Source organism: Bos taurus, chromosome 18, assembly GCF_002263795.3.
Source record: "Bos taurus isolate L1 Dominette 01449 registration number 42190680 breed Hereford chromosome 18, ARS-UCD2.0, whole genome shotgun sequence".
Classification (NCBI taxonomy): Eukaryota; Metazoa; Chordata; class Mammalia; order Artiodactyla; family Bovidae; genus Bos; species Bos taurus.
The window spans coordinates 23,928,926-24,043,566 of NC_037345.1; the positions used below are offsets into that span (position 1 = coordinate 23,928,926).

At 48.2% G+C, this 114,641-nt stretch overlaps 6 protein-coding genes, 1 long non-coding RNA gene and 1 pseudogene across 12 annotated transcripts; 2 read left to right on the forward strand and 6 right to left on the reverse strand.

Moving 5' to 3' along the window:
- Positions 1-6,676: 6,676 nt before the first annotated feature.
- Positions 6,677-7,368, reverse strand: LOC783144 (60S ribosomal protein L13 pseudogene; annotated as a pseudogene).
- Positions 7,369-19,861: 12,493 nt separating this feature from the next.
- LOC132342811 (uncharacterized) lies at positions 19,862-23,829 on the reverse strand. Its single transcript, XR_009491318.1, has 2 exons — positions 23,451-23,829; positions 19,862-20,165 (listed from the first exon to the last, which is right to left on the reverse strand). It is a non-coding gene; the product is annotated as an uncharacterized lncRNA (long non-coding RNA).
- Positions 20,005-46,215, forward strand: CES1 (carboxylesterase 1 (monocyte/macrophage serine esterase 1)). Of its 2 annotated transcripts, none has more exons than NM_001075554.2 (14): positions 20,005-20,155; positions 23,254-23,458; positions 26,857-27,001; positions 29,857-29,990; positions 31,104-31,257; positions 32,960-33,064; positions 36,106-36,210; positions 38,772-38,810; positions 40,814-40,954; positions 42,497-42,577; positions 43,279-43,426; positions 44,127-44,258; positions 45,506-45,578; positions 45,857-46,215. In NM_001075554.2, exons 1-14 carry the CDS (start codon positions 20,104-20,106, stop codon positions 46,038-46,040), a joined length of 1,698 nt encoding a protein of 565 aa, NP_001069022.2. In that variant the 5' UTR covers positions 20,005-20,103; the 3' UTR covers positions 46,041-46,215. The 2 variants fall into 2 exon arrangements, with proteins under 2 accessions (NP_001069022.2, XP_005218588.1); XM_005218531.5 differs by having other exon boundaries at positions 20,008-20,155; positions 23,251-23,458.
- Positions 46,216-54,372: 8,157 nt separating this feature from the next.
- On the forward strand, positions 54,373-86,734 carry LOC508916 (carboxylesterase 1-like). 4 transcript variants are annotated; one of them, XM_005218506.5, is made up of 14 exons: positions 54,382-54,602; positions 58,177-58,381; positions 65,887-66,031; positions 68,329-68,462; positions 69,563-69,716; positions 71,681-71,785; positions 73,591-73,695; positions 76,084-76,122; positions 77,729-77,869; positions 79,752-79,832; positions 80,195-80,342; positions 84,977-85,108; positions 86,028-86,100; positions 86,376-86,734. In XM_005218506.5, exons 1-14 carry the CDS (start codon positions 54,551-54,553, stop codon positions 86,557-86,559), a joined length of 1,698 nt encoding a protein of 565 aa, XP_005218563.1. In that variant the 5' UTR covers positions 54,382-54,550; the 3' UTR covers positions 86,560-86,734.
- Positions 86,735-94,793: 8,059 nt separating this feature from the next.
- On the reverse strand, positions 94,794-96,602 carry MT1A (metallothionein-1A). Its single transcript, NM_001040492.2, has 3 exons — positions 96,502-96,602; positions 95,739-95,804; positions 94,794-95,029 (listed from the first exon to the last, which is right to left on the reverse strand). Exons 1-3 carry the CDS (start codon positions 96,527-96,529, stop codon positions 94,938-94,940), a joined length of 186 nt encoding a protein of 61 aa, NP_001035582.1. The 5' UTR covers positions 96,530-96,602; the 3' UTR covers positions 94,794-94,937.
- Positions 96,603-100,426: 3,824 nt separating this feature from the next.
- LOC768319 (metallothionein 1E) lies at positions 100,427-103,277 on the reverse strand. Of its 2 annotated transcripts, none has more exons than XM_024978619.2 (3): positions 103,055-103,277; positions 101,599-101,664; positions 100,427-100,659 (listed from the first exon to the last, which is right to left on the reverse strand). In XM_024978619.2, exons 1-3 carry the CDS (start codon positions 103,203-103,205, stop codon positions 100,568-100,570), a joined length of 309 nt encoding a protein of 102 aa, XP_024834387.1. In that variant the 5' UTR covers positions 103,206-103,277; the 3' UTR covers positions 100,427-100,567.
- A 2,240-nt stretch (positions 103,278-105,517) lies between these two features.
- On the reverse strand, positions 105,518-106,865 carry LOC613358 (metallothionein 1E). Its single transcript, NM_001114857.2, has 3 exons — positions 106,768-106,865; positions 106,106-106,171; positions 105,518-105,741 (listed from the first exon to the last, which is right to left on the reverse strand). Exons 1-3 carry the CDS (start codon positions 106,793-106,795, stop codon positions 105,650-105,652), a joined length of 186 nt encoding a protein of 61 aa, NP_001108329.1. The 5' UTR covers positions 106,796-106,865; the 3' UTR covers positions 105,518-105,649.
- Positions 106,866-113,439: 6,574 nt separating this feature from the next.
- On the reverse strand, positions 113,440-114,406 carry MT2A (metallothionein 2A). The gene is given in 3 exon segments (NM_001075140.1): positions 113,440-113,687; positions 113,943-114,008; positions 114,301-114,406. Coding segments are annotated over 3 exon segments (186 nt in total). The 5' UTR covers positions 114,329-114,406; the 3' UTR covers positions 113,440-113,595.
- Between the last annotated feature and the right edge of the window lie 235 nt (positions 114,407-114,641).

Below are 114,641 nucleotides of genomic sequence, written 5' to 3' on the forward strand. Positions count from 1 at the left end.
TATCTATTTATTCTCCTTTTCACCCATCTTTGCCCATTTCAAAGGCAGCCCAGCTACTGCTGTTGTGTTTTCATGTAGCCAAAACAATGTCTGTTCCCTTGTCACCTCATTAGGATAGCACCCCAGATGTTTGAATTGGGAATAGCCAAAATCTGAGTCTCCCTGGGCCTGAGTGCATGTGAACAGCTGGGCAGGAAGTTCCAGCTTCAGAAAATACCAGCTTCCATGGGTCTTGGGAGGCAGCAGCCAACCTCTTGCAGGACCTGGCTGCCCTCTGCTGTCAGCCCCCATTAGGCTGCTGGCGAGGGAGATGCTCCCTTAGCTGGACCATGTTTCAGGGAGGCCCTGGCCTCAGCTATGACCCAGAAGAGGTGGAGACAGAAGTGTGGTAACCAGAGACTCCAGAAAGATCTGGCGACTGATTGGCTTCAGATGTCCTTTTTTATCAGCAACTGGCTTGTCAGTCATGGGCCAGGGAGGAGCTGAGCTGCCCATAAAAACATGAAGGTGAGGGATTGGGCTGCAGGAAATCAGACCACCTCTGATTTGAGGTGCAGTGACCACCTCTATCCCCAGAGAAGGCCCAGCAAGTGTCATGGCCTGACCATACCCCGGAGCCATGGCTGACTGTTTCTACAGCAAAGAATGGCTTTATGCAGGGAGCAGCCACCCCACCTACTGCAGCTTCAGGTCTAGTCCAGAGTCTCGGCCTCAGACAGGAAGACCCAGAGTCAGAGAGGAGAGCCCTGAAGCAAGTCCAGCTCCTGGAGACGGTGAGTCTGGGGCACACTTGAAGGTCATGGTCAGACCGACAACAAGTCACCTGCCTGCTGCCCACCCTGAATCCATGCCCAGGTTCCCGCTACATTTCTGTTCCTACACCACAGTCCCCCAGACTTCCCTGGTAGTTGCCATTGACCCCTGACCCCTCCCATCTGGTCACTTGGTAGTAACAATAACCTATCAATGGGGAGGAGTGAGAGGGCAGGGCTGACAAATGAGACAAACTCACTTCGCAGATGAGGAAAGACATTACAGCTCCGATGTTTCAAGTGAGTGACAGACAGAGCCACGACTAGAATTATTAGATAAGCGATTAAATTGTGAAGAGTCCCCCATCAGGGTTTGGGAATTGGAACAGAGCATGGCACAAGGAGTACCTGGCTTTGTTAAAAGAGAAAATGGGACTATCCACGTCTCACAAGCCATGCTTCCCAGGAGGACTGAGACCTTGGGAGCGTCAGCACCTTGGACAAGGCCAGTGCCCTGAGCTGACATTCCATCAACAAGCACACTCTTATCTTGGGGCAGTCACTGTTTCCAGTACTTTACAAACTGCAACTCTTTGAATCTTCTCAATGAGCCAATGAAGTAGTATCACTATCCCCATTTGTAAGTGGGGAAAACAGAGACAAAAAGGGATGATACGACTTAGTAGCTGGGGGGACTAGAATTTGAAGTCAGGAAATCTGGCTCTAGTCTGACCTTTAACCACAGATGTGCCCTATCCCTTGGGCCCCAGCCATTCAGGCATAACATGATCCAGGTGGCAGAGGCATGGATCCTCCACTAGTTCCAACACCCTCTTCAATTAAAAATACATAATATAAAAATAAATTTATTTGTGTGCATCCACATTCGTTATTTGTATACACACATATATTTTATATATGTTATATATATACATGCATTTAAATATACATACATTTATATATAAATATAATTTGCCTACAATATGCTAGGAAGCAAATGACTTGCTCTGGATAACAAAGTAAGAGAGTTCATCTTGAACAAATCTCTCCTGTAAGTCAAGGAAAATACCTTTGCTCACTTTCTCCGAACACACTGCATGTCTCAGTCATGCAGTCCTGCCACCCCAAACTTCAAAATTCTCCTTAGTCTTGCCCTCTTTCAGAGAATAGGACGGTAGTTTTCAAGATGTTAGTCTGCTACCCTCCTCATTTGCTGGCAAATTAAATCTCTCAGGGGACTTCCCTGGTGGTCCACTGGTTAGGGTGTTGCACCTTCACTCTGGACGGTGCAGGTTAGATCCCTGATCAGGGGACTAAGATTCTGCAAACTGCATAGGGCAGCCAAAAACTAAATATAAATAAATACATTTATTTAGGACTCCAGAAAGGCACTGGCCAGCACCGGTGTGTTTTTGTAACAAGAGCTACCCCAAAAATGGCTACTGCCAGCTTCTATGTTTCCAGGGTGGGCTTCAATCGCTTCCCACCTCTCCAGGAGACTCTTCTAGAACAGCAGAGATGACTCAGGAGGCCCTGGAAGATCTCAGCATCCCAGGATGGAGAATCCAGATGCCAAATCACCAGGGAAGGCAACTTGCAATTGGCAAAACCCATTTGGACTGTGATGTGAATGAAAAACATATGCTTGTTGAATGAAGGAATAATCAATGAGCTAACAGACTGGAATGTTTCTAAGTGCCAAGAGCAGAAGAGCACAAGGTTTCTGCAAAGCTTTGGAAAAGATGGTGAACTACTTGACAGGAAATTTTTCTCACTCCAAACAACTGGATTAGATAACCTGGCACTCTAGTGAAGCTATCCGGAGAAGCCACTGTTCTTTTCCATTCTCTCCTGTTTCTGGCCCCCGTCTAAAGAGCACAAAGTGTTTCTAAGGCTATATATAGCCTTATAGGGTGGTATTATGATTAATTCTGAGTTCTGAAGACCCTGCCAGTGGAATGGTATCATCTAGGAGAGCGATGTATGTGCATTAAAAGGAGTGTGGTTATATTTAAAAAATTTTTTTTCTTTCCCTTATTCAAAGCTTTGTCCTCGTTCTCATTCAGGATTGGGAACAGGGACCAACTTTTCAGTTACATGCTGGGCAGACCATTTCTGGCCGTCTCCAGGCTCCTGCTCCCCTTCTCTGGGCTGACAGGGCACTTTGGCAATGGAGGAAGACAGTCAAAGCAGAACCTGAGCACTGTGGCCACCAGGTGGCACCAGCACACACTCCCGGCTGCCCAGCAGAGGCTGCGGGACACCAGGAGGACTAAGGGTCTTTGTTCTCTGGACCCATCTCAGAGCCTCTTTGAACCCTCAACACCTGCCTGACCAGGATAGTGAAGAGCCATTCTTGTTTGGATGAAAAAACTCCTCTGGGTTTTGTATTGTTATAGCTTGGGTGGAGTTATTCACTTATTCATTCATTCTTTGATCAGAATTATACTCAGTCCCATTATTATTCCAGGAAGGAACCAGAGAATACAAGGAAGAAATAACCCTGTCCTCAGGAATTCTCAGTCTGATGAAGAAGACAGATGGTGTGCTAATAAGGAAACGTGTGTTGAGCACTGACTGCATGCTTTTCTAAAGCCCTCTAATGGCTCCCATTGCCTTCAAGGTAAATCCAAACTCCCCCTCCTCAGCCTGCCCCACCTCTCCGCACCAATCACCTGGACTCACTGCGGGTGTGTCCCCAAGCACACCTGGCCCCCTGGACCTCATCCCTGTGCCTTTCTCTGAAACTTGCTAATTCCATTTGTCCCTTAAGATGTCATCTCTTATAAAAGCCTTTCTGAGCCTGTCCTTGTCACTGCATTTACCACAGTTTGTCTTTAAGAGAAAGACAAGGATCTTTCAGAGAACTAACAACCTTTGGTACAGGCGGTCACAACCACTTACTTTATGTGTATCTCCAGTGCCTAGGCAAGTATCTGGCATATGGTCAGTCCTCAGTGGATGGCTGGGTTTACAGATGAATGAAAGCAAGGCCGTTTCTCAACCTAGCAGTGAGATCATGCACAGACTCCCACCTAGGGAGACAGAGAGGTCTCCCCATAACAGGTGGCCCTTGAGCTGAGTCATGAGGGAAATTCCAGGTCATGAGAGTCACTTCTTACAGCACAGAAGTAGGAGGCAGTAAGGGAATACAAGGACTTGCAGATTTGAAGTGTCTAAGTAGAAGGGCTGCAGAGAGAAATAAAATCCAGAAGACAGGACCCTCCTATTCTGGATAAGGATATGGAATTTTTTTCAGAGGGTAGCAGGGAGCCAGTGAAAAGCTTTATATTTTTCACTGGAGTAATGTGACCAAGGGATCAAACTCAGGTCTCCTGCATTATTAGCAGATTCTTCACCATCTGAGCCACCAGGGAAGCCCTCTCACAATGTGATCATACTTGGTTGTATATAGTGTATCAGTGAGCAGTTGCTGCGTAACAAACCACCCCCAGGCTGAAAACAACAACCATATATTTGGCTCCTGAGCCTGTGGGCCACCTTAGAAGTTCTGCTGACCTGGACCAGCCTCAGCGGATCTTGACTGGGCTCACCCCTGTGTCTGCAGCTGTGGGTCTTAGTTGCTTCCAGGTGCTGTCTCATTCTCCAGCAGGCTCAGCTGGACTTGTTCACATGGCAGTCACAGGGGCGGGAGAGTAAGTGTTCACATGCAAGGCTTCTTGAGTCCTGAGTCAAGAGCTGGCAAACCATTACATCTGCTCTATTTTATTATCAAAGTAAGTTAAGAGTCCATACGCTTCCTGAGTGCAGTTACAAAATCACACCACAAAGGGCATGTACAGAGAGAAGCAAAAATGCTTGTAGCCATTCAGATGGATTGCTCTGGCTCTGCAGGGTGGAGAACAGCAGCAGGAAGCACTAAAAACTTGGCCCAAAAGTTTATTTGGGTTTTTCTGTAAAATGTGCTGGGAAAAAACCCAAAGGGGCCTTTCAGCCAACCTAAATAGGATCCTCAGTTAGCCCAGGTAAGAGGCAAAGGATAGATCCTTTTCAGACAAATGCGTTATGAGTCAACTTGCCTCAGCACTTCTGAGGTGCTAAGTACTGAACTGGTTCCATCTTGGAGCCTGGGGCGGTCACCTGGACCAGAAGGCATTTAATCTCAGTTTGAAGGAGGAATAAGATTAGGTAATCTCTGTGACCCTACCCCAGGCCCAAGCAACTGCTTCACGGTTAGGGCCCTAGAGACTGCAAGAGACAAGGGAGCAATCTGAATGCTGTTCCTGGGTGTGTCGGCTCAGGCATAGTCACCATTCTTTGGGATCATTGCTGAGAGTCTTGCCCTGGGCTGGAGGTCAGCCACCACCCTTGAAGGAGGTGTGGTTATTATTGACACTGCCCACAAGAGGGCAGCAGAGAATTGTCAGTCAAATGGGTGCCTTTGGCCAGACTCAGGCATGAAGTTAAACATGAGAAGCCCAGATAAATATCTTTAAACCATGTTCTGTGTAGGAAGGGAGAATTACTTTGTGCCTATGGACTCATGTTCTAGAGGCAGTCAACCAAGCATCATATCCCAGCTGTGTCATGCATGTGAGACCTGTGTTCTTATACAACAGCCATTCTCAGAAGCCTCCAGGCCCCGTGATTGCTTTAGTACTCTATTGTAATCTTGAAATTCTTAACAATTTTAAAATTATTCCGTGTGCAGTCTGGTCCCTTTTAACTAATCTTCACAAAAGCCTCATTGTCCACGTCCATGCTCAGTCACTTCAGTCATGTCCAACTCTTTTCGACCCTTTGGACTGCAGCTCACTAGACTCCTCTGTCCTTGGGATTTCCCAGGCAAGAATACTGGAGTGGGTTGCCATTTCCTCTTCCAGAAGATCTTCCCCAACAGAGGGATGGAACCCAAGTCTCCTGTGTCTCCTGCATTGCAGACAGATTCTTTACCCACTGAGCCATCAGGGAAGCTCAAAGCCTCACTAAGTAGACATTAATATGTCCATTTCACAGATGAGTTGACTGTGGAGATGGAGGCAGCCAATATGGACTTTCTAAAGGTGGAAAGCAGCAGTAGGGGATAATCATCTCCTAATTTGGTTCTTACTCTGCTCTTACCCTCAGTTCCAGGCCTCTCACAGTGTCACAACATCAGGAAGAGGTTTAAACCCAGTGGAGGCTGGGCTGTCAGACCACTGATGGCCAGAGCACTGGCTCTGGACTCAGGAGACAGAGAATTCAGAGCATGATTTTCCAGCTGACCTTGGGCACGTACATTTCCCTCTCTGAGCCTCAGTTTTTCCATCTATAAAATGGTACAGATGCATTCCGAGGTCCCTTGCTGCACCCTTGTATTAACCATGTCCTCTATGTCCTGTATTCTGATGTTTTGACAGCTGGAGCCTTGCTGATTCTGGGGGAACTGCCCCTCCCAGAGTTAGCCAATCCCTGGAGATAAGAATGAACTTTCCCTTCCAGCATCCCAGAGCCTGTTCCCCAACTTCTTTATTAGGCCCTCCACATGGACCACTATCATCCTGTCCTAATCACTCTAGATCAAGGACCTGACAACTGTTGGTAGTCCCTAAGCCCCAGAGCGTGGGGGTTGGGGGGGGGGCGGTGGGGTTGGGGGGGTGGGGGGGGTGGGGGGGTGGGGGGGCGGGGAGTTGGCTAGCTCCTTCACCCCCCCTCCCACCAACCAAGATAAAGATAAAGTTCTTTTTTTTTTTAGATGTGAAAATAGTATTTTAATAGTAACAGGAACACACAGCACCTCCTGGGCTGGAGGGTCCAGACGAGAATACTCACTAAGCACAAGCCTCCACATACCAAAGCTGCTTCCCTCACAGCTCTGTTGCAACAAAGGTCAGACACACCCCAGGTCCCTCTCAAGGAGGCCCCCCCCCCCCACCTCCAGGCCCTGGCTCCTTACACAACGAAGGTCACATGGACACTTCAGGTTTATCACAAGTTGCCAACAGCACTTTATTTTTTCTTTTCAACATCCTGTTCTGCGGCTTCCTTGGCCCTTTTTGCCCGGATGCCAAAGAGCTGGGCGTTGGCGCGGGCCATGTGGAGACTGGCAAATGCCTTAAAGTCCTTCTCCTCTGTGATGACTCTGGCTTTCTCCTTCTTACAGACGTTCCGTATGGGCATAATAGGTCCTGTCAGCTGAGTCGCCAGTTTGAGCTCTTCAGCAGAGCTGTCTCCCTTCTTGGGGGCCGAGGACTTCCTGGGGAACAGGATAAGCTTGGAGCGGTACTCCTTGAGCTGCTGCACATTGGCCTGCAGGGACTCCATGCACTTGTTCTGCTGCCTCAGGTCCACTGAGATCCCAATGGTCCGGGCCACCTTCTTGTGTATGCCAGCCACCCTAAGCTCCTCCAGGCTGAAGCCCCTGCCGGCACGAACCTTCGTGTGGTACCTGACCGTCAGGCATCTCACCACCGGCCGGAGAGGACCGGACGCGGGGCGTGGGACAATGCGGCGCGCCTTGGCCTGCCGGGCCTTGTGTCTACGGATCTTGCGAGCCGGCTGGTTGAACCACGTGGCCACACGCCGCTGCCAGTCCTTGTGAAAGTGGGGCTTCAGGATCATGCCATTCAAGCTGGGCGCCATGGCTGCGGCCGAAAGGCCTCCTCCGAGGGCTCACGGCCAGGAAAGCCCAGATAAAGTTCTTACCCCCAATTCCTCCCTCCTTCCTCTGCCCCCTGACACACCCAGTGCATTACCTTGTCACCCATCAGGTGGCGTCACGCCCCCTCCTCTGGGGAACGGGGAGTAACAAACTTACCTCTTAAATGGCAGTTGACTCCTGATCCATGGGCTTTACCACACTTCAGAGTGTCTATTAATACACCGCATGTTAAAACAACTTCTTTATTTATGAATCCCCCCCTTTTTTTCACTTTCCCCATTCCATGCACTTTTTAAAACAACCCATTTCAATCTCACAACAGTCCAATGACAACCCCGTTGTCACTCCCATTTTAGATGTGCAAAACCGAGGCACAGCAAAGGGACATCCCCTGAGTAAGAACACACACCTACTAAGTGCTGAGCCAGATGGGAACCCACACATCCAGGCTCCAGAGTCGATAATAATATTCTGGTGAGCCACTCTCCATGATTTGGCCTCATCCATACTAACAATCGGGGCTTCCCTGGTGGCTTAGATGGTAAAGAATCCACCTGCAATGCAGGAGATGAAGGTGTGATCCCCAGGTTGCGAAGATCCCCTGGAGAAGGAAGTGGAAACCCACTCTAGTATCCTTGCCTGGAGAATCCATGGACAGAGGAGCCTGGCGGACTACCGTCCATGGTGTCGCAAAGAGTCAGACACAACTGAGCGCCTGGCACACACACACACACACACACACACACGCACACATGCACACACACACTATACTAATAATCAAGAGGGAAGTAGGAGATGCTCTCCCACATTCTCAACAGCCAGGCAGGAGTTTAGCTGATTTTTCTCTGCACGAGTCATAGCCCGTGCAGTTGTGACTTGGGGTGTTTACCCTCCCCTGTGTCTTTTGAGGCCACCAGATTGGCTGGATGTAAAACTCCAAGTCCAGAGGGCGCACCGCTGCTAGGGAACATTTACCCTATATGCATCTCTGGCACCTTGTCCAGGCTAAATATTTCCAAACGTCGCCCTGCTCTCTGCACTTCAGGAGTACTCATTCCAAGCCGTGGAAGTGGAGAGCGAGGTCAGGATCAGAGCAAACAGCCACAGCACAGAAAGAGCGCAGCCCGTGTCGCTGCGGGTCTCTAGGAGTTTGGAGGGGCAACGCGGTCCCGTTCCCAGCTCTGCCCCCCTCCAGGTCCCGCCCTCTCCATCTCTGGCCCCAGCTCCTGCCCTCGCCACCCGCCTTCACCCCACCCCCACCCCTGGCCACGTCTAAGATACTCTCCCCACGGAGTTTGCCCTCTTATATCAATATATTAACAGCCAGGACAAAAACTCTCCAATTACAGGTAACCAAAGACTATTCAAACAACTTGTTTCGTAAGAGTTTCTCCCTTCCTGGACTCTGACTTTCATGCTCTGTGAGATTCCCAAGGCAGGCACAAGCAGACGGAAGCCTTTGGACAAGGGGAGGCTTTGGTCTGGGGTCCTCAGAACAACTGGAAAACTCTCAGAGTGACTCCCAGCCCCACAGATGCCAAGTTGGGGAATTAAGGGCAAATCTTTTCATTTCCCTGGGCTTCTATTTCCATGCTCTTATTTAAAGTTCCATACTCTTATTTTGGAAGCATCCTAAATTTCTTTCGGTCTCCCTTCTGATGCCTAAATTAACTTTACAGTGTTCCTGCCAAGTCTCAGCCTCCTGTTACACAACTCCAGGGTCAGGGAACTCATTACCTCTCCAGGCAAGGATCTTTGGAGAGAATGTCCTTACAGTAAAGGGACTCCATCTCTCCATCATCTTTGGCTCTAATTATTCACCCATCCACCCATTCCTCCATCCTTCCTTCCTTTTGTTCATTATTTCATTTATTCTCACTATGCTAAGTGTTATGGATTCAAAGATAAATCTCAGACATGTTCCTGTAAACTGGACTGGATCCTGAATTCTAGTTTCCTCAAATATCTGGCCATGACTCTCCAAACTAAAGTTTCAAGTTTTTTCCCCACCCTTCTAATTTGGAGTCACTAAGTACAAAGACTGCTGTTTGATCTCTTTGGAAGGGAACCTTTTATATAGCAACTTCTCAATACCCAGATGACAGCCAAATATCAGGGACTTAAACCTTGAGTCCTCATTTATCAACTTCAAAGGACTCCTCTAGACTCTAGGAACTGCACACTAGCCAGAGACTTCAAAATTGAATGGACTAGGAAAAGTAGCTGATATTGAAGTAGACTGCTTCCTACCAAGACGTTGGACCCGGAAAGTTTCTTTCACTTCTCCTTCCCTAATTAACCATCTTTTCCTAATTCCTACACCATGAAGGTTTTTTTTTTTTTTTTTTTAATTTGTTTTAATTTTTTTTAACTTGTAAAAGATTTATTTATTTGTGACTGTGCCGGGTCTTTGTTGTTGCAGAGGCTTTCTCTCGTTGAGGTAAGTGGGGACTACTCTGGTTGTGGTGCACAGGCTTAGTTGCCCCTCGGCATATGGGATCTTTCCAGACCAGGGATCGAACCTGTATCCCTTGCATTGGCAGACGGATTCTTAATGACTGTACCACCAGGGAAGCCTTTTGATCTTTTGTCCACCTTTTGTCATGTTCTGGCCTGGAAAGAGAATGCTGTTGTTTAGATATCTGACATTGCAAATAACAGTAATCCAACTGGCTCAGTCGGTTGAGTCAGCCTGCAATGCAGGACACATGGCTTCAATGCCCAGGATGGGAAGATCCCCTGGAGAAGGAAATGGTAATCCACTCCAGGATTCTTGCTTGGGAAATCTCATGGACAGAGAAGCCTGGCAGGCTACAGTCCTTGATGTCACAAGAGTCAAACAGCTGAGCAACTAAACCTACCTAACTTCCAGATGACTGTTGGATTTGTTACGATGGTGGTGATTCTGTAGTTTTTCCTGTCACAAACTTATCCTGATTTCCAATGCCTCAGTTTCCCTGGAACAAACTCAGCCCCCCTCTGTATTGTATCAGACAACCTGACCCGGGTTGGGGGGTGGTCCATTTCCCTGTCTGACTTCCTGCCTCTGATCCCAAACTCTGTACAAAAAGACAGACTGAATAAATATGCCTGTGTGGTCTCCAGACCCTCACGTTTTCTTAACCTCCATGGCTGATGCCTTTCAAGCCCTGAGACACAGACTCAAATGGAATTTATCAGGAAGCATTCATGATTCAATATTAGCTTCAGTGTCAGACTTTATTTTGGGGGGCTCCAAAATCACTGCAGATGATGACTGCAGCCATGAAATTAAAAGACGCTTACTCCTTGGAAGAAAAGTTATGACCAACCTAGATAGCATATTCAAAAGCAGAGACTTTACTTTGCCAGCAAAGGTCCGTCTAGTCAAGGCTATGGTTTTTCCAGTGGTCATGTATGGATGTGAGAGTTGGACTGTGAAGAAAGCTGAGCGCCGAAGAATTGATGCTTTTGAACTGTGGTGTTGGAGAAGACTCTTGCAAGTCCCTTGGACTGCAAGGAGATCCAACCAGTCCATCCTAAAGGAGATCAGCCCTGGGTGTTCATTGGAAGGACTGATGCTGAAGCTGAAACTCCAATACTTTGGCCACCTCATGCAAAGAGTTGACTCTTGGAAAGGACTCTGATGCTCGGAGGGATTGGGGGCAGGAGGAGAAGGGGATGACAGAGGAAGAGACGGCTGGATGGTATCACCGACTTGATGGACATGAGTTTGAGTGAACTCCGGGAGTTGGTGAAGGACAGGGAGGCCTGGTGTGCTGCAGTTCATGGGGTCGAAAAGAGTCGGACATAACTGAGCGACTGAACTGAACTGAACTGAAGGCAGATTACTACTCTTCCAGGTAGTAAGTGCAAATGAGGCTATGATCAGGAACCTCTCCTCAACTGTTAAAAATATTGCAGGATCTGGGGACTTCCCTGGTCGTCAAGTGACTAAAACTGCTCCCAATGCACAGGGCCTGGGCTCAATCCCTGGTTAGGGAACTAGATCCCATATGCCACAGTGAAGAATAAATATTAAAAAAAAAAAACAAAGAGGGGATTGCAAGATCTTCTGCTAACACTATGGCTGAAAGTCTGAAAGTGTTAGTCACTCAGTTGTGTCTGACTCTTTTTGAGCCCACCAGACTCCTCTGTCCATGGGATTCTCCAGGCAAGAATGCTGGAGTGCGTTGCCATGCCCTCTCTCAGGGGATCTTCCTAACCCAGGGATCAAACTTGCATCTCTTATGTCCCCAGCATTGGCAGGTGGGTTCTTTACCACTGGCACCACCTGGGAAACCCCTACCCAACAAAAATCCTCAGGCTCTCTGAACAGGTTGTTCTTGATAATAAAGCATCCACTGATTATCTTTTAGTTGAACAAATAGATGTCTGTGCTGTGGTCCAGAACACTTGAGACACCTGGATTAAGTCTTCTGGGGAAGTTGAACATTACCCGAGCATGAAGTCTCTGAGCAAGCCACGTGGCTTAAGAAAGTGATTCTTTCAATGGAGTCTTTTCTTGACTTACTTGATTTTGACTGATTAAGGTTTTGAAGATCACAGCTTTAGGGTATGTTCTAGGGATTGGGAATTATCTGGCTTATAGTAATCAGAGTAATCTCCCTGGTGTGTTGTATCCTCTCAAAATCTTGAACCGCATATTCACAGCTACTAACCCCCAAGCAAATGATCTCCCTAAGGCTGGAATATCAGAAAAGGAGCGAAGAGGGTGGGAAGAATTGGGAGATTGGGATTGACATACATATGCTACCATGTATAACATAGATAACTAATGAGAATGTACGGTATGGTACAGGGAACCCCACTTAATGCCCTGTGGTGACCTGAATGGGGAGGAAGTCCAAAAGGGAGGGGATATATGTACACATATGGCTGATTCATTTTGTTGTACAGTAGAAACCAACACAACATTGTAAAGCAACTATACGCCAATAAAAAAATAATTTTTTAAAAAAGAAAAGGAACAAAGAGAATAACCAAAAAAAAAAAAAAAGTGTGAATCAAAAACCCTGACCCCTGAATACCACAGAGATTCCACAAAGAACATCACGATTTGTGGTCACCATGGCACATCATGGCCTGTGAACATCACACCGAAGAGCAGCAAAAACTTCAGAGGGGCAGCTACAAGCAGCCTGAAATGTGTATCACATCTCTTGGTTAAGCCGAGTCTCTGACCCAAAGCGGAAAATTGTCCACAGAGACACCGATCCCCAAATGGAGTCACTTGCATTAAGTGCATGTCACTGAACAGATTTAATATCTAATTTGATTACAGCTTCAACTTCTCCCAGGCAGAGAATATTAGACGAGTCAGTCCAGAATTGCCTGGTCGTGTGCCCTCCCTTAATGGAAGGGAACCACACCAAGAGAAATCCACTCTTATTTAGTCACTCTCTTGTCCCATCTCCTTCTGCCTGTGAGAGTCTTTCATTTTGTATAGCTCTCTGAGCATCTTTCTTCCTGCTAGATGGGATGCTGCCCAATTCGCAAATCACTGAAGAGAGCCAATAGGATCTTTCAATTTTACTCAGTTGAACTTTTATTTTTTTAACACCTTTAATTCATGGCAACTTATAATCTTCCATTTATGGCAATGGGTAACATTTTCTTCTTGAACAATTGCATTAAAACAAAAAGAATGAATTCATTTAAGAAAGATGCTTGGGCTTCCCTGGTGGCCCAGTAGTAAAGAATCTGCCTGCCAATGCAGAGGATGCGGGTTTGATCTGGGAAGATCCCACGTGCTGTGGGGCAACTAAGCCTATGCACCACAACTACTGAGCCTGTGCTCTAGAGCCCTTGAGTCGCAACTACTGAGTCCATATGCTACAACTACTGAAGCCTTATGTTTTTCTCTTTACCAACGATTCTGGAAAACTTAATGTACATATGACTTTCACTGGTGGATCCAATGTAGTGACTTGTGAACAATGCATACCCTCAATATAATGTTTGCTCCTTTGTAGTGTTACAACGTCCACCTTATCTTATGATGTAACCACTTATTGATATAACTATAGTCTTGCTGTATTACAACTTCAGGATTTAATGCAATCGTGACAGTTTGTGGGCTTACTTATTTTAGGAATATCAGCTTTAATAGCAGCAATTACTTCTGTTACTGCGGCAGCAATATCATTGACTCAACAAGTGCATACTGCCCAATATGTTGATACCATGTCTAAAAATGTTTCTTTAACTCTAGCAACACAGGAAGCTATAGATAGAAAGTTGGAGATGAGGGTAGATGCCTTGGAAGAGGCAATAATCCATATTGGGACTGAGTTACAGGCTTTAAAAGTGAAAATGGCTCTGTCGTGCTACGCTGATTACCGGTGGATATGCGTGACATCTTTAAAGGTAAATGAGACAGATTATGAATGGGAAAAAATAAAAAATCATATCTCAGGTGTTTGGAACAGCTCTGACATTGGCCTGGACTTAGGGAAACTTCATATTCAAATACAGACCCTGGAACACTCTCGACTGGATTTTACCGCCGCTGGAGCAGCTAATGACTTTTTTCTCACTTTCTCTAACTTCATTTCAGGAAAAAACATTCTGTCTAATCTGTTGGTGCTTTAATTTTGCTTCTCATAATCATTCTTCCTTGTATTGTCAGGATTCTTTGGCAGAACATTCAGAAACTCGCAACTGAGCTGCTCTGGCTGTTTTAAGAAATAAAAAGGGGGAGATGCTGGGAGCAGGAGCTCTGCCCATGGCAAAGGTCATGAGGAAGGAGGCTCGGCATACACAAAGGCGGGATCGAGCCTCAGGAGTCCCCCTGGAAATCCTCGAGCATCTCCCCCCAAAACCAGAGTCTGCCTACTTTCTGCTTTGTGCTCTCACCTACACCTCTGACTTTATGGGGGGCTGTGCCCCACTACCTCTCTCTGAAAAAAAGAGTTAACTTACAGCTCCAGTTAATAAAGTTCCTGGGTGTGATAGTGTTTCAACCTACAAACTCCTTTGGAAGTCCTCTAGATTGCTTGAATAGGTTTTTCCGGCCACATGTGATTGCTCAGAGCCTCCCAACTGTGAGAGGCATGAGATGTTCTAAACTGTCTAAATACAGATTCCTTTGAGCAGTTAAAAGATTGATTAGAAATTGTATTGGTGAAGGGTTTTTCACTTGTTGGGCCAATGTTTGCTGCTAAGTCTCCATATCCCTTACCTGCTGTGTCCCTGGCAGTGTATTGATTAATATAATTGGTGTAAGTAGTAGCTTTAATGTTTGTAATCTTGGACCCTTGAGTTAATTCTTTTTCTTGTTATAGCCCACCACACCTTTGTCCTATAGGAATGCAACTTTAATGCTTTTGGAGGGTGGCGCCTGACTAATCACCTTTAGAGAAAAATAAATTTTCTGAAGAAAGGGTCTTAAAATGTTAGCAGGCCTCCGGGCCAGAAGATGATGCAAATCACCTAAACTTTTGCATATGATAAGTTTGCAGAAAGAAAGCCTGGCTTACTGCATGACTCTACCCCTTCCCCCATTATCCTCTATGCATAACTTAAGGTATAAAAACTACTTTGGAAAATAAAGTGCGGGCCTTGTTCACCGAAACTTGGTCTCCCTATGTCGTTCTTTCTCTCACCTTCTGGCTGAATTATTCAGCCTCTTTTCTCCACTGAATTTCCTCACTGAGCTATCCTTATTTAACCACTCTTTATATCCTTAATTAACATTTAATTAAGCAATTGTTTCCTGATTGCCGATGCCATCTCCCCTTCGAATTCCCTGGATCCACCAGGGCTGGACCCCGGCAATAGTATAGAGATGGTGTGCTTCCATGGCTGAAAGTGTGACATTAGCATGAGAATAACAGGTTCCAGAAACATGGTGTATGTCTAGGCTGTATTGAAAATTTTCATAGAATTCTAGGTTCATAGAGTGTTAATTCAAGGTGGATGAAGACCTCACCTCACCCATAGCCACCCCCCACCTCTCACCACTCCTTTTTCATGAAGGACCTCCAAGAGCACCCTGTGGGTTTCCCGGACTGTGGTCCCATAGTGCAGCACAGTTCACCTTGAAGGCTATGCCTGATTAATCCCATGACTAATTAATTCAGCCCAGTGAATGGCCCAGGAGAACATGAGCTCAGACTTGTCCAGTGCTTGCTCTAGTAAGTGCTCTCCATGTATCTGTTGAGAGAATTGATGGAGATGGCGAGGGGGGTGGGTGGCTGATTTGGAGTTTGGAGGGGTCTTCTCTCCTAAGACCTGCCCAACCACTTAAGCATTAAGGCCAGTCTAGGATTTTATTCTTCAGACTATCTAGTTCTATATGGGGAACTTGAGTTTCCAAAGTTAAAAAACATATCTCTATCAGTTGCAACTGAATCAGTTTACAGCTGTTATGATCCCAGGAGAGGGCACAGGTTAAGCAAATTGAAGTTTGGCTTGATGCCTTATCTATTTCTGCAGAGTCATCCTGATCCAGGAGTGGGCCAGCTTTAGGCTGCAGCCAGATACATCAAGGTCTGGGCATTGCTGTCCATGTTTGCAGAATTGTGGTTGTCACAAGAAGGCATGTGTTAGAACAGGGGGACTGGGAGAATAATTCATCCTTACCTTTTATATTTGGCTAATGCAGCATCCATCTGGCTAATGCAGCTAGATGAAGCACAAGCTGGATTCAAGATTGCTGGGAAAAATATCAATAACCTCAGATATGCAGATAACACCACACTTATGGCAGAAAGTGAAGAAGAACTAAAGAACCTCTTGAGGAAAGTGAAAGAGGAGAGTGAAAAAGTGGCTTAAAACTCAACATTCAGAAAACTAAGATCATGGCATGCAGTCCCATCACTTCATGGAAAATAGATGGGGAAACAGTGGAAACAGTAACAGACTTTATTTTGGGGGCTTCAAAATCATTGCAGATGTTGACTGCAGCCATGAAATTAAAATACACTTGCTCCTTGAAAGAAAAGTTGTGACCAACCTAGACAGCATATTAAAAAATAAAGGTATTACTTTGCCAACGATGGTCCATCTAGTCAAAGCTATGGTTTTTCCAGTAGTCATGTATGGATGTGAGAGTTGGACTCTAAAGAAAACTGAGCACTGAAGAATTGATGCTTTTGAACTGTGGTGTTGGAGAAGACTCTTGAGAGTCCCTTGGACTGCAAGGAGATCCAACCAGTCCATCCTTAAAGGAAATCAGTCCTGAATATTCACTGGAAGGACTGAAGCTGAAACTCCAATACTTTGGTCACCTGATGCAAAGAACTGACTTATTGGAAAAGACCATGAGGCTGGGAAAGAATGAAGGCAGGAGGAGAAGGGGATGACAGAGGATGAGATGGTCGGATGACATCATTGACTCAATGGACATGAGTTTGAGTAAGCTCCAGGAGTTGGTGATGGACAGGGAAGCCTGGCATGATGCAGTCCATGGTGTCTCAGAGTCAGACACGACTGAGTGACTGAACTGAACTAAAATGAACGCAGCACCCTGGGGTCTTCATAATCTGAGAGCCAGGATTGCATCACAAGTTGCAAAGGCCAGCTGAGCAGGGAAAAGGGCAGAATGGTTAGGACTTAACCACTGTGTGTGGGGGGACAGGCACACTTGTATGTATAAGTACTAAGGCACACGCATGTGTATAAGAGCTAAGTGATTAGAAACAGGCTTGTTGTCTACTTTGGAAGACAGCCTTGATCGTTCAGTGTGGACAGAGATAGGAGTGTTCTTTATTAGGGTACTCTTCAGGGCCTATGTTTCTTTCCTGCTGAAAGGGAGGAGCCCCAGCCCAGGTTGGTCTTGTAGAAGCAGTCATGTCTTGGGGCTGACTTCACTGTGGTCCTGAACTCTAACCCCTCACCGGTCTGCCAATTGCCAGAATGAGTGCAGATGAGCATCATGTTTAGAACTTGAGTCTCCAGAAGGTCCATTTCAGTCACAATCCATGATCTTGGCCAAGAACCCGTCAACTTTTCGAAGATTGTCATGGGGTTTGTAGTTGCCCAGTTCTTCCCTGTGTCAGCATTGCTCTGGCCTGGACCAGGTCAGTTTTGACAAATGATTGTTGGACAAGCACGGAGAAGGCAGCGCTGCCTCTTCAGTCTGCTGCCCTGGAGACAATCCCTTTATTTCTGCTCCATCTCATTCGCAAGGAGGAGCCTCAGACCTCAGGACTCCAGTTGCCACAGTGTTTAGAGTCGGGGCCGTAACATCGTGCTGTTTTAGTTCAGTTCTCAGCTCTTCCTCTTACTGTGTGCCTGTGGGCCTTTTCCTTGTCCTCACTGAGCACTGGGAAATCATGATATCAATTCACAGGTTAATTTTGAGAACAGAGTGAGATCCTGCATGCACACCCTCCACACAGCGATTCCCACACTGCGCTCAGTGATCACAGAGAGCTCAGGGAATAGTTGTCATGTGAATGTCCGAATAAATGCAAATGGAACCTGCAAATAAGTAAAAACACATTCAGCCAGGACATGGCTGTTGCATACAGAAATTCAATACCTAACTTTCCAAATGTTTTTCCTATAAAAGAAAGAGATGTACTTTTTATTATGTGAATGAAAGTCGCTCAGTTGTGTCCGACTCTTACAACCCCCATAGACTGTAGCCCACGAAGCTCCTCTGTCCAGGCGAGATCCCAGGCAAGAATATTGGAGTGGGGAGCCATTTTCTTCTCCAGGGGATCTTCCTGACCCAGGGATTGAACCCGGATCTTCTGTGTGGCAAGCACATTCTTTACTATCTGAGCCACCGAGGAAGCCCAGTTTTCCTTGTTATAATGGGATACTATGCATGACTAAATTTTGAAAATATTTCTTTATTGAAAGATAATCCACACACCATAAAATTCATCTTTTAAAAATATATTTATTTATTTTGGCTGCACCATGTGACATGTGAGATCTAATTTCCCCTACCAGGAATTGAACCCACAGCCACTGCACTGGGAATGTGGAGTCTAAACCACTGGACCACCAGGGAAGTTCAAAATTCACCTTTTAATGCTTACAGCTCAGTGGTTTTTCAGTATATTCACAGAGTTCTGCAACCATCACCACTATGTAATCCCAGAACATTTTCATCACCTCAAAGAGAAGCCTCTACCCAGTAGCACTCACACCTCATTCCTCCCCACAGCCCAGGCCTGCAGCAACCTCTGAACTACTTTCTCCCTCTGGGGATTTGCTTAATCTGGACATTTCATATAAATAGAATCATACAATCTCTCTCCTTTCATATCTGGCTCCTTTCATTCAATATTTTCAAGGTTCATCCCTGTTTAGAATGTACCAGTACTTCATTTTTTTATGGCTCAATAATACTGCATTACACAGACAGATATTATTTAACTTGTCCATTCATCAGTTCCTGGACATTTGGAGCCTTTCTACTTTGGGCCATTATGAATAATGGTCCTATTCAATTATTGTAGGTATATACCTAGGAGTGGAATTGCTGGGTAATATGCTGACTTTGTGTTTCATTTTTTGTTATTTTTTTGGCCACACCACATGGCATACAGGATCTTAGTTCCATGGCCAGGGATCAAATTCATCCTCCCTGCAGTGCAAGTGTGCAAGTGGACAGCAGGGAAGTCCCTGTGCGTGATTTTTAAGGAACTGCCAAACAGTATCCTAATGCATGACTATATTATGATTGTTTTCCCTTCACAATACATCATGCCTGCCTTTTCCTGTTAAGAAACAGGTGCACATCACTAATTTGAGTGAAAGTGTAATACTGCCTTAGCCGGCTGTACCAGAGTGTACTTAGAGAATGTCCCATTTACTGGACATATAATGATTCTATTAGACGGGCTTTGAGCATCTTCCTCTTTCCCCTAGTAGGTAAGGGCACTGTCGCAGGTGTACTCAGAGCACTCTGCATCCCTCTACTTTGGTGCTGCCACGCTGCATTGCAACCCACCTATCACCTCTCCCTGCCTCTGTCTTATCACATGGTGACTCCTCCAGGAGATGGACCATGTTTTATCTTTGTATCCATAGCACTTAGCATAGTGCCAGGCATTTGGTAAATGTTTGGAGAATGAATAAATGAAATAATAAATGGAAGGATGGATGGATGGATGGATGGATGAATAATTAGAACCAAAGAAATGGAGAGATGGAGTCCCTTTACTGTAAAGACATTCTCTCCCCAGATCCCTGCCTGGATAGGTAATGAGTTCCCTGACCCTGGAGGTATACAATGGGAGGCTGAGTCACTTCGCAGGAATAATGTAAAATTAATTCAGACATCAGAAGAGAGACTGAAAGAAATTTATGATGCTTCCAAAATAATAGCATGGAACTCTGAAATTGAAGCCAAAGGAAATGAAAAGATTTGCCCTTAATTCTCTAACTAGGCAGCTGTGGGGCTAGGAGTTGTTCTGAAAGCTTTCCAGTTTTTCTGAGGACCCCAGATCAAAAACTCCCCTTGTCTGAAAGCCTCTTGTCTGTTTGTGCCTGCTCTGGGAAGGTCACAGAGCACTAAGGTTAGAGTCCAGGAAAGGAGAAGCACTTATGAAACAAGTTGTTTATAGAATCTGCAGCTACCTGCAATTGGAGAGTTAAGTCTGGGTTCTTGATTTCAAAGAAGGTAAACTCTTGTTGGGCGTGGCTCACACATCAGATTTGCTTGTTATTGAACAGCTGGGGCGTGAGCTTGTGGAGGGAGCTGAGGCTGGGAGCTGGGGCCCGGGACTGAAACAGCCCCTGTGAGCAGCGCAGACACCTGTGTACAGGAGCAGTTCTCTTTCCAGGATGTGGCTCTTAGCTCTGGTCCTGACCTCCCTTGGTTCCTTCACAGCTTGGGGTGAGTCCTCCTGAAATGCAGATAGCAGGAGCATCTTTGGAAATCCTTGTAGGGGACAAGGATGGGCACAGGGCAAAGCAGTGACAGGCCGGGTTCTGCAGCAGCGCGCGCTCTGTGAACTTGGACGGTCTAGCCCAGCCCGTGCCCCATGGCAGGAGACACAGGGGACCAAGCACGCCCTAGACTCGGCTCAGCACAGCCACACCAGAGGAAGACAATCAGCTCCCCTCCCACATCCCGCTGAGGACTTTGACGCGCTCCTCCATGTCTTTCCCTCTTGATTATTAATATGGATATGGAGTGGGTCTTTACCAGAATCCTGCAACGGATCTCTGTTATTGTTGTTTAATAGCTAACTCATGTCCAACTCTTTTGCAACCCCATGGACTGTAGCCTACCAGGCTATCTATCCATGAAATTTTCCAGGCAAGAATCCTGGAGTGGGTTGCCATTTCCTACTCCAGAGGATCTTCCTGATCCAGGGATTGAACCTGTGTCTATTGGCAGGTGTATTCTTTACCGCTGAGCTACTTGGGAAGCCCTGAAGGGATCTTACCAGCATATTAATACTGGTTCGGGAGACAGAGCGGTGTGGGTTCCCATCCCAGCTCAGCACTTAGGGGCTGTGTGTTCTTACACATGGGATGTCCCTTTTCTGTGCTTTGGTTTTGCATTTTGAAAATGGGGGTGACAACTCTATCTCCGTGGACTGTTGTGAGGTGGAAATGGGCTGTTTATTCTAAAGAGTGCCTGAAATAGAGAAAGTGAAAAAAGAGATAAAGCAGTTGCTTTCAAAGACACTGTATTACTGCTATATTAAAATGGTTAACTAACAAGGGCCTACTATACACAGCACATGGAACTCTGCTTAGTGTTATGTGGCAGCCTGGATGGGAGGGGAGTTTGGGGGAGAATGGATACATGTGTGTGTATGGCTGAGTGCCTTCGCTGTTCACCTGAAACCATCACAACATGGTTAATCAGCTATATCCAAACACAAAATTAAAAGCTTAAAGCTTAAAAAAAGAGATATGTATTAATAGACTATTAGGGTATTCTAAGGCCCACAGATCAGGAGCCAAGTACCTTTTGGAAAGATGGTTTATGACTCACATTTTCATGTGAGAGAGAGACCGGGGTGAGTCACGAGGGAAGAAAAGAAATTGGGAGTAAGGGTGTTAATCTTGGACGCTGATAGGGAAGGAAGAGGAGAGGCAGGATAAATAGGGTTGGGAGTGGCAAAGCAGACAATTTCAGCAGGCTAGGGGGTACGCACAGTTTTCAGGTACTTTGTCCTGGAGTGTTTGGGGCAGGATGATAGTGGCGAATGGGGAGGACCTGATAAAGAAGGGGACTGGGGTACAGGCTCTGGCAGGCTGGAAGGGGAAGTTCATTCCTGTCTCCAGGGATTGGCTAACTCTGGGAGGGGCAGTTCCCCCAGAATCAGCAAGGTTCCAGCTGTCAAAGCATCAGAATACGGGACATAGAGGACATGGTTAATACAAGGGTGCAGCAAGGGACCTCAGAATGCATCTGTACCATTTTATAGATGGAAAAACTGAGGCTCAGAGAGGGAACTGTACATGCCCAAGGTCAGCTGGAAAACCACGCTCTGAATTCTCTGTCTCCTGAGTCCAGAGCCAGTGCTCTGGCCATCAGTGCTCTGACAGCCCAGGCTGCACTGGGTTTTATCTTCTCTGGCTCTGTGACACTCTGAGAGGCCTGGAACCGAGGGGAAGAGCAGTTATGTGTTAGTCGCTCAGTCATGTCTGACTCTTTGTGACCCTGTGGACTGTAGCCCACCAGCTTCCTCGGTCTAGGCAAGAATACAGGAGTGGGTTGCCATTTCCTTCTCCAGGGGATCTTCCCAACCTAGGGATCAAACTCAGTTTTCCTGCATTGCAGGCAAATTCTTTACCATCTGAGCCACCAGGGAAGCCCTAATTAAAAGCTGATTATCCCCTTACTTGGAGAAGGCAGTGGCAACCCACTCCAGTACTCTTGCCTGGAAAATCCCATGGACGGAAGAGCCTGGTGAGCTGCAGTCCATGGGGTCGCTAGGAGTCGGACACGACTGAGCTGACTTCACTTTCACTTTTCACTTTCATGCATTGGAGAAGGAAATGGCAACCCACTCCAGTATTCTTGCCTGGAGAATCCCAGGGACGGCGGAGCCTGGTGGGCTGCCGTCTATGGGGTCGCACAGAGTCAAACACGACTGAAGCGACTTAGCAGCAGCAGCAGCATCCCCTTACTGCTAGTTATCCCCTGGCAGGGTCATACCTTTTCCACCTTTAGAAAATCCATACTAGCTGGCTCCATTTCCTCAGTTACCTCATCTGTAAAATGGGCATATTGATGTCTCCCTAGCCAGGCTGCTCTGATTAGAGTGCCCACGTGGTACATAGTAAGTGCTCAATACACAATCATTACCTATAACACAAATGGTAGCCACTGCTGTCACCATCATTGCCTATACCTCACAGCCCATCACCCGCTTTTTCACTCTTGCCAGTTGGGCATCTGTCCATGTCATGTCTCTTGAAGGCTGTGTCTGTAAGACCAGATCTGGGTTATTCTTCTCTGTCTGGCCACACACTTTGAGAGGTTGGCCTTTCGTCTGTATCTAAAGGGGAACAGTTGGGAGGGTGAGAGGCTGGAAATCATTTCCTGTAAGGATGCTTAAACAAACTGCAGCTGTTGAGGATGGACAAGAGAGAACTTGAGGGACGAGCATGAACAGGGGTCACACTAAGACCACCTGCCTCATGAAGGTGCAGGATGCCCCCGAGCAGCAAGGACCGGGCCTGACGTGGCAACTGCAGGAGACGCATTTAAGCTCAGTGAGAAAAAACCGCCTGCTCCACGGGAATGGGACAGATAGAATGTGACCCCGAGTCACCCTCCCTCTGATGACCCTGTGAGTTAGGAAAGACAGCTTCACCCTCTCCTACATAAGAAGCTGAGGCTTAGAGAGTTGAGAGGACATTCAAGGTCACGTGGCAAAGTATCAAAAGTGGGAAAAGTAATAAAATCCACCCAGAACCCAGTTCACTGTCACCACTGACGTGTCCTCATTTCCTCCCAATGTCCAGCAGGGCTGGCACCCTCACCGCCTATTGTGGACACCGCTCAGGGCAGAGTCCTGGGGAAACATGTCAGCTTAAAAGGATTTGCTCAGCCTGTGGCCGTCTTCCTGGGAGTCCCTTTTGCCAAGCCTCCTCTTGGATCCTTGAGGTTTGCTCCGCCGCAGCCTGCAGAACCATGGACCTTTGTGAAGAATACCATCTCTTACCCTCCCATGTAGGTCAGGGGTGTGGTTTTGGCATCTTTCAGTGGGGATGTTAGTCTCAAAGGGATGCAGAAAGGAGCCAAGGCAATCCACTGAGTGGCTCATACTTTGCTGTGAAATCCTCAAGCTCTTGTAGGTCCTTACCAACATTCCAGAACTCTCACAGCATTCTAGAGCCCTTTGTTCAACTAGGAGTTCACACTCTGTGACTAAAAGACCTCACGTGTCATAGGCAAGAAACATGCAGCCAAATAAATAATTAATTTTTTGAAAAGTGAGGATGGTAAGTAAAATTAAGACAATGAAAATCATACACAATTCCACAACCTAGCAAGAGCTCCTGTTCATATTTTAGATTCTATTTTTCTAGTCTTTTATCTGTTCCATAATTTCTCCTTTAAAGTGGAATCACATAATTTCCTGTACCCAGTTCTAATGTGTGTGTGTGTTTCCCACACCAAAAAGCAATTCTTGCAGACCATATGTGTGTCCAACAGTTCAACTAATTTCTGACACTGTCTTGCCAGAGATAGCATCAGATTCCATCTGTGAAGGGCTCAGTCCCACAAAACCTCCCTCTACTTCAAATGCCAAATCCAAGTTGTCAACTGCATCTGACCAACTGGCTATAATTCAGAGGTTCCCGTGACCCCCTTCCTAGGTTCTATTAATTTACCAGAGCAGCTCACAGAACTCAACAAACTAGTTTCCCCACTAGATTACCATTTCATTATGAAGGATATTGAAGGATACAAACCACAAGCCAAATGAAGAGATCCGTAAGGTGAGGTCCCTGACAGAGGACCCAGCACGGTGGCCACCTCCCTGGTTGTCCAGAGGTTAAGAATCCGCCCTTCCACTGCAAAGGGTTCAGTCCCTAATCAGGGAAGTAAGATTCCACATGCCATGCAGTGTGAAAAATAAAAACAAGTTCTGGTTCACCAACCAGGATGCTTTCTGAACCCGTCCTTTTGACTTTTTACGGAGGTTTCATTACATGGGCGTGAGTGTTCATTGCTCAGTTGTGTCCGACTCTTTGTAACCCCTTGGACTATAGCCCACCAGGCTCCTCTCTCCATGGAATTTTCCAGGCAAGAACACTGGAGTGGGCTGCCATTTCCTCTTCCAGGTAATCTCCTGTGTCTCCTGCATTGGCAGACAGCTTGTTTGCCTTGAAGCCCCCTGGAAAGCCATTACATGGCCAATGGATTGATGTCATTGGTCACTGGTGATTGATTCCCCTCCAGCCCATCTTCTCTTTCCAGAGTTCAGGGGGCTGTGAGAGAAGGTTCCCTTGCTTATAATAATGAGATTATTCCTCTGGCAACCAGTTCCCGCTTTTAGGTGTGGTCCAAAAGTCACTTCATTAATCCAACAGTATACACTGCTCAGGAAAGTATGAACACAAGGGTGTCAAGAGCTCTTCAGCAGAAACTGGCCAAAGATCAAATACATACTTCTTACAAATGCTCATTTTTCTTATATCACAGTATCGTATTACATGGTACAGATAATATAGATGAAAGCAGTAAACGAAGTTCATGAAAGTGTATCATGAACACCATTCTGTGTCATTAAATATCACAACCTGACGTTTAATCACCATTTTATATTGACTATTGAATCATAATTTCTTTACTCCATCTCTTATTTGGGGTTCTTCATTGTTGTTGATATTTTTTATACTATAAATAGCACTCTGATGAACACCCTATAGCTAAATTTTCATGCATATTCATTTTTGGATAAGTTCCAAGATATAACATTTTGGAGTAAGAGTATTTTAAAAATTTCCCTTCAGAAATATTCCAACTGCACTGTTTTAATTAATATATGAAAACCTCCATTAACTGAATTTTTGTCAATGCTTGGAGTTATTAAAATTTATTTATCTACTGAATAGGCAGAATAATGTTAATAATTGTTACCATCACCATTATATACAAAATTATTCTTTTTATTCTGTGTTTGTTTGAATACTAGTGACATTGAGTATTTTTCCTTTTTAACTCTTAATCTTCTTTTATGAATATTATGTCCCTTGCCTAAGTGATCTGGGGAAAGTCCCCACAGGATGGAAATCAAGAGGTTATCTTTGAGGTTGTGATTCTGTGACTTGACCGCTGTGTCAGCCAAGCACATCAGTGCCTCAGTTACCTCATCGAAATACTGAGGGCAGTCATACCTGTTTTTGTGGGGGCATTGAGATCCGTAAATGTGGCTTATGATATCCTTGAAAACATAAGCACGACATAGTGTGACTCTTTCTGGCTGTGTGACCTTGGGCAGGTTCTCTAACTTCTCTGTGCCTCGGTTTCTCAACTGTAAAATGAGGATAATAATAGTACCCATATCATGGGGCCAATGGGAATTTAAATGAGTTAATATATAAGAAGGATTTAAAACAACAGTTGGCAAGTTGAGAGGACTCAATAAACATTAAAAATTATAATATCTGTAGCATCTTTAAAGTCTCCTATTGGGACAACCAATAGCTCTTGCCTGTGATGAGTTGCTGACAAATATTAGCATGTCCATGTTGTTGACCCTTATAGAAATCACTCCCCTCACTTACATCAGACAGATTGGGACCCAGAGCAGGCAAGGCATTCACCCAAGGAAACCCAGAAAATCAGGCTGAGGCAGGACTAGAATATAGTTCCCCTAATGCTGCCCCAGAGAAGGCGATGGCACCCCACTCCAGTACTCTTGCCTGGAAAATCCCATGGATGGAGGAGCCTGGTAGGCTGCAGTCCATGGGGTCGCTAAGAGTCGGACACGACTGAGCGACTTCACTTTCACTTTTCACTTTCCTGCATTGGAGAAGGAAACGGCAACCCACTCCAGTGTTCTTGCCTGGAGAATCCCAGGGACGGGGGAGCCTGGTGGGCTGCCGTCTATGGGGCCGCACAGAGTCGGGCATGACTGAAGCGACTTAGCAGCAGCAGCAATGCTGCCCCACAAATATTTGACCCTGCTCTGTTGTAGGCCCTAAATATCTGCCATTTGATTGATTTCTCCTGGTTTCTGGAAGTCTCCTGTGGCCTAGAACATGTTTCCGTGTGGGCAGAATACAGCGGCACTCTACAGCGGCGTCATACAGCGCTGGTGTGGACCCAGGGATGCAGGAATGTTCCTTTCTCATGCCCATCAGCACATAGGGCAGCCTCCTTCCTTGACCCAGGGCATTCCAGAGGCCTAAGAAGGGAAGAGGGTCAGGTCTGACTGTACATGGTCCTGGGAGACCTTGATGAGCCTATGGATCCCCATCGCATGCCCCAGGTATGGTAAGAACAACTCTATTTACTGGCCTGAAGCTGCCAGCCCAAGGCCTTTGAGGACCACAGAAGACATCTTGGTCAGCTCTGATTGAACCTCAAGAATTCTTCTCTCTCCTTGCCCCTTGCAGGTGCTCCCAAGACCCAGTGGGGGCACAGTTGCTCTCAGATCTCTTTACCAACAGAAAGGAGAACATTAGTCTCACGTTTTCCGAAGACTGTCTTTACCTAAATATATACACCCCTGCTGACTTGACGAAGAGAAGCAGGCTGCCGGTGAGCGGTGGGAACCACTGGGCAAGGCTGGTGTAGACTGGAAGGGGATGAAGGCAGTGTTGGGTGGGGGCGTCTTGGGCCAAGGGTCTTCTGGGGCCCCAGGGCTTTCTTGTGCACCACAGCCAAACCCGACATCAGGGAGCGCAGGTTGCCCACTCCTCTGTTTCCCCTCGGCCAGAGTAGGGCCCCTGGGGGAGATTGCTGCACATCTGTAATGCACATTTAATTTTTCTGATGTCTCTCATGCTAATAGATGGACAAGAAGGATGACTCTTAATTGCTAGATTAGGAATCTGATACCCAGAGAGGGTAAAACGTCATTTCCATAAAGTTAGAGCTGGAAGCAATCTCGGAGATAAGCCAACAAGCCAACCCTTCCTTTACAGACAGAGAAACTGAGGCCCAGTGAGGGGAAGGAGCGGTCACAGAGTAGGGTTGGCAGGACTGGAGCACGGGGCTCTTGGAACAGCCAGGAGCGCTCTGACATGGGCTAGCACGGAGCCTGTGTGTGGCCTTTCCTCAGCACACAGAGACCCTCTCTGACAGCTTCCTGTGACTTGGTGTCACAGCTTGGGGGGCAGAGCCTGGAGCAACAAAGATGTATTTTCCTTTGCCTTTTCCAGCTATCAAGATTTTCTTGTAGTTAATTTCAGTTCCTAATTGTTTTGGGTGAAGCTGATGACCCAGTGAGTCAGCATTTCCAGAATACATGGAACCCAGAGACAGAGCTGTCACGCAGGTGTATGTTCCTCGGTTCTTTGTCTTGTCACAACAAAGATTTGGAGTGATGGACATTAAAGCCCCTTCGGCGTGTCACAGCTCTCGGGTCTTGGATAGACCGTGTTACAGCTCTCAGGTCTCGAATGGACCATGTTGTAGCTCTTAGACAAATCAGTGTTACAGCTCAGTGTTACAGGTGTATTTTATTTAGAAGATAGCAGGAAAATCCATCTTTGAGGCGTGAGGGCACATCGATCCAAAGACACGAGGAGAAGAGCACCCCAGCGCTCGGGGGAGAGAGAGAGAGCTATCTTTGGCTCCTCTTTTTATATGTTATTTTTCCTGGGCCTGTCCTCTGTAAATTGGGCCAGCCAGGAGTGTTGTTTGTTTTACCTGAGGTCCTCACTCCGGTCCTCGGTCCTCGGACCTTCTTTTGTTCTATTTTTGCGGGCTTTTCCCTTCCTTGTCTTTTAGCCACCGCCGTTTTGGACTCCTTTTCCCTATTCTACCTACCTAACAGAGCCGACTTCTAGGCTCCGGCTGGAGGTCTTCGGGGCAGGTCTGCTGGAAAAGAAGGGGTCAGTGGGGTAGAGATGGGTGGGCACATCCAGCCATCACCCAGGAACACCCCTGGCATGGTGCCCAGATGTGGAGGAGGGTGTCTGTGAACTTGTGATTAGAAGCTCAGAGAGGTGGAGACAGTTTTTCACTCATTCATTTATGCATTCATTTCTTTTCCCTATTATGTACTCAGTGTTCCCATAGACAGAGCTAGAATTAAGGGTTGGGAGAAAGGAAAAACATAAAACCATGACCACACAGCCCCTATCTTCGAGGATCTGCACAGAAGTGGACTGGCCTCACTGCTGACCAGCCCCTGGCTCAGCCTGGTCTCAGAGATGACTGTAAACTCAGTCCCTCCACCCAGAGGTAGTCAGGGAAAAAAAGTGTTGGAGGAGCAGGGGCTCCGGGAACCTGAGGCTGGAGAACCTCAGCTGTGGACACTGACTCTGGAACCACAGGGTCTGGGTGTAAATCCTTGTTCCACCTTTTACTGTTTCCTCAAATTGGGGATAATCACACACAAGTGTTCAGTGACCAATATGAAGATTTGTGGCAGTGTCTGGCACAGCACACGAGGCTAGTCTTCCTGATGCATTAGTTAGAATTGAAGGGAAGGAATTCCTCCTGTCCAGCAGCCAACCTACTGCGGCATGGCCACTGGCTGCTGTGTGCTGGGTGGCTCAACATGTGGACTCTGCAGCCAGACTGCCTGGGTTCGAGTCCTGCCTCCACCACCCATTAGCTGCGTGACCTCGGGGTGGTTAAGTGCCTCAGTTTTCTTGTCTATGAAAAGGGACAGTAGTAATTCCTTTCTCATGGATGGTTTACTTTAAATGCTTAAATAATACTTGTTACATAATTTATATATGAGTTCTTTGATTTTTTTATTAACCAAGTGTTTCTATTATTTTAGTCATTCTCACTTTCTTGCTATGTGAACTCCTTAAGTTGAGGGCTGTGTGTTATGAATTATCATAATATGTGAATACATATTCACTCTCATCCTCAGTTCTTGCTCAGGTGCTCCTGGCACCTAGTAGGTTTTCAGACCATATTCATCAAATGGTTAAAGACTTCTCAGAGGAGGTAGTTTTAGGCTGGGCTTTGGAGGATGGGTGAGATTTGGGGAGCGGAGGAGGTAGCAGGAAGTCATATTAAGAAGAGGTGCCACCCACGGCATGTGCTTCTTAACATGATCATTCATTCACTTGAGAAGTTGAATTCGCCACACAAAAGGTAACTAAGAGGAAGCTGAAACAAATTTCTAACCAAGGGCTTCTGCATGCTGAGTGTGCTGAGCTGGGTGAGGGGCCCAGGAGTGAGGGTGGTGGGAGTGCTGGGGAGGGGATGATGTTCGAGCCTTGGCTGTTCCCATGATGATGTTCTCAGCATGAAGAGTGCTGAGCGCAGGTGGCACTGGGGCAGGGGAGACAGGCAGGGGCAGCCGGGGTGCCCTGAGTAGGGTGGTGGCCTGGGCCACTGCTGGAGAACGGGTAGGTGACCAAACCTGCCTCTGAGGTCTTCCCCAGCTCTGCTTCCTGTAACCCTGTGGTTGCATCCTCCCCGTCCAGGTGATGGTGTGGATCCACGGAGGAGGTCTCATGGTGGGCGGGGCATCAACATATGATGGGCTGGTCCTCTCTGCCCATGAAAACGTGGTGGTGGTGACCATTCAGTACCGCCTGGGCATCTGGGGATTCTTCAGGTAAGACCCTGGACTCTCCTGGTGGCACAATGCCCCCAGCGTGGGGGTGCTAGGACCCCACTCTGGTCATGCAAGCCCTCTGGTCTGCAAGCCCTCAAGGGGCTCCTTGCTAGGCTCCCTACTAAGACATCTGAGTCCCCTCCTAATTGGGCTCCACCTACCTTCTCATTCCCCAGCCACCCTGGTGCACCTACTTCTGAGCTCTTACACATAAAACACCTAATCTCCCTGACACACTCCTATTATTCCTACAAGCCCAACCCAGTTGTCATCTCATCTGAACTGCTGTTCTCGTTTTCACTGTGCTGCCTGGCATGTTGCAGTCTCTTAAAGATGACAGTTACCATGTAGCACAGCACTTAGAGGCTCACACATCTTTCCTCCTGGGAAGTAAAGAAGGGGTAGACTCATGTGGGAGCTCCATGAAGTCTTGTAGGTGAAGAAACGGCTGCCTGGAACTGGGAGGTGGTAAGGAGCATCTGACTCCAGGGGTACATCTACTGGGAGGAGCGTTGGGCCACGCACCCCATTTCCTTCTGGAATTTGGCACATGCGTGAGTGAAGGCTTGAGTCTCCTGTGTGGATTCTGTGGGGACAGGAACCAGGTTTCCAGCAGGCAGTTACTGAGCTTTTCCCAAATGCACTGGCACCAGGACCTCCTACCCTGAGATGCTGGGGGCTGGGCCGGGGGAGGGGTGGTCACCTCCCTGGAAAGACCTGTGGGCTGGGGAAGGGTTGTCCGAGGGGAGTCGTGTCCCAGGATGTGTCCCCTTCACGGAGACCCCTCATTTCTTCCCCCCATGGCCCGAGTCTGCTCCCAGGGACAGTGTAACTGGATGTACTCGCCCCACTTCCTCTCCCCCCGGCCTCTCCTCTACCACGTGAGTCAGAGTTTCACCCCGACCATAACAAATGCTCAATCAGTAGATGAAGGATGGCTCTGTAGAGCCCTGTAGCAGAGCAGGACAGCAGGAAAGTGAAGACCCTGTGTCAGGGCTGTGGAAGCCCAGTCCTTTCCAGAAGGCTCCCCTGGACCCCCAGCCCCATCTCTGGTCCTCAGGGCCCTGCCGGGACATCTCTGCTCCCAACCCCACCCTGTTCTCTTACTCACAGCACAGGGGACGAGCACAGTCGGGGGAACTGGGGCCACTTGGACCAGGTGGCCGCGCTGCACTGGGTCCAGGAGAACATTGCCAACTTTGGAGGGGATCCAGGCTCTGTGACCATCTTTGGAGAGTCAGCAGGAGCAGAAAGTGTCTCCATTCTTGTAAGTCTTCCTAGCCCTGATGTGGCTGCTGATAGGACCCCTTGCAGATCATCCCATCTAGTCCTGGGACCTTTACTTCCAAGACCTGGATTCAAGGCTGACCTGACTCTGTGCAGCATCAGATGGTGGAGAGTTAATGGCCAGACTCCCCTTGGCCTCCAGGAAGCTCAGGGCTCAGCTCAGCCTCCAGGGCCGTAGCTGCAGCCACAGCTGTGACAGACACTCTCTTGCTGTCCTGTGTCGGTTGAGCTCATCCTCTCCTTCTTAATCATTTTAACGTTAGGACTCGCCTCACTTCTCTTGAGATTAGGGGTGGGTGTAAATGATTAATCAGAGGAGCCAACTTGAGGTTGGTCTGGGTGTCCTTGTCTGACTTGAAGCCAGGCCTACAGTTCAGGGGAGACACGAGCACTAGGAACAGGTTGGGGGCCCCCTCTGAGGGCTCTGGGGGCTTGTCCATGCCCAGGAGGGAGGGCAGCAGTCTCTGGGGCTGAGGGATGGAGCTGGGCTGGGGAGAAGGAGAAGAAGAGGAGGGATGGGGGATGGGACAGGCGACAAGGGGACACAGACAGGACCTGGGAGTGTGGTGTGGGGAATGGGAATGAGGGAGACACCAAAGGAAGCAAAGCTGGAAAGCCAGATTAGAAGGTGCTGGGAGCTGTGGGAAACACTCCAACTATCTCACATTTTAGCAGAGAGTTAGTGCTATTACCGTTTTTTCTTTTTTTCGGTCGCTTGGCCTGTGGGATTTTAGTTCCCCAACCGGGGATCAACTGGTTCCCCAACTCGGTTCCCCAACCGAGCCCCCTGCATTAGGAGCTTGGAGTCTTAACCACTGAACCACCAAGGAATTCCGTATTACTGATTTTTAAAAATCTATGTTGGTTTCACAACTGAACACTCAGAGGAAAATGTTTTTATTTTTAATAAAGTGGAGAAATAAAAGTACAGAAAACCTCAAAGAAGAAAAATATTCACTCGCAATCCCATTGTCTGTGGAGACTCACCGTGAACATTTTGATCTGTATTTTTCTAATTTTTTCCTATGATTCTATTATGTATTAATCTAGGTGGAATTTCTTAAATAAAAATTTTCCTTAGCATTATAAAACAACATAAATGTTTATCTAACAATTACACACCCTTTCATATTTTTGTGTGTATAGTCAAGTAGTTCCATGAAAAGAATGAAAGACAGCTTAGTTGCCCAATCTCACAATATTGAAACCTTGGGTTATTCCCAGTGTTTACTATTATAAACAACGTTTGCATTATTAAAAGTTGTTGTGTACCTCCATGCTCATTTTCCTTAGGATAAATTCTGAGTAATGGAAACAGGAAATCAGAACTGTGCCTTTACTTTATTTATTTATTCTATATTTCCCCAGCCAGGTTGAAGATTTTTTATTTACTTTTATTTTTTTAATTAATTCCTACTGGAGTATAGTTGCTATAAGAACTGTGCCGCTAAAGTGTTGCTAGGAGTTGCTGAGCTGCCCTCAGGTACTGCTGATTGTTATAGTCAGTGGGCGCCACACACCGCCTGTTCTGTCCCTCTGCTCCTGCCTCCCTCCAGCTGAGGTTTTCTTACAGATGCTGGGCCCGTGGTCTCCACAGTCCAGGTGAGGGTTGTGGATGGGTATAGCTGTTGAAGACCACCCTCCCCATGAGCATAAACTCCCTTCTCAACACGGTCCTGCAGGTGTTATCCCCCCTGGCCAGGAATCTCTTCCACCGGGCCATCTCTGAGAGCGGCGTGGCCCTCATTTCCACCCTGGTCAAGAGGGACTCGAAGGCTGCAGCTGAGGTAGGTCTCACACTGGCCTGCCCGCACACCACGCGCTGCCCTCCTGGAGTTGTCAAGGGCTGTTCTTAGAATGGGGTCTGGCTGACATCCTCGAAGAATCACAGAGGTGAGGGTGGCTGAACATGTAGGAGAAGGACACACCTCTCCCCACCTCCCCCTTATGCCACTGCACAAACCGGGAAGAGAGCTGAAGCACTGGCCAAGAGGTGAGGAGGGCAGAGCTGGACTTGGGCTCGTGACTCTGGACTGCCAGCCCCGTGCACTTTCCACAGAACCTGTTTCCCAAAGTGTGCCAGGTGGGGTGAGGGGCTGCAGAGTGGGCAGGGGCCTGTCACCTGTGTTGCCTCTCTCGGGGTCTGAGTCTGCTGAACTCATTGGCTCCATGTGACTCTGGAGTGGATTCTTCCCGGGGGTTTGTAATTGGGGTAGTTGCTTGGAGGATTCATTCACTCATTATTAGACATAATCTGACATCTAGCAACCTCATGAAGCTTCTATTATAATTTAGGAGGCAGTTAATAATTATATAATTGCACAACTTAGAAAATGTCAGCTGTGATTGGAGCAATAGAGGTACCTGATGTCAACAGAATCCAAAAGCAACACATAGTCCAGTTTGTAATGCTCAAAATTCTCCAAGCCAGGCTTCAGCAATACGTGAACTGTGAACTTCAAGATGTTCCAGCTGGTTTTAGAAAAGGCAGAGGAACCAGAGATCAAATTGCCAATATCTGCTGGATCATCAAAAAAGCAAGAGAGTTCCAGAAAATCATCTATTTCTGCTTTATTGACTATGCCAAAGCCTTTGACTTTATTGTGTGGATCACAATAAACTGTGGAAAAATCTGAAAGAGATGGGAATACCAGACCACCTGATCTGCCTCTTGAGAAATCTGTATGCAGGTCAGGAAGCAACAGTTAGAACCGGACATGGAACAACAGACTGGTTCCAAATAGGAAAAGGAGTACATCAAGGCTGTATATTGTCACCATGCTTATTTAACTTATATGCAGAGTACATCATGAGAAACGCTGGGCTGGAAGAAGCACAAGCTGGAATCAAGATTGCCAGGAGAAATATCAATAACCTCAGATATGCAGATGACACCACCCTTATAGCAGAAAGTGAAGAGGAACTCAAAAGCCTCTTGATGAAAGTGAAAGTGGAGAGTGAAAAAGTTGGCTTAAAGCTCAACATTCAGAAAACGAAGATCATGGCATCCAGTCCCATCCCTTTATGGGAAATAGATGGGGAAACAGTGGAAACAGTGTCAGACTTTATTTTGGGGGGCTCCAAAATCACTGCAGATGGTGACTGCAGCCCTGAAATTAAAAGACGCTTACGCCTTGGAAGAAAAGTTATGACCAACCTAGATAGCATATTCAAAAGCAGAGACATTACTTTGCCAACAAAGGTCCGTCTAGTCAAGGCTATGGTTTTTCCAGTGGTCATGTATGGATGTGAGAGTTGGACTGTGAAGAAAGCTGAGCGCTGAAGAATTGATGCTTTTGAACTGTGGTGTTGGAGAAGACTCTTGCAAGTCCCTTGGACTGCAAGGAGATCCAACCAGTCCATTCTGAAGGAGATCAGCCCTGGGAGTTCTTTGGAAGGAATGATGCTAAAGCTGAAACTCCAGTACTTTGGCCACCTCATGTGAAGAGTTGACTCAATGGAAAAGACTCTGATGCTGGGAGGGATTGGGGGCAGGAGGAGAAGGGAACGACAGAGGATGAGATGGCTGGATGGCATCACTGACTCGATGGACATGATTCTGAGTGAACTCCAGGAGTTGGTGATGGACAGGGAGGCCTGGCGGGCTGTGATTCATGGGGTCGCAAAGAGTCAGACACGACTGAACGACTGAACTGAATTGAACTGAGTCCAGTTTGTAGGGGGAGGTTATCTTGAAAAGTTTTCTTGAAAAATAAAATGATCACGAGTTGAGTTCAGAAGGATTAGTAGTAAGTTATTTGATAAGAATATCCAGGAAGAGGGAACAGTCTGTGCAAATGTCCTGGGCAGGAGCAGGTATCTTAAGAGAGAGAGTGAGGAAGGCTGATGTGGCCAGGGCAGAAAGTGCAGATAGGACCTGGAGAGAGCTGAGATGGGGCCATTGGCAGGGCCATGCTATGTAGGACCCGGTGAGGGCTTTGTCTTTATTTGGAGACTGTTACAAAGACAAAGAAAGGATGAGCAGCACAGAGTCCCTGCTGAGGAGTATGCCTTAGTCATTTGGTCCGGCTGTGAGAGCTGGTTTGGTGGAGGGGTGGGGGCAGCAGCCAGACTTAAAGGGGTGAGTGGTAAGTAGGAGAGGAGGAGATAAGAGTCCAAGAACATTTAGAATTTGGGGGAACTTTTTTCAGAATTGTTTGGCTATGGACAACAGAAGCCCATTAATCAGGCTAAAGTTAAGAAGGGGGAGTTTATTCCGAGGAAATGGACGTGGTAGAGATGGACCTGGGTTTTATCCAACAGGACCAGGAATGGCAGAACAAAGACTCTCAGGTCCCTTACTGCGCGCTCCCGCTCTTCCTCTCTCCTCCACTTCTTCCTGCGCCTTTTTATTTTCCCACCAAATACATACTGAGCGCTGATGTATGTCAGACACTAGACCAGGCTCTGGGCAGCCCGTGCACACTCTCCAGGGCCCCGTCATCATGGCGCCTGACTTTTCTTCTGCATTTTCTCCTCTGGCTGCAATTTGCAACTGACTGGCCTGAGGCCACATGGCTATTAATCGGATGAGCCAAGATTTGAAATTAGAAAGTGGGATTCTGGATTCCAGGCTCTTAAGCACCCCTTCCATGCTGCCTCTCTCTAGATGTTCAGCTTTGAGATCATTCTGCCCACTTTAACAGAGATTAGGCAGCAGAGGCTGAGGAATGTAAGTGGCATCCCTGGGACCCAGGACCTACTGGTCTGGAGTATTTTCTGCTATCACAGGCTGCCTATAGAAATTGAGGTTGGGACAGAACACTCAGTATTGATGGAAGAAAGAGAGATGGCTCTTGAACTCTCCTGTCACCTGTGATCTCTACAGCAAATTGCTGTCATTGCTGGCTGTAAAACCACCACCTCAGCTGTCCTTGTTCACTGCCTGCGCCAGAAGACAGAGGACGAGCTCCTGGAGATAACACTGAAAATGGTAGGTGCGTCTACTCTCTTGGAAACACAAGCCCCCTACCCTAGAAACATGGCCCCAGGCTTCATTATTTCACCTTCAGTCCTCTTGCCCTGGAAAAACTACCTGGGACAGTTTCTCAGCTCCCAGGAGGAGTGTCAGCCTCTAGATCTGAATGGGAACTTTCTTTCCTTCCTTCCTTATTACAGACTACCTCAGATGTTAGCAAAGACAAAAAAATAATGTAATAAACAACTGTGTAATGACTCCTCATATCTGTCAACACTTACTTTTTCCAATATTGTTTTCTAATGTTTTTTAAAAGTTTATTTACTTATGGCCATGCCGGGCCTCCTGGGCTCTGTGCGGGCTTTCTCTAGTCTTGGTGAGTGGGGGCTACTTTCCAGCTGGTGGTGCCCAGGCTTCTCATTGCCGTGCCTTGTCTTGTTGTAGAGCACGTGCTGGAGGTATGGGGGCTTCAGTTTCTGATATGTTTTTAGGAAATTAAACATTATATATTCTCAGAGATAATTACCACCCTGAATTTGGGGGATGGGACTATTTCGAACAAAGATTTTCAGAAATATTGTCACAATTTGTTTTGGTTAATTTAGAAACCACCTCAATTATAACCCAGTGGTGGTCCAGTTTTTTAGATTTTCTGTGTGTCTGCCTCAATTGTGACTCTAATATAACTGTATCTACCCATTCATCCATCCAACCTTCCATCCATTCATTCATCATTTTATCTGTCCATCCACCAATGAATCCAATTTATCAGTGTCTTTTCATCAATCTTAAATACTATCAATTCATCTATAGCATTCATTCATCTGTTACCAATCATCCATATGTATGTATTTCATCACCCATCTCTGTAAAATCAATGATGAATCCATCACCTAGTCGGCTGGCTATCATTCATCTATTCACTTATCCCCCCAATTCACCCATACTCCTTGGATTGACTAATTTCATCCATCCATGCACCTCTGCTAAGTGTATGCAGGGAGATAACAGAGCAGGTGACGCAGACATAATTGGATATAGTCCCTATTCACAAGGAACTATTCGAGGAGAAATACACACATTGACTTGAGTGGATTAGGTGTGGTGGGAGTACAGAGAGGGGAAGCATTCATTATAACAAGCAGGGCTACTTCACAGAGAAGGTGACATTTCAGGACTGATGGATGGCTATGGTGGTGGGTCATCACAGGAAGTTAACAGCATGACAGATACCCAGAGAACAGCACATTTAGAACCAATGGGAACCGTTGGAGTCGCCTGAGCACCTGGACTCTCTGTCTGGACCCTGGAATCCTGAGGCTACTCCTGGACTCCCCGGGGCTAGGCTCCAGCACTGGATTCTGCTCTATTTCCATGGGTAAAGTCCAATGTAGCCTTGGATCCCTGTTTCTCAGGCTCAAATAAGGTGACCACTGTGCTCAAAGATAAAAACACAACTGTTTTCTGGTTGTGTACATTTCTTTCAGAGGTAAATTTCTTTCATCAATTCTTCATGTGGCACAAGAGATTCAGCTTATAAGGGGAGAGTGGCTGACTTTGGGGAAACCCAGAGAACCTAAGAGTCCATGTTATTCTTCTGAGATCTTCTGAGATCATGTGGAAGTGTTTCCAGGATTATCCTCTCTCTCCAGTACACACACACACACACACACACACACACACCTGCACACCTGGATTGTGGGCCTACAGCACATAATGGAGGGATCCTTAATAGGATTTCCTGCATACTGGTCAGGCCTGTTAGCTCCAGTGTCACAACAAAGCTAGCACAGTCTTGGTAAGCTCACAACAAAGAGAAGTGTGGGGTGGGCTGAATTTCAGTGAGCTTGTAGGAGTCAGGATTTTCTAAAGCAAGATAAAAAAATTCATCTCAAAGTGTCTTGAAAAGAGAAAGGAATATGTTGTGACAGAATCTTCAGGTAACTCACTGCCAAATCCAAGAGTGGATGGCTTCAGGCACGGCTGGATCCAGATGCACATATGCTATTATTAAGAATCTATCGCTATCCCTCAGCTTTTAACTTTCTGTGTTGGTTTCACTCTCAGACTGATTTGTCCCCTGGGGAGGTTAAAGACAGCAACAGTACTCTACTCTTACATACTATCTGCTTAGAAACCCTATTTCCCAACAATTGCAGCAAAAATTTGGATAAACTCTATTGAACTGACATGGGCACATGTCCACCGCTGAAGTAGTCCCTGTATTCAGGGATTTGGTGCACCGGAGGTCACATACAGATGTCTGCAATGATGGAGTGAGAGTGGGAAAGAGGGAGTTCCCCAAAGGAAAACCGGGGTGTTGTTGCCTGGAAGAACAGAAGGGGAAATGGGTGGAAGGAAGGGCAGGCACCAAAAGTCCTCTGCAGAGCTCCCCTCCCCCATCCCACACCTGCTCCCTGTGTTGGTGCCCAGGGGAGGGTGTCCTGCCTGCTTCCTTTCAGCCCAGCCAGGGTGGCACCAGGAGGGAGAAGTTGGTATCTTTGAGCACAGCTCACATAGGTCAGCTTTCCTCCCAGGAAGCCTCCTCACCACAACCACTGTCTTTGTCTTCACAGAAATTTTTCGCTCTTGATTTACACAAAGACTCCACAGAGGTAAGGACCTTTGGTTTCTTGAATACACATTTTAAGTCTTGACACCTTTGCTCCGTTGCTAAGTCAAGTCCCATCCTTTGCGACCCATGGACTGTAGCCCATCAGGCTCCACCATTCATGGGATTTCCCAGGTAACAATACCGGAATGGGTTGCCATTTCCTTCTCCACTTGACACCTTTAAGCTCCAGTTAGTGAAAAGGAAAGAATGAAATAATTCTTCTCTGTAGAATCATGGTATCTCCTTGTGTTTATATTGCTGAGGCCCAGAGAGGGGCTGTGACCTGCCTGGGTCACACAGCCAGGAAGACCAGACATAGGACTGGAACCAGTTTCCCGGACTCCTAGTCCAATGCCCCCAGTTTTGAACTCTGTGTCCCTGTCCCCAGCCAGCCCCTGGTCTTGTTTACGTTCCTAAAAATGCCCTGTTGGGAGAAGGTGAACGAGAAACCTCCATGTGGGGAGTGGAGATGACTGGGTAAGGGGCTCTTCAGGAGCCTTCACGAGGAGCCCAGATCATCTCCTGGGGGCTGCAGGGTTGACTGGCTGTGCAAGTCACTCTATTTGCAGGCATGTGGGGAAAGGAGCCATGAGTCTCATTCCTCAGGACACCACCCCCCTCCCAGTCATGCAGGAAACTCCAACAGCAATCTCCCCAGGCCGAGAAAACATTGAGGCCTTGTTGGTTGGTGTTTTATTATCAATAAATATTACACATAACTAATTGTCTGTAAGAAATGTATATTACATAAGGTGTCTTTAAACAAGAACATACGCAACACAAGGTTGAGAAAATGTGACCAGAGGCTCAGGAACCTGGCCCCATATTTCCCCTGTTGAAGTGATAGAGCAGTCCCTAAATCAGAGTCGTGGTAACTTTACAGAACTTAAGTGCTACGAATAATGAGAATGTTACTGAACCAATCAGGGGTCTTGCTCCTTACTGGTTATGAGATCAAATACATATTCACAAATCGTAAAAAAGAAAGGTGACTTTAATCAGAATGCAGGAATCTGGGGAGATGGCGAAGTCAGCATCCCCCCAAAACCACCTCCCAAGTTTCCGTTTGGCCATGAATCTTTTGGCTGTTGTTGCAGCATGCAGGCTTCTCTCTAGTTGTGGTACGTGGGCTCAGTAATTTTAGTGCGTGGGCTTAGCTATCTGTAGGCATGTGACATCTTAGTTCCCCAACCAAGGATCAAACCCGAGACCCCTGCATTGCAAGGTTGATTCCTAACCATTGGACCACCAGGCAAATCCCTGGTCATGAAACTTTTTAAAGAGCAACAGAGAAGTAATCTCAGTTCGCCACTGAGATAGGAGGTCAGAGTGGTAGCCATTCCCCTCTGTCCGCAGGCTCATATGCAGGTTGTTGATTCCTCGTGATCTTCTAGATATCATCTTGTTCACACAGTTTATTTTGGAGATTACTAAAGGGGAAGCTAGGGAGAAGACCTGGTCATCTGTTAACTACTTATTCTTCATTTCTACTTCTTTGATCTATGGGAAGAACCAAAAAGTTAAGCAAGGTATTGTGTGATTAAAAGATCTGATAAGTGTGCTTGGGCTGGAGATGAATAGAGCATGGCGGAGGGGCCTGGTTTAAAAGTTGGTTATCTTATAGCTTTGCTAAAGTGACCAAAGTAAAGGGACTTTCTGCTGAGGGTGGTTCTATAAAGAGATGCTTGCAAGGACTGTAGATGGAGGAATGCACATAGATATATTACTATGTACACTTCAAATTAAATACACATTATATGATATATTTTCATACCAATTTGAGTGGAGATCTGTCCCCATCACATGACCACTGCTGTCCCCTGGTCAGAGTTCAGCCCTCTCGGATCTGCAGACTTAGCCCCCTCTGTTAGGACCCAGGTGTGTGGCCACCACCCACGGGCACCCAGGTGTGTGATACTGGCCTCGAGTTCCAGCAGGTGGAGAGGAGGATGAGGGTGTGACTTGGAAGAGGAAGCACAGACACTCCCTCGTTCTCTTCCCTAGAGCCATCCTTTCCTGCCCACCGTGGTTGACGGAATGCTGCTGCCAAAGATGCCCGAAGAGATGCTGGCTGAAAAGAATTTCAACAATGTTCCCTACATGGTGGGAATCAACAAGCAAGAGTTTGGCTGGATTATTCCACTGGTGAGAAAGCGCAGGCCTTGTAGACTTGTCTCCCATCCCATCACCCTCCCATCTCTGGTCACAGACCTCTCTCTAGGAGAGAGGCTGTGTCCCCAGGGCAGCTGTCCCCTTCATACAAGTTGACATTTCCATGGAAACCATCTCTGATGGTCCACACTGTCATCTGGGAGATGTAGCCCTGGGGACCCACGTCCCCAAACACTCTCTAATTGTCCTCCCATCCATGGATCCTGAAATATCGGTTCCAGGAGGACTGGTGGAGATCATCACTGGGCAGATGAAAAACCTGGAAAGGACCAGGGGCTCGGGAGTTAAGGAGAGTGGGGCTTGGAACCTGCAGCCTCTCGCCTCAGGCTTGCTGCTTTCGTGCTTTCTCCGTAAATTACCCCCCCCTCACCCATGCTCTCACTCATCTCACTGGAAAGAGTCAGAGGAGCCTGCTTCCTCCTGAGTTAAAATTGACTTCTAAAAGTTAGGAAGGGCTTTCCCTTCTGACAGAGATAAACAAAGCCAGACACTAGGTGAAGTGGTAACAGATTTGATTCAGTTACACCCCTGCTAGAGGGAAATGACCCATCGTGAACTGAACCCAACCCCTGAAATGAAAGCCCGGAGCCTCTTTAAGGCATGGGTGAGGCAGGGTGGATTGTCTGTGTGACTGGGCTCCCTGGATTTGTTAGCTGGCATTTATGTGGAGAAGAAACAACTCCTGCCTTTATGACAGGAGGCAATGGTGTAAGTAGAAGCAAGACCCCACTGAACTTAGGCCTTTATCATCTCACAGGGACTGGAGGAGAGAGCAAGAATTATCCCTGAATGTTTGTTTTTCATAGAGATGGCTCTCAGATCCTTGAGGAAACAGTTATGGGTGGAAGACTTACATCTAAAGGGGCAAAGAAAAGATTTAGAAGGGGTTCGTGGACCTACCTGCCTATCACCAGGTTTGGGCTGGAACAAACAGTAAAATCTCCTGGCAGCCCAGAGCTCTTTAAGGGGGCCTGCGGTCATCCTGGGGACATGGCCTTAAGCTTCCTGCAGCTGTCCTGGAGTTTGGTCAAGTCTTAGGACAGAGTTTTGATGGAGTCGTTATGTGCAGAGTTCTGTGGTTCTTCAGCATGATTTCAGAGATTTTACCAAAGGACCCAAGTCATAATGGCAGGATTTGGAGCTTTCTCAGTTATCTGACACAGCAGGGTATTTGTGGAGGTCTGTGTCATCTGCCCCAGGGCCTTCCACTTCAACAGTAGGCTGGCTGAAAACTTCCCTTTCTGTCTTGATGATTATTGTGGGAACTCTAGCCTAATTATTTGTACACACACACAAAGACTGGGGCACCTTCCCTTAACAATTACTTTATCCTCCTTGCACTCCTTAATCTCTAGATATAAAAGTCTGTTTGATTCATTGGTTTTGCCCAACTCATCAAAGACCCATGCCCATCAAGACATGGCAAAGTGACCTTAAGTCTGCGTTGGTTTGGTCTCTTGGGTTTTTCCTGCTATTGCTTAATGATTCACAGTTGTTTAACCTTTGTTTTAACAGTTCATGAGCTACCCTCTGCCTGAAGACAAGCTGGACCAGAAGACGGCCACATCACTCCTGTGGCAGTCCTACTCTCTCCTTGTGAGACTCTAGGAATCACAGGAACCGGTTGAGCCCCAGAGAGGGCCAGAAGCGTGTCCCCAGTTGCAGAGAAATTAATGGCAGAATGAAGACTGGGGCTGGGGGATTCTGATCCACTTTTTCTACTTTTCTTATTGTTACTCAAGTTGAGGGGTGGGGGAAAGTTTCAAGTGGGCTTAAAAGGCTCACCATTAACCAAACAAGAGATGCTGTGTCACTCACCAGGGGTGGTGAGGTCAGAAATTGAGAAGTAGCAAAATTAAAACCACCAAGTGAATGAATAATATTTAAGAAGAATTTATTGTACATAAACACCACTTTTCTCTCTGGGAGCTTCCAACTTCAAAGGCTGATAGGTTTGAGGACATGAGGTTACAGCATGGCTTCTAAAGTGAAAATGAGGAAGTTGTCCACCTTTCCAGTGGTTGCTTATTACAAGAGAGTTTTTCAGGTGTCAAGGGAATGGTGAAAAGTGATTATCTCATACCATTTTAGGGAGATGACTTAAGTTTATTTTGTGATTGTCAGAGGGCTTTACAGAAAAATAACCTAAATTAGGTTTTGCTTAGGTGCATGAAATAAGCGAGAGTTAGTTTTGCTCCCATGGCTTAAATGGTTTTGTCTGCACAGATAATTCATAAGTCTGGTCTCTACCTTGTATTTAATTTTAACAGTGGTCACTTTCACTTGATCTATTTCAGAGCATTCCTGAGGAACTGAGTCCAGTGGCCACTGACAAGTATTTAGGAGGGACAGACGACCCTGTCAAAAAGAAAGACCTGTTCCTGGACTTGATAGCAGACGTGCTATTTGGCGTCCCATCTGTGAATGTGGCCCGTCGCCACAGAGGTGAGTCCTGGACATTAGGCAGGAGAGGGTCACCACCATTCCACCTTCACTGGTTCCTGCCCGGCCCTCAGCCGAAACACACACGTGGAAACTGTTGAGACTTGTACATCCGATACTAACTGCATTTGGCCTGAAATGCTCAAAAATAGGCGGAACTGAAAGCACCTGTTGTGCTGCAGGTATTCTGCACAGGAATGAAAAGCAGCCTGCTATCAATGAAATGTAGTGGTATTTCTGTGGACATAAACTGTGTGTATCTAGATGTTCTGGTGTGAGAATGCATCAGGGCAAAGAGGTTTATATGAGTTGACCCGAGGCCTCTACAATGATAGTTATTTTTAATCAGTTTCCCCAGAGTTTCAGCATTCGTTTATTCATTCATTCATTTACTCGGTCACTGAATAAATACTGGTTCACAGGTAGTTCCACCTCCACCACCAATGTACCCTTAAGCAACTCATAGGATTTTCCCAAGCTCCTTATTCTCTACTGTGCTCATAACCAGGCACCTGCTGCAGGAACACACAAGGTTGGCACACAGTTGGTTCTCACAGTGGGCAGCTGTTATTAATGCTCTTGTTGTTCACGCAGGACCAGGCGTGCCCCCCATTTCCTGATTGCTCACGGCCCCCTGGAGCCCTTGATACCATCCAGTTGTGTGTCTGCTGAAATGAACCATGTATGAATCCATGTTTTCCAGATGCGGGAGCCCCCACCTACATGTATGAGTTTCAGTATCGCCCAAGCTTCTCATCGGAGCTGAAACCCAAGACGGTGATAGGGGACCATGGGGATGAGCTCTTCTCTGTCTTCGGGGCTCCATTTTTAAAAGGTGATGGCCTTTTGGTGACTATGAACTTGGAGTTAGGAGCTCCTGGTCCGAGATTTGATTTGGTAACTTGCGCAAGTTCCTCCTTCTCTGCAGTTGTTCGTTTCCTGAAGTCACCGTAACAGGGACAAAGGGCCCAACCATTTGTTGTTGTTGTTCTAGCGTACATGGTGTAGAATGCATATTCTTCTGCCCTCACCCATGGTCACTCTAGAATCCAGACCTGGGCATCAGCAAGACGGGAGTGTGTCACCCTCAGGGCCCTGCTCAGGGCTGCTGCTGCTGCTGCTAAGTCGCTTCAGTCGTGTCCGACTCTGTGCGACCCCAGAGACGGCAGCCCACCAGGCTCCCCCGTCCCTGGGATTCTCCAGGCAAGAACACTGGAGTGGGTTGCCATTTCCTTCTCCAATGCATGAAAGGAAAAGTGAAAGTGAAGTCGCTCAGTCGTGTCTGACTCTTCGAGACCCCATGGACTGCAGCCTACCAGGCTCCTCCATCCATGGGATTTTCCAGGCGAGAGCACTGGAGTGGGTTGCCATCGCCTTCTCCTCTGCTCAGGGCTAGAAGGTCACTATTCACGCCACCCTCACAAGAGCGTCTCAGAGTACGAGTGAGAGAGTAAGGTTATAATTGCTGTTAACCTTGAACCAGGACTAATGTGTGTGTGTCTATATATCCAACCATTCATCTAAAGCTCGTATCTTTTTTAATTAAATATATTTAACATTATATTTTAAAGAATAACTCTCACAAATGTCTTCAATGTCTCCACCATCAACAGTTAACAGACAGCTTGTGTGTGACACACCCCAGGGCTGTGCCTCTGGACACTTTCTGATGGATGAGTATTTGGGGATCTTGCAGCTTGGTTATTTTTCAGATTCTGAAAACATATGTGGGTGAAGGAAACTGAGAAAAGACCCAAAGCATCCTGGGAGGTGGGGTTAGTCTAGCAGCCACCCTGGGGTGTGTCCCTAAAACACTGAAGGGGGAAGGGCAGTTGGGTGGGCACAGAAGACAAGGCAGTCAGCTTATGGATCGACTCCAGCCCTTCACTGAGCCCAGCCTCAGTTGGTAACTGTCAAGCTTAAAGTGCACTTGAATTACCCAAGATCTTCTTAAAATGCAGGTTTAGACTCAGCAGGTCTGGAGTAAGGGCTCCATTTCTGAATCTATTAACAATTTCTTAAGTGCTTCTGTTGCCCATGAACCACATTTTGAGCGGCAATGGCTTTGTCCTCTCCCCACAGATGGTGCCTCAGAAGAGGAGATCAATCTTAGCAAGATGGTGATGAAATTCTGGGCCAACTTTGCTCGGAATGGGTGAGCTGCTGGCAGACATGGAGTGGGGTTGGGAAGGGACAGGGCGTGTCTGTTGGGTGAGGGGAGCTTCCAACGTGCGATGGTCAAACACCTGGCCCTGTGACCTCTGACATGAGAGCTCCCTGTGATGGACTGGCTGCCCAGGACATGGTCAGCTTCCTGTCTCTGGTGGCATATGAGCCTTTGGCAGAAATGAAGCCATGGTGTCCCTGATCATCTCAGAGGGTTGTTGGGACCAAACCTTTGCTTTGGTGAATTTCTATTTGATTCTGTTTCAGGAACCCTAATGGGGAGGGCCTTCCCCATTGGCCAGCGTATGACCACAAAGAAGGGTACCTTCAGATTGGTGTCAACACTCGGGCCGCTGAGAAGCTGAAAGACAAGGAAGTAGCTTTCTGGAATGAGCTTCTGTCCAGGGAGGTGGCAAAGAAGGCACCACACTTAAAACATGTTGAGCTGTGAACGGGAGGCTCGACTGGGTCCCCAGATGGAGGTTTCTCTAGAAGTGTTTATGTGCCAAAGAGGCGTCTTATTGTGGAGGCTGAGGAATTATCCGATGGGAGTGGGAGAGGTCAGGGAGGGGGAGTTTCTGTTTCTGTGGCCTCGATTTGGAAATAAACGTTCTTTTGGAGACCAAGTCAATGTCTTTGTCTTGCGCTGGAATAAAGTCATCCTCCTCAGTGAGAGAAGGATGAAGGCAGTGGGCAGCATTGGCAGGAAGGTGCTCTGGCCATTCTGGCTTGATCTCTGGACGTGCAGAGTGGAGTGGGCTGGGCCCTGGGAGGTGCTGAGGGGGCTGCTGCATCCGCTCCATGCCTCTGGGCCATCCACAACTCCAATGAGAGGATGTGGGGGACCAGAGTGCTGTGTCCCCCTCCTCCATGCGGAGCTGCCTGTAGAGATGGAGGCGACACAGACTGAGGATGTCCTGGAGTGGGAAAGAGGGGGACAGGGCATGGCGACATGTGGCATGGCTGCCTGGCCCTTACTGGCCCTCCCACAGGTCTATAATGCTTTCTTCAACTTATGTATTGTCCTCTAGGCCCCTCCCTGGGGCCATCTCTTCCAACAACTCATATGAACCCTCTCTGCGGCCTGGACCACATCAGGGCCAAGCAGTGACCACCTTGGAGGGAGTCCCTGAAGTGTCACCTGAAAACTGTCTTTCAGAATGCCTGGGGTGACTTCTGGCTTCTCCTGGGATGTAGAAGTCTCTAAGAATGTTACGGCCACCATTTCTGCAAGAAAAATCCAGATTATTCCCAGTTTCATGACTATTTCTGATTCATTCAAAGAGGTTGCAGGGCAATTACCCTGAAGTCGGAAGGAAGACGGGCACTGTGGAAGAGAGATGGGACATGAACACTGGCTGACTGTCTGCTGACAGGTGGAAGATGGAGTCACTGTGTGTGTAAGTACAGTGACTCTAAAACGTGAATCGAGGCTAGAGGCCAACTGTGGTGAGTATCAGAGTATACAATCCTCAGGAGCCACTAACCCACAGGGGAGTTTACACTGACGACAGGCCCTTCTCTGGACCTCTATCAGGGACCCATGAGAAATACTGGTGACAGTTGCTTCTGTTCAGTCTGCAAGTCATGTCCGACTCTTTGTGAGTCCATGGACTATAGCCCCCCAGGCTCCTCTGTCCGTGAGGCTTTTCAGGCAAGAATACTGGAGTGGGTTGCCATTGCCTTCCCCAGAGGATCTTCCTGACCCAGGGATTAAAGCCTTGTCTTCTGCATCGGCAGCTGGGTTCTTTGCCACTGAGCCACCAGGGATGCCCAGCAGGTAGTAAGATTAGTGAAAACCTGCCTCAGGAATGCAGGATTGAAGCCCTGCTCAGACACTTCTCCCTTAAAAAATAACATCCCCCAAACCACTGAAAGACCAGCATACCCACTTCCCTTGGGGCCCTGGGTAAGACCTATTGTAGCTGAGTGAAAGGAAAATTTTAAAATTTTGTATAGAGATAGAAAGTGTTCGGTAAAATCCTAGTACAAGTGATAGCAGGAATGTAGGTATCCTCCTGCATCTCTCAGAAGAACAGGGACAGCCTCGATTGTGGCTTTACATCACTACTGCCAGCTCCTCCTTTGCGGAAAAGATGATAGCCCTCTCTGGACAATGGCACAATCACACGTAGTTTTTGAGGATGACACAGGACACCCAGCCATGAACAGCAGCCCTGGGTTATTGGTTTGGACGTTGAAAAATATCTCCTGTAATATGAATGATAAGAAGTAATATCTGATAGTTTTGTTGCTCAGTGTGTGCTAGGCTTCATTCTAAGACTGTCCATCTCTTAAATACTTCAGTCTTATTAAATTCTTAAGTTTGTTGCCTAAAGTTAAATTCTAAAATAATCAGGAGCTATTGCTGTACCTGTCACAGAGGAGGAGACTGAGCAGAGAGGTGATGTCACCTGGCAGGGACATAGGTGGGACGGGCACTCATGATGGCCGAGTGCAACATCCTCGGCCTCACCCCTACCGGGCACCATGTCATCTCATGATTGGTAATTTGTTCCTGGTGAGGCAGGTGCCAGGAAGTCTGGTCAGTGTCCTGCTCCCACCTGCTGAGCTCCAGGTCCCTCCTCGGACTCAGCCCAGACCCCGCGTTCCCAGAGGAGGGCCCGCACTCACTCTTCTTGCAGGAGGGCCATCTGCAGGCCTTGCAGGTGCAGGAGCTGCCTGCCCGGGTGGGAAAGGCCAGCAGTGAGCAGGGGGGAAGGAGGAGCCACCGCAGACATCAGCAGGGCCCCCTCCCCCTCCTCCTGGGTCAGCATCAGCGCTGGAGCTCCCAGCCCACTCAGGCAGATAGAGAAACCCCAGCTCCTTGCTCCAGGTCCCAGGAAAGTAAATCCCCTTGGTCCCAGGCTCCAGACCCAGCCCAGGTTGACTGGGCTGGGGGCCAGGTCTATGTCCTGAACCCCAAGAGGCACTACGCCCCCTCCTGCCATCAAGGCGCGGCAGCTCCAAGGTCTCCCCCCAGCACTGGGTCCCATTCTAGCTGTCCCCTGATCCCCTGGGTGAGGACAAGAGGTACAGTCTGGAGCCTCCGTGCCCTGAGATTTAGAATGGAGGCCAAGGGCGCCTGAAATGCTCTTAGGAGCCGGGCTAGGAAGACATTCCTGGAGAAGCAAGTGACAGGGGTCCCTCTGCGATCAAACTCCACACACTCCCTTCTGCAACCCTAGGGACCCTCTGTCACGTCCTGTGCCTGCGAAGCAGACATCAGTAGGGCTCAATTCCAGGGGTCCCTCACCAGTGGGGCAGGAGCACTTGGGGTCCATCAAGAGGAAAGGCGAGGTCCAAGGTCCAAAGCAGTGGTGAAGCAGACCCACTGGTCCTGTGGGAGGCCTTGGAGCCCAGAGCCAGTCCCGCGTTCGGAGGGGAGGGGCCGCCGCAGAGGCCCCGCCCCCTGCGCCCGCCCCGCCGCAGCGCCCGGGCCGAGCGCGCGGCTCCACTTGGGTGCCGGCTGAGCCCAGGGCCCCTGTGCCCAGCGGTAAACGCTGTCCCAGCCTCCCCGGCCGCCCGTCCCCGTGTTCGCCACGTGAGCAGCCACCTGTTCCCGGGCGTCTAGGAACAGGGCTCCTGTGTCCTCGCGGCTTCCCAGCCACAGACCCCGCGCCGCCGGCCTCCTGGTCGCCCTTGCCTGGAGCCAGTGAACCACACCCGCCTCCAGCTCGCTGGTGTCCCGCTCGGCTGAGGCCGGGGAGTGGTGCCCCAGACCCAAGGTGAAGGTGACCCTCGCCACCATTTCCCCTTCCCCGGGGTCCCCAGGCATGGCCTGCCTCGGTCTCCACAACGGTCCTTTCGCAGCGGTTTTCCTGTAACGTCTCCTGTAACTGCTCCACGACCCACATTTCCTTAGGCCTCTGGTCCTCACTTCCGTTTTCCTTTCCTGAAGAGACAGTGGCGCGTTTCTCCAGGCGCCCCTTTGCCTCAGTTTTCCAGCGGCTTCCCTCAACTGTAACGGGGCCTTTCCACTCCAGCATGCAGGTTCCCTATAGGATGCCCCCCTGGAGACAGGCAGACCTGGCATTCAATAAGAAAGACCAGTGGGTATTACCCTGTCAGACTCCAGTACACACCCTGGAGTCTGTACCAAGCCTTGTTAATTGCTTTTGCTCTTTGAATTCTCACAGCAACCCTGAGGGAAATACTAGTTAGGATGGCCTTTCTCAAAGGCAAAACTGTGCACAGTACAAGGAGGCTACTCAGGCAGGCTGATGGTGCTGGGAGGGAATGCCCTACTTCTGTATTTTTTTTTTTTCCCCCACTTCCTCGTGGAAAGTGAGAAAGCTTCTCTTTAGCCCAGAACTATGTCTTCAGCACTTCTCACTGTGTAAGGCTCAATCCTGGGAGTCACATGTGAGAAAGAAAAGAAATGTATATATGATGTTCTGGTTACCTACTGATTCTCTTTTTCACTAGTGGTCAAGGGTTTTTTTTTTCCCATATATGTAAGAAAATGTATATTAATTTCATATAATGTATGTAAGAATCATTCAAAAGAAAATGGTAAGGAAACCCTGAGGCAGGTGACAGCAGAAAGGGCAGGATCCTTCAGTATCTGTTAGGAGGACCCACACTGCCTTGTTCATGGCCTTCTATCTCCAGGGTCAATGCCTCTTTTCCTGAATGGAGGGCAGCCCTCTCAGAGGAACTGGTCACATGCTCACAGGGTTGATGTGGATGACACAGAACCCAGAGCTAAGCCTCCTGTCCCCACTTGATTGTCTGGAAGGAGGAAAATGGCTCCTATGTTAATAATAATAGTAAATAAATAGCTGACATTATAGATACTCACTAAACATATTATGTCAGTCTGCACATATATTACATTCTTTCATCCTAAGAGCCAGACACTATTATTTTGTGCTTTAGAGCAGAGATGACTGAGGCACAGAGAGGTTATGTGACTAAGTGACACAGGTTGGACTGACACTCTTGCATGCTGACTGCAGCCTCCTACCCTCACCCCCCACAAGATAACCCCCACTATGTCATCCCAGGACAGGTGAGGACATGAACACCTGGGGGGAAGTACTGAGGTGGTTGTCAGAACCCTCTGCATACTCGGTGAGCTCTCTGGCCTCATCCTCCCGTCTCTCCAGCCAGGAGCACAACTGGACTGTCTCTGAGCACCGGTGCAGCTCTGAATAAGGAGAGGCAGGGTCAGCATCCAGTGGCACTATCATCAACACAGCATGGCAAGGCCAGGCGATGAGACAGCGTGGTTTAGATTCAGCCCTCTGACTATGGGCTATGTGACCTTAGGCAAGTTGCTTTACTTGTCAGTACTAGCAGTCACTCCAGACCATGCAGGTCCATTGAGTTTGCTCAAATGATGGTACAGTGACTTATTCTGTGGGGCTTATTGAAAGACATGCACAGGCCCTAGGGACACTGGATAAGCAAAGTTCCTATCTGTCTGTGGCCTCACCCTAAGCATGGTTGCAAACCAATGAGCCTTTCTCCAAGGGCTTATTGGGAGCTGCATTAATGGCAGTGTGGATAGAGAGATCATAATGGACGCTGTTCAGGTAGCCTGTGCTAGGAATCAAGCCACTGTCTCATTTATTCCCCCACATAGAAATGTCATCTTTTAAATTATTTGTTTATTTATTTATATTTGGCTGTTCTGGGCCTTCGTTGCTGAGTATGTGCTTTCTCTAGTTACAATGTGCAGGCTTCTCATTGCAGTGGTTTCTCTTGTGGGGGAGAACAGGCTCAAGAGTTGTGGCTCACAGGCTTGGATGCTCCGTGGCATGTGGGATCTTCCCAGATCAAGGATCCCACCCATGTCTCCTGCATTGGCAGGAGGATTCTTTACCACTGAACCCCCAAGTGAAGTCTTATTATCTTCTTTATAGGAAAGAGGAAATGGAATTCCAGAGTATATCAGTAACTTGCCTCTGTCAGGAAGTGACAAGGTGCCTGTGAACAAGGATGCCTGACCCCCAACCCATGCACTCAGCACAGGCTGGCTCTTCACAAAGAGCACCTGTAGGCAATCTGAGACCTGACTTCTGAGCCACGTGACTCCCCTTTTTCTTGAACATCAAATAGCGAGTCCCTCCGGCAACCGCCAGGGGGCGAAACACCGGAATTGATTACCAGTCTATGGGGTCGCACAGAGTCGGACACGACTGAAGCGATTTAGCAGCAGCAGCAGCACTTAGCACATAGGACCCTGACAGGCTACAGTCCACAGAGTTGCAGGACTGAAGCCACTTAGCACACAAGCACCAGGCCCTTCAAACTGCAGAAAAGCCATCACCCTGCAGAGGAAGGTATGAAGTTCTCTATCTGGAACCAAGTCTCAGGTACACTTGCTTTTGCTAGAAAAGAGACTGGAAAGTCCCTCCAAATCTAAATCACTTTGTGACTTTCAGGTAGCAAAGGGCTGAATTTTCAAGGAAGGGTGGACTCCAGCCTGACTTAGGGAGGAACTTTCAAAGATTCAGAGCCAAGTCAGCACAAGGAGCTCTCAGGGAAAACGGGTGTCTTGTCACTGGAACTGGCCAAGCCAAGACTGATGTTCCCTCTGGGGATGCCAAGCACAGCATCTCAGGCATGTTTGGTCTCACAGTGGGGCATTTGTAAAGTATTTCCCTCCAGGCTCCTCTGTCCACAGATTTCTCAGGCAAGAATACTGGAGTGGGTTGCCATTTCCTCCTCCAGGGGATCTTCCGGAACCAGAGATCATATCCGTGTCTCCTGTGTCTTTTGTAGTGCAGGAGGATTCCTTACCCACTGAGCCTTCAGGAAGACTAGATTATTAAAATATCTCATTAATGAAAGATAATCCACACACCAGAAAATAAATCTTTTTAAACATTTGTTTTCTTCATTTTTGGCCACACCATGTGACATGTGAGATCTTAATTCTCCCACCAGCAGTTGAGCCCACACCCGCTGCATAGCAAGCATGGAGCCTTAACTATTGGACCTCCAGGGAAGTTCAGAATTCACCTTTTTAAGGCTTACAGTTCAGTGGTTTTTCAGTATACTCAGAGTTGTGCAACCATCACCACTATATAATCCCAGGACATCACCTCAAAGAGAAGCCTCTACCCAGTAGCACTCACACATCATTCCCTGCCCCCCAAACCCCAGGCACTCAGCAACCTTTGTACTACTTTCTTGCTCTACGGATTTGCTTAATCTGGACATTTCATATAAATAGAATCATACAATATCTGTCCTTTCATATCTGGCTTCTTTCATTAGCACAATATGCAATATTTTCAAGGTTCATCCCTCTTTAGCATGTACCAGTACTTCATTTTTTTTTATGGCTCAATAATACTGCATTGTACAGACAGATATTATTTCATTTGTCCATTGATCAGTTCCTGTACATTTGATTTTTTCTACTTTGGCCCTTATAAATCACTGCTACTTGTGTACAAGTTTTTGCTGGGACATATGGAGTGGAATTGCTGGGTAATATGATGACTCTGTGTTCAATATTTTAGAAAAAAATTTTTGCCACACCACATGGCATACAGGATCTTAGTTCTGTGACCAAGGATCAAACCCATTCCACCGGTAGTGGAGTCTTAGCCACTGGACAGCAGGGAAGTCCCTGTGTGTGATTTTTGAGGAACTACCAAACAATATCCTAATGCAGTCATAACTGTATTATAGGTGTTTTTCCCCTTAACAATAGATCATGACTGCCTTTCCCTGTTAAGAAACAGAGGTGTACATCACTAGATTGAATGAAAGAACAGTGTTGCCTTAGCCGGCTATACCAGAGTGTACTTAGAGAATGTCCCATTTACTGGACATATAATGATTCTATTAGATGGGCTTTGAGCATCTTCCTCTTTCCCCTAGAAGATAAGAGCACGGTCACAGGTGTGCTCAGAGCACTCTGCATCCCTCTATTTTGTTGCTGCCACACTGCATTGCAACCCCCTATCACCTCTCCCTGCCTCTGTCTTATCTATTATATGGTGATTCCTCCAGGAGATGGACCATGTCTTAGATTTATCTTTGTCTCCATAATACTTGGCATGCATGGTAAGTCGCTTCAGTCGTGTCTGACTCTTTGAGACCTTATGGACTGTAGCCTGCCGAGGCGCCTCTGTTGATGGGATTCTCCATGCCAGAATACTGGAGTCAGTGGCCATGCCCTCCTCCAGGGGATTTCCCGACCCAGTGATCAAACTGGCATCTCCCTCTCTAGCAGGTGGGTTCTTTGCCACTAGTGCCACCTGGAAAGATGAAAAACACTTAGCATAGAGCCAGGCATTTGGTAAATGTTTGGAGAATGAATGCATAAATGAAATAATGATAAATGGAAGGAAGGGTGGAGGGATGGATGGATGAATGAATAATCACAGCCCAAGATGATGGAGTGGTGGAGTCCCTTTACTGTAATAACATTCCCTCCAAAGATTGTTGGAGCTGTGCAGCAGGAGGCTGAGTCACTTGGCAGGAACACTGTAAACTTAATCTGGGCATCAGAAGGGTGACTGGATAAATTTCAAGATGCTTCCAAAATAAGAACATGGAGCTCTGAAATAAGCCCCTTAATTCTCTAGCTGGGTGGCTATGGGGCTGGGTGTCGCTCTACAAGTTATCCAGTTGTTCTGAGGGCCCCAGACCAAAGGCTCCCCTTGTCTGAACGCCTCTGTCTGCTTGTTCCTGCCCTGGGAATCTCACAGAGCACTAAGCTTAGAGTCCAGGAAGGGAGACGCACTTAGGAAACAAATTGAAGTGTCTGTGGCTACCTGTAATTAGAGAAGTAGGTCTGGGTTCTTGATTTAAAAGAGGGCAAAGTCTTGGTGGGTGTGGCTCACACGCCCCAACCACCCTCAAGGAAGGGAGGCCAGTTTTTCTGTTATTGAGCTGCTGGAGTGGGAGCTTGCAGAGGGAGCTTTGGTCCCAGAGTGAAACAGCCCTCTGAGCAGGGCAGAGACCTGTGGACACAGGAGCAGCTGTCTTTCCACGATGTGGCTCTTTGGGCTGGTTCTGACCTCCATCTCTACTTTCACAGCTTGGGGTGAGTCCTCCTGAATGCAGATAGCCAGGGCTTCTTTGGAAATCCTTTTGGGGAACATGGGGGAGGAGATGAGCATGGGACAAAGTAGTGACAGGCCAGGCTCTGCAGCAGCACGGGCTCTGTGAACTTGGATGGTGTAGCCCAGCCCGTGTTTCGCAGCAGGAGACACAGGGGACGGAGCACACCCTAGACTCGGCTGCGGGCCACCACTGCAGAGGAAGCCAACGAGCTCACCTCCCACATCCCTCCGAGGACTTTGGTGAGCTCCTCCATGTCTTTCCCTCTTGATTGTTAATGCAGATATGGAGCAGGACCTTACCAGAATCCTGGAAGGGGTCTTTGTTTTTTTTTGGCTAAGTCCTGTCTGACTCTTTTGAGACCCCATTCAGCCTGCCAGGCTCATCTCTCTATGGTATTTCCGAGGGAAGAATATTGGAATGCCTTGCCGTTTCCTTCTTCAGGGGATCTTCTGCACCCAGGGATGGAACCCGCGTCTCCTGCACTGCAGGTGGAATCTTTCCACTGAGCCACCCAGGAAGCCTTTACGAGAATATTAATACCGGCTCTGGAGACGGCGGTGTGGGTTGCCGTCGCGGCTCAGCACTTAGTAGCTGTGTGTTCTTAGACAAGTTATGTCCCTTTTCTGGGCCTTGGTTTTGCATTTCGAAAATGGGGGTGACAACTGTATCTACCTCAGTGGGCTGTTGTGAGTTGGAAATGGGCTGTTGCTTCTAAAGAGTGCCTGAAATAGAGAAAGTGAAAAAAGAGATAAAGGAGTTGTTTTCAAAGACAGTGTATTAACAGAAAGTTTGGGCTATCCTGGGGCCCACAGATCAGGAGTGTGTGTCTAAGTCCCTTCAGTCGTGTCAGACTCTGTGAAACGCTATAGACTGTAGCCCTCCTGGCTCCTCTGTTCATGGGATTCTCCAGGCAAGACTTCTGGAGTGGGTTGCCATTTCCTACTCCGGGGGATCTTCCCAACCCAGCGGTTGAACCCACGTCTCTTACATCTACCTATATTGGCAAGTAGGGTAAGGAGCCGGAGAAGGCAATGGCACCCCACTCCAGTACGATTGCCTGGAAAATCCCATCGACGGAGGAGCTTGGTGGGCTGCAGTCCATGGGGTCGCTAAGAGTCAGACCCGACTGAGCGACTTCACTTTCACTTTTCACTTTCATGCATTGGAGAAGGAAATGGCAACCTACTCCAGTGTTCTTGCCTGGAGAATCCCAGGGACGGGGGAGCCTGGTGGGCTGCCGTCTATGGGGTCGCACAGAGTCGGACACGACTGAAGCGACTTAGCAGCAGCAGCAGCCACAGGCTAAGGAGCCAACTGCCACTGAAAAGATGATTAAGACACATTTCCCTGAAGAAGAGGGCATGGCCTTACCATGGTGGTGCAGGTTATGAAGACAGGGGTATGTCTCTAGGCAGAGGCAATAAAAAGAAATTGGGATTAAGGCCTTTATCTTGGTCGCTGATGGCAAAGACAGAGGTGAGACAGGATAAGCAGGTTTGGGAGTTCCAAGGTAGAAATGTCAGCAGGTTAGGGGGTATGCACAGTTTTCAGGTATTTTGCAATGGAGTGATTGGGGCAGGGTGATATTTACTCAATAGAGGGCCTGACTAAGAAGGGAATTGGGGTTCAGGCTACAGCAGGCTAGAAGGGGAAGTTTGTCCTATCTCCAGGGATTGGTTAACTCTGGGAAGGGCAGTCCCCCCAGAATCAGCAAGGCTGCAGGTGTCAAAGCATAAGAATACAGAACATAGAGGACATGGTTAAGACAAGAACGTAGCAAGGGACCTCAGATGCATCTGCACCATTTTATAGATGGAAAAACTGAGGCTCAGGGAGGGAAATGTACATGCCAAGGTCAGCTGAAAAATCACATTGTGAATTCTCTCTATCTCCTGAGTCCAGAGCCAGTGCTCTGGCCATCAGTGCTCTGACAGCCCAGCCTCCACTGGGTTTTGTCTTCCTCCTGGCTCTGTGACACTGTGAAGGGCCCAGAACCAAGGGGAAGCACTGACTAAGAAGCACATTAGAAGCTGATTATCCCCTTACAGCTGGTTTACCCAGGCAGGTCCATACAATTACCACCTTTAGAAAGGCCGTACTGGCTTCCTCCATTTCCTCGGTTACCTCATCTCTAAAATGGACATAATGGTGTCTCCCTAGCCAGGTTTTTCTGATTAGGGTCCCCACGTGGTACCTAGTGAGTGCTCTATGCACAAACACGTAACCAAGTGTCAACCTCTGCTGTCACCACCATTGCCTGTGCCTCTCAACCCAACACCCACATTTTCACTCTTGCCAGTCGGGCGTCTGTCCACTTCATCTCTCTTGAAGGCTGTCTTTCGATGTGTCCATAAACCAGATCTGGGTTATTCTTCTCTGTTCTGGCCACACACTTTGAGAGAGAGGTTGGCCTTTTGTCTGTATCTAAAGGGGAACAATTGGGAGGGAGAGAGCCTGGAAATCATTTCCTGTTAGGATGCAGGTGTTGAAGATAGACAAGAGAGGACTTGAGGGACAAGCATGAACAGGGGTCATACTAAGACCACCTGCCTCATGAAAGTGCAGGATGTCCCCAAGCAGGAAGCACCAGGCCTGACCTGGCAAGTGCAGGAGACACATTTGAGCTCAGTGAGAAAAAACCGCCTGCTCACGGGAATGGGACAGACGGAACGTGACCCCAAGTCTCGCTCCCTGTGATGACCCTGCTCAGAGTCATCGGAAGGAGCCTCTTCAAGCTGATTGTCTCTCTCTTACTCCAGGACAGTTCTCTGTTGCTCTTACCCCCTAAAAAAGCCAGAATGGTTGGCCTGGTATTTGGGACTCTCCCAGCCTTGAACCTTCCAGGATCATGCTCCACCCCCATGACTCTTCCTGGAGTCATGAGGAAGACCCATCGCTCTTCCTCAGGCAGGCGTTGTGCTTTGCTGTCTCAGAGCCTCCCCTCTGCACAATCTCGTCTCTCTTTATACCTTTATACCCTCTCTTCCACCTCCCGGGGTCACTGTTCCACCACTGCAAGTCCCAGATGCGAGGTCACTGCTTCCATGAACCCAGCAGTCAGAGGGCCTCGCTCCCTCTTCTGTCTCCTATGGGACCTTAATCAGTAATTCTCCCAGGACAGGGACCACTTGTCCCCACAGGAGGGTCAGGTATGCGTGTGCTCATTCTCCACGTAAGGTCAGATGTCTGAGAAGAGCAGCCGCCTCTTGCTCATCCTCTCATCCAACGTGCAGCTCACGGCCGGGATCCAGTGGGTGGTTGATTCCAGAGGCTCCTAAGTGTGGAGACTGAGTGCCATCTTCATTCCCAGCAGCTCTTCTTCATGTGTTTGTGTCTGATGTGATGCTGTTACACCTCCAATTGCAATTCATTCCTTCAGATATCCCTGTGAGTTAGGAAGGACAGTTAGCTTCACCTCTCTTATATAAGAAGAAACTGAGGCTTAGAGAGTTGAGAGGACATTAAAGATCACGTGAGAAAGGTAACAAAATCCACGCAGACTCCAGGTCACCATCACCACTGACGAGGCCTCACTTCCTCCCGATGTCCAGCAGGGCAGCCGCCTTCATCGCCTGTCGTGGACACCGCTCAGGGCAGAGTCCTGGGGAAACATGTCAGCTTAAAAGGATTTGCTCAGCCTGTGGCCGTTTTCCTGGGAGTCCCTTTTGCCAAGCCTCCTCTTGGATCCTTGAGGTTTGCTCCGCCGCAGCCTGCAGAACCATGGACCTTTGTGAAGAATACCATCTCTCACCCTCCCATGTAAGTCCGGGGTGTGGCTTTTGCATTTTTCAGTAGGGATGTTAGTCTCAAAGGGATGCAGGAAGGAGCCAAGGCAGTCCTATGAGTGGCTCATACTTCGTCCTGGAATCTTCAAGATATTGCAGATCCTTATCAACCTTCCAGAACTCTCATAGCTTTCTAGAGCCCTTTATTCAACTAATATTTATTGAGCAACTTTCCCAGGTATCTTCTAGTTTCCTGGAATCCATTAGTGACCAGAACAAAGATCCCACCTTCATGGAGCTTGCACTGTAGCTGGGGCAGACAGATAGTAAGAAGTATGCAAATTGAAACATAGATTATGTAATGTATCAGAATATGATAAGTGCTGTGGGAAAAAATAGAAAGTGGAGCAGGTGAAAGATTTCAAAAGTAATGATTCTGTTAACCTAAAACAAGAAAACAACCAGATTTTTTCCAGCAGAACCAGGGGTTTATTTGAGAGCTGCAAAGAACTGCCATCGTGGATATGCAACTATGGCAAACCACATGCAAGTCAAGTAAAACAAAGGATTTTCTCTTATAGAGGCCAACGGGAAGGAAGGAGGCACTGTTACAAATAAAAAGTCCACTGGAGGAAACTGGGAGTTTGTTATGTAGTGGCTTTTAATTGGCTGAGGAACGACAGTCTCTCATTGGCTGAGCTGTTGCCAAGGGAAGAGTTAATCTTTCTCATAGTAAAGTCCTGTCACTTCCAGCCGGAGGTGCAAAGTCTGTCTCTACCTAATGAAATCTGTATTGAGGTGAAGTGGTATGTTCCTGAGAACTGCCCCTCCTGATCTCTGCATTTTATTTTAGTGAGGTTTCCCTTTATTAATTTTCACAATTCTATTTCTTTTCCTTCTTGAACTTCACCATAGTGGGGAGTAAGGTGGGCCAGGAGATGTATGGGTGGTAGTGCTTTGGGGTGTTGATTGCACAAGTTCTCAGCTCCCAAGTGTGTCTTGCTCTCTTGACATAAGCAGAACCATTGTTGATGTTTTCTGCTTAGCTGGCCAAGTTGGGTAAAGAAGACGCTCAGCTGCTTCCCAAGGCATCTCAGATGTCTGCAAGGTTTGAGTCACGTATTATTTATCTCAGCAAGAGATTTCTAATTATTTCCAGGGTCCTGTGTCTTGCTACATTCTTTTCCTTTCTTCTCTTCTCTACTGTCCTTACTCCCTTCCATCTTCCCTTTCTTTTAAAAAACATTCATTCTTTTTCTTTCCTGATAACAAGTAATAAGTAGTACATACTTATTATATAAAAGTGAGGGAACCTCCCTGGTAGTCCAGTGGCTAAGACTCCATGCTCCCAATGTAGAGGGCGTGGGCTCAATCCGTCGTCAGGGAACTAGATTCCAAGTGCCACAACTACGAGTTCCTGTGCTGCAACGGAAAAATCCCACATGCCATGACGAAGACCTGGTGCAGCCAAATATTAATAAATAAAATTGAGTAATTTTTTTAAAGTGTGGAAGTACAGGTGAGTAAAGTTGAGAAAATGAAAACCACACAGTCCCACCACCTAGCAAGAACTGCTATTCACAGTTTAGATTCTATTTTTCCAGTCTTTTACCTGCTGCACACTTTCTCCCTTTAAATGGAATCACATAACTTTCCCTACCCACTTCTAGTGTGTGTGTGTGTGTGTTTCCCGCATCAAAAAGCAGTTCTTGCACACCATATGGAGCACAACAATTCGCCTAATTCTGTCGGGGTTTTGCCAGAGATAGCGTCAGATTCCATCAGTGAAGGGCTCAGTCCCACATAACCTCCCTCTACTTCAAACGCCAATTCCAAGTTGTCGCCTGTGTGTCTGACCAACTGGCTATAACTCAGAAGTTCCTGTGACCACCTTCCTGGGTTCTAGTAATTTACCAGAGCAGCTCACAGAACTCAACAAACTAGTTTCCCCACTAGATTACCAGTTCCTTATGAAGGGTATTGTAGGATACAAACCACAAGCCAAATGAAGAGATCCGTAAGGTGAGGTCCCTGACAGAGGACCCAGCATGGTGGCCACCTCCCTGGTTGCCCAGAGGTTAAGAATCTGCCCTTCTACTGCAACGGATTCAATCCCTGGTCAGGGAAGTAAGATCTCACATGCCACACAATAAAGAAAAAAAGCCTTCTGTTTTGGCAGGACAATCTCTGAATGTGTCTTTTTGAGTTTTCATGGAGTCTTCATTATATGGGCATAGTGATTGAAATAATCGGTGATTCATTCCCCTCCATTCCATCTCCCCTTTCCAGAGTTCAGGAGGTTGTGATAGAAGGTTCCTACTCTCTAATTATGTGATTATTTCTCTGGCAACCGGTTCCTGCTCTTCGGTATGGTCCACAAATCACCTCATTCACCCAATAGTATACACCACTCAGGAAATGACTGATACAAGGGTTTTAACAGCTATTCAGTGAAGCTGGCCGAAGATCAAATGCATATTTCTTCTTATATCACAGTATCATATTCCACCATACAGATAACTTAGATTCCTGTTTTGTTCATGCAAGTATATCATGAACATCATTCTGTATCATTAAATATCACAATATGATTTTTGGTCACTCTATTTCATTTGGTATTGAATCACAATTTCTTTACCTCATCTCATATTTGAGATTCTTCATTGTTGTTGATGTTTTTGATAATATAAGTAGCACTCTGTTGAACATCTTGTAGCTAAATCTTCCTGCATGTTATAAGTATTTTTGGATTAAGTTCCAAGATATGATATTTTGGAGTTGGAGTATTTTTAAAAATTTCCCTTCAGAAATATTCCAACTGCACCCATTTAACTAACATATGAAAACCTCCATTAGCTGAATTTTTGGCAATGCTTGGGGCAATTAAAAATGGCTTTTGGATACTGAACAGTCATTATAAAATTATTTTTTTATTCTGCATTGATTTTAATATTAGTGAGATTGACTCTGTTTCCCTATATTAAATGTTGAATTTCTTCTTTTATGAATACTATACCCGCTTGTCTTGGTCATATGGGGAAAGCTCCCCCAGGATGTAAATCAGGAGGTTCTCTTTGGAGCTCTGACTCTGCCACTTTCCCAATTAGGGATCGAACTCGTGTCCCCCGCATTGGCAGGCGGATTCTTAATCACTGGACCATCAGGGAAGCCACATGTTCCATATTTTAGATATCCTGTGATGGCAGCCTGTAGTTCCAGCCTGTGATGAGTTGCTGACAGAATTTTAGCATGTCCCTGCTGCAAAATCCTTACAGAAATCCTCCCCTCACTTACACCAGAGAGATTCAGGTGCAGAGCAGGCAAGGCATTTGCCAGGAAACACAGCGTATCAGGAAGAGGCAGGGCTAGGGTGCAGTTCTAATGCTGCCCACAAATATTTGACCCCTGATCTGTTGTAGACCCTAAATATCTGCCATTTGATTGATTTGTCCTGGTTTCTGGAAGTCTCCTGTTTCCCTGTGGGCAGAATATGGGCACTCTACAGCGGCGTCATACAGCGCTGGTGTGGACCCAGGGATGCAGGAAATGGCCCTTTCTCATGCCCATCTTTTCTCCTTTGCTTTTCATGTCTCTTCTCTTCACAGCTATTTGTAAGGCCTCCCCAGACCTCCATTTTGCCTTTTTGCATTTATTTTTCTTGGGGATGGTCTTGCTCCCTGTCTCCCGTACAATGTCACAAACATCCGTCCATAGTTCATCAGGCACTCTGTCTATCAGATGTAGTCCCTTAAATCTATTTCTCACTTCCACTGTATAATCATGCAGGATTTGATTTAGGTCATACCTGAATGGTCTATTGGATTTCCCCTCTTCAATTTAAGTCTGAATTTGGCAATAAGGAGTTCATGATCTGAGCCACAGTCAGCTCCCAGTCTTGTTTTTGCTGACTGTATAGAACTTATCCATCTTTGGCTGCAAAAAATATAATCAAGCTGATTTTGGTGTTGGCCATCTGGTGATGTCCATGTGTAGAGCCTTCTCTTGTGTTGTTGGAAGAGGGTGTTTGCTATGACCAGTGCGTTCTCTTGGCAACACTCTATTAGCCTTTGCCCTGCTTCATTCTGTACTCCAAGGCCAAATTTGCCTGTTATTCCAGGTGTTTCTTGATTCCAACTGTTGCATTCCAGTCCTCTATAATGAAAAGGACATCTGTTTTGAGGGTTAGTTCTAAAAGGTCTTGTAGATCTTTCTAGAACTGTTCAACTTCAGCTTCTTCAGCGTTACTGGTTGGGGCATAGACTTGGATTACTGTGATATTGAATGGTTTGCCTTGGAAACAAATAGATCATTCTGTTGTTTTTGAGATTGCATCCAAGTACTGCATTTTGGACTCTTGTTGACTATGATGACTACTCCATTTCTTCTAAGGGATTGCTGCCCACAGTAGCAGATGTAATGGTCATCTGAGTTAAATTCACCCATTTCAGTTCATTTAAGTTTACTGATTTCTAGAATGTTAACGTTCATTCTTGCCATCTCCTATTTGACCACTTCCAATTTGCCTTGATTCACGGACCTAACATTCCAGGTTCCTATGCACTATTGCTCTTTATAGCATTGGACCTTGCTTCTATCACCAGTCACATCCACAACTGGGTGTTGTTTTGCTTTGGCTCTGTCCCTTCATTATTTCTGGAGTTACTTCACTGATCTCTAGCAGCATATTGGGCACCTACTGACCTGGGGAGTTCATTTTTCAGTGTCCAATTTTTTTTGCCTTTTCATACTGTTCATGGGCTTCTCAAGGCAAGAATACTGAAGTAGTTTGCCATTCCCTTCTCCAGTGGACCACATTTTGTTAGAACTCTCCACCATGACTCATCCATCTTGGGAGGCCCGACACGGCATGGCTTAGTTTCTTCGAGTTAGACAAGGCAGTGGTCCATATGATCAGATTGGAGAGATTTCTGTGATTGTGGTTTCAGTCTGTCTGCCCTCTGATGCCCTCTCTCGGCGCCTACTGTCTTACTGGGGTTTCTCTTACCTTGGAGGTGGGGAATCTCCTCATGGCCACTGCTCCTGACCTTGGAGTAAAAATAAAAAATGAAATGAAAAAGAAATGCAAAAAAGCAAAATGGCTCTCTGAGGAGACCTTACAAATAATTGTGAAAAGAAGAGAAGTGAAAAGCAAAGGAGAAAAGGAAAGATATACCCATTTGAATGCAGAGTTCCAAAGGATAGCAAGGAGAGATAAGAAACCTTCTTCAGTGATCAGTGCAAAGAAATAGAGGGAAATAGTAGAATGGGAAAGACTAGAGATCTCTTCAAGAAAATTAGAGATACCAAGGGAACATTTCATGCAAATAAGGGCTCAATATAGGACAGAATTGGTATGGCCCTAACAGAAGCAGAAGATATTAAGAAGAGGTGGCAAGGATTCACAGAAGAACTATACAAAAAAGATCTTCATGACCCAGATAATCATGATGGTGTGATCACTCACCTAGAGCCAAACATCCTGGAATGTGAAGTCAAGTGGGTCTTAGGAAGCATCACTACAAACAAATTTAGTGGAGGTGATGAAATTACAGTTGAGCTATTTCAAATCCTAAAAGATGATGCTATGAAAGTGCTACACTCAATATGCCAGCAAATTTGGAAAATTCAGCAGAGGCCATAGGACTGGAAAAGGTCAGTTTTCATTCCAATCCCAAAGAAAGGCAATGCCAAAGAATGCTCAAACTACCACACAATGCACTCATCTCACACACTAGCAAAGTAATGCTCAAAATTCTCCAAGCCAGGCTTCAGCAATACATGAACCATGAACTTCCAGATGTTTAAGCTGGTTTTAGAAAAGGCAGAGGAACGAGAGATCAAATTGCCAACATCTGCTAAAAAGCAAGAGAGTTCCAGAAAAACATCTATTTCTGCTTTATTGACTATGCCAAAGCCTTTGACTGTGTGGATCACAATAAACTGGAAAATTCTGAAAGAGATGGGAATACCAGACCACCAGACCTGTGTCTTGAGAAATTTGTATGCAGGTCAGGAAGCAATAGTTAGCACTGGACATGGAACAACAGACTGGTTCCAAGTAGGAAAAGGAGTACATCAAGGCTATATGTTGCCACCGTGCTTATTTAACTTATATGCAGAGCACATCATGAGAAACGCTGGGCTGGATGAAGCACAAGCTGGAATCAAGATTGCTGGGAGAAATATCAATAACCTCAGATATGCAGATGACACCACCCCTATGGCAGAAAGTGAAGAGGAACTAAAGAATCTCTTGAGGAAAGTGAAAGAGAAGAGTGAAAAAGTTGGCTTAAAGCTCAACTTTCAGAAAACTAAGATCATGGCATCCAGCCCCATCACTTCATGGCAAGTAGATGGGGAAACAGTGGAAACAGTGGCTGGCTTTATTTTGGGGGCTCCTAAATCACTGCAAATGGTGACTGCAGCCATGAAATTAAAAGACGCTTACTCCTTGGAAGGAAAGTTATGACAAACCTAGATAGCATATTGAAAAGCAGAGACATTACTTTGCCAACAAAGGTCTGTCTAGTCAAGGCTATGGTTTTTCCAGTGGTCATGTATGGATGTGAGAGATGGACTCTAAAGAAAGCTGAGCGCCGAAGAACTGATGCTTTTGAACTGTGGTGTTGGAGAAGACTCTTGAGTCCCTTGGACTGCAGGGAGATCCAACCAGTCCATCCTAAAGGAGATCAGTCCTGGGTGTTCACTGAAAGGACTGATGGTGAAGTTGAAACTCCAATATTTTGGCCACTTGATGCAAAGAACTGACTCATTTGAAAAGACCCTGATGCTGAGAAAGATAGAGGGCAGGCAGAGAAGGGGACAACAGAGGATGAGATGGTTGGATGGCATCACTGACTCAACGGACATGAGTTTGGGTAGACTCTGGGAGTTTGTGATGGACAGGGAGGCCTGGCTGAGAAGTCAATGGCAACATACTCCAGTACTTTTGCCTGGAAAATCCCATGGGCAGAGGAGCCTGGTAGGCTGCAGTCCATGGGGTCGCTAGGAGTCGGACATGACAGAGCGACTTCACTTTCATTTTTCACTTTCATGCAGTGGAGAAGGAAATGGCAACCCACTCCAGTGTTCTTGCCTGGAGAATCCCGGGGACGGGGGAGCCTGATGGTCTGCCATCTATGGGGTTGCACAGAGTCGGACATGACTGAAGCGACTCAGCAGCAGCAGCAGCAACAGGGAGGCCTGGCATGCTGCAGTCCATTGGGTTGCAAAGAGTCGGACACGACTGAGTGACTAAACTGAACTGAACACACCCATCAGCACATAGGGCAGCCTCCTTCCTTGATCCAGAGCATTCCAGAGGCCTAGGGAGGGAAGAGGGTCAGGTCTGACTGTACATGGTCCTGGGAAACCTTGTTGAGCCTGTGGATCCCCATCGCATGCCCCAGGTATAGTAAGAACAACTCTATTTACTGGCCTGAAGCTGCCAGCCCAAGGTCTTTGAGGACCACAGGAGACATCTCCTTGGTCAGCTCTGATTGAACCTCAAGAATTCTTCTCTCTCCTTGCCCCTCACAGGTGCTCCCAAGACCCAGTGGGGGCACAGTTGTTCTCGGATCTCTTTACCAACAGAAAGGAGAACATTAGTCTCACGTTTTCTGAAGACTGTCTTTACCTAAATATATACACCCCTGCTGACTTGACGAAGAGAAGCAGGCTGCCGGTGAGCGGTGGGAACCACTGGGCAAGGCTGGTGTAGACTGGAAGGGGATGAAGGCAGTGTTGGGTGGGGGCGTCTTGGGCCAAGGGTCTTCTGGGGCTCCAGGGCTTTCTTGTGCACCACAGCCAAACCCGACATCAGGGAGCGCAGGTTGCCCACTCCTCTGTTTCCCCTCGGCCAGAGTAGGGCCCCTGGGGGAGATTGCTGCACATCTGTAAGGCACATTTAATTTTTCTTGGGTCTCTCATGCTAATAGATGGACAAGAAGGATGACTTTTAATTGCTACATTAGGAATTTGATACCCAGAGAGGGTAAAACGTCATTTCCATAAAGTTAGAGCTGGAAGCAATCTCGGAGATAAGCCAACAAGCCAACCCTTCCTTTACAGACAGAGAAACTGAGGCCCAGTGAGGGGAAGGAGCGGTCACAGAGTAGGGTTGGCAGGACTGGAGCACGGGGCTCCTGGAACAGCCAGGAGCGCTCTGACACGTGCTAGCATGGAGCCTGTGTGTGGCCTTTCCTCAGCACACAGAGACCCTCTCTGACAGCTTTCTGTGTCACAGCTTGTGGGGCAGAGCCTCGAGCAACAAAGATGTATTTTCCTTTGCCTTTGCCAGCTATCAAGATTTTCTTGTAGCTAAATTCACTTCCTGATTGTCTTTGGCCCAAGCTGATGACCCAGTGAGTCAGCATTTCCAAAATACATGGAGCCCAGATAGATGACCGACTTCCAGACTCAGGCTAGACGTTGGGGCAGGTCTGCTGGAAAAGGAGCGGTCACTGGGGGTAGAGACAGGGGAGAGAACACCCAGCCATCACCCAGGAACACCCCTGGCATGGTGCCCAGATGTAGAGAAGGGTGTCTGTGAACTTCTGACTAGAAGCTCAAAGAGGTGAGGATGATTGTTCATTCATTCATTTCCACTCTTACATACTGAGTGTACCCATACACATGGCTAGAAGTGGGGGTTAGGAGAAGAGGGAAGGGAAAACCATGACCACATAGCCCCTGGCTTGGAGGATCTGTACCTAGCTGGACTGGCCTCTTCAGCAAATCACTGCTGACCAGCCCCTGGCTCAGCCTAAACTCAGAGATGACTGCAAACTCAGTCCCTCCGCCCGGAGGCAGGCAGGGATCAGAGGTGTCGGAGGAGCAGGGGCTCTGGGAACCTGAGGCTGGAGAACCTCTAGTGTGGACACAGGCTCTGGACCTGTAGGGTCTGGGTGTAAATCTTTGTTCTGCCTTTTACTAGGTGTTTCCTCAAATCGGGGATAATCACACATGAGGTTTCAGTAACAAATATCAAGTTTATGGCAGTGTCTGGGTCAGAACATGAGGCAAGTCATCCTGATGCATTAGTTAGAGTTGTAGGGAAGGAATTCTTCTGTCCCAACAGCCACCCTGCTGTGCCATGGCCATTGGTGTCTGTGTGCTGAGTGGCTCAACATGTGGACTCTGGAGCCAGACTGCTTGGGTTCAAGTCCTGTCTCTACGGCCTATTAGCTGCGTGGTCACCTGTCTATGAAATGGGACAATTAAGAGTCCCTCTCAAATGGGTGATTTGTTTTTATTGCATACAACCATTCTTAGCATATAATTTGTAAATGAGTTCTTTTGTTTTTTATTAGCCTAATTTTTATAATATAATTTTAGTCATTCTCACTTTCTTGTTATGTGAACGCCTTAAATTCAGGGCAGTGTTTTATGAATTTTCATGTCCTCTCTCATCCTCAATTCTTCCCAAAGTCCCTGGCACCTAGTAGGTTTTCAGATCATATTCATCAAATGGTTGAAGGCTTTTTGGAGGAGGTGGTTTTAGGCTGGGCTTTGGAGGATGGGTGAGATTTGGGGAGTGGAGGAGGAAGTAGAATAGCAGGAAGTCATATTAAGAAGAGGTGCCAGTCTCGGTGTGTGCTTTGTAACACGATCATCCATTCACTTGAGAAGTTGAATTCACCACACAAAAGGTAACTAAGATGAAGTTGAAATAAGCTTCTAACCAAGGGCTTTATGCAGAGTGGACTGAGCTGTATGATGGGCCCAGGAGTGAGGGTGGTGGGAGTGCTGGGGAGGAGATGATGCTCAAGCCTTGGCTGTTCCCATGATGATGTTCTCAGCAAAAAGAGCGCTGAGCACGGTGGCACTGGGGCAGGGGAGACAGGCAGGGGCAGCCAGGGTGCCCTGAGTTGGGTGGTGGCCTGGGCTGCAGCTGGAGAATGGGTAGGTGACCAAACCTGTCTCTGAGGTCTTCCCCAGCTCTGCTTCCTGTAACCCTGTGGTTGCATCCTCCCCGGCCAGGTGATGGTGTGGATCCATGGAGGAGGTCTCGTGGTGGGCGGGGCATCAACCTATGATGGGCTGGCCCTCTCTGCCCGTGAAAATGTGGTGGTGGTGACCATTCAGTACCGCCTGGGCATCTGGGGATTCTTCAGGTAAGACCCTGGACTCTCCTGGTGGCACACTGCCCCCAGGGTGGGGGTGCTAGGACCCCACTCTGGTCATGCAAGCCCTCTGGTCATGCAAGCCCTCAAGGGGCTCCTTGCTAGGCTCCCTACTAAGACATCTGAGTCCCCTCCTAATTGGGCTCCACCTACCTTCTCATTCCCCAGCCACCCTGGTGCACCTACTTCTGAGCTCTTACACATAAAACACCTAATCTCCCTGACACACTCCTATTATTCCTACAAGCCCAACCCAGTTGTCATCTCATCTGAACTGCTGTTCTCGTTTTCACTGTGCTGCCTGGCATGTTGCAGTCTCTTAAAGATGACAGTTACCATGTAGCACAGCACTTAGAGGCTCACACATCTTTCCTCCTGGGAAGTAAAGAAGGGGTAGACTCATGTGGGAGCTCCATGAAGTCTTGTAGGTGAAGAAACGGCTGCCTGGAACTGGGAGTTGGTAAGGAGCATCTGACTCCAGGGGTACATCTACTGGGAGGAGCATTGGGCCACCCACACCATTTCCTTCTGGAATTTGGCACGTGCGTGAGTGAAGGCTTGAGTCTCCTGTGTGGATTCTGTGGGGACAGGAACCAGGTTTCCAGCAGGCAGTTACTGAGCTTTTCCCAAATGCACTGGCGCCAGGACCTCTTACCCTGAGATGCTGGGGGGTGGGCTGGGGGAGGGGTGGTCACCTCCCTGGAAAGACCTGTGGGCTGGGGAAGGGTTGTCCCAGAGGAGTCGTGTCCCCTTCACGGAGACCCCTCAGCTCTTCCCCCCACGGCCCGTGTCTGCTCCCAGGGACAGTGTAACTGCACGTACTCGCCCCACTTCCTCTCCCCCCGGCCTCTCCTCTACCACGTGACTCGGTTTCACCCCGACCATAGCAAATGCTCAATCAGTAGATGAAGGATGGCTCTGTAGAGCCCTGTAGCAGAGCAGGACAGCAGGAAAGTGAAGACCCTGTGTCAGGGCTGTGGAAGCCCAGTCCTTTCCAGAAGGCTCCCCTGGACCCCCAGCCCCATCTCTGGTCCTCAGGGCCCTGCCGGGACATCTCTGCTCCCAACCCCACCCTGTTCTCTTACTCACAGCACAGGGGACGAGCACAGCCGGGGGAACTGGGGCCACTTGGACCAGGTGGCCGCGCTGCACTGGGTCCAGGAGAACATTGCCAACTTTGGAGGGGATCCAGGCTCTGTGACCATCTTTGGAGAGTCAGCAGGAGCGGAAAGTGTCTCCATTCTTGTAAGTCTTCCTAGCCCTGATGTGGCTGCTGATAGGACCCCTTGCAGATCATCCCATCTAGTCCTGGGACCTTTGCTTCCAAGACCTGGATTCAAGGCTGACCTGACTCTGTGCAGCATCAGATGGTGGAGAGTTAATGGCCAGACTCCCCTTGGCCTCCAGGAAGCTCAGGGCTCAGCTCAGCCTCCAGGGCCGTAGCTGCAGCCACAGCTGTGACAGACACTCTCTTGCTGTCCTGTGTCGGTTGAGCTCATCCTCTCCTTCTTAATCATTTTAACGTTAGGACTCGCCTCACTTCTCTTGAGATTAGGGGTGGGTGTAAATGATTAATCAGAGGAGCTGACCATGAGGTTGGTCTGGGTGTCCTTGTCTGACTTGAAGCCAGGCCTACAGTTCAGAGAGACACGAGCACTAGGAACAGGTTGGGGGCCCCCTCTGAGGGCTCTGGGGGCTTGTCCATGCCCAGGAGGGAGGGCAGCAGTCTCTGGGGCTGAGGGATGGAGCTGGGCTGGGGAGAAGGAGAAGAAGAGGAGGGATGGGGGATGGGACAGGCGACAAGGGGACACAGACAGGACCTGGGAGTGCGGTGTGGGGAATGGGAATGAGGGAGACACCAAGGGAAGCAAAGCTGGAAAGCCAGATTAGAAGGTGCTGGGAGCTGTGGGAAACACTCCAACTACCTCACATTTGAGCAGAGGGTTAGCGCTATTAGTGCCTCTTTTTTTTTTTTTTTTTGGCCGCTTTTCATGTGGGATCTTAGTTGTCCAATCAGGGATCAAACTTGAGCCCCCTGCATTGGGAGCTTGGAATCTTAACCATTGGATCACCAGTAAAGTCCCTATTACTGCATTTTAAAAACTTATATTGATTTCACAGTTGAACACTCAGAGGAAAATGTTTTTATGCTTCATGAAGTGGAAAAAACGAAAAGTACAGAAAATCTCAAAGAAAAAAAATCATTTGCAATTCCATTATCCTTGGATACTCATGTTGAGCTGTATTTTTCTAGTTCTTCTCCATAATTCACCCTGTTTATCTGTCTATCCATCTATGAATATAACCAGAATTTTTATAATTCCTTTTTGAAATATTTGGCTATGCTGGGTCTTCATTGCTGCACACTCTTTGTTTGAGTGTGGGGGCGTCTCAGCACCATGCCTTGTTGCGGAGCTCAGTTCTAGGTGCAGGGGCTTCAGTAGCTGTGGCATATGGGCTTAGATGCTCCATGGCATGTGGGATCTTCCCAGACTAGGGATTGCACCCATATCTCCTGCATTAGAAGGTGGATTCTTAACCATTGGACCACACGGGAGGCCCTAGTTAGAAATTTTTAAAGACAAACTTTCCCTAGCATCATGAAATGACATAAATATTTCTCTGAGTATTAAACAGTCTTTCATTTTTTGTATGTATAGTCAAGTTATTTCATCGTAAGAATGAAAAATATGTTGTTTATCCAGTCTCATAATATTGAAACCTTGGATTGTTTCCAATTTTTACTATTATAAACAACATGAGCATTATTAAAAATTGTTGTGTACCTCCATGCTTATTTTCCTTAGGATAAATTCTGAGTAATGGAAACGGGAAGTCAGAACTGTGCCTTTATTTTCTTTATTTATTTTATATTTCCCCAGCCATTTAAAATTTTTTATTCACCTTTATTTTTTTAATTAATTCTTACTTGAGTATAGTTGCCACGAGAACTGTGCCACTAAAGTGTTGCTAGGAGTTGCTAAGCTGCCCTCAGATACTGTTGATTGTTACAGTTAGTGGGCGCCACTCACCGCCTGTTCTGTCCCTCACTCTGCTCCTGCCTCCCTCCAGCTGAGGTTTTCTCACAGAACCAGGCCCAGGCCTCCAAGGGAGCAGTCCAGGACAGGGGTGAGGATGGGTGTGGCTCTTCATGAACAAACCCCCTTCCTCCCGTGAGCATAAACTCCCTTCTCAACACGGTCCTGCAGGTGTTATCCCCCCTGGCCAGGAATCTCTTCCACCGGGCCATCTCTGAGAGCGGCGTGGCCCTCACTTCCGCCCTGGTCAAGAGGGACTCGAAGGTTGCAGCTGAGGTAGGTCTCACGCTGGACTGCCCACACACCACGCACTGCCCTCCTGGAGTTGTCAGGGCCCTTTTTTAGAGTTCAGTCTGGCTGACATCCTCAGAAAAGCATAGATGTGAGAAATGGCTGAACAGGAGGGCAAGGACACACCTCAGCCCACCTCCCAGTTCTACCACTGAGCAAACTGGGGCAGAGAGCTGAAGTACAAGAGCCTAGCCAAGGTCAGTGAGTGAGGAGGGCAGGGCTGGACTCAGGCTCATGACTCTGGTCTGCCAGCCCCGTGCGCTTTCCACTGAACACACGTCCCAAAGTGTGCCTGGTGGGTGCTGCCCCAAATGTGTGCCATCGTGTATTATCTCACTCCAGGTCTAAGATCAAGTGAACTCGCTTACACTATGGTGGCTTGGAGTGGCTTCTCCCTAGGGACTTTGTGACGAGGCGGGTGCCTGAGAAGTCTTCATGGCTTCATTGATTCATGCAGCAGATAGTTTGGGGATAACCTAATACCTAGATTCTATTCTCAAGAAGGAGGGAGATTGATGATTACATAATTTTACCAGTTATAAAATGTCAATTGTACCTAGAGCAATAAAGGAAGGTATCCGAGGTCATAACAGAACCCAAAAGGAGCACTTCATCCACGGTACAGGGAAGGTTATCAGGAAAGGCTTCCTGAAAAAAAAGAAATGATCAACGAGTTGAGATGAGAAGGGTAAGCAGTAAATTACTTGGCAAGCAAGGAATATCCAGGAAACAGGAACAGTCTGCGCAAATGTCCCGTGGCAGGAGCAAAAGTCTTGAGAGACTGAAGAAGGCTGATGTGGGCAGAGCAGAAATTTCAGAGGAAACCTGGAGAGAGCTGTGCATGGGACCATGGCAGGGCCATAGCACATAGGAGCTGGTGAGAACTATGGCTTTATTTGGTGAGTGTTAGGAAGACTAGGAAGGGTGAGCAACACAGAGGCTCTGCTGAGGAGTGTGCCTTGGAGTGAGTGACACAGAGCGTTTTGATCAGGCTGCGAGAGCTGATTTGGAGAGCGCTGGGGGCGGCACTGACTGAAGGGACCGGTAAATAGAAAAGGGAGAGAAGGGGCCCCATGAATTTTTAGAATTTTTGAGAATGTTTTCAGAATTTTAGGATATTAACAGCAGATGCCCATTAATCAGGCTTAGGTCCAAAAGGGGGAGCTCATTTAAAGGAAAGAAAGGTCTCGGAGATGGGACTGGATTTTGCTATCAAACAAGACAAGAAATCAAAAAATGGAGAACCTGACACTCTTATTTTGCACTCTCGCTGTTTCTCTCTCCTCTACTTCTTCCTGTGCCTTTTTTATTTTTCCACCAAATACAGACTGAGCTCTGATGTATGTCAGACACTGGACCAGGCTCTGGGCAGCCCGTGCACACTCTCCAGGGCCCCATCATTGTGGCGCCTGACTTCTCTTCTGCATCTTCCCCTCTGGCTGCAATTTGCAACTGACTGGCCTGAGGTCAAATGGCTATTAATTGGATGAGTCAAGATTTGAGATTAGAAAGTGGGACTCTGGATTCCATGCTCTTAAGCAGCCCCTCCGTGCTGCCTCTATTTAGATGTTCAGCTTTGAGATCACTATGCCCACCTTGTTTAACAGAGATAAAACAGCAGAGGCTGAGGAGTATAACCGGCATGCCTTGGACCCAGGACCTACTGGTCTAGGGTGTTTACTGCTACCACGGACTGCCTATAGAAAGGGAGGTTGGGACAGAACACTTCGGTATTGATGGAGGGAAGAGGCATGGCTCTTGAATTCTGCTGTCATCTGTGATCTCTACAGCAAATTGCTGCCTTTGCTGGCTGCAAAACCATCACCTCAGCTGTCCTTGTTCACTGCCTGCGCCACAAGACAGAGGATGAGCTCTTGGAGGTAACACAAAAGATGGTAAGTTCATCCACTCTCCTGGAAAAAGAAGCCGCCCACCCTGGGAACATGGTCCCAGGCTTCATCATTTTAGCTTCAGTCCTCTTGCCCTGGTAAAACTACCTGGGACAGTTTCTCAGCTCCCAGGAGAGAGCAGTGTCAGCCTCTGGATCTCAATGCGAATGTTCCTTCTTTCTTTTTTTTTTTTTTTTTTTTTGAGTATCTCAGATGTTACCAAAGACAGTGAATAACAGAATGAACAACTGAACAATGACCCCTCATATTTATCAAAACTTACCTTTTCCAATCTTGCTTTCTGATATATTTTTGAGAAATTAAACATTACATATGCTCAGAGATAGTTATCACCTTGAATTTTAGGGATGGGGTTATGTAGAACAAATAATTTCAGAAAGCTTGCCACACCTTATCTCAAGACCACCTCAGTTATGACCCAGTGGTAGCCCAGTTTTCTAGGTTTTCTGCATGTCTGCCTCAGTCATCGTTCCGTCATAACTGTTCATCTACCCATTCATCCATCCACCTGTTCATCCATTCATCAGTTCGGTCATCATCTTATTATATATCTGTCCATCTGTCGATGAATTAGAGTTCATCAGTATCTTTTCATCAGTCCAATATCAATTCATCTATAACATTCATTCATCTGTTACCAATCATCTATATATCTATTTTGTCACCCGTCTCTGTAAAATCAGTGAACCATCCATCAGCTAATCTGCTGGGTATAGTCCCTCTGCCCAGTAACCCCCCAGTTCATCCATACTCCACATAGTGATCAGTTTCATCAATCCATGCATCCATTTATCCACCCACCCATCCATCCATCCATCCACCTCTGGTAGGTGTGTGGGTGGAGGTAACAGATTGGGTGATGCAGACATAGTTGGCTATAGTCCCTGTTTACAAGGAACTATTCAAGGAGAAAGACACACATAGACTTAGTGGATTAGGTGTGTGGGAGTACAGAGAGGGGAGCATTCATTATAACACGCAGGGCTGCTTCACAGAGAAGGTGACATTCGGGATTGATGGCTATGATGGTGGGTCATCACAGGAGGTTACAACATGACAGATACCCAGAGAACACCACATTTAGAGCCAATGGGAACTGTTGGAGTAGCCGGAACACCTGGACTCTCTCTGTCTGGACCCTGGAATCCTGAGACTACTACTCCTGGACTCCCAGGGTCTAGACTCCAGCACTGGACTCTGCTCTATTTCCATGGTTTAAGTCCAAAGTAGCCTTGAATCTTGGTTTCTCAGGCTCAAATAAGGTGACCACTGTGCTCAAAGATAAATACACAACTGTTTTCTGGTATAAATTTCTTTCTAAAACTCCATGTGGCACAAGAGATCCACCTTATTTAGGGGGAGATTTGGTGACGTTGGGAAAACCCAGAGAACCTAAGAGTCCATGTTATTCTTCTGAGATCATGTGCAAGTGTTTCTAGGATTATCTTCTCTCCCCATTACACACACACACACACACACACACACACACACACACGCACACAGCCCTGGATTGTGGCCCTACAACACATAATGGAGGGATCCTTAAAGGGATTTCCCCTTACAGGGTCAGGCTTGTTAGCTTCAGCATCACAATAGAACTAGCACAGTCTCATAACAAAGAGAAGTGTGGGCTGGGCTGAATTTCAGTCAGCTTGTATGAGTCAGGATTTTCTAAAGCAAGATAAGAAAACTCATCTCAAAGTGCCTTGAGAAAGGAATATGTAGTAACAGAATCTTAGGTAACTCACTGACAAGTCTAGGAGTCCATGGCTTCAGGCATGGCTGGATCCAGATACACATATGCTATTATTAAGAAACTGTCTCTATCCCTCAGCTTTTACCTTTCGGTGTTGGCATCATTCTCAGATTTGTCCCCTGGGGAGGTTAAAGACAGCAACAGTACTCTAGTCTTACATATTATCTCCTTAGAAACCCTATTTCCCAACAATTGCAGCAAAAATTTGGATGAACTCTATTCAAATGACATGGGCACATGTCCACCCCTGAAGTAGTCCCTGTATTCAGGGATTTTGGTGCATCTGAGGGCACACAGAGATATCTGCAATCATGGAGTGAGAGTGGGGAACAGGGGGTTCCCCCAAAGGAAAATCGGGGTGTTGTTGCCTGGAGGAACAAGAAGAGAAAATGGGTGGAGGGCAAGGCAGGCACCAACAGTCCTCTGCAGAGCTCCCCTCCCCCATCCCACACCTGCTCCCTCTGCTGGTGCCCGGGGGAGGGTGTCCTGCCCGCTTCCTTTCAGCCCAGCCACGGAGGCGCCAGGAGGGAGCACTTGATACTTTCAGCACAGCTCACATAAGTCAGCTTTCCTCCCAGGAAGCCTCCTCACCACAACTTCTGTCTTTGTCTTCACAGAATTTTTTCACTCTTGTTTTATATGGAGACCCTACAGAGGTAAGGACTTTTGGTTTCTTGATTACACATTTTAAGTCTTATCACCTTAAGCTTCAGTTAATGATTAGAAAAGAATGAAAGAATTCTTCATGTGGAATCTTAGTAAATCCTACTGTTTATAGTGCTGACACCGAGAGAGGGGCTGTGACCTCCTGGGTCTCACAGCTAGGATGACCATATAATGGGACCAGAACCTGTGCCCCGGCCCCCAGGCCAGTGCTCTCTGTCGTCAACTCTAGTCCCTGTCCCCAGCCAGCCCCTAGTCTTGTGTACATTCCTTAAAACGCCCTGTTGGGAGAAGGTGGATGAGAAACCTCCACTGCGGGGACTAGAGATGACTGGGTAAGGGGCTCTTCAGAAGCCTTCAAGAGGAGCCCGGATCATCTCCTGGGGGCTGCAGGGTTGACTGGCTGTGCAAGTTGCACTGTTTCCAGATCTGTGGGGAAAGGAGCCATGAGTCTCAGTCCTCAGGACACCACCCTCCTCCCAGTCTCACAGGAAACTCCAACAGCAGCCTCCCTGAGCCGAAAAACATTGAGCCCTTGTTGACTGGTGTTTCATTATCAATAAATATTATATATAACTATCTATAAGAAATAAATATATTACATAAGGTATCTTTAAACAGAAACATTTACAGAACAAGGTTGAAAAAATGTTACCAGAGGCTCTCAGGAACCTGATTCCTTATTTCACCAGCACAGCAGCTCAGCATTCGCTATATCAGAGTCATGGTGACTTTATAGAACTTAAATATCACGAATAATGAGAATATTACCAAGTCAAGAGGGGTTCCTGCTGCTGGCCAATCACGACCTTTAATCAGAATGCTCACAGTCTGGGGAGACGGTGGGCTCAGTGTCCTCCCAAAAACCACCAAGTTTCTGTTTGGCCATGAAACCTTTTAAGGAGCAACCGAGAAGTCACCTCAGTTCATCCCTGAGATGAGGGGTCCAGAGTGGTCGCCGGCCCTGTTCGCCTGCAGGCGTGTGTGCAGCTTGTAGACGCCTCCTGGTCTTCCTCTAGATGTTACCTTGCTCTTATATTGGGGAGATTCCAAATGTGTCAGCTAGGGAAGAGGTCCTATCATCTGTGAATTTCTTATTCTTTATTTCTGCTTCTTTGATCTATGGGGAGAACCAACAAGCTGGGCAGGGCATTGGGTGATTAAAAGATCTGACAGGTGTGCTTGGGCTGAAGATGAGTAGAGCATCAGGGGGCCTGGTTCAAAGGTTAGTTATGCTATAGCTTTTCTAAAGTGACCCCAAAATGGGGGGCTTCCTGGTGAGGGTGATTTCCTAAAGAGGTGCTTGCAAGAACTGACTATAGATGGAGAGTTGCATAGGGATATATTAATTATGCTTTTCAAATTAAATACCCATTTATTACATACTTTTATAGCAATTTGAGTGAAGATTTGCCCCCATCACCTGACTATTGCTGTCTCCTGGTCAGAGTTCTGCCCTCTGGGGTCCACAAACTTAGCTCTGAGCGTGTGGCCACCGGCCACAACCATGTGCTGGTTGTGAGCTCCGGCAGGTGGAAACGGGGATGCGGGTGTGACCTGGAAGGGGAAGCACAGACAATACTCTGCCCTCTTCCCCAGACCTATCCTTTCCTGCCCACCGTGGTTGACGGAGTGCTGCTGCCGAAGATGCCAGAAGAGATGCTGGCTGAAAAGAACTTCAACACCGTTCCCTACATTGTCGGAATCAACAAGCAAGAGTTTGGCTGGATTCTGCCTTTGGTGAGAAAGCGCAGGCCTCATAGACTTGTCTCCCCTGCCCATCATATCACCCCTCCCATCTGTGGCCTCATCACCCCTCATATCTCTGGTCACAGGACCCTTCTTTCTGCAGACCCCTCTCTGGGACCAGGCCAGCTGTCCCTGTCATACAAAAGTTGACATTTCCATGGAAACCATCTCCAATGGTCCACACTGTCATCTGGGAGATGTAGCCCTGGGGACCCACGTCCCCACACACTCTGTGATTGTCCTCCCATCCATGGATCCTGAAATGCTGGTTCCGGGAGGGCTGGTGGAAATCGTCAGTGGGCAGATGAAACCCAAGGCCTGGACGGGGCCAGGGGCTCGGGAGTTCTGGAGAGTGAGGTCTGGGACCTGCAGCCTCTCACCTCGGGCTTGCTGTTTTCATGCTTTCCCCACTAATCACCCCTGGTCACCCATGCTCTCACTCATCTCACGGAAAGAGTCAGAGGAGCCTCCTTCCTCCTGGGTTAAAATTGACTTCAAAAGTTAGGAAGGGCTTTCCCTTCTGCCAAAGATAAACAAAGCCGGACACTAGGTGACATGGTAACAGATTTGATTCAGTTACACCCCTGCTCTAGGGAAAAGATCCATCGTGAACTGAATCCAATCCCTGAAATGAAAGCCTGGAGCTTATTAAAGGAGTGGGTGGGAGTGGGGTGGGGTGGGGTGGATTGTCCATGTGACTGGACCTCCTGGATTTGTTAGCTGGCATTTATCTGGAGAAGAAACAAACTTCTGTCTTTATGACAGGAGGCAGTGGTGTAAGTAGAATCAAGGCCCCCAGTGAAGTTAGGCTTTATCATCTCACAAGCACTGGAGGACAGAGCAAGAATTATCCCCTGCATGTTTGTTTTTCATAGAGATGGCTCTCAGATCCTTGATGAAACAGCTTGGGGTGGAAGAGTTACATCTAAAGGGGCAAAAATTACAAGGTTTCTAAAGTAACTGCTCTAAGATGGGTTTCATGGTGTTGGCTGGAACAAACAGTAAAATCTCCTGGCAGCCCAGAGCTCTTTAAGGGGGCCTGCGGCCATCCTGGGGACATGGCCTTAAGCTTCCTGCAGCTGTCCTGGAGTTTGGTCAAGTCTCTTAGGACAGAGTTTTGATGGAGTCGTTATGTGCAGAGTTTTGTGGTTCTTCAGCACATTTTCAGAAGTTTTACGGAAGGACCAAAATCATAATGGCAGTATTTGGGGCTTTCTTAGTTATCTGACATGGCAGGGTATTTGTGGGGCTTTGTCCTCTGCCCCAGAGCCTTCCACTTCAACACTAGGCTGGCTGAAACCTTCCCTTTCTGTCTTGATGACCACTGTGGGACTCTAAGCCTAACTCTGTGTGTATGTGTCTTTATATATATATGTCTGCGTGTGTGTGTGTGTACATATGTATGTATGTATATGCTTCGCTGGTGGCTCAGTAATAAAGAATCTGTCTGCCAGATGAGATGTGGGTTTGATCCCTGGGTCAGAAAGATTCCCCTGGAATAGGAAATGGCAACCCACTCCAGTATTCTGGAAAATCTCATGGACAGAAGAGACTGGAATGTCCATGGGGTCACAAAGAGTCAGACACGACTTAGAGACTGAGCATGCACACGTGTATCTGCTTGTGTGTGTGTGAACACACACACAAAGACTGGGACAGCTTCTGTTAACAATTACATTATTCTCTTTGCACTCCTTGATCTCTGGATATGAAAGTTCATTTGATTCATTGATTTTACCCAACTCATCAAAGACCCAAGCCCATCAAGACATGACAAAGTAACCTTCAGCCTGCATTAGATGCTCTCTTGGTCACTTTGATTTTTCCTGCCATTACCTATGATTTCACAATTGCTTAACCTTTGTTTTAATAGTTCATGAGATATCCACTCTCTGAAGACAAGCTGGACCAGAAGACGGCCACATCACTCGTGTGGTACTCCTACCCCATCCTGGTAAGAGGCCAGGAATCACAGGAACTCAGGGGTGTGAAGTTATAGCATGGCTTCTAAAGTGAAAATGAGGAAGTTGTTCACCTTTTCAGTGATTGCTTATTGCAATAGAGTTTTTCAGATAGCAAAGGACTGATTAAAAGTGGTTATCTCATGCCATTTTAGGGAGATGACTTAAGTTTATTTTGTGACTGTCAGAGGGTTTTACAAAAAAATAACCTAAATTAGATTTTGCTCGTGTGCATGAAAATCTACAGTTTTGTTTCCATGGCATAAATGGTTTTGTCTGCACAGATAATTGGTAAGTCTGGCCTCCATTATGTATTTAATTTTAACAGTGGTTACTTTCACTCAATCTATTTCAGAGCATTCCTGAGGAACTGGCTCCAGTGGCCACTGACAAGTATTTAGGAGGGACAGACGACCCTGTCAAAAAGAAAGGCCTGTTCCTGGACTTGATAGCAGATGTGATGTTTGGTGTCCCGTCTGTGAACATGGCCCGTCGCCACAGAGGTGAGTCCCGCACACTGAACAGGAGGAGGTCCCCACCCAGCCACCATCACTGACTCCTGCCCGGACCGTGGCACAAGCACACAGGTGGAACCTGCTGAGGGTCATCCATCCAAAACTGATTGCATCCGGGGCATTGTCCTATTTTGGTTTCCACCAGAAGCAGACTCTGAGGAAGGATCTAAATGCAGGTAGTGTATTTGGGGGTGATCCCAGATAACACTGGTAGAGGAGTGGAGAAGTGACACGGATGGACAAGGAAGTCAGTCTACACTGTGCTGTCAAGCGAGTATCCAGCATGGACACCTGGGGCTCTGGGAAACCAGCAGAAGACGTGGCTCGGGATTCTCCCCAGTCAGTGGCAAGAGAGCTGGGCTATTTATGCTCCAAATTCCATGAGTCATCGGTTGAAGGCTATTCCCAGGGGCAGTTAATTCCCTGGTGCTTTGACCTTCTGCACACGTGGGCAGAGTGGTCTCTGGCTACCAAAGACCTCAGAAAGAGCTGCAGATATGGGAGGTAGAACTCAGGCCAGTGTGCCGGGAAGCAGAGAACATGGGGAAGCACCGATAGCCTCTGCCCAGGGGCCCCTCACCTGAATTACAGTAGTCTGTGGGGCCACAGGGCACATATTGGAGGTTTTGACTTAGAAGCCTTCCAAGGTCAGAGCTAGCTGCAAACTAGTTTGTTAGCCAGTGGAGCTGGGATAGCATGAGGCCAAGCATAGGATCAGGAGTGTTGTCTGGGGGACTTCACTGATGATCTGTGGTTAAGACTGTGCTTCCAAGGCAGAGGGCAGGGGTTCGAGCCTTGATCAGGGAACTTATATCCCGCATGCTGTGGGCTGCAGCCATAAAAAAGGAGTGTTGTCTGGGACCAAGAAAGTGCAAAGGACTGAGCACCGGAAGAGTAGGAGCAGGTGATCTGGTAAATGTCAATGTCTGCGGCCAACTTAAATTTATCCCAGTGTGTGCTGTGTCTACCACAGGACCTTCCAACATTGACCCCAAGTCTGTGTGGGGTGTGAGGTCAGGGATGGATGAGCCCACCTGGAGAAGAGGTGATCCTTTTGGGTACCTTTTGAGTTCCTCACAGGACCCTTCCTTTCCTGGAGCCCTCACTCACCTAGTCCGCAAGCCAGGAGATGGTGCTTTGGTCCAGACCTCTCTGCATAACTGTGCTAGGAGGGTTTTAAACTTGGAGACTTTATAAACAAATAAAATATTGCTACAGCTGACATATTCTGTCCCCAAACATTCACTGATTTGGAGGTGCTAGCTACCACTTCCTCCTTCCTAAGGTCCTGATGACCATCCAGGGGCTGCCTGGAGTCAGATCTTTCATGTACTTGGTCTTGCTTCTTGCTGTGTGTCTGATATTAGTATCGCTGTCTGCATCTGTGCCACTCCCAGCCATGCTAGGCTTGAGTTTTCTTTTATCTGACTTCTCATGACTGTTTTTTTATTCTGTTTTTTACACTTTTGATTTTATTTTGAAGTGTACCCAGTTACCCATCCTGTGATCATTTCAGATGGACAGCAGAGAGACTCAGTCATATATGTACATGACATTTCACGACTTGAATTCAGGGTCTTATTGCCAGCACTTCTTGGAGTTTATCAATGTTATGTTTTCATTGTTGTATTTCTCTCAATCTCTTTTTGATTAAAAAAACGTGTTACTCTAAAAGAAAAAAGCGTTTTCTGATTATGAATTAATCTTACCATTGTAGAATTTTTTGAAAATAAGGGAACATATGCAGACGCAACTATGTATCACTCATAATTCCTTCACCGAAAGTATCAGCTATAAAGGTTTGACATATTTTCTTTGATTAATTTTTCCATATCTTATGTATAATTTTAAAATTAATTATGTTGTTCACGAAACACTGTATTGTTGTCATTTCCTCACTGTCAGTACTGTTTTCTGAAAAATCTCAATTATTTCATGGCACGAAGGGTTAAGTTTCCTTTAGTGTCCCTGTCCTAGTGGGTATTTAGCCAGGCTGCTTGTGTTGAGGCTCCACACAGCATCGCACTCAGCCTCACGTGCAGATCTCTTTAGCCAAGTCTCAAATCATTTTCTTGGCGTTGGATTTAGAAGTGAAACTATTAAGCTGGGCTGTTGGAGCATTTGAATGTTCTTGATACATTTTGTGAAATTTCTTTCCAGTGTGTGAGAGTGCAAATTTCTTAATTATCTCACTTGGGATAGTCAGATGAAAAGAGTAAAGATAATGCTGCCAATTTTACATAAGTCCTTCCTCACCGAAAAAAGGAGAACATCACTTTGTTTTAGTTTACATATTTTTTATTCCTAGCTTTCTCCCACCTCCTTCTTCTCTTGGAGCTCCTAAGTGTTATTATTGAAATCTCTGTCCTACGTTTCTGTGAAGATTATGTTGTGATTTGGGGAAATTTTTTTTTAATAAATCTCAATAGTTTAAGGTGAAACAGTAAAAAAAAAAAAAACAATAAGAGGAAGGGAAAGAAGATGATCATAACTGAGTTCTGTCATTCACACTAGGTCTTTCTTGTGTGGCTGGGTTCTGAGTTTCTTTCTCTTTTTTGCCCACACTATGCAGCATACTAGAGCCTGGTTCCCTGAGCAGGGATTGAACCTGCGCCCCCTGCAGCTGAAGTGCAGAGTACTAACCACTGGAACACCAGGGATGTCCCCTGATTCTAACACTTCGGAGTGGCAGAAGCAAGAGTAAACACTGTCGATACAGCAATTTCTGCTTGACCCTGAAGCACCTGTTTAGCACGTGGATTATGGAACCATGGAAGGATTGTTTGTTCCAAACAACACCTCTTGCTAAACTAAGGGTGACATGATGGGGTGGAAAAAGGCGGCAACTAAAGTATTCTACACCCTCCTGTCAGGGTGGTGTATATTGTTACACCATACAGTGGACAAATATTTAATAATATAAAGAAATTATTATAGTAATTACAAAACTACATATCCAATAACACCCTTATTTTTTATACATGTGCTAAAATATTAGAAGGTTTCTCTGAGCAGTACGATTACAAGTGATCGTTTTGTTCATTTTCCCTTTTTCTGCATTTTCCAAAGGTGATAATGTCAAAAAGCAGGGAGAAGTTATGATATTCTGCACCAGTCTGCCTTGGGGCCTGACCCTTCCCCATTACAGTCACTGGCTGTGGCATAATGATCAGTGCAAAGCACAGAGCTCCCCAGGTGGGGGGCCCACGAGTTAGCCCTGAAGGAACAAGATGGGCATCTCTGCTGAAGCATCAGCAGAAAAAGTAACATCTTCTTGGGGCTACAAGAAAGGCTGAAGAGAGGGGAGAGGGGAGGCGAGGAGAGAGGGACTGTCCCCTTCCTCAGCCCCTTCTCCCTTCTGCCACTGCTGCACATTCCCTGAGCCACGCAGGAAGCAGGACACGTGAGAGGATGGACAAAAAGGAAATACTGGATTGAGGTTTCCTGGGACACAGGGAGTAAATTGTCCTCTTCTACATAGGTTTGTGTTTCAATATCTGCACTTTCAGGCTGCTGCTGCTGCTGCTAAGTCGCTTCAGTTGTGTCCGACTCTGTGTGACCGCATAGACGGCAGCCCACCAGGCTCCCCCGTCTCTGGGATTCTCCAAGCAAGAACACTGTAGTTGGTTGCCATTTCCTTCTCCAGTGCATGAAAGTGAAAAGTGAAAGTGAAGTCGCTCAGTCGTATCCTACTCTTAGCAACCCCACAGACAGCAGCCCACCAGGCTCCTCCGTCCATGGGATTTTCCAGGCAAGAGTACTGGAGTGGGATGCCATTGCCTTCTCCGAACTTTCAGGCTAGCAACTTGAATTTCCTTGAATTTGTTCCACTCTTAGTAGGTGAAAAAAACACTGGAAACGCTCAAAAGTAGGCAGAATCGAAGGCACCTGTTGTGCTGCAGGTATTCTCCACAGGAATGAAAAGAAACCCGCTCTCAAAGAAATGTGGACTTCCCAGGTGGCGCTAGTGGTAAAGAATCAAGAGACATAAGAGATGCTGGTGTGATCCCTGGGTTGGGAAGATCCCCTGGAGAAGGGCATGGCAACCCACTCCAGTATTATTGCCTAGAGAATCCCATGGACAGAGAAGCCTGGCGGGCTATAGTCCATAGAGTGGCAAAGACTCAGACAAGACTGAAACGCCTTAGCACACTCGTATCCGTGAAATGTAGTGGTATTTCTGTGTGCATAAACTGTATGTATCTAGACGTTCTGGGGTGTCAGTGCATGGGTAGGCAGAGGCGTTCACATGTATTGACTCAAGGCCTCTATAATGATAGTCATTTTGAATCATTTTCCTCAGAGTTTCAACATTCCTTCATTCATTCAGTAAACACCTGGCTCCATCTAGTTCTACCTCCACCACTAATACACCCTTAAGTCATAGAATTTTTCCCAACCTCTTTCTCTACTGTGCTAATAACCAGGGGCTTCCTGCAGGGACACAGAGCGTCCGGCACACAGTTGGTTCTCACAGTGGGCAGCTGCTAATAATATTGTTGTTGTTCACTCAGGACCAGGTGTGCCACCAATTTCCTGACTGCTCACGCCCTCTTGAGACCTCGATACCATGCGGGTGTGCGTCCGCTGAAATGAACTGTGCATGAATCCATGTCTTACAGATGCTGGAGCCCCAACCTACATGTATGAGTTTTGTTATCACCCAAGCTTCTCCGCAGAGCTGAAACCAAAGACGGTGATGGGGGACCATGGGGATGAGCTCTTCTCTGTCTTCGGGGCTCCCTTTCTGAAAGGTGATGGCCCTTTGATGACTATAGCTTGGAGTTAGAAGATCGGGGTTCAAGTTTTGATTTGGTGACCTTGGACAGTTCCTCCTTCTCTCCAGGTCTTACTTTCACCAAAACAGCGTTGAAGGACAAAGACTCCCAACCTTTTTTTGGCTCTAATGCATGTGATGGAGAATGAGTATCCTTGGGCCTTCACCCATGATCGCTCTAAGAATCCAAACCTGGGCATCAGCAAGTCAAGCTTAAAGTGTGCTTGAATAACCCAAGATCTTCTTAAATGCAGGGTCACCCACAGGGCCGTGCTCAGGGCTAGAAGGCCACCACTCACTCCACACTCATAAGAGCATATGAGAATGTGAGTGAGAGTAAAGTTAGAACTGCTGTTAACCTTGAACAAGGACTAAGTGTGTGTGCCTGTATATCCAACCATCCATCTAAAGCTCATATCTTTTAAAAATAAATATAATTTAAATTATAATATTTTAAGGAATACCACTCACAAGTGTCCTTAAGTCTTTAATGTCTTCACCATCAGCAGTTATAGACAACTTGTGTGTGACACACCCCAGGGCTGTGCCTCTGCACACTTCTTGATGGATGACTATTTGGGGATCTTGCAGCTTGGTTATTTTTCAGATTCTGTAAAAACGTGTGTGGATCAAGGAAGCTGAGAAAAGACCCAAAGGAGAGCATCCTGGGAGATGGGGTTAGTCTAGCAGAACCCGTTTGCACTGAGTCCAGTGTCAGTAGGTGACAGTCAAGCTTAAAGTGTGCTTGAATAACCCAAGATCTTCTTAAAATGCAGTTTTTGACTCAGTAAGTCTGGAGTAAGGGCCCCTTTTCTGAATTTCTAGCAAGTTCTCAAGGGCTGCTATTGCCCACAAATCATACTTTGAGTAGCAATGGCTTTGTCTCCTCCTCACAGATGGTGCCTCAGAAGAGGAGATCAATCTCAGCAAGATGGTGATGAAATTCTGGGCCAACTTTGCTCGGAATGGGTGAGCTGCTGGCAGACATGGAGCGGGGTTGGGAAGGAACAGGGTGTGTCTGTTGGGTAGGGGAGCTTCCAACATGTGATGGTCAAAAGCCCGGCCATGTGACCTCTGACATGAGAGCTCCCTGTGGTGGACTGGCTGCCCAAAACATGGTCAGCCTCCTGTCTCTGGCGGAATATGAGCCTTTGGCAGAAATGAAGCCACGAGGTCCCTGACCATCTCAGAGGGTTGTTGGGACCACACTGTTGCTTTGGTGAATTTCTATTGATTTGTTTCAGGAACCCCAATGGGGAGGGGCTTCCCCATTGGCCGGTATATGATCATAAAGAAGGGTACCTTCAGATTGGCGTCAACACTAGGGAAGCCGAGAAGCTGAAAGACAAGGAAGTGGCTTTCTGGAATGAGCTTCTTTCCAGGGAGGTGGCAAAGAAGGCACCACACTTAAAACATGTTGAGCTGTAAACAGGAGGCTCGACTGGGTCCCCAGATGGAGGTTTCTCTAGAAGTGTTTATGTGCCAAAGAGGCGTCTTATTGTGGAGGCTGAGGAATTATCCGATGGGAGCGGCAGAGGTCAGGGAGGGGGAGTTTCTGTTTCTGTGGCCTCAATTTGGAAATAAACGTTCTTTTGGAGACCAAGTCAATGTCTTTGTCTTGCGCTGGAATAGTCATCCTCCTCAGTGAGAGAAGGATGAAGGCAGTGGGCACCATCGGCAGGAAGGTGCTCTGGCCATTCTGGCTTGATCTCTGGACGTGCAGAGTGGAGCGGGCTGGGCCCTGGGAGGTGCTGAGGGGGCCGCTGCATCGCTCCATGTCTCAGGACCATCCACAGCTCCAATGAGAGGATGTGGGGGACCAGAGTGCCGTGTCCCCCTCCTCCATGCGGAGCTGCCTGTAGAGATGGAGGCGACACAGACTGAGGATGTGCTGGAGTGGGAAAGAGGGGGACGGGGCATGGCGACATGTGTCATGGCTGCCTGGACCTTACTGGCCCTCTCACAGGTCTACAGTGCTTTCTTCAACTTACGTGTTATCCTTCCAGGCCCCTCCCTGGGGCCATCTCTTCCAACAACTCATATGAACCCTCTCTGTGGCCTGAACCACATCAGATCCAAGCAGTGACCACACTGAAGTGAGTCCCAGGAGTATCACCTGAAAACTGTCTCTTTCAGATTTCCTGGAGTGATTTCTGGCTTCTCCTGGGCTATAGAAATCTCTAAGAAATGCCACTCCCACCTTAACCCACAAAAATTATATTATCCTTAAAGTCCTGACCTTTTCTGACTGTTTCAGAGAGGCTACAAGGAAAACCATTACCCTGAAGTGTCAGGGAAATGGGCTCCGTGGAGGAGAGATGGGATGCGAAAACTGGCTAACCATCTGCCAACAGGTGGAAGATGGAGTCACTGCACGTGTGAGTAGAATGAGTCGAAAATGTGAATCAACTGCTAAAGGCCGATGGTGGGCAAGTATGGGAGTATACAGTCCTTAGGAGCATGGACCCATAGGGGAGTTTACACTCACTGCAGGCCCTTCTCCCTGGACCCCAAAAAGGGACCCATGAGAAATGCTGGTAACAGGTAGTACTTGTTATTCTTATGTGACTAAGTCAAGTCCGGCTCTTCTCAACCATGGACTATAAACGGTTAGGCTTCTCTGTCCATGGGATTCTCCAGGCCAGACTACTGGAGTGGGTTGCCATTTCATTCTCCAGAGGAGCTTCCCAACCCAGGGATCCAACACATGTCTCCTGCATTGACAGGCAGGTTCTTTACCACTCAGCCACAGCAGAATCCCTTTCTCTTGGGTTGAACATCAAGTAGCAATTCCCTCCAGCAAACACCAGGAGGCAGAACACCTGGAATGGATTACATTCACTTAGCACACCCTGCTCCTTAGTAACCACCACCAGGCTCTCCCGCTGCTGCTACTGCTGCTGCTGCTAAGTCGATTCAGTCGTGTCTGACTCTGTGCAACCCCAGAGACGGCAGCCCAGCAGGCTCCCCCATCCCTGGGATTCTCCAGGCAAGAACACTGGAGTGGGTGGCCATTTCCTTATCCAATGCATGAAAGTGAAAAGTGAAAGTGAAGTTGCTCAGTCGTGTCCGACTCTTCCAGACCCCATGGACTGCAGCCCACCAGGCTCCTCTGTCCATGGGATTTTCCAGGCAAGAGTACTGGAGTGGGGTGCCATCGCCTTCTCCTCCAGGCTCTCCTACCACTGAATAAACAACAGCAAACAGAGGAAAACATGAAATCCTTCCTTTGTAACCAAGTCTCAGGTACACTCACCCTTCCTTGACAATGGCTATCAAATTCCCTTCAAATTCAAGTCAGTATGTGGATTTCCACTAGGTTTGAGGGAAGGGCAGCTTTCAGCCTGACCTAGGGAGGAATTTGCAAAGATTCAGAGTCCGGCCACTGCAAGGTCCTGTCAGGGGTCCTGTCAGTAGCACTGGGAAAGCCAAAACTGCTGTTTCCTGTGAGGAGGAGGGGAGGAGAGCCCCTCCAGGCATGCGTGGTCCACACAATGGGGCATTGGTGACGTGTATCCGGAACAGGTGCACACCTTCAGTGAATATACGTGCAGCTTATAAACATTTCTAATGCTAGTAATTTGTTCTTCACATATTTAGGTGAATATATCTGTTGAAGGAAAAATGGGTTTGATATATTTTGTTTCAAAAAAAGTTTTAGAAATCCTTTTATTGACCAAAGTTTGAAATTGAGGTGTAAAAAAAAATAGATTTTTTTCCCCCATGGTGTTTTAGAAGCCAGCCCTGTGTAGATGTCAAGCAAGAGGTGTGTTGGATTTCATCCCCTCCAAGTAGTTTTCCAGGCTCTCACCAAAACTGAGTTTGCAGGGATTCCCAGTAAAGGAAAATGAGGAATTGAAAACTTTCTCTGCAAACCATACTCTTAACACCAATAGAGTGAATCCTGCCATTGTCTGATGGCCTAATCATCTGGACGATGCTTTCATTTTGAGCCGAGAAGCTGAAGATATGAGAGGTGACCACAATGAATAGGGGTGTGAGGGGGCTACTATCTGGTCCAGAACCCAGGTCTCTGGGCTTCCACTCCAGTTCATCACCCCAGTCCTCATGGTCATGAAGTTTCTGTGTCCAAGACAAACCAAGGGAAACAGGGCCAGAATAAAGTCAACAACTTTTATTTCCACTCAGGAATTTCATAGAAACAGGAATGTGGCGTCGAGTCAGGTTGTATGAAAAAGAATAAACTGCAGATTTGCCCTGGTTGCTCTGTGGACACGTGGGGCAGGGTCTCCCCTACGTCAGGCACAGCAGCTGCACTTGTCCGAGGCCCCTTTGCAGACATAGCCCTGGCACACTTGGCACAGCCCACGGGTCTGCAGGAGCAGCAGCCTGAGGAGGCAAAGGCAAGGTAACGTCAGAGCACACGTTACGCACACGTTACCCAGCAACACCCTTCCCACCAGCAGGCCTGACGCAAGCAGCCCTGACGCCCAGACCCTGAGTTTCATGGAGTCCGCTGTCCTGACATCATTGCTGTCGGTTACCAGGTTAAGCTTTCCTGCCCCATGTTTGCCCAGGACAGGGCACAGGGCCTCAGAGAGACAGTGACCAGGGCCTCTGGGGACAAGAGAAAGCCAGCTCCCAGAGCCATCACTTAAGAAAGAATGTCCTCCAGGTCAAGGTGGAGGCCGTGACCTTCACAGAGCACCTCCCAGTGGGAATAGGGATGGTCTGAGCTGCTTACAGGAAAGGGCAGAACCAGATCAGAGAAGCCACACATGGTCACTAGCTCATGTCCCTAAGGTGCTTCAGTCCATGAGAGGACTCAGAAACCTGAATCAGGAGGAAGGAGAACTAGATCTAGTGATGAGTCTGAGTCTGTTTGGTTGGGACCGTCCGGGCCTCCATTTCCCAGTTCCCTAGTGAGAGCTTGATGTTCAGTCATGTCTGAGGTGATTCCAGGTGATTCAGAATCAGTTCCCGGTGAGGCGGGTGCCAGGAAGTGCGGTCAGTGTCCTGCTCCTGCCTCCTGAACTCTGGGTCCCTCCTAGGACTCAGCTCAGCCCCGAAGTTTTCAGAGGAGGCCCTGCACTCTTTTCTTGCAGGAGGGTCATCTGCAGGCCTTGCAGGAGCAGGAGCCAGTGCAGCTGCAGGAGGCACCAGACAGGGAAAGGCCAGCAGTGAGCAGGGGGGAGGAGGAGCCACCACAGCCATCAGCAGGGCCCTCCCCCACCACCTGGGTCAGGACCAGCTCTGGGAGAGCTCCTCTCCACTCAGGCAGATAGAGAAGCCCCAGCTCCCCTATTCAGGTCCCAGGAAAGAAGATCCCCTTCCCAGGGAAAATCCCAGGCACCAGACCCAACCCAGGTTGACCGGGGCTTGGGGCCAAGTCTATGTCCTAAACCCCAAGAGGCACCATGTCCCCTCCGGCCATCAAAGCCTGGTAGCTCCAAGCCTTTCACGTAGAACTGGGTCCTGGTCTTGCTGTCCCCTGAACCCCTGGGTGAGGGGAAGAAGGACAGTGTGGTGCCTTGGTGCTCTCAGATTTAGAATAGAGGCCAAGGGCGCCTGAAATACTCTCAGGAACCTGGCTGGGAAGACATTCCTAGACCAGTAAGTGACAGGGGTCCCCCTGTGATCAAACTCCACACACTCCCTTCTGCAACCTTAGGGACCCTCCGTCCAGTTACTGGGAAGCAGGCATCAGTAGGGCTCAAATTCAGGGGTCCCTCACCAGTGGGGCAGGAGCACTTGGGGTCCATCAAGAGGAAAGGCGAGGTCCAAGGTCCAAAGCAGTGGTGAAGCAGACCCACTGGTCCTGTGGGAGGCCTTGGAGCCCAGAGCCAGTCCCGCGTTCGGAGGGGAGGGGCCGCCGCAGAGGCCCCGCCCCCTGCGCCCGCCCCGCCCGCAGCGCCCGGGCCGAGCGCGAGGCTCCACTTGGGTGCCGGCTGAGCCCAGGGCCCCTGTGCCCAGCGGTAAGCGCTGTCCCAGCCTCCCCGGCCGCCCGTCCCCGTGTTCGCCACGTGAGCAGCCACCTGTTCCCGGGCGTCTAGGAACAGGGCTCCTGTATCCTCACGGCTTCCCCACCACAGACCCCGCGCCGCCGGCCTCCTGGTCGCCCTTGCCTGGAGCCAGTGAACCACCCCCCGCCTCCTGCTCGCTGGTGTCCCGCTTGGCTGAGGCCGGGGAGTGGTGCCCCAGACCCAAGGTGAAGGTGACCCTCGCCACCATTTCCCCTTCCGCGAGGTCCCCAGGCATGGCCTGCCTCGGTCCCCACCACGGTCTTTTCGCTGCAGTTTTCCTGTAACGTCTCCTGTAACAGCCCCGCGACCCACATTTCCTTAGGCCTCTGGTCCTCACTTCCATTTTCCTTTCCTGAAGAGACAATGGCGCGTTTCTCCAGGCGCCCCTTTGCCTCAGTTTTCCAGCGGCTTCCCTCAACTGTAATGGGGCCTCTGCACTCCAGGATGGAGGTTCCCTAATCATAGGATGTCCCCTGCACCCCTGCCCCATCTCGGAGATAGGCAGACCTGGCATTCAGTAGGAAAGACCAGTGGGTATTACCCTGTTAGTATTGCTGACAATTTCCTGGTAATTACACACCTTGGTGTGCCAAGCCTTGTTAATTACTTTTGCTCTTTGAATTCTCACAGTAACCCCAAAGGGAAATACTAGTTACGAATGCCTTTCTCAAAGGCTAAACCGCACACACTACAAGGAGGCTCCTCAGGCAGGCTCACAGTGCTGGGGAGTTATTCCCTTCTGGTTTTTTTGTCACTTCCCAATTGAAAGAGAAAGTCAGTGAGAAAGCCTCCCTTTGAGCCAGAACTGTGTTCAGCACTTCTCACTGTGTAAGGCTCAATCCTGGGAGTGATACATGAGAAAGGAAAGGAATGTACATATGATATTCTGGCTATGGCCTTACTCTCCTTTCCAGTAGTGGTCGTTTTTCATATAATGAAATTTTCATATAACTATTTTTCATATGATACACCCAAGAAAATATGAATCATTGAAAAGAAAATGGTAAGGAATTCCTGAGGCAGGTGACAGCAGAAAGGGCAGGATCCTTCAGTATCTGTTAGGAGGACCCACACTGTCTTGTTCATGGCCTTCTATCTCCAGGGTCAATGCCTCTTTTCCTGAATGGAGGGCAACACTCTCAGAGGAACTAGTCACATGCTCACAGGGTTGATGAGGACGACACAGAACCCAGAGCTAAGCCTCTTGTCCTTGCTTGATTCTCTGGAAGAAGGAAAATGGTTCTTATGCTAATAATCATAATAAATAACTAGGTGATATTATAGGTACTCACTAAGTGCCAAACCTACTTTGACAGTCTGCCCATGTATTACATTCTTTCATCCTGAGAGCCAGACACTATTATTTTGCGCTTTAAAGCAGAGGAGACTGAGGCCCAGAGCGGTTACATGACACTAAGTGACACAGGTTGGACTGACACTCTTGCAGGCTGACCGCAGCCTCCTCTCCTCACCCCGCACCAGGCGCCATGCCCTCCCTGGATAGGTGAGGACATGAACACCTGGGGGGAAGCACTGAGGTGGCTGTCAGAACCCTCTGCATGCTCGGTGAGCTCTCTGGCTTCATCCTCCCATCTCTCCAGCCAGGAGCACAACTGGACTGTCTCTGAGCACCGGTGCAGCTCTGAATAAGGAGAGGCAGGGTCAGCATCCGGTGGCATCATCATCAACACAGCATGGCAAGGCCAGGAGGTGAGACAGTAGTTTAGGTTCAATCTTCTGACTGTGGACTGTGTGACTTTAGGCAAGTTCTTTTACCTCTTTGTAACTAGCAGTCACTCCAGACCTTGCAGGTCCCCTGAGTTTGCTCAAATGGTGGGACAGTGACTTATTCTGTGGGGCTTACTGAAGGACATGCACAGGCCCTAGGGGCACTGGATAAGCAAGGTTCCTATCCATCTGTGGCCTCATCCTGAGCATGGTTGCAAACCAATGAGCCTTTCCCCAGGTGCCTATTGGGAGCTGGATTAATGTCAGTGTGGATATAAATATCATAATGGACACCATTCACGAAGCCTGTGCTTGGAACCAAGCCACTGTCTCATTTATACCCCCACATTGAAATAGCATCTTTTAAATTAATTATTAATTTCTATTTGGCTGTGCTGGGTCTTCTTGCTGTGCTCAGGCTCTCTCTAGTTGCAGTTCGTGGACTTCTCGTTGCAGTGGCTCCTCGTTGGGGACCACAGGCTCTAGCGCGCAGGCTCATCAGTTGTGCCACACAACTGGTCAGGAGGCTTAGATGCTCCGTGGCATGTGGGATCTTCCCGGATCAATGATCCAACCTGTGTCTTCTGGATTGGCAGATGGATTCTTTACCCCTGAACCACCAGGGGAGTCCTTTAATCTTTTTTATAGGAAGGAGGAAATGTAATCCCAGAGTATCAATAACTTGCCTCTGTCAGGAAGTGGCAAAGTGACTGTTAGCAAGGATGCCTGACACCCCCCCCACCCCCCCCCCCCCCGCCCCATACCCATGCACTCAGCACGGGCTGGCTCTTCACACTGGACACATGTAGGCAATCTACATCCTGAGTTCTGAATCACAAAACTCCCCTTTCTCTTGAACATCAAATAGTAATTCCCTCCAACGACCGCCAGGGGGTGGGACACCTGGAATGGATTACCATTCACTCAGCACATGGGAGCCTGGCAGGCTAGTCCATTGGATGGCAGAGTCGGACAGGACTGAAGCGACTTAGCTCCCTGAAAAACACCACAAGGCCCTTCAAACTGCAGAATAGCCATCACATGCCAAGGAAGACATAGAAGTCCTCTATCTGGGACCGAATATCAGGTACACTGGCTTTTGCTGGGAAAAAGATGGGAAATTCCCTCTAAATTTAAATTACTTTGTGGGTTTCCAGTAGCAAAGGGCTAAATTTCAAGGAAGGGTGGACTTCAGCCTGACTTAGGGAGGAATTTTCAAAGATTCAGAGCCAGGTCAGCACAGGGAGCTCTCAGGAAAAACAGGTGTCTTGTCACTTTAACTGGCCAAGCCAAGACTGATGTTCCCTCTGGGGATGCCAAGCCCAGCATCTCAGGTGTGTTTGCTCACACAGTGGGGCATTTGTAAAGTGTTTCTAGGGCTCATGAACGTCTTCAATGAACATATAAAAATCACACACTTTTAAAAGTTATCATCTTCATATATTAATGTTGCTTATTATGTGTTGAATCCTAAAGTAGGTTTTACATACTGTAGATTTTAACAATTTTTTAGTAATTCATTTTTTATTTTTCAAAATAAAAGTGTGGTAGAAAATAAAAACAGGTCATTTTAGTGTTTTAGAAGGAAGCTAAAACATGGAAATCAAACAAGAGGAGTGTTAAATAGCGTCCCCTATGAGTACTTTTGAAGATTCACATCACCGAGGACTGAGGTTGTCACAAATCCCCACAGAATTTAATAAAAATGGAAGTTTCTGAGCCATCAATACCTGCCTGATATTGTTGTGTCATGTGGACAACATTTTCGTTTTGAACTGAGAAACCGAAGCTCTGAGAGGTAGCCTGACCTGCTAAGACCCTCAGTGTGTTAGGGGCTAATATTTGGTCCAGAGCCCAGATCTCTGCACTTCTGGTCCATTCCCCACCCCCACCCCCAGTCCTCGTAGGCATGAAGTCTCTTTGTCCAAGACAAACAAAGGAAGACAGAGCCAGAATATAGTCAACAACTTTACTAGAAATCACATGTCTCATAGAGGAAGGTAATGTAGCACCAGGTCAGATTGTATGAAAAAATAATATATATAAATTTGTCATGGTTGCTCTATTGACAACTAGGGCAGGTTCTCCCCGACATCAGGCGCAGCAGCTGCACTTGTCCGAGGCCCCTTTGCAGACACAGCCCTGGGCACACTTGGCACAGCCCACAGGGCAGCAGGAGCAGCAGCCTGGAGAAGAAAGGAGAGAGTGAAAGTCAGAGATAATATTACACGAAAACACCTTTCCCAACAGCAGACCTGCCACAGGCTCTTCCTCCAGGCCTAGAGGACTCTGACTTCAGGATAGAGAGCTGCCTTAAGAAATTTGCTTTGTGACAAAAGGAAAAGGCTGCCGGCCCCATGTGAGTACAGAATAGTCAGAGGGCCTTGGAAAGACAGTGACAGGGCCTCGGGACCAAGGGAAGGCCACCCCCAGAAGCATCGAATGAAGTGAGAGAGTCTTTAGGGCCAGAGAGGAGGCAGACTAGTTACAGAGCTGGTCCCGGGAAGACCAGGTGTGCCCTGAGCTGCATCTGCAGCAAAGGACATGGTTCAGAGAAGCTACACATGGTCACCAAGTTCAGTACGAAGTACTCAGGACTCTGGAGGGTTCACAAAGTGGCATCAGAGAAAGGAGACCTGGATTCTAGTCCCATCCATTGTTGACACTATTATGTGACTTCTGTGGGCTCAGTTTACCAGTTTACCTTTCGAGAATGAGAGGTTGGGACTGAACAATCTTTATGGCTTGTATGGGTCTCAATCTATTTCAGTGCTGGGGGTGGGGGGCGGGCACAGGACATGTAGGGAAGTGCGGTCAGTGTCCTGCTCCTGCCTGCTGAGCTCTGGGTCCCTCCTCAGCCCAGACCCCAAGTTCCAGAGGAGGGCCCACACTCACTCTTCTTGCAGGAGGGACATCTGCAGGCCTTGCAGGTGCAGGAGCCAGCACAGCTGCAGGAGCCGCCTGCCAGGAAGGAAAAGGCCAGCGGTGAGCAGAAGGGAGGAGGAGCCATTGCAGCCCTCAGCAGAGCCCCTCCCCATCTTCCTGGGTCAGGACCAGCGCTGGAGCTCCCAGTCCACTCAGGCAGATAGAGAAGCGCCAGCTCCTCACTTCTGGTCCCAGGAAAGTAGGTCCCCTCCTGATTTACTCCCCAGGGAAGGCCCAGGCTCTAGACCCAGCCCAGGGTGACTGGGGGTGAGGGCCAGGTCTATGTCCTGGAGCCCAAGAGGCACCATGTCCCCACCTTCCATCAAGGCCCGGCAGCTCCAAGGCCTCCCCACAGCACTGGGTCCCGATCGAGCTGTCCCATGACCAGGTGGGTGAGGACAAGGATGAGCTGGAACCTCACAGTACATTCAGTTCAATAAGAAGCAAGGATTTCCCCGGTGGTTAAGACTCCCCGCTGCCATTGCAGGGAGGCACGGGTTCCATCCCTGGTCGCGGAACTAAAATCCAGCACACCGTGCAAGAGGACAAACTAAAAACAAAGGCGGGGTGGCGGGGGCAAAGGGAGATAAACGCTCTCATAATCCAGACTAGGAAAAACCAGTGGTCCAATGACAGGAGTCCCCTTGAGCATCCTCCCTTCTCTAGCTGCCGGGACCTTCTGTCCTGCGCCTGGAAGCGCGCGTCCTAGGGCTCAGCGCCAGGGAACCCTTACCAGTGGGGCAGGAGCAGTTCGGGTCCATTTGGAGGAAAAGCGAGGTCCGAGGTCCAGAACAAGTGGCAAAGCAGATCCACTGGTCGGATGGGAGGCGTGCTGGAGCCCAGGAGCCGAGCGCTATTATACCCACAGGAAGCGGGCCGGGCGCAGAGGGTCTGCCCCCGCCTGCACCCGCGCTGCCCGCTGCGCCCGGGCCGGGCGGTGAGCACCACGCGCGGCCGAGCGCAAGATTCCGGGAATGCGGCTGGGCTCCGTGTGCACCGAAACGCCTCCCTCCCCCTACTTGCCCCCAACACGGAGGAACTTTGTCCCGAGCGACAAGTAGCGCTCCAGGCTTCCTGCCCGTCCCTTCCCAGCTTTCCACGATGTGGACAGACATCGGTGTTTACGGGAACCCAGCCCCTGAGCCCTCGCAGTCTTCCCTGCCCCCGCAACTCCTGTCTTTGCTTTCACCCTTTCCCAGAGCCCATGCGCAACCCGAGCCTCGTGCTCACATCCCAGGCTCGGCTGGAGCCCCTGTGTTGTGTGCAGAGATCCGTGATGGATGTGAGCTTCACCACCAATCCCCCGAACCCCGCTTCCCTAATATGTCTTCCCACAGCCCCCACCGTGGACTTTGAACACAGTTTCTCTAAAGTTTCTCCTGTAACAGCCCAGCAGGGAACTCAGCCTGCTGTCGCCCAGCCTTCCTTACATTCTCCACGACTGAATACATGAATGGGCCAGGGAATCCACTGCCTAGCCAGTCCACCCGGCTCCAGGATGGAGGTTCCCTAGTTATACGATGCCCTCTAGGGAAAGCATCCTTGTAAGTGATAAGCAGACCTGGCATTCAATAACGAAGTAAAACAGTGGGCATTTCCCTTTGAATAGTCCTGACAGTTACATACCAGGGAGTCTGTGCCAAGCCTTGTTTCATCAGTTTTCCTCTTTGAATTCTAACAGCTCAAGGGAAACACTACTTGGGAGGCTGTTTCCCCAAGGCAAAAAGTACATCCAGTACAAGGACGCTACTAACCCAAGGTCACAGTGCTGGGATGTGGTGCCCCAAATGCTATTCCTGTCTCTTCTTAAGGAGTCAGCGATGAAGCTTCCCTGAGGCCCAGAGGCATGTGTTCAGCACTTCTCTACTGCCTTAGCTCAAGCATGGGTGCCGAAGTGGCAGGAAAGGAATGCATATATGACTTAGTGGTACCATCAATGTCTAGAGGTAAATTGAGCTTCATATTCATAGCCTTAAAGAGTTTGCTTTTCATGTAAATAAATTTATATGTATATACAACATTGAGTAAAATCTTGGTTCAGGTGACAGCAGTAATGGCAGAATCCTTCAGTATTTTGTTAGGAGAACTCGGATTGTCTTGCTGACGGCTTAATATCCCTAGTGCCAGCCCCTTTTTGTTGGGAGAGGGGCATAACCCTCTTAGGGGAACTAGTCATCTGCTCCCATGTTTGATGAGAACAAGAGAGAACACTCAGCTAGCACACCAGCTCCAGCTTATTGGTCTGGGTATAGAGAAATATATCCTATGCTTCGACTGATAATAATAATAGCTAATATTACTATATTACTGACTGTGTGCCAGGTTTCATTCCAATTTCTTTGCAAATATTCAATTCTTTAATCCTAAGAGCAAGATACTATTCTTTTGCCTTTTAAAGCAGATGAGACTGAAGCACAAAGAGGTTGTGTCATGTGGCTGTGACACAGATGGGACTGGCACTCATGCAGGCTGATTGCAGCCCCCTTGCCCTCACCCCCTACTGGGCACCATGACATCTCACAACGGGTGAGGACAGGGAACACCTGGCATGGAAGGAGCAGTGGGAAAGCACTGAGCTGGCAGTCAGAACCTTCTGCATAGCTCTGTGACCTCTCTGGCTCTCAGTCTCCCATCTCTCCAGCCAGGACCATAACTGGACCATCTCTGGGGACCCTTGCAGCTCTGAATAGGGAGAGGCAGGATTCAGCCTCCAGGGGCATCTCCAGCAGTGTGTGGCCAGGAGGTGAGACAGCTGTAGCACAGGTTCAGTCTTCTGACTTCTGACTGTGTGTCCTGGGCAGGTTGCTTAACCTCTCTGGAAGATGGCACAACGACCCCAGCCCCTGCACATTTATTCTGGCACTGGTTCCTGTGCAGATCAAATGACATGAAGGGTGGGAAAGTCTTCCGAGTCTGTCCTGACACTGTGTAGCATCTTATCCTTTCAGTGTCATTGGAGGGCATCCCCACTCCCCTGGCACTCAGTCAGCAAGGTTCCAACCCATTCTCAGCCTCAGTCCTGGGGCATCCTCCCAAATCCATGAGTCATTTTCTAGGAGTTTGTTGGGGCCTCAATGGATTATCCACATATCCACAAAATTTCGTGGATAAAGTGATTATAATGGCCACTTCTTAAAGCCATATCTAGGAATCACCACTATCCCATTTATGCCCCTGCCATTGAGATGTAATCTCCCTTAAACACATGTGAAAATGGAGGCTCAGGCAGTATCAAATACATGCCCAAGTCAGATAGTGGCTAGGTAGTTGTGAACCAGGATGCCTGACACCAAAACCCAACCCCTCTTCACAAAGGAAATCTGTGGGCAAGTGTGGTTCTGACTTCTAGGCCAAGTGACTTGTTTTATGGGTTTTCTTTTTCTTTTTTTTGATTATGCAACAAATAGCAATACCCTGGAGTAGGAAGGGGAAACCTACTCCAGTATTCTTGCCTGGAAAATTCCATGGACCAAAGAGCCTGGGGAGGAACAATTCATGGGATGGCAAAGAGTCAGACACAACTGAGCCACCTGAGCACACACGCACGCACACAGCTTACATTAAGTGTCCTTTTACTATTAAAAGATTCCTGCGTTAAAAAAAATAATAATAATGGCAATACCCTCTGCAAAGGGCCAGGGGCAGTGAGCTTTGATATAAATAACAAGTCACTGGGCTCCTCACTCCAGCCTTATGAACACCACCTCGCCCTCCAAACTGGGCAGTAGCCATCACCCTGCAGACATGAAGTCCTTCACCTCGACCCAGTTCTCAGGTACACGCCCTCTTCCTGGGAAACAGCTGGGTGGTGACTCCTTCCACTTTCACAATCACTTTGCTGCTTTCGTGTAGCCAAGGGCTGGATTTTAAGAGAGGGACAGATTTCAGCCTGCCCTAGGGAAGACTTCCCAAAGATTCTAAGCCAACTCACCACAGGAAGCTGGCAGCGGTGGTGGCTGTCCTGTCGGTGACCCTGGGCAAGCCAAGGCTGATGTTCCCTGCGGGTATGGGGGGCAAGAGCTACTTCAGGTGTGCGTGGTCCACACAGTGGGGCACTGGTGAAGTGTTCCCAGGAGGGCTTATCCACGGCTTCGATGAACATATGTGTAGCGTTTAAAACTTAAATTTTCTTATTGGTTCTTCATCGATTGATGAAATTCTGTGTATTGAATCTAAAAGTGGGTTGTTTTTTTTTTCACTGTGACCTCTAAAATTTTTTTAGTACATTTACCAAAGTTTAAATCTGTGAGCATTAGAAAATAAAAACTGGTCCTTCAGCAGTGTTTTAGAAGCAAGCCCTATGTAGAAGTAAAATAATTAGGGTTCGGATTTCACCCGGTCTGAGTACTTTCGAAACCTACAAACCTAATAACTCTGAGGCCTGAACTTTGGTAGGGGAAGCCCAGAGAGTGAAAATGAGAAATTGAGGAGTTTCCCCATCATCGACACTTAAAACAATGAGGACAGTGAGGACCTGTATGTGCCCAATGCCTTCATGTCACTTGGAGGATGTGTCCCCTTTTACCTGAGAAGCCAAAGCTCAGAGAGGTAACCTGACCTGTTTAGGGTCCTCAGTGTCTTAGGGGCAACTGGTTAGGTCCAGAACCCAAGTCTCTGCATTTCCACTCAAGACACACAAACAAAAACAGAAGCCAGAATACAGTCAATAATATTTATTACAATTCACATATTTCATAGAAAAAGGAATGTCGTATCGCATCAAGGTAGTAAGAGACAATTGTCAAATGCAAGTTTGTTGTGGTTGCGCTGCGGACACCTGGGGAAGGCTCTCCCCGACATCAGGCATGGCAGCGGCACTTGTCCGAGGCCCCTTTGCAGATGCAGCCCTGGGCACACTTGGCACAGCCCACAGGGCAGCAAGAGCAGCAGCCTGGGGGGAGTGAGAGTGAGAGACAGCATTACGTGAAACCACCCTTCCCAACAGCAGGCCTGGCACAAGCTGACCCCAGGCCCTGAGGACCCTGACCTTAGGAAAGTATGCTCTGTCCTAAGAAATTCGTTTCTGACACTCTGAAAATTGCTCTGAGTTCAGGACAGGGCAGAAAGCCTAGAGACTGTGGTGGGGCCTTTAGGGGCAGTGAAAGGGCAGCTGCCACTCCTCAAAGGGCTTCCCAGATGGCACTAGTCGTAAAGAATCCTCCTGCCAATGCAGGAGACATAAGAGATGTGGGTTCGATCCCTGGGTTTGGAAGATCCCCTGGAGGAGAGCATGGCAACCAACTCCAGTATCCTTGACTGGAGAATCCCATGGACAGAGGAGCCTGGAAGGCTATAGCCCATTAGTGTCACAAAGAGACATGACTGAAGCGAACATACAGTGAAGTAAGCATGCACACACCCCTCAGAAACATACAGTGAAATAAGGAAAGTGGTCAAGTTCAGAGAGGGGCAAACTGCTGCCACAGCTGTTCACCAGGGGTCAGGGAAGGACTGGGCTGCCTGTACAGCAAAGGGCTGCACCCCCAGGGCGAGACCCCGCACCTGGTCACCAAGTTCAAGAACCTAAAGTGCTCAGGACACTGGAGGGTTCACAAGGTGACGTCAGAAACAAGAGACCTGGGTTCTAGGTCTAGTTTCCATCCTTGACCCCATTCGCTGACCTCTCTCAAACTTATTTAGCCATTCTAGAATGAGAAGTTGGAACAGAATCATCTCTCTAGCTCTTTCAGCTCAGATTCTGTTTCAGTGCTGGTACAGCGGGTGGGGAGTGATGTAGGGAATTCTGGTCAGTCCTGCTCCCTGCTGAGCTCTGGGTCCCTCCTTGGACTCAGCCCAGACCCCGGGTTCCCAGAGGAGGCCCCACACTCACTCTTCTTGCAGGAGGGGCATCTGCAGGCCTTGCAGGTGCAGGAGCCAGCGCAGCTGCAGGAGCCGCCTGCCAGGAAGGAAAAGGCAAGTGGTGAGCAGGAAGCAGGAGGAGCCACGCAGCCATCAGCAGGGCCCTCCCGCTCCTCCTGGGTCAGGACCAGCCCTGGGAGAGCTCCCCTCCACTCAGGCAGATGGAGAAGCCCCAGCTCCTCTCTTCTGGTCCCAGGAAAGTAGATCCCCTTCCCAGGGAAGGCCCCAGGCTCCAGACCCAGCCCAGGTTGACTGGGGCTGGGGGCCAGGTCTATGTCCTGAACCCCAAGAGGCACCATGTCCCCTCCTGCCATCAAGGCCCGGCAGCTCCAAGGTCTCCTCCCAGCACTGGGTCCCAGTCTAGTTGTCCCCTGACCCCCTGGCTGAGGACAACAAGGATAGTCTGGAGCCTCAGTACTCTCCATTCAAAATTAGAGTCTGGGAATTCCCTGTGAGTCCAGTGCTTAGGATTCCCGTGCTCTCACTGCCCAGGGCCCCGTGTTCAATCCCTGGTGGAGGAACTAAGATCCCACAAGCCGCTTGACTGGGTGGGCGGCAGGAAGAAAAAAAAATGCTCTCTCCATCCTGGCTAGGAAGAAAGCACTTCTGGGTGAACCCTGGGTGTCCACTTTAGCTCAGATTCAAAATCCTTCTTCGTCTAACCCCACGGAACCTCTGACTAGTGCCTGGGAGGGGGCGCTCTAGGCCCAGAGCCAGAGGTCGCTTGCTAGTGGGGCAGGAGCAATTGGGGTCCATTTGGAGCCGAGCTGAGACCAGGGGGCAAAAGCACGCGGCAAAGAAGAGACACCCGATCTGGTGAGAGGCGTGTCGAGTCGAGGAGCTCGCTCGCTGGGTTTGTAACCGGAGGAGATGGCCCGGGCGCAGAGGGCCCGCCCCGCCTGCACCCTCCCCGAGGCTCCGCGCCCGCGCCGCCCACAGCTTCCGGGCCGGGCGGTGAGCCCCACGCGAGCCGAGCGCAAGAGTCTCCCGGTGCCCTTGGGGTCGCTGTGCACACGGAGGGCCGCCTTTGGCCCTGGCCCGCGGGGAGGGACAGTTTGCCGGGAGGGACGCGGTGTCCTAGCCTCCCTACCCGCCCCCTCCCAATGTTCCCGAGGGCGGCAGGCACCCTGCTCTCGGCTTTTTCCCGGAACCCAGCCTCTGTGTTTTCGCCGTCTTCCCCACCCCCGACCCCCGCTCTGTTCTCTTCGTGTTCGCCACTTCCCGGAGCCAGTGTGCGACCCTAGTCTCGTGCTCACGTCCCAGGCACAGCTGGGTGTGTCGTGTGCAGAGCCCCGTGGTGGATGTGACTTTCACCACCAAGCCCCCGACTCTCTCTTGCCCCACCGTTCCCTGTCCTGGTCCCCGCGAAGGGCCCTAGGCAGCGTTTCTCTTAACATTTCTCTCTAACAGCCCCAGGATCAACTCACTCAGGCCTCTGCCTCCCATCCTTCCTTTTGTTCTCCACGACTGAATGGATGGATGGGCACGTTTTTCCGGGTGCTCTTGCCCTAAACTTTTCAGGGGTTTTCCTGAACCTAGCCAGTCCACCCCATTCCAGGATGGAGGTTCCAGAAGCATGATGACCCCCAAGGAAGGGAAGATCACAGCTGTGACCTCTTGGACTTCAGTTTCCCATCTCTTCTGCTATTAGCACAACTAGCCTGTCTCTAAGGAGCCTGCCAGCTCTGAATAACGAGAGGCAGGGCTCAGAGTAATATGACCTCATAATTATTCACCTTTGGCGAGTAGGTGAGACAGCTATAGATTCAGACCTCTTGACTGCGATCTGTGTGCCCTTGGGCAGGTCGCTTAAACTCTGGGCAATTGGCACATCACTCCATTGCCTGCAAGTTCACTCTGTAATGGGTTCAATGTAGATCAGGTGATATGAAGGGTGGGCATTGAATTTGTGGTTGTCCAAATGGTGTGGCAGCATCATACCTGAGGGGGGCTGTCGCAGGGCATCCACACTCCTGGCAATGGATTAGTACATTTCCAATCAAACTTTAACCTCCCATCTTTCCCCAAGAGCTTGTTAGGATTCAACAAGATTCTGTCCCAATAAAGTCACTGTGAACTGAAGGATTGTAATAGACATTGTTTATTAAGACCTAGTGAGGAGCTACAGAAAAGGCAATGGCAACCCACTCCAGTACTCTTGCCTGGAAAATCCCATGGACGGAGGAGCCTGGTAGGCTGCAGTCCACGGGGTCGCTAGGAATCGAACACGACTGAGCAACTTCACTTTCACTTTTCACTTTCATGCATTGGAGAAGGAAATGGCAACCCACTCCAGTGTTCTTGCCTGGAGAATCCCAGGGACGGGGGAGCCTGGTGGGCTGCCGTCCACGGGGTTGCACAGAGTCAGACATGACTGAAGCAGCTGCAGCAGTGAGGAACTAGGCCACTCTCACTTAATATCACGTAGAGATATAACCTCCTTTTTATAGGAAATGGAGACTTAGAGGATTTGAGAGACTCATTCAGGATATGGGGCTTCCCTGGTGGCTCAGACGTTAAAGTGTCTGTCTGCAATGCAGGAGACCCAGGTTCAATCCCTGGGTCAGGAAGATCCCCTGGAGAAGGAAATGGCAACCCACTCCAGTACTCTTGCCTGAAAATCCCATGGACAGAGGAGCCTGGTTAGGCCACAGTCCATGGGGTCCCAAAGAGTCGGATATGACTGAGCGATGTCACTTTCATTCAGGATATGTGGCAGGAAGTGCCACTGCTTAAATGAACCAGCACACTGGGTCTAGAAATCCCCTCTTTACACAGGATACCTGTAGGTAAGTGTGGTTCTGACACTTGGACCATGTGACTTGTCTTTCTCTTTATCAGATAGCAAATCACTCCAAATGTTGTCGGGGGGGACTAGCCATGACCATCGTTTACAAGTCACTCAGCACCTCTCTCCTTCCAAATACACACAGCTAGTTTAGTAACTGCAGAATGTGACACTGTGCAGAATGTGCACAGGCAGACATGAAGTCCTTCATCAGGAACCAGTTTCCAGGTATACTCCCTCTTGCTGGGAAATGGCTGGGCATTACCTCCTAATTCCTAGCCACTTTGCTGGTTTCAAGTAGCCAAGGGCTGGATTTTGAAAGCAGAGTTCAGCCTGACCTAAAGGAACTTCCAAAGACTTAGAGCCAATTCAACGCAGGGAGCTCTCAAGGGTAGCAGGTGTCCTGTCGCTGGCAGTGGGATGGATGGTCCCTGTGGGGATGTGGGGAGGGGCTGCTCCAGCTATGGCTGGGGCCCACAGTGGGGCACCAGTGTTTTCAGTGTTCAGCACACACCTTTGATGAACAAGTGTGTAGTTTGTTTCTTTTTCAAACTGAACCATAGTTGATTTACAATATTGTGTTAGTATTGGGTGAACAAACATGTGGTTTTTACTTTTTAAATTTTTCTTGTGTTACTGTTCCCCATGTATTTATTCAAATTTGTTGAATCAATAACTGGACTTTGTATTTTGTATCCTTGTAAATTTTTATTAGTAATTCACTTAATTTTATTTTGCCAACATTTAGGTTTGTGAAGATAGAAAATAGAAACCACAGCCAGAAAATTCACACTAGTCTTTCAGTGCAGGGAGTTTGAGAGTCCCAGGTAGGGATTTAGGTAACTAGGGGTGTGAGTCCAACTTCTTTAGAATCTATCAAGCCTAAAATCTGTGAGGAACTGAAGTTATTCAGGGCAATCAGAGGATGGAAGATGAAGCCACCAACCCTTGACATGAGAACGGAGGGACCCTGAATCTGCTCAGCACACTTAGTTTATTGGGGCCTAACGCTTTGTTCTAGTTGCCATGTCTCTACAGTTCTCATCCAGTCTCCTACAAAAGCCCTTATTCCGAATGCACAGAAAAGAAAACTGAATCAGAATAGTGTCAACAATCTTTATTACCATTCACATATTTCCTAAGAAAGGGAATGTAGTGATCAAGTCAGAGTTGTACAAAAATGCAGGTTGGCCCACGTTCCTCCATTGATACCTGGGGCAGGCTCTCCCGGACATCAGGCACAGCAGCTGCACTTGTCCGAGGCCCCTTTGCAGATGCAGCCCTGGGCACACTTGGCACAGCCCACAGGGCAGCAGGAGCAGCAGCCTGGGGAGAGATGGGGGAAAGCAGGTGTCAGCAATGCATTTCCCAGGCACCTCCCTGCCCAACAGCAACCCCGCGGCAAAACCCTCAGACCCAGAGGACCCTGAGTGCAGAAAAACATGCCCTAAGACAGCTTGGAGGACCTTTGGCATGAGTTCTACTAGGAAATGGCTGCCTGGCTCCATCTAAGCCCAGGACAGGGCAGAAAGTTAGAAGCCGCAGTGACACGTGGGTGCCCAGCGGCAAAAGAGGGCCAGCCCCCCAGAACCATACACTCAGAACCCACTCTGGGTTCCCTCCCTCCCGCTAGCTACAGCACTCCCCACCCACCCCCTCCCTGGGTTCCCAGAGGAGGCCGCGCACTCACTCTTCTTGCAGGAGGGACATCTGCAGGCCTTGCAGGTGCAGGAGCCAGGGCAGCTGCAGGAGCCGCCTGCCAGGAAGGGAAAAGCCAGCGGTGAGCAGGGGAGAGGATGAGCCACTGCAGACATCAGCAGGGCCCTCCCCCTCCTCCTGGGTCAGCACCAGCCCTGGGAGCTCCAGTCCAGCACAGAACAGACAGAAGGCTCATTCCCCAGCCCCCTGCCACCCCGCTTCTCTGCCCTTCGGTGCAAAGGGTACTGTCTTGTATTTACCCCCAAGGAGGAGCCCAGGCTCCAGTGCCCATTCAGGAAGCCTGGGTCTGATGGTCCGGACCTTCTGTCTGAACCCAGAAGAGGCAATATCTCCTCCCCACCCAGCTTTGGCAATACGGAGGCCTGGACAGAGCCCTGGAGCCGACCCAGAGGCCCCGTGACACCTGAATGATGTGGGACCGGGCAGCCTTGAGCCTCAGACCTCTTGCCTCTGAAACGGAAGACTAAGAGGAAGGGAACGCTCTAATGGAAGATGAAGTCGCTAGTTTGGGGAGAAGGTACATGCTGGGTTAACTACAGAAGCTCACCCAAAATACTCCCTCTTCTAAACCCAGGGACACCTCTTGATATTGGGGAGGGGACATCCGAAGTCCCAGAGCCAGGGATCCCTTACCAGTGGAGCAGGAGCAGTTGGGGTCCATTCGGAGACGAAGTGTGGTCGTCCAAAGCAAGTGGCAAAGTAGAGGTCCTTGAGCCGGTTGGGGACGTGTTGGAATCCAGAAACGCGCGGTTCAGTTTATACACAGAGGAGGCGGCCCGGGCGCAGAGGCCCCGCCCCGGCCTTGCACTCCTCCCGCCCCGCTCGGTGGGTCCACGCGGTCCACTCCGCCCCGCTGGGCTGAGCGCACCTCGGTGGGACCACGCGGTCCACTCCGCCCCGCTGGGCTGAGCGCACCTGGCGGCGCCCGCCGAGCGCAGGTTCAGTGAGCAAGACTTCGGTCCGTGCGCAGTGCTCCGACCGCCCCCTTTGTCACGAGAACTCGCGGAGGGAACGTGTGCCGGGTTGCTCTCGGTGTCCCAGCTTCTCTACCCGCCCCTTCCCAATTTTCCCAAGGTAGGACGCCACCTTTATTTCAGGATCTTCCAAGAACCCAATCATCCGTCTTCGCCGCCCCAACCCCTCTCGCCGCCCGTTCCTTTGTACTCAAGTTCTCAAGTTCGTCCTTTCCGGAGCCCGTGTGCAACCCCAGCCTGTGCTCACGTCCCTGCTGAAAGGAGGCGGTGGAAAAACCCGAATATTTCCTCCCCCAGTGCTCAGAAGGCCTTTGGCCCTGTTTTTCTGTCTCAATTCAAGGCGGACACTGCGCCCGGGGAGCCTCTTTTGGGTATAAACGGAAATGGCCTCTGCTTCCATCCTTCCTGCACTCTCTAGTTTGAAGGGATATATGGGCACGTTTGTCTGGGTCCTTTGCGTATCTATACAGCCTAGCCAGCCCACCTCAATCCAGAAAAGATGTTCAGAAAGTGGGATGCGTCCAGAGGAGGGATTTTTTTAGGTGATATTCAGACCTAGCCTGAATTTGTAATTACATTTTGTAATTGTTTCCCTTTCAATATTACTATTTGACAGCATTTTGTATGTGTCACACCTGGTTAATTTTTTTTTTTTTTTTATCTTTCATCCCTCACAATGAATCTAAAGAGGAACACTATTATTTATGAGCCCATTTGGCTGATGGGAAGAAAGTCACAAGGATGTTAAGTAACTTGCCCACAGAGCTAGGAATTAGAGCCACTGGATCTGAGTCCAGTCAGCTTCCCAAGGGAAGGAGAGCGTCAAGGATCAAGTTTTCCTTTGATGTGCCTTCAATATCAGTGTACCACTTGAGATCTTTTAAAGAGAGATAGGCCTCAACCTTATCAACTCTCCAGGCTTGTGTCATGATTTTGTCTTCAGGGACCTAGACTGTCTTTTCCTTCTCTAAGACACCACACTGGTCCAGTACATTGATGGTATGCTGATTGGAGCTAGTTGAAAAACATAGCAAATACTCTAGGCTAATGGGTAAGACTGCAATGGCGCTAAGAAAGCCTATGAAACAGAGGAGATCCCTTAGGGCATCTCTTAGTACTACCCTGCCCTGAGATTAAAGTCAGTGGGAAGCTACTGTAACAACCCAATCAAGACTGGACTGATAAAGGCCGAGACCCTTCAAAAATGAAGGTTTAGCGTCACCAGATCAAGAACCATGACCAAATGAGGTACAAGCAGGGGGCAAAGTGAACACAGAGTAGGTAGGAGAAGAAGGTATTTATAAATGTCAGCTGTGACCACATGACTGGTTCCAGAAACAGAAATGACAACTGTAACTGTTGAGTGCTGCTTCATTATTTTCTTACAAATATGTAATATATATAAATATGTAAATAATGTAATATATTTGTTGTTGTTAGGTCACTAAGCTGTGTCCACGACCCCATGAACTGTAGCCCACCAGGCTCCTCTGGCCATGGGAATTTCCCAGGCAAGAATACTGGAGTGGGTTGCCATTTCCTTCTGCAGGGGATCTTTCCTATCCAGGGATCAAACCTGCATCTCCTGCATTGGTAGGCCGATTCTCTAACCCTGAGCCACCAGGGAAGCACATGTAATATATATATATATATAGGTAAATATATATGTATATGGCAAATATCTTTGTTTTCTTCCCTCTTTTGTTCCCTTCTCATATAACATAGAATGTATTGACTGCACATTGTAGTATTATGTGTTGTTAATATCACAGTATTTAAGTTACATGATAGCAAGTTCAAAAGTGACCATCACACAAGGACTTTACATCCTCCTTTGAGGACAGTTTTATACATTTTCAGTTGTAGGTAAGGTAGTTGTGTTAGACAGAAGTATGACCTTGTTATTGCCTTTGTTGGGAGATTAAGTATAGTTTAATAAGTTGTATATTGTCACCCTGCTTATTTAATTTATACGCAGAGTACATCATGAGAAACGCTGAGCTGGAAGAAGCACAAGCTGGAATCAAGATTGCCAGGAGAAATATCAGTAACTTTAGATATGCAGATGACACCACCCTTATGGCAGAAAGTGAAGAGGAACTAAAAAGCCTCTTGATGAGAGTGAAAAAGTTGGCTTAAAGCTCAACATTTAGAAAACTAAGATCATGGCATCTGGTCCCATCACTTCATGGGAAATAGATGGGGAAACAGTGGAAACAGTGTCAGATTTTTTTTTTTCTGGGCTCCAAAATCACTGCAGATGGTGACTGCAGCCATGAAATTAAAAGATGCTTACTCCCTGGAAGGAAAGTTATGACCAACCTAGATAGTATATTGCAAAGCAGAGATATTACTCTGCCAACAAAGGTCCATCTAGTCAAGGCTGTGGTTTTTCCAGTAGTCATGTATGGATGTTAGAGTTGAACTGTGAAGAAGGCTGAGCGCCAAAGAATTGATGCTTTTGAACTGTGGTGTTGGAGAAGACTCTTGAGAGTCCCTTGGACTGCAAGGAGATCCAACCAGTCCATCCTAAAGGAGATCAGTCCTGGGTGTTCATTGGAAGGACTGATGCTGAAGCTGAAACTCCAAAACTTTGGCCACCTCATGCGAAGAGCTGACTCATTGGGAAAGACCCTGATGCTGGGAGGGATTGGGGGCAGGAGGAGAAGGGGATGACAGAGGATGAGATGGCTGGATGGCATCACCGACTCGATGGACATGAGTTTGAGTGAACTCCAGGAGTTGGTGATGGACAGGGAGGCCTGGCGTGCTGCGATTCATGGGGTGGCAGAGTCAGACATGACTGAGCGACTGAACTGAACTGAACTGAAGAAGTTGTATGGGTGACTAGTGATGGTCTATAATGGTTAATTTTACGTGCCAACATGTCTAGGCTATCATACCCAGTCCTTGACCACACACGCTAGCCTGATGTTGCTGTGAAGGTGTTTTTTTTTTTTTTGACATGATTAACATTTAAATCAGTATACAGAAAAGCAGATTACTCTTCATAATGTGGAAGGCCTCATCCAATCAGTGGAGGCCTTAGAGAAAAAATGAGGTCTTTTGAATTGGAAAGAATTGGGCCTCCAGATGGCCTTTAAACTCAGGATTGCAACCAACATCAACTCCTACTGGAATTTCCAGGCTGCTGGCTGGCCCTGCAAATTTCGTGCCAGTTTCCACAGTTACATAAGCCAATTTCTTAAATCTGATGCTGTGTCTCTCTCTTTCTGTCTATCTACAACCTACTGGTTCTGTTTCTCTGGAGATGCTGATACAAATATATTTTAAAACATATAAATCACTTAAATGTTAAATAAAATGCTGGTGCAAGTGTGGTAGCAGAAATCGCAGGCAATTGTCTGTATGCACCATAAGGGCACAGACTGTTGTGCTCGGGGTTATAAACCCCCAGTGCTGATCACAATTTTGTGAGAATCATTGACTCTTTTTGGACCACAGGTCACATGCTCAAGTGGTTGATGAAGACCACAGGACATACATCTAGGCACACCAGCACTGCTTCTGTGTCTGGAGGGTACTTGAATAGCCGCGATGTTATGAATAATAATGATGATAATAAATAGCTGACATTATAGACCACTCACCAGACATTATAGACCACTCAGCACATGCCAAGTACCATACTAAGTTTTTCACATGTATTAGTTCTTTAATCTCCTGACCCATATGCTTTTGTTTAAAAAATATTTATTTATCTGGCTGTGCCAGGTCATAGCAGTCGCATGTAGGATTCAGTTCCCTCACCAGGAATTGAACCTGGGCCCCCTGCATTGAGAGTGCAGTCTTAGCCACTGGACCACCAGGGCAGTCCCTGAGCCATGTGCTTTTATTTTGCCCCTCCAACAGTGGAGGAGACTGAGCCACAGAGAGGTTATGTCCTATGACGAAGGTCGGATTGGTACTCTCGCAGGCTGACTGCAGCATGCTGCCCCCACCCAGGCTCCTTCACCCCAACTTCACACGACCAACAAGGATGCTGAAAGCTGGCACGGGGGCGGCAGTGGGAGCGCACTGAGCAGGCAGCTCTGTGACCTCTCTGGAATTCAGTTCCCCACGTGTCAAGTCAGGAGCACATTCAGACCTTTTCAAAAGGTCCTTCTCCCTCTGAATAGTGAGAGGCAGGGTTTAGCATTCAGTGACATCATAATTTACCAGCTGTGGCCAGGGGGTGAGATCAGCTTAGTATAGGTTCAGGCCTCTGACCTCTGAGCTGTGTGTCCTTGGGCAGGTTACTTAACCTCTCTGAAATTGGCATATTCACTCCAGCCTGCACATTTACGCTCTCACTGGTTCCTGTGCTGATCAGATGACATGGTTGGGAATGTGTCCAAACGCTGTGGCAGCATCTTGTCCTGGGGGTGCTCGCTAGAGGTCATCCATACTCCCTTTGGCACCAGATCAGCAAATTTCCGATCCCATCCTTAACCTCCAGCCCAGAGTATTACTTCTAAACCAATGAGTCTTTCCCCAAGAGCTTGTTGGGAGCTGAAAGGATTCTCTCTCCATGAATGTCAGTGTGGATATAGTGATCAGAAAGGCCATTGTTTGTTTATTAAGCCAGGACACTATCATTTAATCCCCACATAGAGATATAATCTCCTTTCCACAAATGGGAAAATGGGGGCTTCCCTGGTGGCTCAGTGGTAAAGAATCCCGCCTACCAGTGCAGGAGCCACAGGTTTGATCCCTGACCCAGGAAGATTCCACAGGCCACGGAGCAGCTAAGCCCATGTGCCACAACTACCAAGCCTGTGCTCTGCAACAAGAGAACCCGCTGCACTGAGAAGACCACGCAGCACCACTAGAGAGCAGCCCCAGCTCGCCACCACTAGAGAAGAACCCACGCAGCAACAAAGAGCACAGCCAAAAAGAAAGAAATATATATATATATATATTTTTTTTTTTTTCAATGGGAGAATGGAGACTCAGATGTTGGGTAACTTGCCCAGGGCTTACCATTCATGCCAAAATAGGCTGTGAACTGCAACACCCATGCCCTCAGCACAGGCTGACTCCTGGGATCCCCTCTTTACCTAGGGCACCTGTGAACGAGTATGGTCTTGACTTCCGGGCCACATGACTTGCCTTTCCCTTTTATTTGACATCAAATAGCAATTCTGTCCGCAAGCAGCCAGGGGGGCTAACCGTTGGCATTAATTACAAGTCACTGGGCACCTCAGTCGTGCCTAACAAATACCGCCACACCCTCCAAACTGCCATCACCTAGCTCTGGCAGACATGAAATACTCTCATCTGGATCCAGTTCTCAGGCATCCGCCCTCTTCATGGGAAATGGCTGGGTAATTCCCTCCGAATCCCTGGTTACTTTGCTGTTTTCAGGTAGCCAAGGGCTGGATTTTGGAGGGACCAGTTTCAGCCTGAGCAACGGAACAGCTTCCAAAGACTGAGCGCCAAGTCCCAGCAGGGAGATCTCAGGGCAGTGGGTCTATTGTGAGTGGCACTGGGCAAGTCAAGTGTCTGTTCCCTGTGTGGATGCCAGGAGTGGGAAGGCAGTGCTGTGCAAGGTGGGGTCCACACCCTGGGGCTATTTTATGAATTGTTTCCCGTTGCTCTTGGACACTTGATGAATGCATGCGCAGCATTCCTTTTTTTTTTTTTTGACTGCACATGATCTTAGTTGCAGCATGCAAGATCTTTAGTTATGGCATGTGGGATCTAGGTACACCACCAGGGATGAAACCCAAGCCCCCTGCATTGGGATTGCAAAGTCTTAGCCACTGGACCAGGGAGTCCCCCTGTGCAGTAATTTAAAATCTGATTTTGCTTTTTCTTCATATAGTGATTGAAATGATGTGTGTTGAATCTAAAAATATGGGCTTTGTGTTGTTCCTTTATGGCATTTTTATAGTAATCGTTATTATTATTTTTACCAATGTTTAGATCTGTGATGGATGGGAAGTAAAATATGTCCCTTCACCACAGGGATTTATTTTAGAAGCCCCATTTATATTCAAGCAGGTTTTAGTCACTTTCAAGCCTAAAACCCAAGAGGAACAGAAACTGAACAGGGAAACCATACAGAATGAAAATTCTAGATTGAGCAGCTTCCGTGCCACCAACCCTTGACTTGAAAACAGAGGGGACCCCACATGTGCCCAGTGCCCTTGTAGCATCTGCCGTGAGGCACTTCCATTTTACAGAAGATGAAGCTGGTGCGGAAATGTGGCTCAAACAAGGCACTAGGTTGCCAGGGGTTAACAGTTCCATCCAGAAACCAAGTCTCTGTACTTCTAGCCCCATCCCTCACCAAAGCCCTGGTCAAGTCAAAGAAAACAATCAGAATAAAGCCAACCAGTTTTATTATCATTCTTGTATTTTATAGGACAAAAAAAAAAAAAAAAACAGGGATGTAACAAACGGGTCAGGTTGTATTAAAAAAAAAATATGCAGGTTTGTACACGTTGTTCTATTTACACCGGGGAGCAGGCTCTCCCCGCCTTCAGGCACAGCAGCTGCACTTGTCCGAAGCCCCTTTGCAGACGCAGCCCTGGGCACACTTGGCACAGCCCACGGGGCAGCAGGAGCAGCAGCCTGGGGAAGGGAAGGGGGCGGAGGCACTGATGAGCGCCTGGGACAGCGGGTTAAGGTTTCCCGCCCTCTCCGGTGGAGGCTCCGCCTTCCCTGGGGAAGGGGCACCCACTGCCCTATTTAAATTCCCCTCCAGTGGTGTAGGGGCTTCCCTGGTGGCTCAGACGGTAAAGAATCCTCCTGCAAGGGCGGGGGGTGTGGTGCTGGGCGCGGGGAGTGGGGCGCGTGAGGGGTAGACATAGAGAAAATCCCACTTACTCTTCTTGCAGGAGGCGCACTTGCAATCTTTGCATTTGCAGGAGCCGGCACACGTGCAGGATTCACCTGCCAGGAGAAAGATGCAAGAACGACCCCTGAGAACCGAACGCGGGCATGCGGGCTAGCAGCCCGAGTTGGAGTCCCCGTTCCACAACCAATTCGTGGGAACCTGGGCGAGCCACGAACTCGAATCGCCTTATCAGTCAAACGGGGTCTCCTAGTTGAACTCAGAGGAGAGAAGGGTACACGGAAACCCTTTCGAAATGGGCAAACAGTGCTCTGAAAGTGAGTGATGAGAAGTCGGAGACTCTCCTCTAGCTCTGCGATGGACACCCAGCCCCAAACCAGAGGTCCTTACCCGCGGTGCAGGAGCAGTTGGGATCCATGGCGAGCTGAACTGGAGGCTGGGGTCCGGAGACTGCTGAGCAAAGGATGGCGAGGGTGTCGAAGGGGCGTGCTGGAGCGGAGCGGGCGGTGGGCTGCCTTTATAGCGGAAAGGAGCTGGGACGAGTGCAAAAACCCTCCGGGGCCGGGAGCTGCCTGAACCCGCCCCGCGCTGAGTCACTGGCGGGCCGCGCGGCTCACCGAGCTGTGCACACGGGCCGCCAGGCATCGGTTCCCAGAAGCCGCCCTACGTGCGCCAGGGCGATGGAGGGGCGGACCGGGCGCAGAGCGGGGAACACCGCGTGCAGGGCGGCC

What these genes read in the sequence shown, in the direction of transcription:
- LOC508916 (XM_005218506.5), top strand. Translation starts at nt 54,551, where the DNA reads ATGTGGCTCTTTGGGCTGGTTCTGACCTCCATCTCTACTTTCACAGCT. An exon ending in CGGAAAGTGTCTCCATTCTT is followed by an intron (nt 69,717 to 71,680) that starts GTAAGTCTTCCT and finishes ACGGTCCTGCAG; the next exon opens with GTGTTATCCCCCCTGGCCAG. An exon ending in TGGAGGTAACACAAAAGATG is followed by an intron (nt 73,696 to 76,083) that starts GTAAGTTCATCC and finishes TTGTCTTCACAG; the next exon opens with AATTTTTTCACTCTTGTTTT.
- LOC768319 (XM_024978619.2), bottom strand. Translation starts at nt 103,205, where the DNA reads ATGCTTCTGGAACCTCCATCCTGGAATGGGGTGGACTGGCTAGGTTCA. An exon ending in GATGGGAGGCAGAGGCCTGA is followed by an intron (nt 101,665 to 103,054) that starts GTGAGTTGATCC and finishes CCTTCCTGGCAG; the next exon opens with GCGGCTCCTGCAGCTGCGCT. An exon ending in ATGCCCCTCCTGCAAGAAGA is followed by an intron (nt 100,660 to 101,598) that starts GTGAGTGTGGGG and finishes CACTCCCCCCAG; the next exon opens with GCTGCTGCTCTTGCTGCCCT.
- MT1A (NM_001040492.2), bottom strand. Translation starts at nt 96,529, where the DNA reads ATGGACCCGAACTGCTCCTGCCCCACTG. An exon ending in GAACTGCTCCTGCCCCACTG is followed by an intron (nt 95,805 to 96,501) that starts GTAAGGGTTCCC and finishes CCTTCCTGGCAG; the next exon opens with GCGGCTCCTGCAGCTGTGCT. An exon ending in ATGTCCCTCCTGCAAGAAGA is followed by an intron (nt 95,030 to 95,738) that starts GTGAGTGTGGGC and finishes TTTCTTCTCCAG; the next exon opens with GCTGCTGCTCCTGCTGCCCT.
- LOC613358 (NM_001114857.2), bottom strand. Translation starts at nt 106,795, where the DNA reads ATGGACCCCAACTGCTCCTGCTCCACTG. An exon ending in CAACTGCTCCTGCTCCACTG is followed by an intron (nt 106,172 to 106,767) that starts GTAAGGGATCCC and finishes CCTTCCTGGCAG; the next exon opens with GCGGCTCCTGCAGCTGCCCT. An exon ending in ATGTCCCTCCTGCAAGAAGA is followed by an intron (nt 105,742 to 106,105) that starts GTGAGTGCGCGG and finishes ATCTCTCCCCAG; the next exon opens with GCTGCTGCTCCTGCTGCCCT.
- CES1 (XM_005218531.5), top strand. Translation starts at nt 20,104, where the DNA reads ATGTGGCTCTTAGCTCTGGTCCTGACCTCCCTTGGTTCCTTCACAGCT. An exon ending in GGCAGTCCTACTCTCTCCTT is followed by an intron (nt 42,578 to 43,278) that starts GTGAGACTCTAG and finishes GATCTATTTCAG; the next exon opens with AGCATTCCTGAGGAACTGAG. An exon ending in GCCAACTTTGCTCGGAATGG is followed by an intron (nt 45,579 to 45,856) that starts GTGAGCTGCTGG and finishes ATTCTGTTTCAG; the next exon opens with GAACCCTAATGGGGAGGGCC.